The following is a 144,179-nucleotide window of genomic DNA, read 5'->3' on the forward strand; positions in this document are numbered from 1 at the left end:
AAAAATTATCCAAGGGACTTCATGGAGTATAAACATGTGCCTGAACAATAATTTAAATATAAATACTATAGCCTCTATTAGCCTTCCCATTTAGTGTAGTATTAGTAAAGGAGAAAGAGGATGTATAGTAGAGGAGAAACAGGGTTGGTTTCAGATTCTTAGGACATAAGTCCAAAGCATAGATTTTTTTATTCCCTAGACTTTACTAGTGTTGGGCAAATGAAATCAATGACTCTTGAAGAAAAAATATTAGTACTTTTGCAAACTTATTGGCAAAAGTTTTAGTTTTTTATAACTTAAATTCAAAAGCTATATTTTGATCTCTTACTAGGAGTCAGATGATATACCAAGCATGAGAGATCAGAAGACATGGACAGTAAACATTCAGGCACATATTAAAGTCTAGTATTTGATTCTGCTCTGAATTTTAAGATGGGAACAGCAACACGTAAAATGTTTTGTCAAAGGTCACACTAGAAAGTATCAGAACCAGGACTGGAATCTCATGTCTCTTGGTCCAATCCCAGTGCTTTGTATTAGTGGTTCCCTTAGTGTATTCACTCTGCAGCAGAATTCAGTAAAGTTTTCACCTGGCAATATCCATGTCAGTATTCTGATTAAAGAGCCACTGTTTGTGGAGTTGGTCATAATCTGCAACATTGACTTTTCTTCTCATGGGCTGAAAGAAATAACTCCAAATGAAGTACATCTCAGCAGCCTCCCAAAGCAAAGCAAAACCTAGTCCTAACTGGAAATGACAATATTCTGTAAACTTGCAACCTATGGTTATTTTCTATTTCTCAATAACCAAATAGGTATAAGTTAGTTTCTTACAAGCTTTATAACTATAATTTGATAGAGATTAGTATGTATCCAATTTTTATATGTATTTATTTTTATCAACCTTGATCCTCTTGATCTTAAGATCAATAATTGTGTAATAAGTTTCTTCCAAGTAATAAAAGTGTCAGCAGGAACATACTGTTTAAAATACGTGAATTCTCTTTAATTTATGTTGCCTGGTCCTCCTTTGTTATTCTACAAGGAATATGAGAATCTCATTTTGTTCTGGAATTGCAGTAACACACCAATATCTCATTTCCTCTGATTTCAGATTTACTAAGAATTGAGTAATCATCATCATATCATATGTATTTCTAAATGTTACCTAATTTGTTGACTGAAAGTGTTAAAAATATATGGATTTTAGATATTCTTTGATACATCTCTTCTAGTTTACAGATAGAAAATTGATGCCCAGATAAGTGACTTTTAGTGCTGTTTAGATTTCAGAAATTATTATTGTTGTTGTATCTCACACATACACCATATTTTCAAAAAAAAAGTTCATTTCAAATTTAAAACTTTCTCCCCTGATAACTTCCAATGATTTATTAAACACATTTAGAATAAATTTATGTTTTGAGGCAAAACTTTTTCTAAAACATTAAAGTATGTTACATATTTTACCTTGTTTCATAATTTAAGTCTACAAATTATTGGCATTTTTGTTAAGGCTATTTTGAGGTATAAGTGTAGTGGTATTAATTACTCTTTTATTTCATAGGTGATAACAAGTCAAATATTTTTAAATATGTGCAATTATTTTAAATGTATAAACACGTTCTCAAAAGGTTATTTTCTCTAAGATATATATTTATATATAATGAAAAATAATTATGTATGTATATGTATACACACACAACACATACACACACAATGGTTTTGGTTATGACACATACACACATATCTATGTCATGAACAAAATAAAAAAAATGTTCAAAAACCTACAGGATAGAGTTTCATCATTTAATTGTGGAAAACTGATCAGGGAATAGCTCTGATTATCAGAGATCCAAATTAACAAGAGTTAGATCACAGAACTAATTATGAGGGAAAAATAGTTATTAGTTTTCTGTGTTCCTTTATGAAGAAAGACATGTTAGATTAAAAAATTCCCTTGATGCTTTGTAAAGTGTAATTCAACACACACACACACACACACACACACACACACACGCACACACTTCCTAATTCCTTTAATTCTTTGAGCAGAATACTATGTTCAGATTTCCTTCAAATCATAGGCATCTCTGTTTGACAAGTTCTAACAGAACTCAGTCAAGGTGAAATACAGCCAGCTTTTGCTGCTAACAATGTATTCATACAGCATATGATCTCTGTCTGTTCAGGCTGCTTCTTGCTCTTGTCTCAGAATAAAAAAGGAGTGCTGCTTTCCTGGGGTATGCCATTTGAGAAAGAAAGTAACCTAACACTAACTGCAGGCGGGGTCAGAGTGATGTAACAGGAAGCTCTGATGTTTCCCTTCTGCTGCTGAGCACATACAATGTGACAACCCTTCCAATCTACTCAGAACAACCCTCTCTCTCCAGCAGAGAGTGTCACCTCCTGCTTTAGATCATCAAGCTCTGCTAACTGGACCTCACCCTGCCTGCAGGGTTACACTGCAAAGCTTTCACCCTTCCGCACCTTGTCTGGGGGTACATTTCTTCTGCGGAATCTCAGAAAATCAAATTCCATCCTAAGAATATTTCACCAAGAATTTCCTTAGGAGCTGTGCTGGGTAAGTGCATTATTCAAAATAAATATATTTATTCGGAGTCGTATTCTCATGTAGTTTGACAATGTTTCTACTATAGAATTTAGTTAGTGACATTGAAATTATGTTGAAACAATTCTCATTTATTTCACATGTTAGAAAAATGAGAGTATATCTCCCCAAGATGTACACAATACCTATTACTACTAGATAATATTATGTACAGTGATATTCTAGAAAAATAAATTTGGGAAGTGATAAAACATCTAAATGGATTAAAAGGCATACTTTTGAACAAATATCTTAATCAGGGAACAATGCTTTTTAAAATTAGCTCTACTATTAGCTAAGCTTAAATTTTGACAGCTGGAAAACATTTTTCCCCCAGGAAGAGTCTTTAAACTTTCCATATAATCAGTATTCTAAAAAGGGGGTGAAAGAATAACTACTTATGGGGGTCTCGGAGTCTCACTCTGTAGTTGAACACGATGGAGAATTAAAAGAAAAGGAATCACTTTGGATTTATTATATTTGTCTTCTATTTGCCACTCACGCCTATTTACACATACATCTCTAACTATTGAACTAATGGAATTTTCATTGTTCGCTGTTGCCAGATGTGTCTAAGTCTCTCTTTTACTAACTCTGAACTGTTTCCGCTGTATTGGATCATGGGGTGGGCAACAAAGGAAAAAAACAACTAGGGTTGAGAAAATGTTGATATTTCTATATTAACTCTAATTTCAAAGCTCTTAAGCTAATAGAATGTGTTACTTCCATTTGTCTGGTATCCCTCTGCAAACTTTTTCGAGGAGGGTGTGATACTGAGATAACCGTGGGTAAAGAAAAGTAACAAAATATTTCCCAAATAGATATATCAGATAATTAAACAGGGAAATTAAAGTGTGTATTAAAAAAAGAACTTCCAGGATAAAACTTACTGAAATGTTGAGATGAATCATCTGTTAATGCTTCTTTCAACAGTACAGACCGTCCTGGACAATTTAAGAAACTAGTATCTACTTAATAAGTTGTTGGTATAGAGACATGACAAATTTGTTGCTAAGAAAAATTAGATGTCAGATTTGGGTTCAAATTATATTAATTGACATAATTTTAATATATTTTCTTACCTAAGTGAAATTATAATCTGCAAAATATCCTTCAGTGGAGAAATCCTGTACTTAATCACCCATAATCTGGCACATTAACGGTGGACTACCAACACATTCTGAGTAATTCCTTCATAATTTTCTACTCAGTTTTCCCACAAATTTCTCCAAATAATGGAAAGTTCAATTAAGTCTTATTTTTGTGATTCTTTAAAAATATTATGGCTGGTTTCCTATCTCCTGTCATTCATTAATTGTACTGAGTTCCCTGACACATTTGTGGAAATGGATAGTGTTTTTAGAATGTGACTTTGTAAATAGCCATTAGATAATTAGGGGAAGAAATGGAAAGAACACACTAAATGCCTAACCCAATGCCATGGGTTAGTAACAAAAATTAAAATAACACTGTTTTTAATTTAGATTATTTTCTTACAAGGAGGTATTACATTAATATTATATTTTATAATAAGGAACTCCCTCAAATTCTCTAATCTTTATTTAATTGCTAGCCAAAACCCCATAATTTTCTTTAAATTATTAAAATAATTTAATTTATTTTTTGTAACTATTCTTATAGTATGGTTTATAATCTTTATTTTCAAAAAATACTGTGGAAAAACACTAGGCAACGAATATTGAGGGTCATTTGGCAAAGGTTTATTATTTGAGAAAATAATTGAAAGTTGGAAATAAGAATTCATATTATTAAATTCTACAGTTTGCTTTCTTTAATGGTAAGAGAATATCAGAGCATCAATGCATGCTTTCGGCCATTAAGAATTAATTTACTTTTCTGGATGATATTACCCTGTAGGATCATAAAATCAATACACAGAATCTAATTACAGTTCTAAATATGTAAGATAAAAATACAGAATTGAGAAATCACATGGGTAATGTGAGCAAAACTATGTTCTACCTGCAATATTTAGATATCTTTAAGAATATGCTTTTGGTTATTGCTACAAGTTCTTTTTTCCCCAGTATATCTTGGCATATGCCAAAATATTATTTTGTTAGTTAAAATATGTAAATTTTTAGAATATATAAGAGTATTCATTCACTTTGAAAAAAATGAATAACAAAAACTTAAATAGAAATTAGAACTGGGTCTGTAATTTTAAAAACTATGTTAAATGAATGGCCAAGGTATATGTACTTTACTCATTGGTGATGCCTAGGACATACTGAAGTTTAAATGGAGTCAACACCCTAGTATACTGTGAGAACTTTCACATTAACCTGTACATATTTTATCATTATTTTATGCATAACAGATATTTACTTCAGTAAAAAATTCAAAATAATATTAAGACAAAAGTTTACCTTATAAGCTTTATGTTAATGTGGAAAAATTCTTTGATAAATACAAAAAAACTAATCAGAATTCAGTTTATAGTATTATTACATATTTCTAATTTAGATATTTGTAACCATTATAACAATATTTTGTTTTCAACCTTTAGTTCCATGGTTAAAATTTGATAGTTACTTAATTTTTAAGAATTGCCTTAGAGACTGCTATAGAACAATTAAAATAAACTTTTTAAAGATCTAAATATGCATTCACTAAACAAAACTTATTTCATACTCTATGTATGACTTTGAACACAGCTTGAAAAAATAATTGTTTTTAGGGATACCATGATAATGGTGTCAACATTTCAGAAAACAAATATATTTAAAGGACATTATTTGAGTCTTTGGTTTTATTCCTTATCTTTATTTAGGATTCAGAGAAGCTCTTAAACCATAAACATAAGATACATCATTGCAACAGTGTTAAAGACGACACTCAAAGAGTGTAGTATCTCTTAGTTCTTGACTTGTAGTGTCTCTTAGTTCTTGACTTAGACTATCAGAGAATATACGTAAGATGGAAAATCAGTACACACCTATTTAAAAGATTTGTCTGTGTCTGGTTTTGAAGTTCATGGATGCACTATATAAATGTTTATAATTTCTTAGGAAATCTCTCTTTTTCTACCAAAGTACTATTACCATGCTGCACTATTAAATTTAAGAAATTCTCTCATTTAATATCAGAAAATGTTCTGATGCAATTAGGTGGAAAACAAATACTTAACCAGAAACACAAGGTCTATATGCTAACCAGATATCTCGATCATTTTCCCATTTATTCACATGGACAATCATACCTGCCCAAATTCTTTCATCAATAGTAGTTATGCAACTCAAAGTAACTGGATAGTTTTCACACCTTAATTTTAGTTTACCTACTTATAAGTTGGTTTATAATTTTGAAGGTATACAGCCTTAATTAGTGTAAAATTGAAAAAATAATATAGAATACATTTAATTGTAAACTTTGGAATATAAATATTGAACTAGTGTGATTTAAGAAAAAAGAGCATATGATTAGATATATGATAATTAAATCACCAAAACCCATTTAAATAATAGGAAATATATTTTATACATCCTATTGCCATTCCCATTTAAATAATTTAAACTTTTTGTCCTCAATAAATCCAGATTATTATTTTCTCATGTCTAATTTGGATTATAATATTGTTCATTAAATCAGATTAGATCAAATAATCTGTATTTTTCCATATTTGAGTAAACTTAAAATCAAGTTAGTTTTTTAATTTAACGTTATTTACAAAAAAATGAAGAAATGGATTTTAAAGATCCAATAAAAGGCTTCTTAATGTTAAAAAATAAAATGGAATCACTGGCTGTGAACTGAGTTAGAGTCTATGTTTATTAGGTTACCAGAATTATTATCAGATGATAAGTTGCAAATACTTTCCTAGAACATGTTTCTTCCTCTTTTTCCTTTAAATTAGTTTACTTAAAAGAAACAGTATTATACAAAACAAACACAACATATTGTCGTTTGCAAAAATGGTCAAAAGAGTTTATTTACTTTTACACATAAAACAAGTTTTAATCTTTTTCTTCCTTCCTGGTTTAATTAAATGCATCATATGCTTCCTACCTTACTACCAATTAAAAGATCAAAAACTCAGCTCGACCCAATATAAATCTAAATAAACAATTAACCAAACCAACCCTGTGGTATTGAGGCTATTGCTTTATACTTTATTGAAGTTGTTGGATGGAGCCCAATTTTTAGTGAAATCTTACTCCTTTTAACATGGAACATATTTTTTAGATAAAAAATGTTAATATGGCATAAACTTTTGTATAAATCTGTCATTATTTCTCTATTTAGGTTTAGGTTAACCTGAACTCAATTGTGCTTCTCATAAAACCATAGTGACTTGTGAGCATGTCATTTGGTATATTAAATAGCAGTGATATAGTGAAATAGCGGCTAGCTGGTTTACAAGGTGCCCCTCTCCTTCCAGCTTAGTCAGCTGGGAGGTCATTAGCATATTCATGAACACATAAGCTTGGTTTTATCAATCAAAACTAAGATAAATTTGTCTTATATCCAAGCACTGATTTCATACATTTTACAAACGAGCATTATTTTGAACCCATAACCATTAGTTAACCTGACACCAATTATTATGCAGATATTTGTGCATGAACCTCAATTTTGCTTCCCTTCCAAGGATAACTTGAAGGGAAAATTGGAACTTCAGTAAGTACTAGAGAAGAATAAGTAATGTTATAGCAGAAAATAAGGAGGATTAAAACTGTGGGAAAAGAATGTCATCAATACAAAACTGTTGGTTTTTTTTCGTAATTCTGTTATTTTCAAATGTGAGGCAAAATAGGAGACTTGTTTTTCCTTAAATAATGCAGATCTAATATCAGGGTAACATGCTTAAGTATTTTATTAATCAATTTACATATGTCTTCTTTAAAAATCTATTTTCAATGAAATTTTTTTGGTTTTAAATCTTTTTTTTTAGGACATGCCCCTATACTTTATTAGCTAAGGCAAAAAATATAACTTATGGATTTGTGTTTTAGAAATTTAGATATAGTTGTTGTTTGAAGCAATTCCCTGGAATGGAGTACATTTTAGACATCAATCATATCACATTTAGTAAGGATATTGCTACATTTTAAATGTGTTAAACACAATTTCGTTAAACTCCCAGTTAACTAACTAAAATATCTTGGAATTGTCAGGTTTACTTGGGTAAATATATTTATTGTCAGCTTTGCTTTTTGGTCCTTGACATTATTAGATAAGGATGAATTATTGGATGAAGGATGCATTATTGGATGCATCTATCTTAATATCCCTGAGGGACAGAAACTTTTTTTTTTTTTTTTTTCTGCCTCAAACAGTAGAGTCTGCCTTCCCTGCTGCAGCATTCCCACCAGAAGTCAGCATGGGTGAATTTGTCCACACTGCACTCATACAAGAGAACCCCCTTTTAAAGGGTGGCTTGCTGCTCCTGATTTAGCTAATTTCTTTAAGGGTTTGCCATGTGCTATGGACATTATTAATTACTCATGTATAAACCCATTTAATCTTCCCCAAAGCCCTAGCAAATATTATTATCTTTGTTTGCAGGTAAGAAACTCCAAAACCAAGGCACAGAACTCCTAAGTAATGTGCCAAAGTTCATATGGTTATCAAGTGGCAAAACCAGAACTTAAATTCTGACTCATGCTCTGAACCACTCTTCTTCCCTTTCCAATTGGTGGCTGGTATCTCATCATTCCTATTGCAAAGGGATGCTGTTCCTGGAACCTTAAGTTAAGTATAGAATGAACTGAAATTCTTTTGAAACAGTGATAGAGTAAATAATCTTGGGTTTCCTGGTTAGTCCATAAGTTTAATTTTTAAGTAGATTTTTATTTCCCACTGCTTTCTTATCAATTGCAAATAAAATGAAAAGAAAAAAATTACAATACCACAGCTGAAATATGAGCTGTGCATATGAAATATGAGAAGTGCAGCTTAATGGACTTTGGCTTCAGGTCATTCACATATGAACCCAAACTTCACCACTTCTTAGTTCCCCTTTCTCTTCTGTAAAATGGAAGTGATTAATCACATTGCTTTATAAGGTTTTGTGAGGAATCCAAGAAACAATACATTGAAAATGTTTAGCACAGCACTTGGCACGTAGTAGGTATTCAACACATTTTAGTGCTCATCATAAATCTTTTGTGAACAAGACTGAGGACATAACTTGTCTCTATGCAAAAGCTCATTCCAAACAATAAACATACAGACAATTAGAATACAACTTCTTCACAGGACAGGGAGAGTGAACAAGTGTGATTTGTAATCAGTTTTTAGACTGATCACACTTTGCCATCATCATATAATATGTGCCAGACCTAATAAAACTGACATTGTTAATCACCATTTCTACAGAGCTTGAGCACCTAAAAAGTATCTTCAAGCTAAGAATTATAAAGGTATATTATACAGAAATTATTGTTTCTTTCTTTCTTTTACACATGATGCCCAATGAAGTACATGGTGTTCCCGAAGTCAAATGATATCATTGATAAAGCTCTGATTTTAACGTACATCTACCATGACTCTGAATCCTAACTATTTTGTTGCACTATTATATATTATCTATTATTAGATCTCTTATTGCTAACATTGCACAAAGTTGAATAAGCATAATGATCCACCAGATTTAAACTCAATTTCTTCTAACATAAGATAATAAAAGTAAGTTTATTTATGTTATGTGGATTTTGTGGAATATGGTACATTAGAGATAAATTTAGATGTTTGTCAAGAAATTTTTAGTTTTTACTACTTATAGCAGCTGTAGAAACTCAAAATTTAAAGGACATTTAGAATGATCAAATTAAACTTCATTTGTAGGGCTCCAAGTTTTTGGTGGTTATTTTCTTTTTGTAAAAATGTCTTTATTACAGGGCCTTCTTACTACTGCCTAATGGTAGACACTTATATTTTCTTATGTATTATATTTCAGAAATAGGATGAAAGAGTACTTGTGCAATAGGACAGTGAACATTCATTTAAGTTTTGGTTTAAGATAATTTATTCTAAAAATCTGTTTTTGAATATTTTATGAATTACGGTCCATATTGAGAATATAATGAAAACTACAAATTCTTTCTCCAGTACAAAACCAACTACATTCATAGGGACTCACATTTTGCATACAGTTGCATGAGTTTCATGGGATCTCCCTTTTTGATGGATCCATTAAGAGTTTTTGGATCTCATTTATGAAACTTGCTAATTAATTCAAACGACAATTTTTCTTCTGAATGAAGTAAATTATATGTATATATTTTTCAGTTACTTCAGATACTTTTATAAGTACCTATGAACTCAAAAAATAGACATGAATATCAGAAACAAATGGTTTTTAAGATTATCTCCATCAACTAGAGGGCAATACTGCAGGGCTCTAGGAAAAAACTACACAGTAGGTAGAATCCGCAATTGGTAATTTTCTATCTCCTCTCTGTACCCTTCTCCATTCACAATGTTTCTATACCTACACCTACACCTTTGGACTCTCCTCCAAACCAAATACTCAGCAGCTTCGTTCTGGCCTCAGATAGTCAAGAGTAGCATGGAAAAAAATCTTGAAGAAAAATTCTTTCTTTATTGGGAAACCTCAGTGTTTAATCTTAAAGCTTTCCACCGATTGGAAGAGGCCCACACACATTATCAAGGGTCATCTCCTTTATTTAAAGTGTCTGATGGTAGATGTCAGTCACATCTACAAAATATCTTCACAGCAGCATCTAGACTACTGTTTGATCAAACAACTGGGCACCATAGCCTAGCCAAGTTAGAACATAAATTAACCATCATACTAGTTTGGGGAATTCATCCATATTTACTCTTTTTTCTCCAAAATTATTTAGATTTTTAGATTTGGGAAATTCTTCAAAAATTCCTTCTGGAATGATAACTGGAACTGTAGTGAATTCACTAGTTAAATTGACAAGAACTGAGACCTTAATGTTGTCATCCAACCATGAGCATGGTTCATATTCTCTAGTTACTCAGGACTTTTTTTAGGGGGTTGGTAGGGCAGTCTGATATGGGCTTAAATGTATGTTAAAGGTATATTTAAAAGAAATATAATATATGTTATAACATAAAAATACATTATGAATGGGGGAGGGTAAAGAGAAATGATATAAGGTTTCCACTTTTTTTAAAAAAGATAACATACACACAGGATCTTCCAGATTCGCTCTTCCTCTTATCAAGTTAAAATATGTTCTCATTGCAATATATTTTATATGGGGAAATTTCTGTTCACACCAGAATTTAATCTTGTCAGAGAACAGTTGTAGTTTAACCCAGTGACTATGTCATCGTTGATATTAGGGGTGCTACGGTTAAACAGCCTGATCTTCAGTTTAGAAAGCACTCACAATGTGCCAGCCTCTATGTTAGATGTTAAAGGTAAGACCCCGGGTCTGGACAACATCAGCTCCACCTCAGTGCAGTGTAAGACAGTGCTGATTAACTCTTAAGCTATACTGCTGGCTGCCACTCTATTTTTCATTTTGTTGCAAGATCAGGACTGAATGCCTTAACTAGGGTGTTTCTAAAATGACAAAACCTGATAAATCAGATACTTTCTGCATATATTTATTATATTTAAGAAACCTTGGATTATAGATTAAAAGTAGAAAAAAAACTGAAATAAAGAATAATATAATGGATTCTACTTAGCTCACAATTGTATGTGCTTTGATATTCTGAAATATCTTCTTTTCAACTGCTTCTGATATAACTTTGACATTTTAAATTTTAACAGAAAGATTTCCTTGCATCTAAATCCACCACAAATGTCATGGTCATGTAGCAGAAATTGTTCATTTTTTAGACAAAAAGAATGTGGTTAAAGAAAGTGATATCATTAAGAATAAAGTTTGAAGAATGTTTGGTTTCATTAATTTGAACAGGAAGGTCTTCAAATGAGATATGAGCAAGTTTTAAGGTCTAGAGCAAACTGAGAGGGATGTAATCCATAAATGATTTTCCTAAATATTGTTTAATATTTTAATTAATTGAATTCTTCACATGAATTAACTTCCTTAATTATACACTTTCCAAAAGGATTTCCTGTACTGTGCTCCATGTTATCAGTTCAAAAATTATTAGAAGACTTACCAAGTCTTTTGATCATAAAATTAATATATGTCCATATTTAATGAACCAGATTCCAGCCTACTTCCTTCAAAATAAATATACCAAAATCAAAGAATTTATGTTAGAGTTTTTGTATAACTCAAACATCTTTCAGGGCTACCCTGGTGGCGCAGTGGTTGAGAATCTGCCTGCTAATGCAGGGGACACGGGTTCGAGCCCTGGTCTGGGAAGATCCCACGTGCCGCGGAGCAACTAGGCCCGTGAGCCACAACTACTGAGCCTGCGTGTCTGGAGCCTGTGCTCCGCAACAAGAGACGCCACGATAGTGAGAGGCCTGCACACCGCGATGAAGAGTGACCCCCGCTTGCCACAACTAGAGAAAGCCCTCGCACAGAAATGAAGACCCAACACAGCCAAAAGTAAATAAATAAAATACAAAAGTAACTGTACCATTTAAAAAAAAAAAAAAGGAATCTTTAAAAAAGAAAAAATCCTTCAAAAATCCACTAATTGTGTGTTTCAGATTAACTCTGAAAGCTCACAGTTCACTGAGTTCGTAACTGTCACAACTCTAGTACCATAAGACACTATATATTTAAGGCTACATATTCTCAACTTTCTCAGTTATAGTACCATACATACCATAAAAGACTACATGTTAAAAACTTTTAATGTTACATGTAGTTTCTGAAGCTAGAAGCTAGAATAAGCTAAATAAATCTAGTCAATGGGATCCTAACTTAGAAATAGGAGACTCCAGCTCAGTGTGTCTTCAGAGGGTTTCATTAAGTGTAACTATGATGTAGGTCTTGACATAGCGTGTGCTCTAAAAAAAAAGTTAGATTTTTACACTGAGACAACACTCTGCTCCTAATTACTCAAAATCATTTAGACTTCAAGGATTGTCCTACATCTTGGTCTATGTTTTTCTTCTACACATAACTGCATAATTTCATTATCACGAAAGGGAAGCAGTCTGTAAATACAACGTGTAAGCTTTTCTATCTGGAGAGCTATCACAGTATATCAATTCCAATTTGACTAACTCCTTGGAATTAAATTTGTAGTAAACAAAGATCAGGGAATTCCCTGGCGGTCCAGTGGTTAGGACTCGCGCTTTCACTGCCGTGGGCCCAGATTCAATCCCTGGTCAGGGAACTAAGATCCTGCAAACTGCATGGCGTGGCCAATAAATGATAAATATATAAATAAAACAGATCATTGTGTATCATATTACTTTACTAATACAAAATTATAATAGAAATTAGTGAAGGAATACTTACTTGAATGAATTGAGTAACTTTCTAAGTTTATTATGTCTTCTTTACTCTTAATCACATATGCATCATTATAGCACCTGAATATGAAAAAAAATGCTAATCGTTCTTATTTGTGGGTGTGTAGTTCCTGGATTCCAGATTTTAGTAGCTCTTCTTTCTTTTGTTGAGTCCTTCACCTCCAGACAAGTTTACTTCTTGCTAGTACTTCTGATATCAATTGGCATAAATTTAAGGGAAGGTCAACACATTATCTAAGAAGGGATTAAAACTTATCTGAGTCTCTTTTAATGAGCATAGAATGCTTTTCTCCCAGATATCCATATGCCTAGGTCCCTCTCCTCCCTGTAGTCTTTGCTCAAGTAAAAAGTTTTCTATGGGGCCTAAACTAATCACTATTTAAGATAAACCTACACCTATACCACCACAACCCTATTGTTCATCTTTAGCTATTTTAGCATGTTCTTGCTTTTTCCTATAACACCAATCACCTTGCAACAAACCATCCACTATAATTTACATATTTTCTGTTTTTATTTATTTTCTGTCCATGCAACTAACATGTAAGCTCTACAAGTACAAGCACTTCTATTTTTTTTTTTTACTAATATATCCTAAGCACCTAAATAAGTGCCTGCACTAGTAGGTGCTAAAGATTGCTTAATAAATGATTAAATGAATGAATATGTTTCTTTCTACCAGTCTCCACAGAAAACTAGTAACTCTGTGATTTTGTATGCAGTACACAGTAGATGTCAGAGCTGAAATTTTGAAGGTGTTAGAATCACTACACATTGCCAAAGAGAAAATATTCAGAAGCTAATTAGCATTTCATTATTCTTAGGTCAACCTAATATTTACCCCTTCACTGTCTTTGTAAAGGAAAATAAATTAATAAAGATGCTTTCGGTAATGTATTTAGTGTTCAGGTTTCACTGAATTCCAAAGCATGACCTTTCAAACTGGGGTAAATGAGAAGGCTGGTCAGTGTTTTAACACAAATTGTTGAAGCATTTCCCCAAATGGCCAAACAATGGCTGAAATTGGCAGAATTTCTTGTTGAAACTGGCAGACTTGCCCACTGTTGCCTCCCAACAAAAGTCTTCCTCCATTAATTGTTGCCTTTTTGGACAATAGCACTAAAAAGTCTATAGAAGGAGAAAAAAACTCTTAGCAGTGAAATTGAAAGAAAGTAAATCAGTCTTTTAATAAAGCATATAGGGTAGAATACAACTCCTGTTTAATTGACAAAAAATTATACCTCTGTTTGATAAGTGAAGAGTTACATATTTGTAAATCTATAATTTATCAAGCTTTTAAGTGTTGATTTATAAATATTTAAAGATAATTTTAAAGTGTGCCAACTGTCAATGCCCTTTCATCATTGTATAGCTTTGAAAGTTTTCTAAACTTAAAGCCAAAGGACTATTTTATAAATTAAAATACATACTTGTCATTAAATAAAATCATGATTTGCTTGAAAGCCTAATGATGAATTTTCACAAAATGTATCTTTTAATTGACACAACTCATAAGTTATAACAATACTTTTCTAATTAAGATTCTCCATGTGTTTGAGACACATAGAGCTAACTTTATTTTCTTTTAAAACAGGTGTTAGTCATTCATTCACCTAGAAATATCACTGTTGAGGTTTTTTTTCTTCTGAGTCTAGAATGTATATCATTCAGGGAAATAATAATATTCCTTTGAGAAAAAGACTGATTCTCAACATATGTCCATAGTATTCAGAAAAAAAATATGTGTATAAAATATGTCAAGGTTGTAACTTTACTGTCCTTCGGTATATTATCTAATATGACTGGATTTTAAACCACAAGCAACAAACTAGCTTGGATTAAACAACGCTCTGTCCTCAATGAAGTATTGTTCAAAACATAAAAGTAAGTTGTGAAATAGCTTCTTCTTTAAGTCTTCTTGAACTTTCTGACTTTATGTGGTATTACTGAATGGTAAACTTATAATAAAGTTACTATTACAAAACATAAATGATAATAATACCCTAAAAAATTGTATTTGTTTTAAGAATTATTCTACATTCAATTAATTTCTGGTATGTTTATATATAACATGACAATCCAATAATCTACATTTTCTTTGTCCCAAGTAGCTTAAAAACAACAACAATAATAAAATAAAGCTGAAATCAACAATAACTTAAAAGACCAAAATGTGACAATTTCTAATCTAGAAGGGCTTGATGAAATGGTGGAAAGGGCACTTAAAATACGCTTTACATATTAATAGAATAATAATGAATTTTCAATTCAAGAAATTGGAGCGCAAAAATAACTAATTTCTCACAGTGAGCAGAGACACTTCACACTTTCTCAAGCTAGAATCAGTCCCTACAATGAAAAACGGGTGCTCCCAGTAGTCCTGTTCAGAAAAAGGCAATGCCAAAACATTTGTTTACTCTCATCTAGATTCAGCAGAGGTACCATGTATTCTTGAGAGCCTTTTCTAATAGAGTGTTACTTGCAGGATGAAAAAGCTCTTTTGAAGACTGAATAATTGTCTAATACTAAATTAAGTCTAACAAAATTGCTGTCAAAAAAGTTTCACTAATTATTATAATTGACTCTTCATTGCACATTGGATTTAAGGGTATAGAACAAAATTCATTATCATTTTTAGTAGTTCTTCAGCTCTTATATACTGGATCTCCTTGACTCTGTTAAAGTGTCTCTATTCTAGAGGAATAGCTTGCTAGCCTATAGCATGGAATATAACCATAAATCAATTCTGTAATCCATGATGTTGTCCACAAACATTACTAGCAATTCTCTGATTAGTTCTATTTTAACTAATTCCTCTTACTTACTAGGTCCTCACCTCATTTGTTTCTAAAGGAGTGGATGTGCTCTCCTTGTTTACATGGATCTTATTTTTTAATTGCATATTTTTAAACATATAATTTAAAAACTATACAAATCCTAAACTTTTCTGCCTTGAAGTAAAACCATGTCAGGGCCGGTGACAGTGTCTGTCAAGGTGAAAGGTTTAGAGATTCAACCAGAAGTTGATGAAACTGGAAATGAAAGGAACAAGATTAGGGAGTTAGAGACTAATCAGGAGAACAGAGAACAGGAAAGATTCAGAAAAATTCTCATTCAGAGACCAAATATATATGACTGTAATAATGTAATTAACTTAGTAATTATTGTTTACTGAGTCAAAAAACTGATATAAAGCCACAGTGAGGGATGGGATTGTAAGTAAAATAAACCAGAAAAATAAAAGGGAGTGAATAGAATAAAGAGAGGAAAAGAGGGAGAAGATAAAAGGAGAAGCTATAAGAGAAGATAAATTGGTTCAATAAGACATAGTGTTTGCCAGAAAGGTTAGGAAATAAAAATCCAGCACTGAACTGCATCAGTTAAGATGTGGAGATATTTGGGGTACATGGTCATGAACAAAAAGTTAGTATACAAATACTCTCTAGCTGCTTGGTATAACATTTTGGATATGAAGAATTTACCTGCTCTTTTGTTTGAAGAATGGGGTTGAGTGTTAAGCCTAAGGGTTATTCCTTCTGATAAGAGGTGAGGAGTGTTTATGAAGAAGTTGTGAGAAGCGAATACCACCTCCTGGTACCAGGTGGTACCACCTCCAAGATTACCTGGATGGTAATCATGTTCTAAGACTTGGACCCAATTAGTCAAGATAATGACTCTACTTTTAAAAGGGGAGGGTTCAGAGAGACTGACCCACTGGGAAATCTTAGTCTGTCTAGGATAGTTTCTCTAAAGGTAGCCCAGAAATTGGGCTACATTAATCATACCACATTTAAAACAGCAGAGCTTATTTGGTTAACTGCAAATCTCTTGGCTCATTCCAAACCTACCAAATCAATCTGGTGTGGCTCAGCATACAGAGGGAGGTGATACTTAAGTACTTGAGTCCCATGTGCTCTGAAAACCACTTTCCCTTTACTTTACACTGCATATTGTGAGATAAGAGATGATAACCTGATTAGGTTCAAATTTACAGTAACAAAATAAGAGTGAACAAGGCACAGGTTTAAATCAATTAATTTTCTAAATAATGAAATAATAAGTATAAATTCACACTGAACTACACATAAATAACAAGATATATATTGCTTTCCCTTCTAATTCTGGCTCTGAGAATTATTAGTTTTGTGATTTGAGGTGTACATTTTCCATGTCTGAATCATTATAACTTAACAGTCTTAGAAACTTGGTAATAATCCAAAATACAACTTTACTGACCCTTTCCTTTTTCACTGGACTCAGGGGTAAGTACACACACACACGCACACACACACACACACACACACACACACACACACACACAAAAACTCACACATATACATTGATTCACAGGTTGGTCATCATTGGTGTTCCAAAATTCCCTCCATGTAGCTAAGAAACTAACCTAAAGTCAAATAGAATTCACACACCTAAATCATACTTGTAAAATTCACAAAGTGTTTAAATCATACATATACTATGATTTAACTGTGAAATCTTAAAAAGGGTCTAATCTTAACAATATTCTGACAAAAGGAAATAAACTTTAAAATTGAATGCGTGTTGTGTGAGGCATCTCCATCTCCCACCCAACACCCCAGACCTATCTGAATTACATTGCGTTTTTATGTATTTTGATCCACAGATCCATAACAAGTACATGATTCCAAAGTAAGGAATCACACTCTGCACATTGTCCTACAAAAGCTTTCTAAACTTTAAAATTTTCATGCATACGAAAGATTATTAAAATACACTGCTTGGGCTTCCCTGGTGGCTCAGTGGTTAACAATCCGCCTGCCAATGCAGGGGATATGGGTTCAAGCCCTGGTCTGGGAAGATCCCTCATGCCGCGGAGCAACTAAGCCCGTGCGCCACAACTACTGAGCCTGCGCTCTAGAGCCCTCGGGCCACAACTACTGAGCCGGCGTGCCACAACTACTGAAGCCTGCGTGCCTAGAGCCTGTGCTCCACAACAAGAGAAGCCACTGCAATGAGAAGCCTATGCACCGCAACAAAGAGTAGCCCCCACTCACCACAACTAGAGAAACCCCGCGTGCAGCAATGAAGACCCAACGCAGCCAAAAATAAATTTATAAAAAAAAAAAAAATGCTTAAATAAATAAATGCCTTTATACCTAGAACCCATCTTTTCCATCATGTTCCTCCCTGATTAAGTCACATGTATGTCCCCAGAAGTAAACCATTAGCCTAAACTTGTACTAGTCATTCCCTTGCTTTACTTTATGGCTTGACTACCTATATATGTATTTCTAAGCAATGTATTATTTAGTGTTATGTTTTTAGTTTTACTTTTATGAAAGTGGAATACTTCTGAATATAGTCTTTGGAGACTTTCTTCTTTCATTCAGCATTATGTTCCAAAGATGCATCACTGTTAATGTGTGTAATTTTGGGTTTGTTCTTTTCACTGTTGCAGTGTTCCATTGTATGAATGCACAATGTATTTATCTTTTCTCCTGCTGAGGGACATTTGGATTGCTTCTACCATTTTGCTATTATAAACAATGAAGCAATGAACATTTTTTTTAATGTATTTCCAGGTACACATGGTTGAGTTTCTTTAGGGAATAAATTTATGAGTGGGATTTCAGGATCCTAGCAATTCTTGTACCAATTTATAGTCCCACCAACAGTGTATGAGGTTCCCATGACACCACATCCTTTCCAATACTTTGTATTACTGTCAAACTTTTAAATTTTTGCCAGCCTGGTGGATATAACATAGTCTCACTGTGGTTCTAATTTGTATTGCCCTAATTATGAGTAACAGCAAATCTACATGTAAAACAAGTTAAAATTTTCCTCTGAAATATTTCTTTCTAATTGGGTAGCAGTGACTTGATGTTGTAGAATTATTTTTTGCTTATAATTATTTAAGAAAAGGACTATTTTTGGTTAGGTGGTCCAGGGAAAGGAAAGATTGTTTTATTGCTTTTAAAACTGGGTATGTGTGAATGGCATTTCTCATCATGATCAAGAACATAGACTGATAATACCTAGAATCATACCCCAAATTTTCCATTTCCTTTTATTCAAAAATCCCATCAAATACATATCTTCTTTAAAAACAGAGAGGAAGGGACTTCTCTGGTGGTGCAATTGTTAAGAATCCACCTGCCATTGCAGGGGACACAGGTTCGAGCCCTGGTCCGGGAAGATCCCACATGCCACGGAGCAACTAAGCCCGTGTGCCACAACTTCTGAGCCTGCGCTCTAGAGCCCGTGCTTGGCAACAAGAGAAGTCACCGCAATGAGAAGCCCATGCACCGCAACGAAGAGTAGCCCCCGCTCGCTGCAACTAGAGAAAGCCTGTGCACAGCAACAAAGACCCAACGCAGCCAAAAATAAATAAATAAAAATATATAGTAAAAAAAAAAAAAGAGAGAGGAAGAAAGTGAACACTTCCATTCGGATGCATGTGTGCTTTTTAAAATATAAACTTTATATTTTAGAGTTGTTTTAGATTCATATCAAAGTTGAGTACAAGGTGAAAGATTTTCCATATAACCCCTCTCCCAACCCTCCTCTATTACTAACATCTCCCACGAAAGTTATAAATTTGTTACAACCAATGAAACTATATTGACACATCATGCCCACTGAAAATACAGTAGGATTCACCATTGATGTTGTACATTCTATGAGTTAGGACAAATGTATCATGACAAGTATTATGTGTTTTTATAATATTTTGACTATTTTAAATCATTCATGGAGCTTACAAGTCTCCTGAAAGAGATAATGTCTCTCTTTCTACTGTTGTAAAAATTATTTCTTATACATAAAAATATCATAGAAAGCATTGGAGTCTGTGTCTTTCATGTAATTCCACATTTTGGAAACCACTTGATTTCCCTTATATCCAGTAGCTGAATTTAACTAATATATTTCTTCAAGATTCTGATTTCCTCTTAATAAATACACTTAGGTTTGCATTTTTCTTTCCAGCTTGATTGTTTTGCTTCACCACGGCAAATATCAAGAAAGTTTATCCAGTATTCTTACCTAATATATTTATTTTCTGTGTTTCTAAGGCTTAGTTGATTTTGATTTCATTGTCTACTTCAGTCAGTGGTGCTACTTCCACAAAATTAGCTTTCTTTTGAGTTTTCTCTAGGTATCGCTATCACTTTCATTAAGGCTTTATAATATTTTCTTTGTATCCTCTCTTCTTGGATATTAATCTATTTTTTGGTACTACAGATACTGATATTTTCAGAGGAAAGTGGAAGTAAGACCATGCTGACATATACATTATATTTTATTAATATGTGCAATGCATTTACTAACCAAAGTTAACTCATCAATAAATTTACTGATAGTCAGAAGTAATCGTTGACATATTTGTTTTTTACTTATTCCCTATCACCAAAAAGGTGCAAATATTCTTTCACAGCATTTTCAGCTCGGATGAAAAATGAAATTTCTAGACCCATGCAGAAAAAGAAAACACTCCATGGTCATGTCTATTTCTAGTGGCATTTTCTAGCAAGTTGGGAAAATACTCAAAATAAACTTCAACTTTGAACCTTGTGAATTCCATATGAATTCCAGTAAAGCCTGAGACTGACAGGAGTTTTTATTTTTTCCAAAATAGCTTGTAGAAAATTCAGATTCTAAATATATGTGGAGAGTCTATTGGTGTAAAAATACACAAGTCTTTAAGATGACCAGATCATGATCCTAATTACAACATATACTAGACAATTTATAATATATAATAAATTATTAAAATATATGAAGGTGTGAAAATTTACAAAATAATTTTACAAAGTAATCAAAACTTTTTGATTTATATAAAAAAATTTGATTACAGAGATTGCTTTTAACATAAGCTTTCTTAATACTTTTGGGTTTTCATGTAAGGATCCCTAGTGCCTTCATGGAAATCCTTGACAATCATTCAGAAATTATTTTTGGAAGTAGCAAATTCATGATCCATAAGAACAAGTTTAATAAAAGCCTCTCAAATCACAATATAAATTAATGGAGATAAAAAATTTGCAAATGCAAATTTGATATTTTTGAAGTTCTAAAGTCCAAATAATACTGTGTAAATGCAAAGCAAGGTAAACAAGATTATAGCTATATCTTGCCTTCGACCTTATTTTGAGGCTGAAAAAATGATGTAAACCACATTTATATACGTTAACTCAGTTTAGCAGTGGATGAATCTCACCTGTTAGTGATACCCTATGTTTAAGGAGAGTTAAATCTCATTACTGACATGGTCTAGCCTCTGGCTTCCTCTTTGACAAGATCTGTGTCACTCTTTCCCCCTCATTCACTCCAGTTTGATCACGTTGGCTCTCTTTATGTACTTTGAACTAGCCATGTCATTTCCTTCTCAGAACCATTGACCAAGCCACCATTTCTTCTGGGAACAACCTTTCACCTGAACATTTCAGGGCATTCACCTCTCCCTAGTGCTAAGATCTTGAACAGGGACCATCCTCCATGTTCGTGCTCCTTAAAATACTCATTCTTAAGAAATAAGGTCCAAGAACAAAGTTCCTGATTACTTTCAGGTCAGCATGGTGGCAACCTAAATGTGCCTGAAACAACGCCTCCCAACTTCCCATTAAAATGAGACATTTAAAATACATATGTTTGTGATTTAAAAAAAAACACTAGGGCTTCCCTGGTGGCACAGTGGTTGAGAGTCTGCCTGCCGATGCAGAGGACGCGGGTTCGTGCCCCGGTCCGGGAGGATCCCACATGCTGCAGAGCGGCTGGGCCTGTGAGCCATGGCCGCTGAGCCTGCGCGTCCGGAGCTCCGCAACGGGAGAGGCCATAGCAGTGAGAGGCCTGCGTACCGCAAAAAACAAAACAAACAAAAAAAACCACACTAGTATATAACTTTAAGTTATGTAAAATCCCACTATCCACTAATAATACCAAATTCACAGGAATGTTCTCTTGTCATCCAGGGTCCTATGATGATACACCAGCCACTTGTGCTACCACCTGTCAAAATTATGGATGGCCCTACCTTCAGGTATTGAGTATGAATATATTACAAAAGAACATTCATGACTTGATGAAAGTAACATGTTGAAATTCCAATGAAATTGAGGATAATATGAACATGTTAACAATCATCAGAAAGATTTCACAGAATGATACATAACTCCAAATAACTTCTGAATCAAGGAAAACTTTGAAAGGCAATCTAACAAAATACAGGCTTAGGGACATCTGTCAGACTTACAAAGTCATTTCCTTGGGACCTTTGGGTATGAACTTATCCCCCATGTATTTTTTCCCTTGGCCAGAGGACTAGGAATGTTAAATTAATACGAACAGTTCTTATAAGATTTATTAATATTAACAATTTGGTAGTATTAGCCACAAACATCACACAAACACACACACACATGTATATAATGTCTATGGCTAATCTTATTTTAACTATAACTATGTATATGTTTCTATATATACATATATAAAAAGCAAATTATGTTTTCTGTATAAAATAATAGGGCTAGGTTGCTCTTTTGAACTAAATTCCTTTCCTCTGTAGAGTTCTTTGTTTTCTGATCCACATAGTCACTATTATATTCTTATAAATGTCTGTAAACCTTTCCCATAGTTGGAATGTAAAAAGATATTATTTATAAATAAGGGAACAGGAAAATGGGGGGTTAGCTGAATTAAAGATTTAAGTTGCTCTAGATACTATTTTTAGAACTCCCTGGCAAAGCAGTTTCAATTTCAATCCTGGGCATTAATTTCAAGCTTCAGGGGCATTGGTGCCTCCAAAAAGATTACTGTTGCAGACAGATGTGTCTTATTTATATTTAGTATTATAGTTCCATATCAGATAAGATATTATGTGATTATTATTACACCTCACATCCTCCTTCCTGACAAAATTAAAGTAGCTTTCCTGTCCTTACTTATTTTTAGACTGTGAAGTATTTAACAATTCAATCATGCATCGTCCCAATAAACTATAATAGCATTAATGAAAAATAAAGGCTACTGAATTATTTTACTTTAAATTCAAAGCTGAGTGACATAATTCCTTCTTCTGATTTTAAATTCCCAAGTCATTCTGCTGGACCCCAAAATAGACCCTCTATAATTATTCTTTGTCCCACAGCATGTCTTTGGGAACTCATCATTGTTGTTCTATCCTTTTTATGTGTCAGCTTCCTTTGCACATTGCATCTCATATGACTCACTGTTCCTTAGAGCATGGTTTGAATGCTCAAAATGCCTACTTGTATCTGACAGCTGGATTTTTCTTCCTGAACTTTTTTATGTGAAGTGGTGCCAGATCAATTTTTAAAGCCCCAATTTTGCTTATTGAAGACATACAAGAAAGAGCAGAAAATGGAAAAAGAGTCACTTACTAGGCGAAAACTGATTTTGACTTACAGTATCTGTTAGCACCAGTCATCTTCCTATGGAAATTAAGAGGATTACCCTTTTTTTTTTTTCTAAGTGTCTTTCCACCTTATAAATTCTAACATATATTGGATAGTTTGAAGGAGATAAATTGGAAGTGGCTTGAAAATGAAAGGTCCAAATTTAAGCTGCATTCTCTTCGTTAAATTGATTTCTGACTTGCAGAGTATTGGTAAGATTTTTTGTGAGACACTAATAGGCCTAATGGTAATTTTTAAAATTTTATTTCTAACAAGTAGAGTTTAAGGTGGCTAAATATTTAAATTCTAGCAAGAAAGAGGTTGAAAAAATGATCTCTAGGGAGATTAAAAAATATAACTGAGAAAAAGGACTGTAGTTTGCTATCATATTAGTTTGACTCACATGTGGTTTAATTTTAACCTAATAAAAGAAGCACAGAAATGAGACTTAGGAAAGAGAACTCCTAGTTTTACCTTAGCTCATCTACCTCTACTGTGGGATATGAGGCACATCACTAAACTCTCCTGAACTCCCACCTTCCAAATCTGTAAAATAAGCAGGTTATACTGTGAGACCTTCAGGTCTATTCCAGCTCTGAGATTCTGGATCCTCTAACTGTAACTACTCTGAATTAAAGACAGGAGCTGGAAATAAAATATCATCTGAAGTTCTTTGTAACAAATACTGTGATTTGTAATAGCTCAATTCCTCTAACTTCGAATATTTTTGCTTTGCTTTATTTACATAATCATTCAGTAGACTCTGAAATTTGACAAATGGGTAAGAGGTGATAAAGAGGAAAAAACAAAGAGAATATCTCTGGCTAGACTGAATTTTGGCAATAGAAGGATCCATTTCTATTTATCACTAACATATTATATTCTTATTGAAAATTCTCTTTGACTCCAATATAGTAAAAATATTAACTTTTAAATTTATAATAATTTAAAGGTCCATTTTTACATTTAAATCTTAAACCAACTGAAACTGAATCTCAGATATAAACTTTTTCCCAAAATTGATGGACAGTTGTAGCAACACGTTTTACTAAACAATTCATCCTTCCTATTACTGATTTGAAACATAACTAAATTGTTCTATTTACTAAATTATATTAACAAAATTATTTTGGATTCTAGAGTACATTTGTCTTATTGTTGTTTGTTATTTGTTTAGCTGACCTTTAAAATTATTTATTATCTTGACTGCATTACATTTACACATTATTTGGGGAAAAATTAAGCATCTTTATACATTTTAGTTTTGTATGTATTAATACAAATGTCTCTTTATTTATTAAAAATCATTTTATGTCCATAAGATAATTATATATTTTCTTCAGAACGGCTCTCCATGCAGGAGAAGTGCCTGTTTCTTAAAGATCAGAGAAGATTTTTACACAGAGCAAGATGAAAGTTTTCTCAGCAAATAATATGAATAGTTCAGACAATCAGGAGTGAGTCCAGTTGGTTAGAACAGTAAGAACTAAATTAAGGTAAATTTGGAAACTAAAAAGTATTCGTATTCCACTAAACTAATGAAACTTAAATTCCAGGACTTTCACTCGAATAAGACCCTTTCAAGACCCTGCATTTAACTTTGAGTTTATGATTTGGTGCTGTTTTTTTTAAAAGAGGAATCCTATAAGTGTGTTAGTTTTCTCCAATCCAAGACCATAGCATATAAGTCCCCAAGTTGTCAGTGCTTTGGTTCCTACATCTCATCTGGTAAGGCAGTAAGGGTACCCAAGGAGCAAGGGGGCCACGGGTGTGTAATATGAGATACTGGCCACTGAGGGCTGGTCTGGTGTGTAGCACATCTCTCCTTCTAGCTAAGCTTTTGACTTATGCATGTCACATAAATAGACTGGAGTTTGGCTGCCCCATCCGTAAAATAGGAGATTAAACTAAATCTGAGAAAAAGAAAAAAAAAACCAGAAAGTTGCTCTAAGATCCTCCTTAATTCTAACTCTTCCCAGGCACTGTGGCTCATGGTTTTATCTCTATCTCCAAAGGGTACATTTTACGTTCTGTCTTTTGTCCTTTAATTTGGCATGTCCGTCTTTCTTGTCCCCGAGCTACAATACAGAGGCATCTGTAAAGAGCTATTTTAAACCTCTTTGTAGTACATCTTTTAGTGCCTGTAAACTCAATAAGTACGTTTACAAATTATATTAAAATGCTCCCTGGAAATTATATCTTTACTGTTTAAACTATGTTTATAGATCAACTTCATGCATGATTGTCTTACTGTCCCTTGAAAAATTTATAGCACACTATCTTATTGCTCAGTTAAAAACAGGTAAACTAAGAGATATCATTATTCTAGAAGGCATAATTAATGACCTGTTACAAAAAGTAGGTATAAAAATATGTAACATATATATATTTTAAAAACTGGAATTCTTTTGAATATTTTAAAAAATTATTTTTATCTTTTATTTTTAAACTATTTTAAAGGTTACACTCCATTTACATATTTTTTTTGTGTGTGTGTGTGGTACGCAGGCCTCTCACTGCTGGGGCCTCTCCCGTTGCGGAGCACAGGCTCCGGACGCGCAGGCTCAGCGGCCATGGCTCACGGGCCCAGCCGCTCCGCGGCATGCGGGATCCCCCCGGACCGGGGCACGAACCCGTGTCCCCTGCACTGGCAGGCAGACTCCCAACCACTGCGCCACCAGGGAAGCCCCATTTACATATATTTTTAAACGTAATTCTTAAAAGAGTCAAAAGATGCAATATTCTAACAGTTAGAATGTCCAAAAAATACCTATTCTCATCTTTCTGTGTAATGAGCCATGTTTCCAATAAAAATTATTCAAAAAAATTATGGATTCAACAAAATGAGTTTAGCACAAACGATGAGGAACATTTGCTACATATACCTGTCATTTATGTTAACTTACATATCTCACATGCAAAATAAAGCATGAACCTAAGTATAACACACCACCTCAGTAAGTCAGTATTGTTATTGATCCAGTGACTTGGGGTTCTCATTTTCAGTGCCAAAAATGTCTACTAATATTCTTTTGACTCTCTAAGAGATTTCCGTATTATTATGCATCCTATAAATGGTGGTATTCTTTACAAATACACTTCTCTGAAACCACCTTGCTAACTTACTTTCAGTACGCGGGCCTCTCACTGTTGTGGCCTCTCCCGTTGCGAAGCACAGGTTCTGGACACGCAGGCTCAGCGGCCATGGGCCACGGGCCCAGCTGATCCGCGGCATGTGGGATCTTCCCAGACCGGGGCATGAACCCGTGTCCCCTGCATCGGCAGGCGGACTCTCAACCACTGTGCCACCAGGGAAGCCCTGCTAACTTACTTTTAATCAGACTGCCTTTTAGTGCATAAAGTTGTTCTACTTTGCATTGATCCCTGAAATAGTCCTTTCTTTGACATCTATAAAAAATTCCATACATTAAATTGTTTTTGAGCATAGTAGACTTCACTGCAGATTTTCATATGAAAGATTCAGGAGAGATTCACAGATTAGCAATGCAAACAATTTCAAATCAAGTGGTAGACATCACCATTTTAAAAAGGTCACTTGGAGAGTGGTATGGACATATATACACTACCAAATGTAAAATAGATAGCTAGTGGGAAGCAGCCACATAGCACAGGGAGATCAGCTCAGTGCTTTGTGTCCATCTAGAGGGGTTGGATAGGGAGTGTGGGAGGGAGACGCAAGAGGGAGGAGATATGGGGATATAGGTTATGTATAGCTGATTCACTTTGTTATACAGGAGAAACTAACACACCATTATAAAGCAATTGTACTCCAATACAGATGTTAAAAAAATAAAAAGGTCACTTGGTTCTTCCAATATTTTATCTATTTCCAGCCTCTTTCCATCTTTCTGGATCCACGCTCTTCTTTATCACTCATTTTCCTTCTTCCCTTTTAGGAGTGGAAATAATACATTTTCTATTCTTGAAGCATGAAGAGGAGATTTCTGCTTCTTATATTTGAGCAACTGCTAACACTTATGGCCATGTGGCTGTTCTATCCCATGTTACTTTTGATGTATTTTACAAAAAAAAATATAATTCCTTCTATAAGAAGAATTCTGGTGTCAATGTTAATGATCATTATTTAATAAGTTATGGTAACAATTTGTTAATAATGACAATTATTTAATATTTAATTTAATAAGTAAAAATAAGTTGTCATTGAAGTTTAACGGGAACCATGTTATATGTAGTATAGACACTATAAACTTTCATACATTTATTTACTTATCATTTGTCCTTTTCACATTTGCTTTACATTAAGTTACAATTTGTCTGATTCATTTTTCTCACTACAGTGCCCAGCATAATAGTTCTCAAATGCAATGCATTTTTATTTTTGGTAGAATTGAATTTCTTCATTTAATATGTCTTACACTTTAAACCAGTGATCTACAAACTGGGGTATGCATACCCCTAAGGAGTAAGCAGAAACAGCTTGTTTTACAGAAATCAATTTCCAGATTCTTAACCTTCATTTGAACTCCATCCTAGAACTGATCTGCCACAGAAAATTACTAAGGTCTAAGCTTCAGGCCACTTCTCACTTTTTCTTTCATAGTGCTCCTTTTACTTCTTTACACACACACACACACACACACATGCACTATTTCACCCTTCTGAGCCTTACTACAAAGCATTTCTGCAGGATGTAACAATCTCCTAGGGCATAAATGAGGGGACAGGGATGATGGATACACTGATGTTTGCCAAGCCTTCTTAAAAAGGACACATGACTTTCCCACTTTCTTCATCTCATTAATGATGTAGTTCTAATAAAATTTTGCTTTATGTGTTTAAAAATTATGTATCAAAATTTATAATAAATTTATTATGTTTTCATCTAGAGTATAAACTCTAGAGCCAAACTGGTTCAAATCCTGAATCAAACAATTTTTTTTTTTTTTTTTTGTGTTTCTCATATTTTGATTCAGTTTTTTTTTTTTTTTTTTTTAACATCTTTATTGGAGTATAATTGCTTTACAATGGTATGTTAGTTTCAGCTTCACAACAAAATGAATCAGTTATATATACACATATATTCCCATATCTCTTCCCGCTTGCGTCTCCCTCCCTCCCACCCTCCCTATCCCACCCCTCCAGGCGGTCACAAAGCACCGAGCTGATCTCCCTGTGCTATGTGGCTGCTTCCCACTAGCTAACTGCCTTACGTTTGGTAGTGTATATATGTCCATGCCTCTTTATCGCTTTGTCACAGTTTACCCTTCCCCCTCCCCATAGCCTCAAGTCCATTCTCTAGTAAGTCTGTGTCTTTATTCCTGTTTCACCCCTAGGTTTTTCATGACATTTTTTTTTTTTAATTCCATATATATGTGTTAGCATACGGTATTTGTCTCTCTCTTTAGAACTACCATATGACCCAGCAATCCCACTACTGGGCACATACCCTGAGAAAACCATAATTCAAAAAGAGTCATGTACCAAAATGTTCATTGCAGCTCTATTTACAATAGCCCAGAGATGGAAACAACCTAAGTGTCCATCATCGGATGAATGGATAAAGAAGATGTGGCACATATATACAATGGAATATTACTCAGCCATAAAAAGAGACGAAATTGAGCTATTTGTAATGAGGTGGATAGACCTAGAGTCTGTCATACAGAGTGAAGTAAGTCAGAAAGAGAGAAACAATTTTTTTAATTATCTGCTGAAGTTAATAAACGTACTTGTGCCTCAATTTCCTCAAAGGTAAACCTGGGATAAACAGTACCTACTTTATATGTTTTAATAATGTGATCATATAGTCTGAAAAGGTAAATATTATTTTTTCATGTATTATAATATAAAGTAGCATATCATTTATTATGTATCATTGGTGTTTCCAGACTTGGTGGCCACTCTGTACATGAACTGATGGAAGTAGAGGCAGAAGTATATAGTGCTTAGGTCATGGCTTGAAATTGAGTAAGCCTTCCAAAAGTTTTAGCTACTATTATCATCATTGTTATTAGTATTATTATTTCTAATAAAAATTGTAATGGTAATGCAATTGGGAAGGATTTTTAAAACATTCATTCAGATAGGATTTTTTTAATGAAATTTCAACCTAGGTATACATGTTTTGTTGTATAAAAGATTTTGAGCAGAGAAGACTTCATTGAAAATTTTGCTAGGAAAAGATTAGGAGAGGTTTGCATAGTAGCCATGCAAACACTTCAAAGGAAAAGGAAGATATTGCAACATTATAGTTTAAGTGTCACCTGCTCACTCAGTAATCTATTTCTACATCCCTCCATCTTTCCTGCTCCACTCTGTCTTTACTCCTTCTATTTCTGTATTATGCTTTTTCCTGCTCTCTTTCAATGTGGTCATTTAAAAGAATTTGAAAAATAAAGTTCAGTAGAATAAAATTCTATCAGGGAAAGATGGATAGTGGAGTAGAATATGATGTCAATGAGATTAAGAAATGAAGTAAAATTTCCAACTGTCAAGAAGAGAGCATTCATTTCTCTACAAATGATTGCGTAGGTATTAAATTGTTGTTGCATTTACATTTCATTGAAAAAGAATACTATAACAGTCATAGTTTAAAATGTCATCATTTAAAATGTGCCCAAAATTACGTTTTGCAAATGACCTAGTAACTTAAATGAGTGAAGTTTTTTAAAAAATTACTTTATAAATAGTGTCAACAGAAAAGTTAGAACACTGCACTAGATTGGCATGTTTAATTCATCTTTGCATTTCCTCTTCCATGAAAAGTACACTTAAAATAAGTTTATTAATAAATATGAATATAGCATTTTTATCATGAAAATAGGATGAGTTATAATATCATACCTTTCATTGTACCATGGATCTGTAACCAAAACAACTAACTTTATGTTCTTGACTTAATTACAGGAGGATGTATTGGATCTGGGATAAGGTGACTAGGTACTACACATATCACATGGAAATGAGCTCTTGCTGTTGTTAGTAAGAAAATAAATATAAGGCTTTGCAAGCAGTGGGTTGGAAGATACCATAAGGGCTTCTCTTTTGTTGTTAAGGATAATAAATTATAAGGAGGTTAAGAAAGGTCCTTTGCAACTGGAGCTTATAGCTCTATGTGTAATAATTTATATTTGTAACTTATGATTAACAAATAACTTACTTTTATTTTTTGATAATGAAGTTTTATTTTTGATAATGAAGAACATTATAATTTGCAGAAACATAAGAGGTTGTCATTAGATGTGGGAAAACTCCACAGCTTTTTTCCAAGATGCATTGACCCATATAAAAAGCAATCACGGGCTTCCCTGGTGGCACAGTGGTTGAGAGTCCGCCTGCCGATGCAGGGGACACGGGTTCGTGTCCCGGTCCATGAAGATCCCACATGCCGCGGAGCGGCTGGGCCCGTGAGCCATGGCCGCTGAGCCTGCGCGTCCGGAGCCTGTGCTCCACAACGGGAGAGGCCACAACAGTGAGAGGCCCGCGTACCGCCAAAAAAAAAAAAAGCAATCAGTTGAACAAAGAGTACCTATCTTGAAAGGGTTTTTTATCATATTTGAAAAGCTTATTTAATGGGATAGACCCATACTTATGATTAAGAATCAGACCCCTCAACCAAATCTCAGCCAGAGTCCATTAGACTCCAGATTAATTCTAACAGTCATTAGGGTGTGGATTTCCCCTCTGTAGGAAAACCGTGCATTAAAAAAAAAAGCACCTCTCTCCCCCTACAGAAAACCTTGTCTGTTTCACTTAGATATTTTATTATTTTTTCATTTGTCTTTCACCCTATCTCCCAGGCCTTCCTTAAGCTTCCTTTCAAAGCAAATTATTTACCTTTCTATGGAATAGATCAGTTTTGACAAAACTTTCCCTCTTCCCCAATTATGCAGACCCTAACATGAACACAACAAAGTGAAATTATCAATCAGCCTATGCCACAATTCACTTATACATGTCAGGGTCATAATTTTGCTAGTTTTTAACTTTGAGACAGTTCTTCCTAAACTGCCCATATTTATAACGTTCCTAGATTATCTAACTTTCTGTCTGTGTTAATCCATCAGTCACAATATATTTATAAATGGCCAGATGAGCAAGCCTTTCCACTTTTTGGCTTATTCCATTAATGTATAGAGTCTTGCTAATAAATTTAATGATATTTATACATCTACTAGTTATTGAAAATAAATGAAAACACATTTACATTTATTGACTCCTGTTTAAGTGACCACATTTCTACCTAAAGTAGTGGAGAAATGCCTAGGACCTAGGAAGAATAAAGGGTGTGGCATATGAGGAAACCACAGTCATTTACTGTATTTTACAGGAAGTTCCTGCTGTGACTAAAAGTGCTTTGCTCTCTCAGACTGCTGTAGATATAAGACAAAGAGAAACGCAACACAGATAATTATAGCTTTTAATATGCTGAATGTAAAGCACTTCTACCAATGAGAAACAGACCCTGGATTTAAAGGAAACGAATGCTATAATTCAATGAGCCTGGCAAATATACCTGGCAACAATAACAGAAGACAGATGCACTATTACTGTTTTAGGTTGTTTTAGAGAAATCAAAACCTCCAGATGAAAGTTCAACACTTCTCTGTCAAATGTTTTGTCTGTATGACACCAAATATCACCTTAAGTGAGAGAAATTTGAGTAACCAGTAACTGTCAACTGCCAATGGTAAAAATTACCTCATTGGGCATATCCACATCTTTTAAATAAAATTTGGCTATTGTTAATTAGGCTTTAAGCAAGAGACCTCCTATCTATAAAGAAAAAATTATGGCCATGCTGAATTTATTATTTATTATCTCACACATAGAGTAAACTTGTTTTTCACATTTACTATAAAATTAGTAACAAACTCTAACTTCAAATCTTTTGGGATTCCGTTTTATAGAGTGTGCTAATCTTAGTTACATATTTCCTGAAAAATTTATTATTGTGTATTTATTCTCAATTTTTTCCAAAGCCTTTGGACATTTAATAAGGGATCCGGAAAACAGTGCTGTGACACAAAGATTGCCATATTACTGGAAACATTAATGCATGCATACACATAAAATCACAAAATACTTTAGAATGAATTTTACTATCATAAGAGTAAGTTTTCTGAATCATAGCAGACCTTAGAATTCATCTTTCAGCCAAATCATAAACATATACCTCAACAATATCCTATTAAGATAGTTTCTGTGTTTTCTTTACTGGGGGAAAAAGACATTGTATGCTTTTATAAATTCTCAGATTCTACTTGGTATTTCATAGACTATTTGGTGGAAATTATACATGAATACACACAAACATACATACATACATACGTGTAACTTGAAACACAGCGGAAATTCAGATGCATTCTGAGAAAAAAATACATGTAATGAAAATAAAGAGAAAGAGGTGTGTTTGTTCACAAAGACATACTAAATTAAAAAGAATAAGGCGATATTTTTGGTTCACACTTTGTAGTGGCTAGTTTGGAAAGTTATATCTTTGTAGCCAGAACAATTCTTCTATTATACTCTATTCTTAATGTCCGTTAGTTTCTATTATTGTCTTTGAAGGTTAACTGCGTCTTTAAAAATTTTTAGTAGTGAACAGGGAGGAGTTATTTTTTCTCTTACAAGTCCCACCTAAATACTGTAATGTAAACTGTAATTTCTATTCTCTCTATTACAGCTCTATTGCTTGGAAGTCTTTGGTGCCATTTCCAGGTACAGAGCTTTAAAAAGCCCTATATTCAATCTTCTAATACATTAGCTTCATAGCTTTGTAGGACTAGATGGATCCTTACAGTTTTTTGAGACAACCCTACATTTTTGAAATGAAAAACTGAGAATCAGGTAAATAAAAAGACTGATTAAAAGAAACAAAATAGTAATCTGGTGTCACCAACAGAATTAGTATCCATTTTACTTCAGTACACTTATACTGACTATTCTATAAAATGCCCACAAACTACCTAATCATGTCCCTTAAAAGTTATCTATAAGCAACACTCCACTTTTCACACAAATTTAATTTTCCCCCGTATTCTTCTGGACATTTTCTTATATGTTTCCCTTGGAACTTAACAAAGCATTCTCTGATATTGACTCTAAGATCATCACTATTATTGACAGATTTGATAAGTCTTCTTTCATGATGCCCTAAAACAAATTGTCACATACGGCTAAATCTGGACTTCAAAAAACTACCCATTTTTGGATTCATGTCCTATCCATTGTCCATTGAATTGTCAAGTTATTTTCTAACTGGGATCACATAATATGCTGATGTATCTTAAATTTCAGGTAGTTGTTGCCACAGAATCTCTCATGCAGTTTCAGTTCAAACCCTGATCAAATAAGCAGTGTGATTGATATTTCTATTTTTAAAAATTTGGCCCTATCAAATAACTTTCTGAAATTGCTCTCCATATCCTGACATGATGAGGGTACCACTCAGTTAACAGAGGGCATTCACATGTGCTTAGAGACTTTGTACCCACTCTGTCTATATGAGGTCTCTCAACTGCCATTTTATTTTATTTTTCTCTCTTTACGTAGCAAGTTGGACCTATTTAGCCCCAGGGCCTTAAGAAATTATTATGCAATTAGTATTTATGTTGAAAAAATACATATTACACAAGATAAAGCTGGACTTGTTAGCAGGAGCATCAAGCTGACTTCAAACACTGGTGAAGTAGACAAAAACAAAGATAAAGCACACACTGTTCACTAAATGTAACTCTTTTGAGTCATTGGTTTTTATATCTGCCTGAACCCATATGTAAATACATTAGTCTAAAAATACTAATTTCCAAGTGAAATCTCAGTAATAAAGATCACTTGAACACTTGTGGGTATAGTTAGGTGTTCATACTTTATATTGAGGATGTTATTAGCTCATTTCACAGGATTTTGCATACCTGGGATAAGTTCCCAGTGACAGCATAGAGTACCCAAAGGGATTTGAGTTAGGAGACATGTTTCTAGTCTCTCCTTTGCCTCAGACCTGTTGCGTGAATGTGATCACGACACTTCACTTCTTTGGTATTTTGTCCTCATCTATAAAGTAAATTTTTGTACCAAATTGATTTTATTTATATTGTGAAAAAGTGATATTTAATCATGCAATGCATATACTAAATAATAAACGTGCAATGCATATACTTCCAAAGTATATAAATAATAACATGCAATGCATATACTTCCAAAAGTCATGTTGTATACTGTTTTTCTAATTCTGAAAAAGAGATCCCTTCTGGAGTCAGAAAGATCTCAAGTCTTATGTGATTGCTCACAGAATGAGCAATTTCAAGGTAGAAATTACATAACATTATTTAATATGGTCCATTTTTCCCTGAAGTATACTTTAATGCTCTTAATATAAGCAGAGAAACAAAATTGAATGTAAAAGAATGGTGAGGTTTATTCATTTTAATATCCTTCCTCTAGGATCTAGCATGATGGTGGGCACATAGTAAGGGATTACTCCATAAACATTGGTCTTTCAGTGATAATTTTGCTCTGTGGGAGAACATGTGCTTCACATAAACTTTAAAATATTGCTGATAAATATCTGCATAGCCAGTGACTATTTGGGGGAGTGAAATACATCAGGGTCCAGAGAAAGTTCTGGTTAAGAGTATATGTTTAGAAGTCAGAGTCACAGTCTGGAGTCCTAGCTGTTCACTGCATTAGTGAGATGACTTTGAGTTTCCTTATCTGGAAAAATAAAAGAGAGAGTGTAATAATTTGTTACTCTTAGAATTAAATATGGTAGCATGCTTACAGTGGCTGGGACAGTGCTTATCACACAGTAAACACTCAGTAAATGGTAGCTATTACTATTTAAATTATCCTGTAATTCTGATTTCAATTGTTGCAAATAACACCAAATTAAGACTTGATTTATAATGATTTATTCCCTACTATCTACTTTTGATCTTTTGCTAATAGATTTCTGAATGTTACCTCAAGGAATTTCTGACAATTTCTGCTCTCCCTTTATTAGTTAGTGGAACTAGGATGGGATGCTTAGTGCAAATACCCCTCCTTTTCTCCACTTCCTCCTTTTCCCCTACCAGCATCTATATGCTTGAAATAATGTGCAGGGAACTTTGAATGTTGTTGAAGAAGAAAGAGGGGGTTGTTTTGTTCTGTTTTATGGGACCTAACCTACGATGATGAGGACGTAAAACTCAGAGGGTGGCATGGCACCTATGCTTTACTGGGCATGAATTGGGTGGAGCTGCTAGGGAGCTAAAGATGAAGGAAATGTTTTCATGAGAGTATTAGTAAAACTCTGGATAGATCCCAGGTGTCAACACAGCAGAGGGTAATATTAAAGACCATTTTCTACCACTTCTGCACAGAACACAACAGGTCTCTGGCCCCAAGAGTTGAAGGCTTTGAGAGCATCAGGAGATAGTGCCTTTGTGCTATCATTTTCAGGATGAAGCAGTAAGAAATATCAAGAGTAAAGTCACTTCCAGTGATTCTAAAGACAGAGGGCATAGAATAAAGAGGTCAGAGTTCTAGACAAAGTAGGGTGTGTGTTGGCCCTACGAAAGAGACTGGGCTATGAAGCATTTCCTTAGAGATTTCAAGAGTTATGTGGGACTTTGCAGGATGCTGGAGGTCGCATGTTCTAAGGAGCAGACAAAATTAGAAATTTGGGGGTTATTGATGATACGACTTGGTATCCAGAGGCTTCTACAGTCTAACAAGATTTCAGTCACAAGAATAATTATGGAAAAGTTTATTTAGATATAAATTAAGATAAATATTTAACTAGTATGGAGCCAAGAATAGATTTCAAAGTGTCTGAATTTATGAAAATTGTAAGTGAACTATGGGATTACCCAGCTGATTTAAGGTACCTTGGGCTTTTACATGAGTCACCTGGCAATAAGGAGGTATGTGATATTTCCTAGCAAAGTTATTTTCAGATGGGAAAAAATGAATATAGCTACTTCCACATGGGAGGTCCTGCTACTGATCTATGTAATCCTAAGGATTAATCTATTCATGGTTTAGATAGTTCTACCTAAGAAAGGTAACATGTAACTTCTTGTAAGTCAGCATTCACAGATACCCTCCCTCTAATGTGTTCAGAGGAAATTCTCAAATGGCTTTAAAACCCTTAATCCTTTCTCAAAACCCATGCAAAGCATTCAGTATCCTGATATTTTAAGTCTACTTAAAATAAACTTCTAGACATGTATTGTTACTGTATTTATGTGTAAATAATCTGAGAGTGGATACTAGAGATTGTCTTTCTTTCATCTTCCTTTCTGAACACTAGCCTTTCCCCACACCTCCACTCTCTTGTATCACTTACACGTATATTTCAAAATGCTTCTTTCTTTTTACTCAAGATACCACTCAAACATATGTACTCCTGAAATGTAAACTCACGTTATCTCCTGCCAAGTTCAGATTCCAAATTAAGTTGCCTAAGGCCCTTAATGATTTGGTTTCCTCTAGCCAGTATTTGACAAGAATTCATATCTGCTTTCAATGTATCCTTTTAATAGATTTTAAAAAATTTTTTAGCCTGCCCTGAGTTTTATTTGTGGCTGTAGGCAAATAGGTGAAATTTGGCAAAGAATCATGCTCTACGATGATCTTCACCATAGGGACAGCTGCCTCTCCCTACTGGTCCAATTCTTTCCTTTTAAAAAATTTCAGAAGAAGAAATATAATTATGACCATTAGCCTATTTGAGCTGTACCTTCAACCAGTTTCATTGCAATGTCATTTTTATACTTTGAAAAAACAGCGGTTCATTAAAGAACAGATTTTTCCAAGATATGCATTATGAACAGTAAAATGCATTATAAATTCATGAAAGAAATTTCATCTCTTTCAGAATTAGTTCATTAAATGATTCTTTTAATCAGACTGGTTCTTGACACAAAAGACAGAAACTTTTCTCTTAAATTCATCTGGCAAAGATACAATCTTTTAAACACATGAAATATCAGCAGATTTAATTAACTTCAAGCACTATATGAAAATGATTTTTAATGCTCTTACTATGAAGGCTCTTTTAGAAATGTTAGTATCTATTTCATTTTATAGCTTTTAGAGTAATTTCTATTAGGAATGTATATAGTTCAGTGTGAGAGTGGCAACTGAAGGTTCATTGATTATTAGGGCAAACAGAGGTTAAGTTGGCATATGAGCCAGTCTCTGCTTCCATAAAGCTTAGCTTGTGGCTCCTGAACTAATAGTTATTAATCATAGCATTTTTTTAAACTATGTTTAATGGCTTAATATTATGCTATTTATCTTCATAATGGCTTCAGGCAGATAGCATAGATCCTTTAGTGGTAGATTTATACCTCTAGTTAAAATAATCTAAGGAAGGCCTTTTTAATGCATTTTAATTTAACCTCACATACAGTAAATATTTTCTTTAAATAATAGCTCTTTAGCAAAAGAAAATGTATTTCTTTGTTTTAATCTTGAATATACGAAATGGTATATTTATCAACAAGGAAGTGTTTAAAATTAGATAATTTTTAAAATACCTTTATGAAATTCTGGGAAATTTTTCTTCAGGTTTTATTTAGACTCTAGCTCTGAGAACTAACTCAACCCAACTGTATTAGTCTGTTAGGGCTATCCTAAAAAATCACAGCCTGGGAGCCTTGAGAAACAGAAATTAATTTTCTCACAGTTCTGGATGCTGGAAGTTCAATACCTTGGTGTTGACATGTTTGGTTTCTCTTGAGACTCTCTTATTGGCTTGCAGATGTCCACCTTCTCATTATGTCCACATATGGCCTTTTCTCTGTATGTGAGCATCCATGGCATCTCTTTCTCTTTTCATAAGGACACCAGTCCTATCAGATTAGGGAGCCACACTTAGGACCTCATTTAACCGTAATAACCTCCTTAAAGGCCCCATCTCCAAATACAGTCACATTGGGGGTTATATCTTCAACAGAATAAGTTTGGAGAGGGGGGGGAAATTTACTCCATAATGCCAAGAATTTCTAAGAAATTTTTCAAAGAAAATGGAGTTGAAATAGGTAAGAGTTATTGGAAACTTTTTAATTAATCCCAAGTAATAACTGGGTTTATTCCCTAAGTAAAAAACTAAGCATCCTGTTGACATAAAATGAATAGACTGCCAGTTATTTCTACAGCAAAAAAAAAAGGGGGGTTTATTCAGGATCAGCAGAGGACTGCAATTCAGGGTCTACAATCCTGGCAAGCCACATGCAAGTCACCCACAATAAATGGAGAGGAGACCTCTTTTATAGAGGGGAAAAGGAATTTGGGAAGGCTATAGTAAACAGAGTCCGTGGCTTTTCACTGGCTGAGTTATGGCAGTCTCTCATTGGCTGAACACTTGCAAGGAAAAAAGAGGAAGTCTTTCTTCTTCCTGTTGGGTTTTGCTATAGTTGTAGGGTGTGAGAACTGCTTCTGTTCTCCTGACTCTATTTTAATTGAGGTTTCTGTTTATTAATTTCTACATTTCCCATTTTTGAGCACGATCTTTCTCTAAAATCATTGTGGTCAAGAGTCAGTTTTTCCAGTTTCAGTGGCTTTTTGTCCCTCAATGCCAGGAAGAATATTTCCTGGGTATAGTGTACCTTGTTAAAGGGAGAATGCACAAATTGGAAACCTATTGAGGTCATATTCAAGTAAAAATGAGCGGTAGGAAGGAGAGCTCTCAGGTAATTTTTATTTAAGGTCCATATGCTATCAGGATCACAGTCATCTGAAGTGTTATGTCATAATCAAAGGTTTGGCAGATGAACTTGCAAAAGGCCTGGTCTGGATATCTTGGGAAAGCTATCTCATCAGATGTTGTTTCCTTCAATTCTTGGAAATCTTTACTTTCAGGTCACCAGATGATATGCCTGTAAGTCAGGGTTTGGTGCTTTCTTTAGGTGTGTCATGTGAATCCAACAGTCTGTTCCTTAGAATTTGGCAGGACAAAGGTTGGTTAGCAGCACCTGATAGGGGTCTTTCCAGTGAGGTTGAAGAGAGCCTTCTGTAGGTATCTTTTCCAATAGATGTAATCTCCAGTTTGCAAGGTGTTATGCTTAAGGTCTTCATCTCCTGAAACACACTGTGAAAAGACTGCGCTACCAAAACATGATTATTTTTAATAGAAGCAGTTAGACCTCTGTAATACTGGAGTATCTCTCCTTTTATAAGTTGTGGGTCAAAAGAGGCAGGAGCCAAATGCATTGGGTGCCCTGTGATTATCTCAAAGGGTGAAAGTTCTATGAGTTCCAAAAGAGTGGATCTAATCTTTAGAAAGACCAACAGCAATGCTTTTGGCCAAGGTATTTGGAGGGCCTCACAAACTTTGCCAATTGAGTCTTAATACTGCTATTAGTGCATTCAACTAAACCAGAAGATCGAGTGTGGTAAGTGCAGTGAAAGCGTAAAACCGGCCAAATAACACAGACTTGTTGAAGTACCTGAGCAGTAAAATGAGTTGTTGGATCATTATGAAATTTGAGAGTAGTCCCCCAGGTAGGGATAATCTTTTCCAAAAGGACTTTGCTACAGTAGTCTGCAAGGAAAGGCTTCAGTCCAGTGTAAAAACATGCAGACCCTGACTAAAACTTATTTATATTCATGAGACAGACGACATTTTATGAAATCCATTTGACAGACCTCAAACGATCCATTAGGAAGTTTAAAATGTTCAGGAGCAATACAAACAGGCTTCCCTGGGTTGTATTTTGGACAAGTGGGACAAATGACATAAGCACTTTTTGTAGCCTTGTTAATGTTTCCCCACCCATATTGATTCATGAATGCTATCATTTTGTCAGTAGACCAATGGTTTAATGCATGTACAACAGTGAGGAGTGAGAATCTGAGAGTCTGCAGTAGGACTGGGTTGTTTTTTGGTCCAAACCAGAGCCTTCTCTTTTTGTCAAAGCAACAATTATTGAATTTCCAATCTGGTTCTTCCTTTTCTGAGGCCAATTGTTGGGCTTCTCTAGCCAGTTTTTATAACTTATCATTTGGGGAAATATACCTTTTGACCATGACAGAGGTTTGGCTGCTGTTGGTTCCTTTAAGGAAATGATTTCCCCTAGCTTCCAGGCAGTCAAGTTTAGAATTCCCTGGAATCTTAGTAATAGCTAAAGTGGCAATAATTGCATTTAGTAATTCCTGAACATAAGGGTCATTTTTTGTTTTATTTTTTCTGGAAGTAAAGAAGTCACACTGCTTCCACAACATTCCAAAATCATGAGCTACTCTGAAAGCATATCTACTATCAGTATAAATATTGACAGTTTTGCCCTTGGCTAAAGTACAAGCCCATGTAAGAACATATAATTCAGCCTGTTAGGCTGAAGTAGACATAGGTGAAATGCTGCCTCAACAGTATCAAAATGTGTTGCAGTAGCATAGCCAGCACAATATTTCCCATTGTCACCTTTTAAATAAGAACCAACAGTGAACCACGAGAAGTCAGTGTTTCCCAAAGGAATTTCCAGCAGATCATCCTGAAGAGTCAGGAGGTGAACTGTCAGCATTAAGCAGTTGTGAGGAACTTTGTCAGTGAGAGAGAGGAGAAGAGTAGCAAGGTGAAGATTACTGCAACTTGAAAGAGTTATATGAGGAGCGGTTTTAAAAAAGGACTTCATAGGAGGTGAGGTGGCTGATTGAGAAATGTTAAGTGTGATGGGAATTCAGGAAAGCCTCTATAGCATGAGGTACAAAAATGGTTAGGGAGAAATCCCACAACAATTTTCTCAGTAGTCTTAACCAAAAAGGCAGTGGCAGTAATGGCTCAAAGGCAATATCCCAATGTCCCTGGGTCCAATTGCTGGCTATAATACCCTATGGGTCAACGGTGGTCCCCATGTTTTTGGGTGACTACCCCAAGGACATTTGCTTCCTTTTCATATACAAAAAGAAAAAAAGGGAGTCTGATAATTGAGATGCCCAAGAGCAGGTGGGTTCATCAGACTCTCCTTTAAGGACTTAGAGACTGTATTGTCCAGTTTTTCCCACAAAATTGGGTCAGGGCTGTTGTTGTTGAATGAAACATACAGAGGTTCTGTCATAACAGAGAAATTTGGAATCCAATTTCAGCAATAACCAACTAGCCTGAAAAAACCTTGCAGTTGGTGCTTGGTTTTGTGCAAGTTCCCCATAAAAATGGAAAGGAGACCTCTTTTACAGAGAAGGAAAGGAAGTTGGGAGGACTATAGTAAACAGAGTCTATGGCTTTCCATTGGCTGAGTTGTGATAGTCTCTTGTTGGCTGAGCTCTTGCCAAGAAAGAAGATGAAGTCTTCTTCCTGTTGGGCTCTACTATCATTGTAGGGCATGAGAGCTCCCCTTTCTGGCCTCCTGGCTCTATTTGAATTGAGATGTCTGTTTATTAATTTTTACAATTGATATCTTCTATATGCCAATAACTTCCCAATTTAAATTGTTATGTAAGAGCTTCTTACATATCAGCCCTTCAGTAAGAACTTTTAGCCAAATATTTTATAAACCATTCATAATGATAAACCCTTTCATGGCTGAATATCAAACTGGTGTCAGAAACACTGTTACTTTCCTGTTATAGACACTATTAGATGACACAATGGCTTATAAAAATGTTTCTCTGTTAGTAAGTATACTTTTCAAATCTATACTCTTCCTCAGATTCTTCAGAAGGATTTCTCTTTCTTTTGTGATTCAATATTTTTCAAGCATGCCCCTTTTTAAAAAGGTTTATTTTATTTTGGTTGCTGATCATGGCCTGAAGATAGACCTGCTCGCCGACAGACATCTTGAGAATTTCCCTTGGTTATGCTCACTGTTCTCTAGGCTTTCATCAAAACCCCTTTTCATGTCAGAAGTTTAAAGGCAAGCAGATAAGCATAATTTTAGCCAAAGTCCCAACATTTACAAAGCATTTATCTAGATTTTTCTAGAGTGGAATTGTCTCATATCCTATATCCTATCATCTGGAACTCTCACACTTTGACCAATAGAATGCATTAAAACCTCTTCACCAGGGCCCTTGCTACTTCTTCCTTTAAAACCAAAAACACCTACATTTACTAATTTCTTGGTGAGTACAGCTCACAATCCTCTGAGCTTCAGAGAAGATGTTAAATTTGGGATGGAGTGTGTGTCAATTTTTTGTCTGTTGGGTAGGCACTGGCTGTTTCTGAGTCCACCTCTACATTAATTGGAATGCCTCCATGGTCCTGGGAAAATCTGTCTTAAATGTCCATGTTTCTATGTGTTTTTCTTCAACCTCTGGGTATTCAGTGTGTAGCTGGTGTAAAGATAGTAGATGGCATACGGTGCCTAGGTTGCTATTTAGATCCTAGTTTTAGCCAAGATTCACATGTGTACTTTGGTTTTAGACATTATTTATTCTATTATGATGAAGGAAAGATTGTGTTTTCAACATCCTACAGATCTAGCTGCTAATAATTATGACCTCTCAGAGCAAAGTAGATTTTAAATGAGTTCATTATGGCATGCTGCTGCCTACATTAATATGTGAGCAGTGAGTTTAAAACGTGGTCATCTATTTATAACTTTACTATTTAAAGTTACTTTTATATTTAGGAATGAAATACTATTGACTAATATTGAGGAATTCAAACACCTTTTTGGCTAAGAATATGCTAATTGACCTCTTAGGCAACTACACTTACACAACTTTCCATACTTGCACCCTAATAAAACATGGTAGAAAAGAGAACTTTCTTCCCATAAATGAAATTTTTGCATAAATAAAATATTTGCTATGCTGATGTCCCTATTTACATATTGTACTTCCCATTCCTCCTGCTGTGTGAAAATTAATGATAACCAATATTAAAATTGTATCATAATAATAATTCACATTGAGTGCTTACTGATGTGTCAGAAAATGTTAGCTCACTACATACTAACACATAAACCCTAAATAGGATATACTACAATTATTCACATTTTATGTAGATATCAAAATTAGAGGGATAAAATGATTTGCCTAGGTTATTTAGATACATAGTGACAGTTTATATCAGCACTCAATGAAATACTGACTCAATCAGTGACTAACTCTATAAAAATAGTCTTTCTCACTTCTCCCAAGATGAAAATGTAAGCAAAGCAACTCTGGGTTGCCTTCTCTGGTATTTTATATCTATTGAGACATAAATCACAGTTTTTGCGTCAGCCCTGGTGCTGTCAACATACAAATTTTAGCTTGAATAGAGATTATTTTAAGGTCAGGCCAATAACAATTACTTCAGGGAGTTTTTCTACCAGAATTGTTGAAGAGAAGAATAATTTCCATTATTTTGCTGAAAATTTAGCTGCCCCAAACCTACTTTTGTCCTTTTGGTATATGAATAACAAAGTCTTAAATAATATAGTTCTATAACATTCTCTTGCTTTCCTCATATGGGGGGGAGATAAAATTTAATTAACTGATAAAAATATGATATAACAATTATGGTAGGGCAGCCATCAGATAGATAGCAATTACCTTAAAAGGTTTAAAATATAACAGCTGACAATAATCACATATACAATGTCAGGGGAAACAGAATGAATGTTTGAATCTCTTTAAACTTCAAAATTCTGAGAGATAAATACTGTGTCTTTTTGATATTCATGCTTTTCTCCATGTCTTTAAAAAAGATTTTTTTTGCACTTGGTCCTTCCCCCATTTGGAATATTCTCTCTCTCTCATCCTCTCTGACAGATGATTAGATCACAATAATATCTCCTTTATTGGTCCAGAGAACAATCCTGACAGTATTAAAGTTATCTCCTAAATCAAAACAAATAAGTTTGAAAAGCTGATCCAATGGAGGGGAAGGAAAAAAAAGACTTTAGTGTTGTAAACATTTCCCCAGGGATTTCAAGGCTATTATCCATCATTATTTGGTAAACAGAGTCAATTAAAGGCATTCACGTGTAAAACATTCCTTTACAAAGAGCTCACAGTGACTGCTGCAGTCAAGGGAGAAAACTGGGGAGAAGGAGACAAAAAGGGAAGAAAGAAAAAGACTTCAGACCTTTAACCAAGAGTAATTGTAAACATTTTACGTGTGCTGGAATAATTTATTTGTGCTTTCTTGAAAATGTAATTGCTACATAATTTTTAGGAAAAAGCAAGTTCTATATTTCCATAAAATGTTGTTTTAATTACAAACTATATAGAGCATGGAGGAAGAGAGAATAGAATAAAAATGTTAAAGAAAAAACTGCATTTATAAACCTTTTTCTTCTTGGTTGAGCTATTCTTTAGCTATCACTGGAGTATAATTATTTCAGTCAACTATACAGTGATTAAATTACTTAATTTCTTTTACTAAAATTTCCTTGGTAGCATTTCTGAGATGGGAGGATTTGTATACGAATTACAATAAAATTCAAGATCCGTTCTGGATTATCACAAGGGCAAAAAAAAAAAAAAAAGCCAGCTACAGAAGGGAGTTTTTAAATTTTCATTTGTACAGAACAGAGACTCCAGGGAAAGGTTATAGTGAATTCATTCATATATTTCATTTAGTAGGTGTTTGGGCTTCCATATCATCCTACCTTTTTAAAAGAAAGATATATAGCATGTAATATAATTTTATGAATATCACATTAGGCATCTTTGAGTTTTATTTCTATCAACAGATTGCCTATTTCTTAATAATGTTTTAAATAAACTTTAAAATATACTGTCATGCTTCTTAAAAGTGTTGCCTTACTCATTTATTAAGGCATTGGGAGGAGGAAAAAAAAAGAAAAAAACTCACTAAAGCTAAAAAATGAAATCCAAAAATGTTTTCTAAATATTTAAATAGATATCAAAATAGCATTATTTTGCAAACTGTAATATTTGTTGCATGTAGATCTGAAACAAATTAGTGAGGAAAATTTTCTTTAGTTTAGCTTTCAATACTTAATGGATTTACATTAATATATATATCTTAGATAAAATAACAATGATATTTCCCCTCAGAACAGTAGAATTAAAGAACAAAAAAGGACCTTAAGAATCTAGTCCAATACCCTTATTTTACAGATTTAAAAACAAAACAGTACAAAACTGAGACTACCAAAGGTAAATGGTTTTTTTTCAAATTATATAGAGCTTGTTTAGTGACAGAAACCAAGACAACATATAGAGGTGAAAATACTAGTAATCTTACCGCACTATGCACAAGAAGCTTTAGGTCACACTAGAGCCGGCCTTCACTCCTTTTCCGCTGTGATCCCCAGGTTTGGCTAAAATTAGAACGCTGGTTTTATTCACACTCAACCTGAAGCTATTCGAATTTTTTAGAATAGCAACATTTTACCTAAATATATGCTTAACGTTAAAGAAAACTTTAATATCAAGCAGCATATATTTATATCTCACTTTATCTCAGCCCTTACCTCATGCCAAAATATTTCTCATTCTTTTATTTCTAAATTTGTTTTTTTTTTCTCTTAGAATATAAAAGTCAGCACAAATTTCCAGGATTAACAGCAAAAATATACCACTAAATTTTTGAATATGCACTATTTTAGAATTAAAAGAAGCAGTTCATTTGAAAATGTTCACAACTTGCCAATTTTAATCGCCATGATATTATCACCCACTAATTTTTAAAAATTTTCTTCAACCGTCTGAGAGAAAACATTTTTTGGACTAGTTTAAGTGTATTTCTTTATTTGACAAATGGATGAGACAAACCATTTTTAAATAGTCATACACTCTTCCTAAATACACATGAATTTTGCTGTGATCAGTCTTTGTAAATCATTAAAACGATTTTAATTATTATAACTATAGACATATTTTGTGATGAATATTTATTTCATTTGTTCATTCATTAAAAAAACTGGTAAAGGTTACTACACACCAGGCAATGTCCTGGGGACCCAAAGGTTAGTAAGGCAGTACCCTCAAACGCCCTCAAATAGCACTCACATTTGGTGGGAGAAAGTAAAAAACCAGACTGAACTAAGTCTAGTGTGACAATGTGCTGTAAGAGGGTGCAGTCTCTCTGTGGTGGGAACATTAGGGACATAAGGAATTCAGAGAGGGTTTCCTGAGGATGAGAGAGCCAAAGATAAGTCCTGAAAAGACAGTAATTAGATCCTTCATAAAGCATCATTAGCATTATAGGACAAACAGTTCTATTTTTTCCGAGAATTCTGCTCTTCTTATATCTGACTAAAAGATTTTCCAGTTAAGTAGTTAATGTGTGTATTTAATGGTGTGGATTCCATCACTCCTTCCCTGTGTAGGAAATAAAATGGGAAATCCTGTCCTTCTGTCTTCCAGTTTTAGCTCTCTCTCTCTCTCTCTCTCTCTCTCTCCCTCTCTTATGTAAGAATACACACACACACACACACACACACACACACACACAAAAGGACCAAACCACATCTTTTTCAAAACTTATTAGTTGCTTATTTTAAGTACCAACCACAGTGTTTTAAGCAATGATTACTTTAAGAGACCATAGATATACCCAAACAAACAGACTTATAATCTTAGGTTCCCCAATACGTCCTCTTTTTTTCCTCCTTTTTCTTATCAATTGTACCCACCATTATGCAGAGGTAGAATCCTCCTAAGATTTTCTTCACAATAAAGATATTTAACAGAAAACTTACGTTGAATTGTGAATGGAGTATTCTAAACATCTTCATTAGTTAATGAATTTATTTCCAATTTTTTAAGTACATATAATTTTCATAAAATGGTAAGGGCTAACAAATAATTTTCATAAAAGGTAAGAGCTAAATCAAATAGTTACAAATAATTTTCATAAAACAATGAGCTAAATCAAAATATATGCAATTTTACAGAACAAGAAATTATTTTTGAGCTTCAAAATCTTTTTTTGAGATAAGGTATTGTTTTTATTGTTTCTTTGCCACGAACAAACATATCAACTTTTTCCCTCTTTTCTTTTTCTTTCTTTGGCTGGGGATGGTGGTGAGGTGGGCCAGAATTCAGTTTTAACCATAAGAATGAAGGGATAAAGCCCAGCTACTTACAGCCCCACATTCATACTATTTTATATTAAAAGGCAACATTATGTCTTAAAACACAAAGAGTACTATTTAATTAAGAAATAATAAATTATTAATCGAATTATTTTGTGTTATATATATGTCTGTATTAATTTTAATTGTTTTGGACAACAAAATAAGCTTACCTAAGAACTGCTCCAAGTTTTTTCTTTCTTTCTCCTTCAACTCTTTACGTTTTATATCTTTGCACTATTCTGCCTCCAGCTAAAAACTCCCTGTTTCCAGATAATATATCTGATGTCTTCAGTTTTACTGGTTTTTTTCATCCCGGGATTAAGAAAATCAAAAACAATTGATAATGCAGATGTAGAAATCTTCATAGGGTATGTGTTTGTGACAAAGAATAAAAGATTTCACCTCCTTAATAATATTGTCCTGGGGATCTAAAGAAGAGACTGGAACACTGGTGTTTATTACCTTCTTAGTAAAAAGGCCTGATGTCGTGTATGTGTGTATATGTGTGTGTGTGTGTATATATATATATATATATATATATATATATGTATATGTATATATGTATATGTATATATATGAAATGGTACCTCCTAACAGAGCAAGGGTTAGCAGTGCTATGTATTGAGCAAAGTAGTGTTCATGAGAAAACAAGCAATTTTGGATTTACAGTCCATTGTCACTCCCCTTTGAACATGGTAAATCCCAGGCCTTTGATGGCCAATAATCTCCTCTTTTACAGAAAGCTGAGGAGGTTGGCATTGTTAAATATTCACATATAATTTTACCCAAAATTGCAAGTCTTGTCACTGAGACCGATTAAGGCAAACCATGGCATTCTCGTCCGCTGCAGGGGAGAATAGAGACCACTACTTTCTGAGTACTTATCACTTCCCAGATAGCAACAGGTGATTATGTGGGTTATTACATTTAACCCCCATAGGTATACTTAAGATAGAAGTGCAATGCCCATCTGAGAACTACAGAAACCCAGGTAAATGTTGCAGGTTAGGTTTCTGCCTACATTCCCAGTTTGTAAATACTACAGCTGGTATCCAAAACCAGAGCCCATTGACGCAAAAACCTGTGCTCTTTGCCCTGCATCTTGCTTTCTACCGTTTTCCTGTCTTTTTTTTTCCCCAATACAAGTCCCCTACTGTTATTTTTAAAAAGTTGTCGTTATCCGTTGCCAAAAGCAGCATACTGTTCAGATAAATGCACTGACTCCTGTCCCAGAAAGCCACATGTGAGTTTTCTAGCCATAGCCCCCATCAAAGTGGCCATGAGGCTGTGTTTATCTTTTATTTACTTTCCTCTTCTTCCCCCTCCTCTCCCTCCTTCTCCTCCTTCTCTTCCTTTTTTTTTTTTTTTTTTCCTTTTCTGAGATTGCTATTTTGATTGCTGTTTAGAAAGACTTTTGATGGAGAAACACTTCTCTCTGCAAAGATAGACATGCATAACACTACAACCTGAGTTGCAGTTTGATGAACTTGCCCCCAAAATGCTTGGGGTTTGTTTTGAAGTGACCAAGACAGATTTCAGGATGTTGTGATTCTTTTCTTTTCCTCCAAAAGAAGAAAAAAAAGAAAGATCAACTTACTGGGTACCTAGGGGACCATTTCATATGACTAATTTATTTTCTTTTAGGTTATTTTAACTCTTACAAAACATTTATTTTCTGTAGTAATTTTTTTCTCTTTATTTGGAGAAAAATCCTACTTCGGTGGACAGATTTTTCACTTGATTTAAAATGGTGACTTTTTTTGGTAAATTGTCTCTTCTGTTGTTTCTTCAGGGTATTTTGCATTTTCATGAAAATGCACTGTCTCAAGATTCAGTGAGAGGAGGGGCAGTCAGGTTAGGAAAATGTTTTACTGTTGTTGTTAAGGCCTATTATACCATGTCAAGAGTGACAGGGCATTTTTTTTCTTTAACACATCCTGGTCCAGTTAAGGCTGAGATTCAGAAAAAGTGCTTGCACAACAATTTAGCAGGAAAGAAAGCTATTTTAAAAGTCTTTTGGGAACATGTTTGTGAAACAGGAAAAAACATAAAATTGAGTTGATAATAGCACTCCATAAAGGTTAGACTCGCTGAAAGGGACTTGCCATCTTTTTTTCACAGGGAACGTGTTGTTCTTAAGCAGCAGTTCTCACTTAAGCATGGCTTAATTCAGCAAGGAGCTTCTTCCTGTGTAACTTCTTTTGCAATGGAATATCTATTTTTAAATTACAACCCAGATTTAGTCACAGGACTAAATAATTAAAAATAAGCTGTGTTTGGTATGTGCAAAATTACAGCAGTTGTAGAGTACATCATGGGACTGGGTGCCTGGGAAATGTTTCAAGTCACATATCCAGGTTTCTCCGCATTGATTTCCTAAAGATTCTCAAGTTCCTTCAAGCCTGCCCCTTTACCCTTACTCACACAAACCTTGCTCTTTCATGAACCTATGCCTTTGTGTTTCTAGTTCCTAGTCTCTAGAAAGCTCTACATCTATCCTCTATCAACACACAGTCTTCCTTTTGAAGGAAGGAATTCCTTAAATTCCACCAGTGTTTTTGAAATGTGCTGCAATTCAATTCCATGTACATCTCTTAGAGTACACTGTCTAATCCTTTCCCATTATAGACAGTGTTTCTGGAAAAAATGGCACCTTTTACTGTTCTATTATATTATGATGAGTGTGAACATTTTATTTCAAGGCCCTTCCTTACTAATTTCCAGAACTATCTAGACAAACACTCTCAGGCATTTTCTTCTTCAGAATATCTCATCTGTACTCAGATATTTTCCCACACTTGTTTTCCTCTGTTGTAGACCCTATATTACTGACTGGAAGCCAGATACTCATATTAGAATTGGGGGGATTCATTTAGGTTAATTACACTCAACTGAATTCTAATATCTTCATAGTTTAACCTTTTTAGTATCTCTGACTTTTAAATATTGCTTTCCATCCCCATCATTATTAATCTTAGTTCCAGCCTCCATGATTACAGTATTTTCTTGCCTCACTTACTTAGAAGTCACTGCAGTATTCTAATTCATCTCTGTACAACTGCCCTTGTCACCATCTCTGAATTAACCCTCATACTTTGTAAAATGAAAATCTTGACGTACTGTTCTACTACTTAATTCCCCTACAATTATTATTATTATGATTTTTCTGCAGCTGGGCTAGCAAATATTTTGAATACTTGTCATTCCTTCTTAGGATGATGCCCATGGCAGACATCACTGATGCATCAGTGATGCTCACTGAGCCTAGACTCAACCTCATCACTGCTCAGTGCAGCAATACTGCCTGCCATCAACAGCAAATCAGAGTAGGCATAGAGATGAAAATCTATAGCCTAGAGCGTTAAATCAAAACTCTTCAATATGACAGAAAATATCATCTTTAATTTGCATCCCTGTCTTTCAAGAAAGCCTTATCTCATAAGTACGTGCATCTTTTTAGCACCTGACACTTCCAAATTACTGATTTTTTGAAACTCCACATAAGTGTCATGTTCTATATGTTTCTCTCTACATGCATGAGCGTGCACACCCACACACACACTTCTCCTATCTAAAATGCATCATTCTATCTGATCAGACACTACAAATATTTATTGACCATCTATAATACTTTATTATCTACATTTGTACATCTTTTTCCCCTACAAGATTTTTTACTATCTCTAAGGTAAAAAATTATAGCATTTCTGGATCCCCAGTATTTAACATAGCTTTTGATATATATATTTCAAACAAATAAATTTTATATTCAAATGAATATACTAAAAAATATTAAGGTGGAATTATGTTTATTGGTTGTGAGAAAAAGAAATCTGTAAAGGAACAAATTTTAGTATTATCAACCTTCTGTTTGATTCTTTATAAAAATAATGAAAAATAGAGTTAATTTTAAATAAAGTGTGCATTTACTTGAGACACACATTCCCTCCCTCTTTCTTCTTTCCCTCCTTCTTTCCTTTTTCTCTATTCTTCTTTCACTTTTCTTTTACCTATTAATAACGTCATAAAAGGGAAATATTTGGGATATAAGATTTTTTTTTTCATTGTGCTAGGTTTTTGTTGCGGCACGTGGGCTTCTCTAGTTGTGGCATGGGGGCTTAGTTGCCCCATAGCATGTGGGATCTTAGTTCCCCAACCAGGAATGGAACCCGCATTTTCTGCATTGGAAGGCAGATTCTTAACCACTGGACCATCAGGGAAGTCCTGGGATATAGGATTTTTAACCAGGGTTTATTTCCAAGAATGAACCAAAGTTCAATAATTTCTCTTCTCTTTCTTGCTAATACTCCTGTGTGCTATTTCTTTGTTGTTATGGTTTGTAATCACACAATTAAAATATGCCTCAAATGAGATAAAAATATCTGCATTTTTGTATACAAATTGTCAGTTTCTACTCCTATCAGAAAATGAAATAATGCTATAGAAATGTAGAGAAAAGAAATTACTGTCAAGAGAAAAGAGATAAACAACTACAAATCCTATTTAAAACTAAGGGAAATTTTCTTAGATATCATTATACTTTTTGCTCAATTGTGTACAATGGTTATTTTAAGTAAACATATTTATTCTTCAAGGGAAATGTAAAATTTTTTTGTATGAGGTGAAAGCAAATTTCAATGCAAATGTACTTTTCCTTACAAATCAAAACAGTACTAAGCATGTAAAATAGGGTTGATTGGGTGTTGTTGAACATGAGATAATACATCAAATTGAAGGGACAACTTAGTATACATCCATGTAAACTAGGCAGGTTTTTTGGTCAATGTATTTTGGTTTACAACATGAAAATTATTTGTCCCTTGACAAAGAAGAGAGAAATGAGACTAGATGTTCTACTAAATCTAGTGTAAATCTTCCCTTAGATATACACACCTTATTTTGCATTTACTTTTTAAGATATAAATCATATAACATATAGTCCATCGATTTAAAGTGTATAATTCAATGGCTTTAGCATATTCACAGGGTTGTGCCACTATCACCACAATCTAATTTTAGAACATTTCATCACCCTAAAAAGGATCTCCGTACCCATTAGCAATTACTCCCCTTTACCACTCTCCCCCAGCCCAAAGCAACCACTAATACGGTCTCTGTTTTTATAGGTTTACCTGTTCTGGACATTTCATATAAAAGGAATCACATAATATGTGTCTTTTGTGGCTGGGTTCTTTTACTTAGCTTACTGTTGACAAGGTTTATCCATGTTGTAGTATGTATAAGTATTCCTTTCTTTTTATTGACAAAAAATATATCATTTGGGGGATATATCACATTTTGTTTATCCATTCATCAGTTGATAGACATTTGAGTTGTTTCCACTTTTTGGCTATTAAAAATAATACTGCCATGAACATTCAAGTACAAGTGGTTTTTTGGATATATGTTTTCATTTCTCTTAGGTAAATATCTAGAGTAGAATTGCTGGGTTATATGGTAACTCTATGTTTAATATTTTGAAAAACTGTTAAACCACTTTCCAAAGCAGCTGTACCATTTTACATTCCCACCAGCAATGTATAAAAGTTACAATTTCTTCACATCCTTTCCTACTTGTTATTGTCTATCTTTTTCACTACAGCTATCCTGGTGGGTATGAACTCATAACTTATTGTGGTTTTGAATTGCATTTCCCTATGACTAGTGATGTTGAACATTTTTTTCATATGCTTATTGGTGATTCATATATCTCTGTGGAGAAATGTCTGTTCAGATATTTTGCCCATTTTTAATTGGATTGTCTTTTTATTATCTAATAGTAGTAATAGTTCTTTGTATATTCTGAATACAAGTCCTTTACCAAATACGTAATTTGCAAATATTTTCTCCCATTCTGTGAGTTGTCTCATCATTTTCTTGATGGTATCATGTGTAACACGAAAGTTTCTAATTTTGTTGTAGTCCAGTTTATCTTTTTTTTTGGTCACTTGTGCTTTTGGTATCATGTCAAAAAATATTGCCTAACCCAAGGTCACAAAAATTTATTCACTTGTTTTCATGTAAGAGTTGCATTTACTTTTTGAATTAGCTATAAATATCTTATTGCGGGCACATATTAGCTGTGGATTATCCAAGGGCATATATGGTTAAGGCTATTTCAAATTTAGAAAAAAACAATCACATCATAGATATATTGGGTGGAAAAAGTTAGTTTATGAACTCATATTGGCTGGGCTTGGAATATGCTTTGGAAATGAATAATGATGTCCTGCCTTGGTAAAAAAGAAAATAATTTGGAGATATTTAGATTACAAGGTATAAGAGAGATTGAAGTCATCTTATTTTACAGGTCAGGAAACTGGGGGCTGGCAGCGTAACTATCTTAGGCTCGGTAAAGCTAGGCAGAATGCAAAATGGAACCTTCTTAGTAATCTTTCCACTACACTAGCATTTCTCAAATTGTTAGTTAGAAACGTGTTGGTTGCAAGAGACAAAACTCCAAATCAATCCTGTTTAGGCATAAAATGTAACTTGATGGTTTTTCCCTGATAACATTAAAAGAAATGTCCCAGGGAGAATTTTGACAGTACAGATTGGATCACATTTTCATGCCTAAATCAACCTAAATCAGAGGATTGTGCTAATCTGACCAGTTTTCAGTCACTTCCTACCTCAGTAGAGCAGCCTCACTTGAACCAGAGGGAACAGATTTTCCAGTGGAAAGAGAGGTTCATTTTTTCAGGGAAAAAAAGAAAGTGTGCCAGACCAACAGTATCAACAGAGTTCCCGTGGTTCCGAAATGCTGAGATATGCTAGTAGGTGGTGTTTAAAAAATTTTTTTTTGAGAAAGATTGAAAACAAATAACAAAAATACCATAACTTTTATGATGGACTATTACGTTAATTCAAATTAAAACTCCAGCAGAATTATATACTTTCTGATTTTATTGTCTGAGGAAGAAAACATGTTTTCGCATAGAACTTGATTCCTTTGTGGAAGGGAAATAGGTATAAAGCTCGTAGTCCAAAGAGCTGGAAAGATGTATTTTGTTTCTATGCTCTTGGGCAAGCAATTCTTTCCATATTAGATCTCCTGGAGGGAGATTGTTCCATCAAGTACAAAGCAATTTTTTTCAGGTTCCCACCTACCTTTTACTAATTAGGCTGATATTTGGCCACTTGCCTCTTTCAAATAAAAAGAAGGTGACCAAAATCACCGGAAATGGCTAATTATGCCCACAATGGGAAAATTATTCCCATGAGTAAGTACTTCAGAGTGTAAAATGAAGTCCTAAATTTAATCACAATATTATCTCTCTTTAATGGTTATTCAACTATTCACCCTGGAATGTTCATTAGATAAGCAAGTAAGCATAGAGTCAATGTTTTTCTTTTTGGTTCCAATACAATGTTAGTAAAGGTTGTTACAGTCAACCTAAAATTAAAGTCAAATTTGAGAGGTTTTATATCTTGTTTTTAATTGGATTAGCATGTTTTATTCTTTACAGTGTGACTGATTACAATGTGTACAATTTGCTAGAGTTTTAGTTTATATAAGCTCAGCATTAGGAAATATGCAGTTATTTATTAACTAGATGGATATTATATTTGGAATATACTTGTTATCATTCACTTAACTCAATATTTTCATAACTGATTTAAATGACAATAGAAACAATCATATTATTTCTACAGAAGATAAAAAGTCAAGATGCTTATCATGATCACCTTGAAATATAGGATTAATTTTCACCTATAATGCTATTGAAATTGTAACAAATAACTTAAAACATGTATGAACTTACTTATATTATTAAAAATTTTAATGTGATATAATAATAATAACTAACATTTACTGTGTTCTAAAATGTTTAGGTACATTATCTCATTTTATTTTCACAATAGCCTTTTGGTTTAAAAACTATTTTGCAAATGAGAAAACTATTCTTAATGAAGTTTTTTAACTTGCAAGTGTGAGGCTGAGTTGGGTTTTAAAATCAGGAAATCTTACTCATATTAGTAATCAGTACAACTACTGCCTCTACTTGTAACTGACCTCACACATTGTCCCTCAATTATGCTAATTATAAATATCAGTTGGATATTACTTTATTTCAATAACTTTGGAAAAAGGAAAACTGTATCTTTAGCAATGGGACAATATTTACAATATATGTTTTCTTAGCATTTGGAATTTAATGGTTATTATTAAACTAAGGTGTCATTTCAAAAATAAAATACTTTCTGGAGGTTTTTATGAGAGTTTTTATTGCCTTTTTAAATATTAGATGTGTTTTTATACTAAGTCACTCATAGGATTTTGATAAATTAAATGTAATAATCTTTCTTACTCTTTCATTAATTAACTTGTTGGGTATATTGTTGCATCATTTCTTAACATGTCCTGTAATTTTTGGCACTGTATGATTTTTAAATTTTTACCTAAGTCATTTTCTGTTAAATGAAAAACAGATAAAAACCAATGTAGCTAAATTTCAGAAATTGTTGGTTTCCAGTATTAGGAGCATTAAGGCTATTCCAGTGATGATGGTAATAAGTTTAGCTTGGCCTAGATGAACTGATCAGATTCCATTCTGAGAAGTCTGGCAAGGGGGCTTATGAGGAAGTATGTTTGCTTTTCTAATTTCAATTTTCTGCAGTGCAGAAGAGAGAACTAGCCCTTTTTTTTTTTTTTTTTTTTTACAAATGGCCTTTCAGAAGTAAGAATGGCTCTTAAAAAGAGGCAGTATATGAAGAGGTGAAATCAAGATGCGATTTTTTTTTTGGCCTAGATACCTTTTCCCTGAATTCCCATGTAACAAAAGAAAGAGCATCTAGCCAAATGGTCCACTTTCCACTGTCTTAGATTCAAACTCAAACTCCTTTTGGGTAATTGGTAGTAGGAGAGCTAGAGAAAGTCTTCCTGAGCCAGAAAAAAGTTTCAGGAAAGACTTGGTTTCAAGGATACTTGGGATTTGGGTTACTTTCAACAAAACTGTTCCTATACTAACCATTTTTTTCTTTTTATATAAATTTTGAACCTTTATTCAATATTTAAATTTATCTTATCCTACTCTTTTGTTTTACAAATGAGACACCTGAGAAGGTATGTAACCTGCTCAAGCTCATTGCAAGTGTACTGACTGAGGCCCAGCACTAGCTTCCTTTCTTAAATGTTGTGAAATCATCCTTTTTTAGAACCTCATGAATGACTCTTATGGACTGTGTTTAAAAGTACTGAATGAATCCTCTAAAATCAGTGTAAGATTACCACTATCTAACTTGATAAATATTTTCATTGAGAGCAGAAATCTTAACTTGTGTTCACTTCTGTCTCCGTGCACAACTAAGTGAAAGTAGTTGCTCAAGAAATAGGGTAAGATGACTAATTGAATTTCTAGAAGTACTTCTTAATCTAAACTGCATTTTAAAGTGCTTGCAAGTGAGACAATACATGTGTTTTTGATTTTGGTACCTTAGCAGAATGGCAAGTCTGAGTTGTCAAGCCATTTACTAATATAAGTTAAAAAAAAAAAAAAATCAAATGTCACAACATTTCTAAGGAAAGGAATTAAAAGAAGAAATTGTGCCAGAAAAAAATTATAAATGTGTCTTATGAATAAAAATAAAATGCAATGCAATGAATGAATGGCCGGTTAAATAAAACAACTGAATAAGCAAAATAGAAATGTATTCTGCACTTTTTAAACCTTAATTATCCAAATAAATGACTCAGTCCTCTAAGTCAGGATGGTGCAGGACAAAGGGGCCCAGATTTAGGGTCAGAGAATCTGAGTTCTTAGCTTTGCGTCAGCCCTAAGCTTCTATGTGACCTTGGCCAAATCACTAAAATATGTATGCTGGTTCATTCAGTTGAGATTAGCATTGTGACAACTGATTGAAATAATATAGTAATAATGATAATAGCAAGAGCTAATGCTTATTGTGTATTTATTATTAGACAAATTCTTTATATCTATTATCCAATTTAACACACTGACAAGATGAGTTATGATAAAAATTCTAGGCAACATTGATTCAGCCACTACTTGTACACCCACTTTCAGGTCAGGAAATAGATTTAGTGAGTTTAAGTGTTGCAAGAGCTTAAGTTTGAAAATATGGCTCTCTGACTCCAGCATACCTCTTCTAACAAGGATGCAGTAGCAAACAAGAAGCTAAAGATCAAGTTGAGTACCCATTTTCTAGTTGGGTAAACCATGCAGAAAAAAAGTTGAATCGATTTTCTCAAAATCACACAGCAATTTAGGAGCAGCTAGAAATTAATTCTGCTAGCTAACGTGATTGCCTTGCAGTATAATGAATACATAGACAGTCCCCAACTTACAATGGTTTGACTTTATGATAATGTGAAAGCAATACACATTCAGTAGAAACCCTACTTTGAATTTTGATCTTTTCCCAGGCAAGCAATATGTGGTATGACATTCTCTTGTGATGCTGGGCAGTGGCAGCAGCTGCAGCTCCCAGTCAGCCACAAGATCATGAAGGTAAAAAACTGATACACTTACAACCATTTTGTACTCATAAAACCTTCTGTTTTTCATTTTCAGTATAGTATTCAATATGTTACATGAAATATTCAACACTTTATTATAAAATAGTATTTGTGTTAGGTGATTTTGCCCAACTGTAGGCTAATGTAAGTGATCTGAGTATGTTTAAAGTAGGTTAGGCTAAGCTATGGTGTTCAGTAGGTTAGGTATATTAAATGCATTTTTGACTTATGATATTTTCAATTTATGATTTATCAGGAGATAACCCTATCATAAATTGAAAAAGATCTGTATTCTAGAGTTAGGAGGAATGACTGACCAGTTGGGAAGCAGAAAATTACCACTTAGTTTTGATGGGAAAATTAATTTTTGATCAGGTAAGTAGTTGTACCTAGTTTTTTCTCACAGCTGTAAAAAATTGCCACAAATTTAGTGGCTTAAAACAACACACCGTTATTATCTCACAGTTCTATAGGTCAGAAGTCCTATGGGCTTGGCTGGTTTCTCTATCCCAAGTCTCACAAGGCCAAAGTCAAGGTGTTGGCAGAGCTGTGTTTTCTTCTGAAGATCCTGGAGAGAATCTGCTTTTGGACTCATTCAGGTTGTTGGCAAAATTCAGTTCCTTGAGGATGTACAGTTGAGTCCCCATTTGCTTGCTGGCTGTTAGTTTGAGGGCCACCTTTATCTTCTAGAGGCCTATTTCTGGTCCTTGTACATGAGCTCCTGCATGGCACAGCCAGTAATGGTGCATCAACTCCTTATGTTGCCATATCTCTTCTGCTTCCTTTCTTCTGCTGCATCACTCTGACCTTCCTCTTCTACTTTGAAGGGCTGGGTTTAGGCCTACCAGGATAATTCATGAGAATCTAGGATAATCTTCCTATTTTAAAGTCCATAACCTTAAAATTGCAGATTCTGGGGATTAGGTATGGAAATCTTCGGAGGCTCATTATTCTGCCTACCACAGTATTCTTCTGTCTATCCCACTGGTTCTCAAATTTAGCTGTATATTCCTGTATCACCTAGGAAACTTGATAAAATGCTTATACCTGGGCCATAGTCAAGATGAATTGAATCTGAATTTCTTGGACTACAATCCAGGCAATGACTTTTTCAAGGTATCAGAAAATTTTAATATGTTTGAGAGGGTTGAGAACATCCCAGAACACAAGCTTTCTTCAACTTGATTAAATTCATTTTGTAAGTAACCTACTCAAAACATACTTGATATACCCTCTTTATGCCCCCACTTTGCTAGGGTTTGGAGTCACAGAGATTAATATGATGCATGTCCTATTCTTCCTGTGCTCACAATCTAGAGGCACAAACGGTACAAAGGAATAATTACAACAGTACATGAAATGTTTTAAAATAGGATATTTTAATAACTTGCTCTGGAAGTTCTCAGATATTAATTATGCCTGAGAACACTGCAGAATATTTTGCTTGATTTATACTTAATAGTACTTTTAAAATAGTCTGGCTAGTACCTAGGGACAGAGGAATATAAGTGTGTCCAGGTTTCAACATGGCCAAATGATGATGATGTATTTATAATGTGCTTCCCAAAATTTAACAGGCCATGAATTTCCTCAGGTGCTTGCAAAACGTGCAGATTCCAAAGTTCTGAAGGTTCTGATGCAGAGGTTCTGTTGTGGGCCCTAGACATTCTCACGTGTTCAGCAAGTTCTGGTGGTGATTCTGATACAGGTGATCCATTAACCCACACTCTGTGGAATTCTGTTTTATGTTACAACAGTAATTTAGTAACTGTTCATTAAATAATGAAAACCCCAAGCCATATTATAAAAAAGGACTTACAGTTTGATATTCTTACATCAGTAACAGATCTTCAGGAAAGAGAAGTCTATTTATATTTTAATTTTCTTACTGCTTCATGGATTGAAAGTGTTAGGAACATTCCAGGTCAGGATGGGGGTGGGGAATTAAAATCTTATACTGGAATTTCTTTCTCAAAGACTCTAGTGGAAGTAAAGACAGTAATTTGCAAGAATCATTCTAGCACAAAGACTTACGTTTTGCCAAAAAATAAGCAGTGAGGAGAGAATAACAGGTAACCAGGTCTTGTACTTGGATACTTGTTTTAGTGGCACAATCTGTTCCACATAGTATAAAATGACAGAAAGAAGTTTGCATTTGTCATAGACATGTAGAATATTGAGATTGAAAAGTGCTTTTCCCTTGTTTTGATTCAGGAGAAATATAGCTTGTTTAATATGCCATAAAGGAAGACATGTAACTAGATAGGAAACAGCCTCACTTTGCTCACACAAAGGTTCAGGATACTTAACGGCAAATTAGATATGTGTGGGAAATGCTTCTGTTAGCCAACTTTATAGTGACTAGATAAATAAAAGGAGGAGAGAATATGGCTTAGGGCCTCTGAAAATCCAAGATATTTTGGAAATGAAGGAGTGGAAAACAAAAGTTTGGTTTTTTTCTTAATCTTGGAGTGAACATACACTTTTAATATTAGGGTTAGGTGACTCAACTAAAAATAAGAATTATTATTAAGAAAAATAAATTAATGGAAAATGTGTATATGTATAATAAAAATCTGAGAAAATAAGAAGCGGGTTTGAAAGGCACTGGATTTATGCTTTTATGTTCTGGTAAATTAGTATTGATTAAGTCACACTAATCTATTATGTTTATGTAGAATAAAACATGTTTTTACACTGAAGTAAGCCAAGAAGATTGGTTAAACTTTGTGGACTTGGAAATGTAGAACTGTTTAAAAAAAGGTAGAACTGTCTTGGGCTGCAGATCTACTGAAATTTTAAGAAATGAACCCAGAATGATGCTACATAAAGCCTTGAGTGACTAGGAAGCTATATTTCAAAAGTTAGTTGAGGTCTCAAGTCAAAGTTCTTTCTGTGATGAAATCAATCATTTTAATTTTATTTTGGTGATTCTTTGGTCAAGAAGCTTGTAGACTATTTATAAGCTATTTTTTATTCTATGTGTACAGTAAAGAAAGTTATTTTGTTTCTAGTAGTAGAACCAAATCTTCCACTTTAATTTTGAGGTGTGATAATGAAATGGTATTTATAGGATCCATGAGGCTAGCAGAAACAGAAAATGCCAGTAACTACTACTAGTACCACTGTGATTACAGATTCACTTAAGTTTAAATTAGAGCTTTCTCAGTTTTGAAGAAGTGCTTTTCCCATGAAACAAACCTAAGTTCACTTGGAAAAATCCACTACCAGATTTAGTCATTTAACTTGACCTCCTTTAATTATGTACTTGATCTCTCCTCCAAATTGAATGGGAGCTACTATGTATTTCACCAGGCAACATGCAACTCAGTTGTCAGTAAATGGTTTAACTAGAACTGAGAAATTTACAATAATTTACTTAACAGCTTAGGTCAATTGATATCAAGTGAACTTCAGCAAAGATAAATTTGGAATAAGCTAAACATAGAAGAGAGAACCACTTGCTGAATGAACATATGAGAGGCTGTATACAAAGAACCAATAAGCTAAACCTAGGAGTACAAGTAAACATACTTCTCCTAGTAATAATCATGCCATTACACCTACCAATATGAGGCTCAATCTAAACTGACCTTCATATGTATCTGCAATGGCATTATCTATATGCCCAGTCATGATCCCTCCATTATTGGCCTAGGGAGCTCTTGGTGAAAGAGGTGATTCTTCCATAACTACCACTCGCCATATGTGTCTGCTTGTAGGGAAATTTAATGAGTCCTTCGTAGAGTAGATGCCTCAAGCGAATTGTATCACCACATGAAATGGACATTGCTAGATCTAATGAAGAGTACAGGTGTCCACCACGTTTTTGAAAGACTGGCACCCAAACTTGCTGCTGCATCCTTGATAAAATCAGAGATCATGAACCTGCCCCCTTGGTTAGGAGTGCTACAAGTTTACACAGTGCAGAATACAATCTTGTCCCTAGTAGCCCATTTTCCAAATTGCTAGGGAATAGGGTAAAGAGAGAAAGCTGTAAAAGTGGAATTACTTGCACTGATCAATATTTTGTGAGTTGAATAAAGTCCTCTTAATTATTGGTGCCAGGATGATCTATTGCATGCTAAGAGATATTTCACTAAGATACATTTTGGAATTCTGATTTTGAAACCCATTAGATAAGCAACAAAAATAACTGCTATTGTTACATGAACTGTTTTTCAAATATGTTGGATATAGGAAAACTTCAAACATGTTTTTTAAGGCACTTTTTCCTTCAATTTTTGAGCCCATGTACACATGGAAGGTAATTTAGTCTTGACTCATGTAAATCATCAAAGCATTGCTTCATAAAAACCTATCTGATTTCCAAATAAAACAATATCAATATTTCTTTACATTCCTGTTTGTAAATCTGTGTGTTTTATATGTATTTAATACAGAAAAATGTGGACGACTAATGTTTTAAATTTGGCTTAAGCTTTATGACTTCCAAAGACAGTACAGTAAACTACTGCTTATTCAATATCCAAACGACCACAGGACTCAAAAACTGAATAAAGGACTTTATTCTGTAGGAAAGTAAACATGCTGATATAAGAACTTTTTTCCCCAATTTTCAGTGTCAGTATAGATTCAAACACTACTTAAAGTCTTCTAATAGAAGAAATGACAGTTCACTAATAGTTATGATTAGTATTCCTGATTGTAAGCTTAAAATCCTAAAGTACTTTATTGTTTCATTTGTTTATTTATTTATTCATTGATTTATACAGCAAATGTAAATTAACTGCCAGAGACAAAGGATACAAAGATCAATCAGATATGGTTTCTGCCTGTGAGACACCACACAAGCTAGGGAAATAGATATAACTAAGATTAACACATTCCAATAAATATTACATAAAATTATTCAAAGGAAGTTTAAAATACAGTTTAATTTAAAAGTCCTTTTATCATACTCTAGTTCTTTGAAATTTACTTAAGTAAAAGATTCAGTTAATTGCTAGTGTTTTGACCATCCTGGATAAATGAAAATTGACATTAAGTTTTTCCATATAATGGAAAACAACAAATATTTGTGACAAAACTCAAATATATTGTAAGCAAAACAGATTTTTAAAAATTGGAATAGCTTAATAAAAATATCATTTTTCTAGTGGCATTTTCTTTGAAATTTTAAATTTATTATGGAAATGATTTTGGCTCATTGAAATAATATTAAATTATTATATCAATATTTCAGGTCATCACCCTGGATTTAAGAAATTTTTCAAGACAGTTTTGAGTATAATCCAAGAGAAAATGTGATTTGAGTCTGGAGACAATTGTGAATGTAAGTATTGGAAAATTAGATTTTTCTCATTGTTCCATGCAATAAAAACTAAAATATCAACTCATTAATTTTTGAATTGCAAAAACTTTGATTCATTGTTTTCTCTCTATTACAACACGATTTTTTACATCTAAAATTAATGGAATTCTTCCTATTTTTTTTTTTCTGGGTTGTATTTTTTAAAGATCAGCTAATAATAAAAGCCCAGTGTAGCTGATTGAAGAGAAAACATTATTTGGAAGATTGCTACAATAAAAAGAAAAGTTTCTTCTAGGTAAGTCATTGATGAGGGCAAGCAATGGCATAGATTCTGTGTGCTAGTTAATGGCATGCTCTCATTGCATGTGATAATGCAAATGCTAAGTAAAATGAAGAAAAGTTTTTTATAATTCTTATTCTAACATTTGCCCTATAATAAAAATCATGACATGTTTCCTAACAAAATCAAATCTAAGTTCATAGTCCACTGGCAAATATCTATTGATTAGATTTTTATCTCCTTTGAAAAATATTTTTTACTCATTCAGTTAAATAAATACTATATTTTATGACTAAACCATGGTCATTTATATTTCATAAAAATACTGCCAGAGTATGTTGATCATGGAACTTAGAGGGAGTAAGCATTATACACGTTACTCCTGCAATGTTTGTCTCTTAGAATTAAGAAGTTAGCAGAGAACTGTATCTATCATTAGAAATACTCAACAGAAATACTTTTATTTGGTATTTCCCATCTCCTGTAAACTTATTTTAATAATATAGATGACTTAGGGAATCTTTTACTTTTGATTAAAAACTTGAATGCTGAAGTGAAGAATAATTTCTATTAAATCATAAGGCCATTTTTATGACTTATGGATGTTAACTCTCAAGAAATTGGCCCAAATACAAATTTTTCCCTTAAACTGTTGAAGAGTCATAAAATTAAAAATAATATTAATACTTATCGGAAATAAAGGTAAGCTTTATAGTAAAATATGCTATCAAAATTTGTGCTTTTATGTTCTCGTGAAACTCTTTACTTTGTACTTTTTATCCCAACTTTGGTAAAGGTAAAGAAAGTGAGATGTTTTCTAATTACTTAAAAATATATCTGTAAGAGGCTTTCCTGCTTGTAAGGCTAATTAAGTTAAATTAAAATGTATTTAATTAAGCTCTTTAGTACTTTAAGCCATGATGCTCTTAACATTTGTAATATGTAAGACTATTAATCCAATCCTTAAAGCAAAATTATTGTGTAGTTTTAACATTTTTTCCATTGAGAGCCATCTATGTTTATTTCATAAATATTGCTAAATTATATTTCTTTTATTTTCTATTGCAGTTTGATTTATATTATATAACATATTTCATCTTGGCTTTAATGATGGAGAAAAAGAGTGTCCTGTATTTTCTGTTTCTCTTGCCTTTTCTTATGGTAAGCATAAATTTCTCTAATGTATCTCCCTATCTATGATTATTTCTGTTTTAACTTCCAACATACCCATAATTGATAAAGGCTAATAACACAAAAATACATGTAGTTATTGGATGCATAAATTAAGTACATTTTTATATCTAATCAACACAGCAATCATTTGTTTCCCTTCAGTGTACCTTTTTAGGCTTTTAGTCCTGTAGCAGGCACAACAGTATGATAGTGCAGTGTGGGTGGAGGGATGATGAACACAAATGTGCGGACGCCAGAGAAAAGCCATTACCAGAGTTCGAAAGAAAAATGGAATGGCTCTATGGTACAGTCGTACATAATAGATGAAATATTTTCAATCAGACCTGCTGATTCTGAGTTAGATCTATTAAAAAAGCAATTCCAACCTGTTGATTTTTCTCCCATTCTGCCAACTGATTGACCTGTATTGATTGAAAAGCACTTCGGAATCATGCACTATGTTTTAAATTAATTTCCTTACCCATTCACTCAAATAATTATTAAGTGCCCATTTTCTGACAGGCATGGATGCTAAGTTTGAGGCAGATGTGTATGTGAGTATGTGCATTCCTGCATGCCTCTGCATGTATATGCAGGGGACATGGGGCTGGAGGTGGAGGGTAGACTAAGGATGACTAAAAAGCAATTGATGTACTCGAGGGGTCATAGGTCATAGACATTTAATTTTATTTTTATTTACAGAAATTTTTGTTCCTATTTTTCCCTGTTTCACGTTAAAACAGTGACTATACCCTTATTATATGTTGAGAAACTCAGAGACATAATCTCACCTAATTCTGTGCCAGCAAATAATTTTCTTGTGGTGTTTCCAAGTAAACCCCACAAAGATTCAAACAAAGAAACTCAAGAAAAATATAGAAAACCTAAATGGGAAAAAAGCACAACTACTCTTCTGTCATCCTTTGTATTTAAAAACATTCTCAAGTCTAGGAGCAGTCCAAATTCTGCACTTCTTAGATGTTATCTTAAGTAAACAGACTGAAATTCAAGAAACAGGATTCCTGTTTCTTCAGCTCCCACCCTCCATTGAGCATGCCAATGAGCTGCACAGGCCAAAGTTGGTTCCCTGTAGGTAGTTCTGTAACAGATTACCAATCTGATTATTGTAATTTAAGGAATTGTGACCGTTTCTCTTGAATTCATTCAGACAATGTGCAAACTTGAGTTTTTAAGTAACAATAAAAATGATATTGATTTTATGCAATTCTATAAACTGAGAACAGGAGGAAAGAATTTTTTCTTGATGTTATAAATTTCCATTTATTACTTGTGCAGCACAACAGCTGCATAAATCTTTATTAAGAGATTAAAGCCAATCAAAGAATAAAAAAGTTAATATTAAATGGTGGTGAGGTGATGGTGAAACTTGAGTGGTGCCACATACTGAGGGACGTTTACTATTTATTTTAAATTTAAATTAAATTCAACTTCCTGCTAGAGAATAGAAAATCAAAAATAAGGAAACAAAATAGGAATAGAAAGATAACTGTTTATGGAAAATAATTAATAGGAATTATGCAAAAGCAAAGAAGAAATAAGGTTGAAGAAAGGTTTATACAGGCTTCATGCTACAAAACAGGAAAAAAAGTCATGTAGAAATTAAAGTATAAGTGAAGCTTAAAATAAAGCTACTAAAGTGGAAGAATATAAATATATACCTTGCCTAAAACCTTTATTGATGTACATACAATAAAAATTCTGTTTACCAACATCATAAATGAACTTGTCATTATTTTGATTATCAAAATGTAATTATAAAAATGGCAACAATTTTAAGCATTTACCATGTGCTAGACACTTCCCCTCTGTTATCTTGATACTATTTTATCCCATTTACAATAAGAAAGCAGAAGTTTTGGTAGTGGTAGAGGGGGTGGTTAAATATCTTGTCTATTAAATATTAAATATTTTAAACTCCCAGTTAAATATTTTGACTCCCAGGTCAAAAAATAGAGGTGAATTTTGAATACAGCTGTCTGCATTCCAGATACATGGCCTGGAGCTGGCTCCCACAGTCTTCTGAGAGGGAACTGTGGACTATGCTGCTCACTGGGGCCATTGGCAACTCTTGGTGGTGGTTTGAAATTGGACATAGTAGGGATATTTACACCATGGAAATTGGCAAACACTACAAATCAGGAATTTCCCCCCAGAGCCTGATGACCCTGCAGTACATCACTGCACTTACTGTTTTTCAATGTGACAGACTGCTTCTCACAGACATTCTCACAATTCTGAAGTTTTATTTTTCTTTAATCCCTTAGATTCTTGTCATAGCAGAATCAGAAGAGAACCCTGGTGACTTAATTCAGTTGGGTGTTACTAGAAATAAAATCATGACGGCTCAATATGAATGTTACCAAAAAATTATGCAAGACCCTGTTCAACAAACAGAAGGTAAACATGACTAATTTTAAATGCATTTAAAATATTTTTGAAAGAAAACTACCTCATTACATTATTATGGGTCCCTTAGGTCCATTCTTAAAAACGGGTTAATTGCTAGTTTTTCTGGTATATGTGCAGTTTTAATTATTTACTTATGAAGAACATTTTACGATGCAATTATCTTGCCTCTTTTTAAAAATTCTAATAAAAATATGTGTGACAGGGATATTTTTAGTAACTTTTTTATGGTATAAAGATATTTAAAATATCAAATAAGTATGTGTCTTGGATTAAATCAGTGATAGTTGATCTTCAGTTTATGTGATTTGTATGTCTTTTTTTTCAAAAGCTCCTTGATAATAGCTTAATAAAATGACAAATAATTTTTTTTTTTTTGCACATAACATACTTTGTGTGATACATTTGGTAGCAAAGCTAATGAAATCCAAGAGCTTCTGTTTCCATTAAGATATTTTTAAGGTATTTTTGAAACATTTATTGAGGGCCTACTAAGTGCCGTATATATGCTTCAATTATGACAAGGACAAGTAGAGTTGCCAAATTTAGCAAAAGCAAAAACAAGTCCTGTATTTTACCTGGCAACCCTAAAGGCAGAGTTATGTTCAAAATGTAAAATGCAACACTCATAGTGAAACAAAGCAAAATGTGAAGACTTTAGATATTTTAAAATCTTTAAACCATCAGTGGAAACAAAGAATTTAACTTTGGGGGAAAATATTTGATAGTATAAAATACAATGTTTGTTATATACATGAAATGTTAAAAGTAGGTTATTATTAGTATTTGTAACTGTCAAAATGAACTTGCTTGTGAGAAAGAGAAAAAAAGCAATTTTTCCACATTGGGCAACTCTTGAAACCTTAATCTAACTGAACAATACAATTTGTTCATCTTCGGAGAAGTAGTTAGCTATATCTGCCCAAATATTTTTATTACAATATATATTCAGTTAAAACATGTCTTTAAAATATGCCAGACAATGACAAACTATCTGATATTAGCTCAATAGGGATTGAATTATCAAGTAATTAAAATTTGTATACAAATTCTTTGTTAACTGATCTGGCTTCTCACTTTATTCCATTAAAATCTAAGTGTTGGGCTTCTCTGGTGGCGCAGTGGTTGAGAGTCCGCCTGCCGATGCAGGGGACACGGGTTTGTGCCCCGGTCCAGGAAGATCCCACATGCCACGGAGCGGCTAGGCCTGTGAGCCATGGCCGCTGGGCCTGCGCGTCCGGAGCCTGTGCTCCACAATGGGAGAGGCCACAACAGTGAGAGGTCCGCGTACCGCAAAAAAACCCAAAACAACTAAGTGTTATTAGTTTAAAATTATTGAATTAACACCTTCCAAATCATCTAGATATGTGTGAAAGCTAGCTTCAAATCTAATTGTTTAACAATAGGAATATATTTATAAGGGTTTTATAATAAAATAATTTTGTGATAAAATAAGTTCAAGATCACTGCAAAATAAATCTTCCTCTTGGAGAGGCATAATACACTTTGTAATTTTAAATACTCTAGAAAATCTTGTTATAAAGAAATGTTTATTTTAACTTTGTGTTCTCCAAATCTATTTGATTACATAATTTTTTAATGGAATACCTACTCATGTCTCACTCAAATGCCATACAACACAGTTGGAAAAATTCTAGACCTGGCAATCTATCATGCAGCCAGTGTTGTGGAATCTTTTGGAGCCGTATAAGGACTTGTTTGTGAGGCTTTCTAAAATGGTATCAGGAAATTTTTCTCTGATAGGCCACAAAATGCACTTTATTTAGTAATATGTGGATGCAAGCTATTTATATGAGTTTGAAAATCTCAGGAGGGAAAACAGACTATCTGAGCCTTTTTTTTTTTAACTAGAATTATTTAGATTTTCAGGCCAATAGAACTTTTTCTATTTCTGTGAAGCCTAGATTGATTCTGAGATTGCTGTACAAATCTGTTAATAATAATAAACATCTCATGCAACATTCAAGTTTCTATCTATGTGTGCTTACCTAACAAGGCGGAAAATTACTCTCTTTGATTACAGACTTATAACTTTGGAACATTTTGGTCATTTTATTTCTCTATGTCTTTAAAAAACTTTACATTTTTTCATGTAAGAGGTTCTTTCTCTTAATGTTGGTAAGAAAAGAATGAGAGATTAAACACTCTACTTCATTTGAAAAGAAAAGGAAGGAAAGTAAGAGCTAGAATTTGGTGGAGGAACCTAAATAAGTATGTGTCAGGGTTAATGTGGTGAAACAGGAAATATTGGAATGTTCATCCGTTCACTTCAGAAAATACTATAACTTGCCCTAAGAATACAGTTTCTAAAATAAAACATATTTTCAATTTCCCATAGTTTTTGAATTTCAAGCATAGGGACACTAATTAACCACTACTTTATGGTTAAGAAAACCAGCAAAGATCATGTGATTTATTAAATAAATAGCTACCTTTGAGAATTAGAATTAAAGCTAAACCTCATATTTTTTTAGATATTTCTAAATTTAATTTAACAATTAGTTATTCTAATAATTACTTTGTGAATAATCCAAGTAATTGTTATAAAGATTTTATATGATGCCTTCATTTTCAGTAGACAGTCTTTACTCCATGTCAGTGTGAGTCTACCATTATTTATGTCTTTCTATATAACTAGAGAGAGTTAGTAAGCCCTAATTTCTACTCTCCCCTTAAGGCATTTATTGCAACAGAACCTGGGATGGATGGCTGTGCTGGAATGATGTTGCTGCCGGAACAGAATCAATGCAGCACTGCCCAGATTACTTTCAGGACTTTGATCCTTCAGGTAAAAGCAGAAATTTATATACAAATATCCTTGACATCTATTTAATAAACCCTAGGTTAACTAAATTAGTTTCCTTTTTTCCTTTTTAATTTTAAAGAAAAAGTTACAAAAATCTGTGATCAAGATGGAAACTGGTTTAGACATCCAGCAAGCAACAGAACATGGACAAATTATACCCAATGTAATGTTAACACACATGAGAAAGTGAAGGTAAGTAATAATTATAAATTCAGATTTAATTTACACTATTTTAAAAGTTAGTTGCCGATACAATATTGGAGAAAATTTAGCTAGTGTTCATTCCATTGTAAAGCCTTTTCATCATAAAAACAATGAACAAAAATATCTTTGTAGAAATAATTATTGATTTGGTCATTACACCGAGGAAGCAATCCTGCTAGGTAATTCAGTGTCTCAGTATTGGAGTTCAGAATTTTCCAAATTAAACATACTTTAAAAATGTAAGAAAAAAGAAAATTTTCATCTGTGGTGGAATTCCTATAATTACGGTCAGGAATTGTGCTCAAATAAACAAAATAAGCCCAGCGGGGTTTATGCAGTTCCCTCAGCAGAAGGCTTTCATTCTGACTGGCTATTAGGTCACCTTCACTGGCATTCCCACTTTTAACATCATACATTAAAGTCAAGGTTATTCACAGTTTGTCTCAACAATAAAGCTTCGATACAAAATGCCTGCATATATTTGCACGTGTGTGTATATTGAGGCAGTTTGTCACAGTGATTAAAGCTGAGTTCTGATTTCTGACTTCCTGTTTCTGCTCCTTACCAGCTGTGACCTTGGGCAAGCTGTAACCTCTCTCTGCCTCAGTCCCCTCCTGTGTAAAGTGAGGATACTAAACCCATCCACAAGGTTTTCATAAGAATTGACTTAATACAAGGAAAATATTTAGAAAACTAACAAGCCTATAGTAAGCATTTGATAACTACCAGCTATCATAATTATACATCATGTATTCTTTGCTTACTCAGAGAAGGGTTTGAAGAGAATTATAAAAATACACAATAAAATGGTAAGTTACAATAGAATAAAGACAAAAATCAGAGAAAAAGTCAAAACCAAGATAAAAAATTTATTTGTACAGATCAGAGGCGCCTCTAAATTACTGTTCTGAGACTTGTTTTGGAGCCTCAAATTTGTCAAACGAAAAAAAAAAACCCAGTTAGGAAAGAAAGCCTTATCTGGCATTTAAGTCTAAAGAAACAAACAAAAATCATTGATTTAAGGTGCACAAACTGATAGAGTGAAAATTGTCAATGTCCTCCAAAATGATAAATGTTGGTTTTCATATATTATACAACGCAGATCAAGAAATTTATTTCTTCATATGTTTAATATGTGACTCCTAATTTCTTAAATAAAAAGAGCAATTTATAAATTTTGATATCACCTGATAAATTTTCATAGATATTCTTCATTCCAGATGTATTCTAATACTCATTGGCTTGCAAACTAAATGGTAAGGCTATCAGATCACATGTTTTTAAAAATATAAGTTATTTTATTGATTTTGAGCTTACACACATGTAGAATTATAGTATTGATATGAGCCTTAATTTTTTTTTTATCCATACAAATTACAGACTGCACTGAATTTGTTTTATCTGACTATAATTGGACATGGATTATCTATTGCATCACTGCTTATCTCACTTGGTATATTCTTTTATTTCAAGTAAGTACATGTAAAATTTTTTTTTAACTTACTGATTATCTTTGGTGAATGCAGTATCATGTGCATGTTTATCCATGTGCTGATAAAATTTATGAAATATAGATGATTTATAATGTTTAAAATAAATTGAATGTTTAAAATAATTAGAAATATGTTGACTTTATCTTGACTTTATAAAATGTAGAGAATCAGGAGATTGATAAAATATCTGAAGCCTAACTTTACAAAATGAGTATGCATATAAGAATGAAGTCATGCAGTAAAAAGGGAGCCAAAATGAATATGTAAACCTATCCTTATTTGCTTTGGAAACTGCCAAATATTATAGGCCTTCCTAATTAAATTTTCAACTTCTTGGTCAATTTTAGTATCAGTATACATGGTACATTATAAGAACTGGTATTTTGTGCAAAAAATAGCAATGACATTTCATATATATTATTAAAAATAATAATTTCAATATATTATGGTTAGATTAATTTTTCTGGTTTGGGGGGGACATATTTAAAATAGTTTTAAAATTATATTTTGAAATTTACTTGCAGTTTATTCTTTTTTAGGGTGGAGGGAGAGTCAGCTCCAATTTCTTTTTTTTTAATTGAAATATAGTTGATTTACTGTGTTTTAGATATAAAGCAAAGTGATTCAGTTATGTGTATATATATATATATATATATATATATATATACACACATATATATATTCTTTTTCAGATTCTTGTCCATTATAGGTTATTATGAAATATTGAATATTGTTCTCTGTGCTATACAGTAGGACCTTGCTGTTTATCTATTTCATATATATAGTAGTGTTATCTGTTAATCCCAAATTCCCAATTTATCTGCCTTCCTCCAATTTCTTGATTCAACCTATCAACTGTGATTTTTTTTAATTGACAGGAAACTAAATTCTAAAACTGCATAATTATCTTATGCATTAACATGGTCTTCATGATTTTGATCATCACCAGTAATTAAAGAATTCAGTGTAAAAGAGTTATATAGAGAGAGTTATATTATAAAATATAGCTCTATATATAGAGCTATATTTTATTGTATCTTCATCACCAGTGTCACTGCCATTGTCTCTCTCTTCCTCTCTTTCCTCCTCTTCTTCTTCCCTCTTCCCTCCTCCTCCCTCTCCCCCTGCCCCTCCTCCTTCTCCTTCTTCAACAATTATCTTGGAACATTAGCAGCTTCAGAACCAACTAAAGTAGTAGCTGCACATCAAAATAATCCAAATCCAGAAATTATTAGACACCTAGATGTTAGGCTCATTTGTAACTGGAGCACCAGCTTTTAGCCCACAGTTCATCAAATATTCAAAGTACATGAAATAATATACGAACCAACCAATGATTATTTTTCATGGGATCAAAATCATGGGATCTAGAGATTGCATCATAATTCCTGTTTTTGGAAACTTGCACTTTCTTAAGAATCTTCAACTTTGGGGAATTTTTAAAAAACTTTTTGTTTTATATTGGATACAGCCAATTAACAATGTTGAGATAGTTTCAGATGCACAGCAAAGCAACTCAGCCATGCATATACATGTATCCATTCTCCCCCAAACTCCCCTCCCATTCAGGCTGCCACATAACATTGAGCATAGTTCCCTGTGCTATACAGTAGGTCCTTGTTGGTTATCCATTTTAAATATAGCAATCTGTACGTGTAGGTCCCATACTCCCTAACTATTACTTTGGGGAATTTAAATGGCACTTTTGATTTATAACATTATCGAGGCACCATTAGAAACCGACTAAAAATATTCCACTCTGAATAAAGCTAATTCAACATTTGAGTACATTTTAAAATGTGACTTTTTTTTTTTTTTTTACTAAATTGTGTTAAAACATGCATCAAAATAAGTTGAAGAGACTCTTTATCCTAAAATATGGAAAACATTTCTTAAAGAATAAAATTTACTATACTATATTTTGTAACAAATTGCCAAAATGTTCTTGCTCAAAACAAACTGTCAATTCTCGGTCACTGCCTTTATAATTAGTTACATAATATCAGTTGCTTATATACAGTTTAATAAAACTTCATGTCTTTACTCTTGAATATACTCTTAGGTTATGTAAGATTTTTGAAATGAATATTTTGGAGTACGAAAAACTTCATTATCACTGTCTAATAGATTGAAAACTGGAAAATAAACCATTTCCCAAAGTGACAATTTTTAAATAAAGTCCTCGGGTCTACAGTGATAAATTATTTATGCTAATTGACAAAGTGAAATAACGTTACTGATGATAACAAGCTTATTGGTAAAATATGGCACTAAAACTCAGCTAATATTTTATTTAGTACATTTAAAAACACAAAATAAAATTAAAATTTCAAAATCTCACTTAGTATAAATTTAAGCAAGATATAGTTCTTTTTTCTTCTTTATTGCTGAAAACAAAATCTTTACAATTTAAAAATGAATGTATCTAAATTTGAAAAAATGACTCTCTTGGAACTTAGAACTAAATGATACAAGTAATTCCCTAAAATCTATGCAGTACTCTAGAACTCAGATTCTGAGTTCATTAAAATTACATATTACCACACATACAAACACAGAGAAGATTAATTTAAATGTAACTAATATCAGCTAAGATTCTTTTTCTAACATGGAGACTTTTATGACCATGACTAAGTATAAAGTAGATCAGCCTCTACCCTAAAGGCATACAATAGAAATCATAAGAGTTATTTAAGACTATCTTAAAAAGCTTCTTGGAGAAAAGGTTATGTTTTAATATTTCTAACCTCAGGAAAAAGAATGCAACCATTAATTAAAAACAAACTAGTCTTGAGAACTGCACTTATATTTGCAATATTTTTAAAAATTGAGAACAATTTAATTTTTTAAAATAAATTTTTAAATAAAGAAATATATACACCTATAATTCTAATACACTATTGGGCAATTTCATTTATTTTTCCAGTTTTATTTCATACTCATTTGTATTTACTCAGTTTTATTTGTAATGTACAAGTTATTTTAACTATTTTTACAACTTAGCATTATATAATTCTTTCCCTGTCACTAAGAAGTTTTTAAAACAACCATTTAATTGGCTAATTGGCTATTTAATTGGTTAACTAATACTGCATTTAGTAAGTTGACAAAAGTTTACTAAATCATTCTTGTATTTTTGAAAATTAACGTTGCTTCCAACTTTTCCTATTAATAAAATACACTGCAATGGACATTTTCAGCCATAACTTTCCCCATATTTTACACTATTTTTTTAGGCTACATTCCCAGACTTGTGATTTCTTGGTGAAAGGGTATTTATCTTTTTATGGCTCTGGAGATATATCATCTCAGAAGTATTTCAAAATCAACATGTTCAAAACAAATTCATACTATCTACCTTCTCCTAACCCAAAGCAGTTTTTCTTCCAGAGCGACCCATCTTTACAAATAACACCACCAGCAATCTAGTTGCATAAGCCATAGACTTAGGAGCAATCTTTGATACCGTCTCAGTTTTCCTATCATTCTCTCCTCATACTCTGTGGATAAAACCTCCTAACAGTCCTCCAATCTATCCATTTTGTTTCATCTCTCCTGCCACCACCACCAACCTAGTCTTATCTAGCCTCAGTAAGTCCACTTTCACCATCTTCATTCAATGCTAAACATCGCAGCCAGAATATTTTCAAAGATTTATATTAAATATAGATCTGATTTTGTCATCCCTTGCTTTAAAAATTTTAGACTTCCTATTATAATTTATATAAAATCAAAGTCATTAATGTATCCTATAATTGAATATTCTGTATAGTCTCTTCCCTGCTCCTCTAGTCTAGTTAAATGTAGTCATCTTTCAGATCTAAACCTTAGCATCATTTCCTCAGTGAAATCTCTGTGATTTTTTTATTGTAGTACTTCTGAAACTGCAACTAGTTTGTGCTGAATGTGGAATAAATTTTTAATTACCATTTAGGAGCCCACCATCTCTTCAGATTTAATACTAATACAGCTGAGACCCTTCAGATTAAATGATCTCTTTTTATTTTGCATGTAATAAGCCAAAATATTTAGACACATTAAATTTCTGAAGGACACAAAGTTAAATATAGCAATTATATTGCATGCCAAAATCAGTATTTAAAAAGACCACAAAGGGTGTCCTAGAATTCCAAGTCCTATGGCTCCAATCAAGTTTGAAATTTAAGGATATAAATAAAGTTCTAAACTAACTCCATAAAACCAAATGTAAAATTAACAGTTTCTTTATGAAAAAGCCATGATTTAACTGAGCAAATGCTTGCTGTGTACTAATGAGGCAATAGTGGGACTGCCAAGGGAAAACAATATTGCAAGCCAGACTATACATAAATGCAAAGTATCCAGTTTCAAAGCTCTAATTAGACCAGTCATCTATTCTGTCTACTATGGACTGACTTTGTAAGAGGAAAAGAGTATGTCATAGAACTGACTTATCAGGACAATGAAGAAATTAAAGAAAATAATATCTGCTGATCAGGGAGTGAAGGTACCAAAAATGTTAAGCCAAACAACAAAATAAACAGGGAACAGCAGATGACTTCAATAATCTGAAAGACTAAAATGGGAATAGATTTTGTATAATAACAGAGAGAAAAAATAGTTGGCTCAGTTAAAAACAATAACAAAATAGACTGAACCATCTGTTGACCAACTGACCTTTCTGTCACCCAAGATTTTCAGATATTAGGTGTCAACCTAGCAGGAATTTTGAAATAGGTGATTTCTATACTGGGTTCATAGCTGCACCTAATGATCTGTAATGCTACTTTCAAGCCCAAGTCTATAATTTAGGAAAGAAGATTAGAATGAAAGAGTTAATTTTTTAAAACAAAATATATAATTTCAATATCAGCAAAGTTAGCATTTGTGAAAGTATTTTGCAGGCTGAAAGCAATCTACACAGGTAAACTACATTTATTATTGATTAGGAATTGAAAGAAAATCTGGTTCAATATTTTTATATCTGCATTTACATATATTATATTTTAAAAAGCAAATGCTATTCAACCAATACAAGTAATTTTAAACTGAAGGGTTAAAATTTTAAACTTGAGAATTAATTTATTTTCTCTGTAGAAAAACACTTTTTAAAAAACTGAAATTGTGTATATACATGCTAAGTACTTCAGCTTTAAAGATATAATCTGTAGACCCATTTCTCATTTTAAAAAGAGACGCTAAAAATTTCATGTTGCCCCAAACATCATCTTCATGTTCAACATATTGATAGACCTTATTTTTTTCAGAAAAACAGGTTTTCTTTTTTTAAAATCAAGAATACTATATGCAATATATATATATATAACGTATATATATAAATCAAGAATACTATATGCAATATATATATATATAACGTATATATATATATGTTAATTACTAAAAATTTCAATGCTTTAGAAAAAAGATTTGTGACATGCTACATAGGCAAAACCTCATTAAAACAAATAAATATCTTGCCAATATATGGAAATTGGTTCTTGGCCTCTACATAAAAGAAAAATTAAGGTTTTTAACTAGTTGCATTGTTTATTTTTAGAGTTTATTCTGAAACTACAATTAACTATTCATTTTCTATAGTGAACTATAAAAAAGCTTTAATGGTGAGTTAGCATGATAGATATATACTTGATTTCAGGCACAAGTTAATTTTAATGGATAGTGTAATACAGTAATTAAAAACATGGGATATATGCAAATCTTGCCATCACCACTTACTAATAGTATGGACTTATCCTGATTTCTGTTTTTCAGTTAGCCTGTTTCTTTATAATGAGTCCTAACGTTTAAAATACTGGGCAGAGAAGACACACACAGTACCTGGCATGTAGCAAACTTTCAATATACAGTAAAAGGTACTAATTTTGTCTTTAGACAATATCAATCATGTAGGCACATAGACTACACTTACTTAGTCATCTAACATTATCCCTATATAAATAGTAACTCAGGGCTTCCCTGGTGGCGCAGTGGTTGAGAGTCCACCTGCCAATGCAGGGGACACGGGTTCGTGACCCGGTCCGGGAAGATCCCACATGCCGCGGAGCGGCTGGGCCCGTGAGCCATGGCCGCTGAGCCTGCGCGTCTGGAGCCTGTGCTCCACAACGGGAGGGGCCACAACAGTGAGAGGCCCGCGTACCGCAAAAAAAATAAATAAATAGTAATACAAAGTAAACAACAACAACAACAAAAGCCCCCAAAATTGCTGTGGAGCTACAAAGAGCTATGGGAAGACAGAGGAAAGAAAGACTCATTTTGACTCATAGAATTGGAAGATTCTTGAGGTGATAATCTCACTGAAATGAGTGTTGAATAAAGAGGGTAGAATTTCAACAGATAGAAATTGTAAGCCATGAAAACTGAAGAGATTATCTAGTTCAACACCTAATTTTACTTATATTCTAAGTAGTTAACTAAGTTATCTAGGGTTCCTCCCCATCTATGTACTTTCTGTTTGGCTTAGTAATTTTATTTGACTTTAGTTATCTTTTAAAAATGGAGAATTTGACCAGAAAGCAAAGTTTCAAATTAATTTTTCTTTTTTATTATACATTCTCAGGCTTTATGAGAAACCTGGGCCAAGTTAGGCCCGGGTATACCATTCTAAATACTTTTTTATGTGTTAGACAGCCTTCACTACAGGTAAGTAGTTAAGAGTATGTTCTCTAAACAGGCACATCTTCTCTTAGATTCCACCTTCGTCAGCTACTTGCTGCATAGTATCGAGCAGCTTCTTTCATTTCTCTAATCCTCAATTTCACATCTTTAAAACGCAGATTCTATTAGTATCTATATCATAGCTGAGATGATATATATGCATTGTTAAGTGGAGAGTCTCGTTTGGAAAACACTATTATTGGCATAGTTGTCAGTCTTGCTCTTTCTTACTAGTCCATTAAAAGATTTTATATAAATATTTAGCCCTGACTGGCACATTTTAACAGTGGGCGCTTTTAAAACATAATTAACAGTGGGCTCTTTTAAAACATAATTAAAGAACACAGTTTCTAGTTTTATGTGTACCACATTTTTAAAGAAATTGTTATAACGTTCACATTATAAGAAAAATAAGTATACAATGAATGAAAAATTTTATAAAACAAAGTAGTAGTATAATTATATCAGGAAAAAATTGAGGTTAAGTAAATTAGTCAAAGATAATAAGACTTTTTTAATGCCCACAAGATATCACATAGCTTACTCAGTACTTGAATTTGTAGTCTTTGATTTTAAGGCACTTTTAATATATACTCCCAGAACTATCTACTAAAATAGGAAAAGCCACTATCAACCCAAAACAACTATCCACTAAAACAGGAAATAATGGAAAGAACAGCACAAATTTAGCTCCATGAGAGCAGGAATCATCACTGCTTGGTTCCTTTACACATTCCAGGGCTTAGCACATAACCTTGTGCATAGTAGGCACTTAATACATTTTTAAGGAATGAAGACATGAACTGACTTGGAAACTTATTTCTAGGACAGACTTTCCCATGACTTATCTGTGACCTTGGACAAGTCCCTTGAGTTTGTCTGGCCTTGGCTGTCTCCATCAACAAAGAAAGACATTAGAGTAAGACTCTTTACAATTCTAGCCAGTAGAAGCAACTGTGTAAAATAACATAGGATACCCTGCAGCTAGATCCAAAGAAGACCAAGGCCATCTCAGAAAATGCTTAACTGAATGGTTAATGAAGCACGTTCATATAGTCATGAGCAATAGAAATCTTAGCTTTCTTCCAACTAACCTGGAAACAATTCCTAGGAGAGCTGATGTTTCACATAAAATCATTGTGTGTACAAAAATCTATCAATATCTCCTTTCTGCTTCTGAACCCAGTTCCTCATACTGCAGTCATTCTTGCTTAGTCTAGGGTAGAGGCAACTATTTTTTTCATTTGTTAATTGAGTGAGGGTCACTGATCCATCCTAATAAAAACCAAGACCATACAAAAAGTTGATTTACGGTACTGTTTGTTATTTTTTATTTAGAGAGAGAAAAGAAAAGTCTACTACTCATCCATGCTTTAAATTAGAAGCAGAGAACACGAAACACTATTTACCAGATATACTTCAGTTTTATATTAGAGCCAATTAAGGAAAGAGAGTGGGAAATAAAAAGAAAGGGAACAGAAAGGGAGGGGAAGAGAGAGAGAGACAGAAATTTGGGATTTGCCAAGCCCTAAGAGGCAATGACTCTTACTCATAATGATCCTTGGAAAAACAAAGCAGAACCCTTTAGATAAAAAAAATAAATAAGCTTTACCAGAATTAATTATAAATTATATTTTAATTACTGTTTAAAATCTGAGAGCATAGCAAATCTTGCTCTTACTTTCAACCCAGACAAAAGGCTCCATATTCTTGCACATAAAAGAGCACACGTAACTTGCATGGGGAAGAAGGTAGTTCTTTTTTTTTAAACCATCTTAATTTTGCTGACATTTCAGACAGTGATTCTAAATAATTTTAAAGCCAAGTTGCATATTTACAACTATACAGAAGATGATATTTCTCGGTAGTCCTGAATAAAATTCAGCAAAACATCTATTTCTCAACTTAATAAAATGATCCTTTAATGCTTATATTTCTGCTTTTCAGGACAAGTGACACAAATTCTCACCTTTCTTTTTTTAAAGTCATATTTGAAAATATTCATTCAATATTGTGAACCTTTCTCTCATTTCCAGTTTCTTCATATATCTCTTGAATTAGAACAAGTATGGCTTTCTTCTTTAAGCTATAACTATTCTCCTGAAAACTGTTCATGATTCAATCTTTAAACTGGTTTCAAATAAAGCTAACTATTTAAAGAAATCCTACATTGAAACAGAGAATAGAGAGTCTTATCTACAAATCATGTTCTGATGTCCCTGTATTTGCAAATCAGAGCTATCACTTAAATAAGTTGTTTAAAACCTGGCAAATCTGCACTGTCAGAAGTCTGACAATGGCTGAGTTCAGAAATAGTCATGTAGCGATCCTTGAATAACATACCTCTGAGTGCCTACCCAGGACCACCCTTGCTTTCTCCACTTTTGTAAGAGTGCATTCATTGTAAGTCTGTTGTGCACTACAGTTCTGAGATACATTCTATTCTATTGTATGTATTCTAGACTTCGTTCAGCTTAACACTGGATATTGTTAGTTATAGTTTTTCATATAATGTTTTATTAGAGCATACTCACTGAGTCTACTTCCAAATTAATGAATTTAATCAATGTGCTGAAACATCCTTCCCTCTCAAATGAACGTGATGAGAGCTGAAAGCATACCTATTCAGGAATGCGAGTCTTGGCTGGAAAGCTTTTTAAATATGTCCACTGTAATTATATAATAAAAGCATTGCATTTCCACATTAGAGTATCAGATTTAAATCAGGACAAACTGGTGCAAGAAGTAATGGGTTTACTCTAACAAAATCCAGTTCCTCTATAATGTAACTGCTATTACTGGTTTATGGAGAAGAGCCCCAAGTATGGAAATATAACTGAATTAAAGAATTTGGACTTATTTTAAAGAGTAAATTTATTATTTAAACTATAACTAAATGTTAAAGATTACATATTTATGTTGATTTTTCTAATAAATATGCAACTTCTTTATAAGTGTATTTATAACGTATATTTAAATGTAAGTACTATTTAAGCATAACTGAATTTTCATGGGAACAAAATGACAAATTATTTTAAGAATGCTAATGATCCGCTGCTTGGTGTAAAAACTATACAGTTATTAGAATGGATTAAAATTTTGTAATTTGAAATAGATAACACAAATAATATAACATCTTTCTTCCCCAAATCATAATATGTTTTGCAATCTGGTTTCCTACTCTTGCAGACATAGTTTATTTTCCTAGACCATACCCACTGATATGACTATATATGAGAAGAAAGCAAAGCAAAGTAAACCCTCCCAACTGTAGCATCTTTTTAGTAGTTAGGAAAAACAAAACCCAAGAATGACTGGATATTACATTGCTAACATTTGCTGATGGAACATTAAGATGTAACATAAGAGTAAGAGCTGCAGAATCAAAAAGTCATTTAGTAAGTTATGTTCTTTGAATTTAATTTTCCTCATTTAGTATGGAAAAAAAAACAGTGTAGAGTTTTGCCTTATGCTTTATTCACATTGTCTGTCCTTCTTGCCCCTCAAAAACCTTAAGCTTTAACTTTAAAAAAAAATGTTCGACACAGGATGCTCTCTCTGCTTGAAATGCTTTCCTTCCCTATCTTCTCCTGTTTCAGTTCTATCTGGAGTATTCCCCTCACTCTTGCCACAGTCTTTGCCTATCTCCTAATTCTATTTTAACTTCTAAAAAGCATATAACACTATGTAGAATTACTTTATGTAATATATGTGTCTATTTACCCTCCACCGTCCCATGAGTAACATGAGATCAGGATCTTGCTCTGTGTTGTTCATAACTGTTTCCCCAGTATCTAGAAACAGTGAACAATATATTATTATGCATCAAAAATAGTTATAAGTGACTAAATGAATATTAAAGGAGACAAAAGCCTTATTATTGATACTTTATTAAAAACTTAAACGTTCAAATTCAAAAGATCACTTAATAGGATTGTGACCTGGAGCAGCTTACCTCAATTTTATTAAAGGATAATGATATTTCAAGGGGTTGTTAAATGAGATAATGAATGTGGAATACTTATCTCTGCACCTGGGATATTGTAAAGCCTCAATATCATGGTGTATGCTATTATTATGAATTTTATCTCTAAAAGGGTTGTTTTTCGGTTTTGCTTTTTGGGATTTTTTTTTCTTTTTTTTCTTTTTTTTAGAGCATAAGAATCACAGGCATTCAGAAAGCCAGACTATTTCTTCTCTAGTTTTCTGCCCATTAGGAGACCAAGAAGCACACTTGCACTGGGGCAATTCACACATGAGAGCAAACCATTTGGCCACATAAAATGAGCAGGTCTCTTCCTTATGCAGCCTGTATTTATATGTAATATTAAATGAGCAACTTTGAAAGCATGGGCAGTGGAGGAGAGAGCATGATAGAGGAAGGGCAACCATTTCCTCTCTAGCAGGACTTGACTGAGCACCTTGGTTGAAACACTCTTGGACTCTTTCTAATCCGGCTGAATGGATCACCAGCAGCCTCCAAAAGAGAGCTAATGCTAGAGGTTATGTCTACTTTGTGTCACATAACCAGGTGATTCCATCAACTCAAAGTTCCATTGCCAGTAGACAAAAGATAGCCATACTGCTTATTCTTTTAATACATTTATTGCTTTCTGCCTGTTGTTTTTGGCAGTGTTCCTATTGGCACAGGCTTTCCTTTCGGATACATGATTTGTGTTTTCTTGTGGAAAAAGCTGAGCATTTGGAAATTAAATTAGATAAACTAGCATAAGGAAGTAGTACACTGTAGAGTGGGCTATTCTTTTATTGCTTGTATTTCCTCCTTCCATGACTAGTTTTGCTCAGGATTAGTACTGAGGAAAGTAATTTGGAAATTTCGACCTCATGTCAAAACCAAATGGGAATCAAAGGCAAGTATTTTGTCTATACTGTGGCAGAACTTTGAATATGGAGCAGCATAATAGCTGGCATCAGCATGACAAGGAAAGTGGAAATTTGCAGACAACTCCTTGGGAAGATAATTTAGGTTGCTTGATCTATTGCCCTTCATCACATGGAAATTCTCTTTCTGATGCTGAATTCTTGTGTTTTGTAACAAAAAGATGACAATGTATCATTGCGTTACTTAAAACATGGGCAGTTTTATATTACTGACACGAAACTTGATGCTATTTTATTATTTGTGAGAGAAAACCATTAGAGAATTTGATTAAAATTAACCGCATGAAAACTATGTTAAAAATAATAGTTAACTTGGAATGTTCACTATAGGTTAGATATTACGCTTAGCACTAGACATGATTTAACTCATTTAACCTTCCAGCCAATCCTATGAAGTACTATTGTTATCCCTATATTACAGAAAAGGAAACTGAAACTGAGGATTAGAGTTTTTAAATAACTTGTCCAAAGTCACACTTTCAGTAGGTGGCACAAAAAGAGAATTGAAAGGCATGGTTACATTACACATGGAATGTAATGGTTTTGCTGCCACACTTATGCCAACTGCCTCTATTACTCCGCTTGTCAAAATTGCATATTGAAATAGTGTTCTAAAATAATTATACATAGAGAATATGAAACGGAAACAATCCAGACCCACAAACCACATTTTCTATTCTATGGTTATGCTAGGATAACATTTAAAGAAAGCAGACAGAGATTTTTGTAAAACATTCTATAAGCCTATAAAACAATTTTTAAAATATTTTGAATAAATAATCACATTAAAGAATTTAGGATAGGTTAAATTGGTTGCAGATTAACATTTGAAAAAATAGCAAAATATTTTAGTATTTCATTTAAGCAAACCAGTGTGTTTACCAAGTACATATTTTGGTTTTCATTTTCAAGTTGATTTTATTTGGCTTAATGTACTTATACGTATTAATGAATATGTTTAAAAGAAAACAATACTCATCACTAGAAAAATCTGAACCATTTTTACCACTAGACATTGAGAAAAAACATGTCAGATGGCATTTTTTCCTGGAGGAAAAAATCGAAGAAACCAAAACTATAGTCTAGTATTGTAGAGAGTACGACTTATTTTACACAACACAAACTGAAATGATTTGGCAATGGTTCAGTATGTTACAACGATATAGACAGCTAAACAGGATATCAGGGTTCCTAATGCAGAAGTATATGGTTTGAGTCATATATGGTAGATTATCTATGTTGACCATACTACTTGGATAATTTTGTATAACACTCAAAATAAGCTTCATGTGTCTATTGAAATGATTTCATGTGTCCTCTTAAGTATTTGTTTGGTTTTGGTATTCAAAAATTCATTTACCATAGAATTTCACTCTATCATTTCAAAATTTTGCCCATAATATGGCATTGTTTGGGTCTAAAAGATGGAAATATGGTATATTCTTTTATCACATAGTAAGAGAATAAGAAACCATTTTTTTGGTGACTGTAGTCACAATAATTACATCTTTAGAAGAGAATAGATACCAGCAGCTCATTTTTTTTTTAACATCTTTATTGGAGTATAATTGCTTTACAATGGTGTGTTAGTTTCTGCTATATAACAAAGTGAATCAGCTATACATGTACATATATGCTATCTATTTTACATTTGGTAGTGTATATATGTCAATGCTACTCTCTCACTTCGTCCCAGCTTACCCTTCCCCCTCCCCGTGTCCTCAAGTCCATTCTCTACATCCAGCAGCTCATTTTTAAGTCTTTAACTTTCAAGCCAGATTGAGGTGGGAGCAGAGTCATTAGAAAAGAGGGAATTCTCAGAGGAACAGAAATACAGACTATCATAGAGAAGAGAAGAAGTTTAAATGAACACAAGGAAAATTAAACTGGTTTTTCAACTAACTAGTTGGCATTTTATTTTACGTATTTTCAATCTTTTCACATGTGAATCCTATAAATATCAACAGTTATTACATAAATGCTGTTTGTTTTATGTTCCTCAGTTCATATCTTTCAGCTCTTACTTCTATAATGAATTGCTATTTTTGAAAGCCTTCTTCAATGTTTGTTTTCCTGCATTCCAATTTACTCTTTACAAATATTTCTGACTTGCTCTGTAAGCAAACCCTCCTAGTCTTTTGGTCATAATTTGAAAAATATGAAATTTTGTTTATGTATATATGTCTTAACCAATGGACCTGGATATAAGTGTGTTCAGCAGAAAAGGGCAAAACAACCCAGTTAAGGAAAACATTTTATTTTTTTTCCCATGATGGTAGCTGAGTTATCTAAATTCTGTTACTAAAAAAGGGCATGGGTGTTTTATAATTGCATGGATAAGCAGTTTTTCCTTAAACCATAGTTGGCACTCTATAGGCACAGGGTAAGCCCAAGACAGGCATTTTAAAATAAGACCATGTTGACAAATTTTATGTGTTCATAATTTTCAACACAGAAGAGTGATAAATTACAAGAAATAAACTACACATAATATGTATAAATGATTTGAAAAGAGTATTTTTTATTAGACCTCTCCTCATATTCATTAACTCTCTTCACTCTCAGTAAACACAAGCACTCGTGTCACTGCTGTGGCATTTTATCAAAAATAGAGCCATCTTTGCCTCAATGTTGACTTCAGTTAAAGAGCAGAACTCATGATACTCCTTAATTCAAAAACTTTCAAAGATTCTTCTTCTCTATAGAGTATCATTTTTACACTGTTCCTTGATCCCTGCCTGCTTCTCACTACTGTCATGCACTGCAAAGTCAAGTCAAGTTAAAGACTCTCTAATATGAAAATACTAGCAACTCTCAGCTGTTTCTATTTTGATGGACTCCATCTGGACTTCACAATTGTTGGTATATGACTGTCTCACACACAATGATTGATCTGAGGGCCGTCTTGTTCATGAAGCCTTTCAAAGAAGTTTCCCTGATAGCATCTACTTCTGTGAAAGGCATGTATTGAAATTCCATAAATTTTGATTTGGATTGGATTCACTTTCAGATCCTTTAAAATACTAGAGCTATATACACGATCACAGACCTTTAGCTGCAAGAAATTTCAGAGACAATATAGCCTAAACTTTGCATTTTAAATATAGAAAACCTTGGCATCCAGCCTAACTATAATATCCTGGGCACATATTCTATTTAAAATAAGGTGATATAGTGATAAAACTAGGTTAAAATCTCAAAGTTTCCAAAGTAGAAGTCATTGATTTGAGTTATATAAGACAGATTATCTAGGTTGATCATATTAATTGTATAACTGTGTAAAACCCAAAATGAGCTTTTAACTCTTTGTAATGAAATGATTCCTCATGTCTTCCTACATACGTTTTGTTTTGATATTAAGTGTTCAGTTTCAAATGGATTCCTTTATATTATTTTAAAACTTTACCCATAATAAGCCATTGAATAATGCTTCACAGAAGAGGTAATACTTGAATTGGTCTTTGATCATGGGTAAGGCAGTCATATACGATCTTGTAGAGCAGATGTGGATTCAATCTGAAGACCAGCATTACTTGTCACGAATGACATCTGCTCCTGAAATCTATTTCTATATGAACTCCATTTAGGCAGTTTTAAAATTTTGTTTTACACATGAGGACCTTCAGTAAAAGGAGGTAATATTTTTATATCTTATGCATGGCTGGGCCAATTGGAAAAAAATTCAGTGAAGCTGAGCAAACCTCATTGGTTGCTAAATCTATATTTTTATCAACTCATTTCTTCTAAGTACAATGTTATTTTTCTCATGATTGGTCTACATAATCACCACTACCACATAGGAGCTATATAAACAGAACAACCATAAATAACCATAAACAGGCTATATAAATAGAACAGCCTATGTGGTATAATGAAAAGACCATTATCTATGTGAGAATCTGATGACAAATCCAAAGTTTTCAAATTAATTAGCTGCATGATTTTTTGATCAATTATCTATTTTCACTGAATTTCAGTTTCTATATCTTCAGAATGAATTAGAATATTAATCATGATGAGAGATTAAGGGAAGAAATTTATGTAGAGGCCTTGTACAGACAAATTTCCTTTCCTTATATATGTTTACCTGTACTGAAGCAACTCATGTGTCTCTATGCTTTAAGGAATTATAGATTTTCCCCAATTAAAATTTTATCATGAGTAAATCTTGGGGAGAAAAAATAATTCTTCCCAATTTGGAGCAGCTGCTATGAATTGTGAATGTATCTTATTTGAATGATTATTAATACAAAATGTGGAAACATTTTATGATGTCAGCACACTTTGGTTTCTCTTGCCTTTCAGGAGCCTAAGTTGCCAAAGAATTACCTTGCACAAAAATTTGTTCTTCTCTTTCGTTTGTAACTCTATTGTAATAATCATTCATCTCACTGCAGTGGCCAACAACCAGCCCTTAGTGGCCACAAATCCTGTAAGTAAAATGAAGTTTAGGTTCAAGGGGTTAGTGGGGAAGAAATAGGAGAGGTGGGGGGGCAGGGGTAGATACATGTATATGTGTGTAATTAAGTACTAATATATGTATATTTTATGTCTGCCATATAAAGAGTATGTATATGTAGCTATATTCCAATTTAGAAAGGTAAATATATCTCAATATTCCCCAAGTTATAAATATTGCATAACAAAAGGAAGAGTAATTTCTTTGTTTCAGTTACCTATATATGTTAAATGTCTTCACCTCATTTATGGTTAGAGTCTTACTGCTGGTGGGACATAACATTTCCTCAATCAAATTTTTAAAAAATCAAGCAAAGCAACTAACTGTGCAGTTAGAGAAAGGCAGCACGTGAAAATGGAAAATTTAATTTAAATTATGTGTTTGGTATCAGGCTGACTTTAAAGAGTTAATAAAACCAGGGAAAATGAATTATGCCTATATAATATTGAACTTTATCAACATAAAATTTTTCAAGTGCTCTATAAAATCCTAACTGTCTCAGCAAGTATTTGTAAATTGTTCCCTTACAATCCCTTTGGAAGCACAGGTTTTAGGATAAATATAAAAAGATACACAAAAATAAGCACAGAGACTATCACAATACAAAAGCTACATTTTAAAAATATAACCTGACATTTACAATACAATTTTATATATTTTATGCAAGTTATATGCATATGTAAGCTATGTTTAAATTAAAATATCTCCATAAATAGCAAGCATATAGTTGAGATTTTTTAATTGCCTGCTTTTATATTTGTAGTATCTATAATACAGTTTTGGATGTAGATTTGGGAAGGGTGTGTATATATGATATATAAAATAGTTTTTATATAAAAGATTAAGGTTAAGATTATAAAAGATTAAGTTCTGGTTACTGAAATCGGGGAAGGGAAGGAATTTTCACTTAATTGTTCAATAAACGATACTCTCATATGTGTTTTATGTGTGCTTTTAGGGTAATTTCCAAAATTCTAAAATTCCCTGTGTTGTTTGCACATATGCATCTGGATGCTTAATCTTGTATATGTTCCACTCTAAAGTCACTGGGTGAGGAAACACTGGGGTATAATTAGCAATATAAAAAATTGGCAAATATCCTGCCATTTTAGAGTGCATTTCTCTAGAGCAAGGAAAGTCAGAGTTTTGTCATGAAGCTTCAGAGAAAGAGACTCTAAATCTTACATTTATATACATGTGATACTGTTTATCACATAAATTGCAAAATGTAGTATAGTTACTTTTAATGTATTCTTGGAAAATTTATTGTCTGTTTATATTGCCAATGCCATCAATAAAAATATTTTTCTAAAGCATGCTTTAAGTTCTTTTTATCATAATAATTTATAGATTAAATTTTTAATGAAATCAGGAGTTGGAAGCCCAATTAGATATATGTATCTAAAAACTATACAGATAAAATTTTGAAGCTGAAGCCTATCATTTCTATATAACATAGTTAAATAACTCAGCTTTATTTTTGAGAGAACTTTTTAATATAATGTTTGACATCAATGTACAATATTTAAAATTTAATATCATACATTCTGCAGATGTATTTAATAAAAGAATAGTTTTATAAATATCCTCAGTCAGAAGGCATTATGTATGGTCGAGAAAACAAAATTTTGTTCAGGATGTAGCTTTGATTGATGTTGTATGAATTAGCAAATCATTTAACTTCTCCAGTACTCAGTTTTTTATCTATAAAGTATGTGGCTAGTGATTAATCATGCCTCACAGAATTATCTCAGGGATTACATAAAACAATACATACTAAAATATTTTTAAGCTAACTTATATGCCAATGTTATTACTACTATTCTATGATAATACAATATTTATTTTCTAGTGCATTTAATTTCCACTTTTCCTTTTAGTGAAAAAGATATTTATTTCAAAAACAGTGATAATTGCCACTAAATATTTGAGTTCCAGTCTGGAAACTGGAGCTGATGGGAGTTAATTGGAGAGCTTTAAATTTATTCCCCTTGTTAAGGGGTAAATATCTCTTTTACTCCTTTGTATTTTCTTTACCCAATATTTAAACCTCTCTCTTCCTGTCTCTTTGAGAAAGTGAGACCTCAGGAAAAGAGGAAGGAAAACCATAACTTTTTTTTCTTTTTACCTACATGAAACCCTCAAACCCCGTATTTAAATAAAACAAAGAATGGGCTCATTAGATTATTATTTAATAAGTATCTGCACTGGTAGCACACGATATGCAAGACTTCCTAAGTATTTGGCACTTTTCATGAACTGCTTTTAAAATTATTAAGATTTTTCCAGCAGAATGCAACAATCGAGGAGTTCATGATGACATGGTTAAAACAGATGTAAATTCATTCATGTGCAAAACTTTGATACTTGTAATTACACAATAACTAAAACAATATTAAGAAAATACACACCCACTAAATGTAGTAAATTCGGCATTCACACATTTCCTGGGAGGTGTATCGTTTTAAATCTCTGAAGTCAGTGGCTAAATACTTTAGAGGCACCATTAGATGGGGATGAAGACTGGCTTTTATAAATCTGAATCATTAGTAGGAAAGATTTTGTGTAGAGGAGAGAAAATTCTGTGTTTCTGTATAACTAAGCTAAACTAGAATATTGCTTTACACGTACATTTATAAACAACTAAATATGGATTGCTTTCTGGGAATTCCCTGGTGGTCCAGTGGTTAGGACTCTGTGCTTCCACTGCCAGGGCCCAGGTTCAATCCCTGGTCGGGGACCTAAAATCCCCCAAGCCACATGGCACAGCCAAAACATATATATATATATATATATATATATATATATATACACATATACACACACACACACACACACACACACACACACACACACACACACATATATATACATACATATACTATATATCTATATCTAATATATATATCTTTCTTTCCTCATAGGTTAGCTGTAAAGTGTTCCAATTCATTCATCTTTACCTGATGGGCTGTAACTACTTTTGGATGCTTTGTGAAGGCATTTACCTACACACACTTATTGTGGTGGCTGTGTTTGCAGAGAAGCAGCACTTGATGTGGTATTATTTTCTTGGCTGGGGTAAGTGCCATCATGCATATCTACTGACTCATCTTTTAAGAAAACTTTTGGAGGATGCAGAGTTCCTTTGTAATAAAAATATTCTTATTATTAATCATTTTTTAAACAATATCAAGTGATTAACCTTTGCTCATTGTTGTAAATTAAAATATTTAAAGTACCACTGACTCACTGTTTTCGGTAACCACAGGTCAATTAATAATACAATTTTTTTCTATTTACTATTCCAGTGTATATTTTGGCCAAATATGTAGTGACTAAAACAATAGAATTAGAATCATAAATTAGGGATCTATTCTGAATCTCCTTTTTCCTCATGTGCCAAATGAGGGCATTGGGCTTAACCAGCTTTGAAGTTCCATTCTAAAAATGATTGTTTAAAAAAATTGTTATTTTATTTTAAGAGTAGAGGCAACAGTAACTGAATAAAGACAGCCAAAAAAATCTGCTTTTTCCACACAATCTCGTGACATATTATTCACAAAGCAAAAAATAATACACTTCTAACATATTTTTTAAAAATAACCAGAATAATACAAAACATAAAATGCTGAAAATGAATTCATTGTACATGAATTCAAAAGGACTAGTTTCCAGAAACATAACTGAAATGATACTTATCTATCTATCCATGTATCTACCTATTTATCCAGTCAGATAATAGATGTAGATATATAGAGGTATGTACACACACACTATATATTTTTTTACTGAAATAAATATTGTTCCTATTGGTTGTTTGATATTATTGATAATAAAAGTGTCATATATATATTTTCCAAGTGAGTCCAATTTTTGCTCAATTATATGTATGTATGTGTTGAGGCTATTAGTACACTCAGGTTACCTTTATAAAATATACCTTCATTTTACATTTGAAAGATCTGATTTAGAATGCTAAGAACATGCAAACTTTCTGATATATAAGCCATCTCTCTCTCCCTTCTCTTCTTCTTCACATAGTCAGTCTCAACTTCTTCCCACATCTGATTGGTCAGTTCCATCTTATGGAAGATATGTAGATGCTGAATTTCTTCTAAGCTTTTGAGCCCAGGCAGCACATTTATGAACTTAGATCTGGAGTCCACTGATTCAAAATGGCTCAGATTAGAAGAAACTGTACACACACACACACACACAAGCCTGAAGACAGATACCTAATACTTCATCACATTTACTGTATGAGTAGACAGATAATATTTACATCAGAAGCACACAGTGACCAGCTATTTTTGCTCCTAGAGTATCTCTGAGTTTCATATTTCATGACATATTTTAGGAATTCCATCTACAGAGAAAGATGCCTATTTATTTTCTTTTTGTTTGACATTTACAGGATTTCCACTGATTCCTGCTTGTATACATGCTGTTGCCAGAAGCTTATATTACAATGACAAGTAAGATAATCTCTCTTTTTGATTTCAATTGGAAATAATTACAATGAAAATCTTCAACATAATTTCCCTGCTTTTTCCCTTAGCTGCTGGATCAGTTCTGATACCCATCTCCTCTACATTATCCATGGCCCAATTTGTGCTGCTTTATTGGTACGTAATTAAAATGCTCCTTTTTTCATCATTGTTCATAGTTCAACTTTATTTCCTGAAACATCTGGCCTATGGTATCCTTCAGGATCTCAGTAGACATAGACAGCATACTCACAGTGTTTGATTGAAGAGGGTTAAAGGAAGGTGTTATATTTGAAGTGTTGGCAGGAAGAGGAAAGGAACTAATTCATAAGGGATGGTGAGGCACCAGGCACCAACAGTGGGAAGCTGTTATCATGGATAGACTTTAAAAGGGGGTTGGGTGAGTGCTAGGAGGGGTAGCCCAACAAGAGGTCTGGCCTTGGGTAGAGGAACACAGCTACTGTCAAAACCACAGCCTGACAGGGAAAAAGGAGAAAGAAATACTCAAACTTCTCTCTTTTCCCATGCTCTGATCTCTTGGATCCTCCCATTGGCCAAACGCAGCAAATGCCAAGGGTAAAAAAGCCTTGTGATGATGCAGTCCTCAGACATGCCTCAGAGCCTGCTGGGGCGCAGAGCAGAGAAGGGCAGAGGATGGATCTAGTGAGTGGGGATGGCAAACAGGAAAAACCACACACTTGTGATGGTAATAAGACTAATATCCCCGTAAAGAAAAGACTTTAATTTGGAAAAAGAAACTATTGCTTAAACTGTTGTTTTATTATAATGATCAGCACTTAATCCAAGTGCACGAATTGGACATTTTTAAGTGTGGTTGCAGGAAAACAGAAGTCAAATTCAGTGCTTTTATTACATTGTTTCAATGGGGAAATAAATTAATCTAAATTAACATGCCTTCTCTCATAGAGCATTAGAGACCAGATTGCAATTACAGTCTTTAAGACTGTAACTATAGCTGATATTTAATTATATATAAAAAGATGAAGGGGGCACATTTCTCAGCCAAAATACAAAGCTTCCTAACCCTTCTTTTCAGATCCTTTTTTTAGAGAAATATTCTATTATTTTACTACATTTTCTAGCTGCAATTTAGTATGTGGTTATGCACTATTCAAGCTATTCTCAAGTGTATCACTGTTATTTTCAAAAGTTTGCCATAATTAAGAGGGTAAATTTTAGAAGCTGATTGCCTGGGTTTGAATTCTTCTACCTCTTACTTGCTATGTGACCTTATGCAATGAAACTCATCACTCTGGGCCTCAAGTCCCTTATTTGCAAAACAGAGAATGTAATTACAGATACTTCTAATTTTTTTTAACAAGAAATTAAATGAGTTAATACATAAAGAGTGCTTAGCCTGGCATGTATAAATCATGGAGTAAGTGTCAAATTTCTGGTTTGTGCTTGGCTACAGAAGACAGCCAGTTCAAAAAATCAACACATGAAATTTATTATTATATCTCATGGAAATTTTAATGTACCTTAGTGCAGACTTTATGAAAATTTCAGAGGCAGAAGCATTTCCTTCCCTTGCTACTTGCACATACTAGGAACATGTATAACACATTGTTTAAGCTATATCCTGAGAAGTCCTAGCTTTGTATTCTTGGAAAGAACCAGCATTGAAACCTAGCTCTACCATTGCTGGTTGTGTTTCTCAGGGCAAGTTCTGTTTTGTTTTGTTTTGAGCCTCTCTATGCCTTTGTTTTCTCATCTATGACTATGCAGTAATAAGAATAAATACCTCATAGGGTGTTGTAAGGATTGAGATGTATCCTGTTAAGCAATTAACACAGTGCCTAGAATATAATAAACTCTCAAAAAATGCTTTTAAAAGATTCTTCACTTATAATTTCTACATGATACCATGATTCTGTTTTGAGGAAAATACAAAGAAATTAAGATTCTTTTTTTGGGCCATCCAGAAGCTTACAGAACAAATACAAGGCAAAATTTTATTATAAGAGATCTGGCTCTAGAGAGGGGTATGTGATTCAGAGTCCTAAATCAGAGAGGTTCAGGAAATAAGTAAAAGCACCTAACAAATGAAAAATATAACAGCAATTAACACAATCCTTGGAAGAGCCTGTCCACAACAACTTTGGGAGGGAAGAGTAGATGGTGCAGTTAGGATAAAATATCACATAGGAATATAGCCCATCAAGCTGCTCAGTAAGAAAGGAAGTGAAAATCCACATTATTTGCAGAAAGCTTTTTCCATTTTTCTGGCCTAACCAAAGATTAGGAGCCTATTTTTCTAACAGGGTAATATGATCTGTCCTTGTTTAAGCTCTAGGGCTCCTCACTGGTCCTGGCCAATTCCAAGGTCTTGGGAGGGGCTCTAGCAATTTTTTATATGGTCACATATTTTTGTACAATTTTTATAAATGAAGAGATTTCAACCACAATCAGTTTCTTTCCACTCAGATTTCCTCTGTCCCATATTCCCTCGAGCAGGGTGGTATTGGAGTGTCTACAGAACTTTTGAGATCTTGCTAAGGGGAAGTTGAGAGGGGATACGGTTAATTTGTGTTTAGTGAGAGATGTTTAGGTCACTTCAGTGAGCAGTTAAGTGATTGCTGGCTAATCTAGTAGAGGAATGGCTTCCAGGAATCCTGCTGCCACTGGGTTGATTCACAGGGCTTCCTGCCATGACCCTAGGTGGTATCATGATGTGAAAATGTCCTGTTGTACCTACGACCATCTATGTGAACTTTATGGGTATTGGAGTAAAAAAAAGTTTCTTCTCTTTTCCTTACCTAGTTTTTCTCTAAGATAGATGAGATTCAGATGTAATTCATCTGAAATTCACTATTCTTGTTCTATTTGTATTTAAAATAAATGGAAGTATTTGCAGAAAATAAAGTAGGATGACTTTCTAGTTTCTAGGTTCACATTTTAAATCAGACTTGCCATTTGGAGAAGCACTTTGCATTTAGAAATTTTTATATAATGGGCATTTAAATTGCAACATTTATAGTGATTTTTATAATTTATGATTTTTGCATATTAGGATTATAAAATATTCTAAATTCTAAATTTATAAGCAGATAAAATGGCATTATTACTTTTTATTCAATGGGCTGGTAGTAATTTCCACTTAGTCAAAACTTTTAAAACAGTAATGAATGCTTGGGAAGGGAAAACAGTAGGATGGGTGGAATAACAGCTGATGTGTTGATTCATCATGTTTCATTCTTACACCTGTTGCAATAGCTTATTCTGCTTTTGTCTTTAGCAGACAGTCCTGTGTCTGTAACCATGTTACTTTTCATAGATGTGTTTCCATCAGGATTATAGTTAGCTGTTTATTTTTGAAGCATATGTTCCATTGAATTCTCTAAAAGAATAGTAGAATATTTTTATGCCCAGTTATTTTCATAACACATGCCTTAAATCAGCAAATGTATGTTATTTTTTCATTGCTTTCTACATTAAATGAGATGCTACCATTATTTTTCTGATTAAAGTATGTGGATATAAATTGCATAATAGTACACAGTTTGAAATTTTTACATTATTAAACAAAACACAGATGCTAGAAGTCAGGGTGAGAAAAAAGGAAAGAGAACAGCATAGGAGAATAAGAGCCCGAAGGGACTTTTCTGGGGCTATTGTCCATAATTCTGTGGAAGGCGTAAGGAATAGGCATAGAGGATATAGACAAAAGTAACAGATATTGACATGGATAAAGATAAGAAAGAGAGAACGTAGTATTCAGGAAGAGAGAGAGAAATGTATTTCAATAGAACTCTGTTCATTTCTTGAACACTATATATATATTTTTCACATCTTTATTGGAGTATAATTGCTTTACAATGCTGTATTAGTTTCTGCTGTACAACAAAGTGAATCAGCTATATATATACATATATCCCCACATCCCCTCCCTCTTGAGCCTGCCCCCCACCCTCCCTATCCTACCCCTCTAGGTTGTCACAAAGCATCGAGTTGATCTCCCTGTGCTACGCAGTAGCTTCTCACTAGCCATCCATTTTACATTTGGTAGTGTATATATGTCAATGCCACTCTCTCACTTCATCCCTGTTTCCCCTTGCCCCTGTGTCCTCAAGTCCATTCTCTACGTCTGCGTCTTTATTCCCTCCCTGCCACTAAGTTCACCAGTGCTGTTTTTTTAGATTCCATATATATGCATTAGCATAAGGTATTTGTTTTTCTCTTCCTGACTTACTTCACTCTGTATGACAGACTATAGGTCCATCCACCTCACTACAAATAACTCAATTGCATTTCTTTTTATGGCTGAGTAATATTCCATTGTATATGTGTGTCACATCTTCTTTATCCATTCATCTGTCCATAGACATTTAGGTTGCTTCCATGTCCTGCTATTGTAAATAGTGCTGCAACGAACATTGTGGTACACGTGTCTTTTTGAATTATGGTTTTCTCAGGGTATATGCCCAGTAGTGGGATTGCTGGGTCATATGGTAATTCTATTTTTAGTTTATTAAGGAAGCTCCATACTGTTCTCCATAGTGGCTGTTATCAATCTATGTTCCTGCAAACAGTGCAGGAGTGTTCCTTTTTCTCCACACCCTCTCCAGCATTTATTGTTTCTAGATTTTTTGATGATGACCATTCTGACCGGTGTGAGGTGATACCTCATTGTGGTTTTGATTTGCATTTCTCTAATGATTAGTGATGTGGAGCATCTTTTCATGTGTTTGTTGGCAATCTGTATGTCTTCTTTGGAGAAAGCTTTATTTAGGTCTTCCACCCATTTTTGGATTGGGTTGTTTGTTTTTTTGATATTGAGCTGTATGAGCTGCTTGTATATTTTGGAGATTAATGCTTTGTCAGTTGCTTCATTTGCAAATATTTTCTCCCATTCTGAGGGTTGTCTTTTCGTCTTGTTTATGGTTTCCTCTGCTGTGCAAAAGATTTTAAGTTTAATTTGGTCCCGTTTGTTTATTTTTGTTTTTATTTCCATTTCTCTAGGAGGTGGGTCAAAAAGGATCGTGCTGTGATTTATGTCATAGAGTGTTCTGCCTATGTTTTCCTCTAAGAGTTTGATAGTGTCTGGCCTTACATTTAGGTCTTTTGTTTGCTTGTTTGTTTGTTTGTTTGTTTGCGGTACGCATGCCTCTCGCTGTTGTGGCCTCTCCCGTTGCGGAGCACAGGCTCCGGACGCGCAGGCTCAGCAGCCATGGCCCACGGGCCCAGCTGCTCCGCGGCATGTGGGATCTTCCCAGACCGGGGCACAAACCCGTGTCCCCTGCATCGGCAGGCGGACTCTCAACCACTGCGCCACCAGGGAAGCCCACATTTAGGTCTTTAATCTATTTTGAGTTTATTTTTGTGTATGGTGTTAGGAAGTGTTCTAATTTCATTCTTTTACATGTAGCTGTACAGTTTTCCCAGCACCATTTATTGAAGAGGCTATCTTTACTCCATCGTATATTCTTGCCTTCTTTGTCAAAGATAAGGTGACCATATGTGCATTGGTTCATCTCTGGACTTTCTATCCCTGAACACTATATTTTTAAAGTTTCATGTCTCCCTTTCAAAGAGAATGATTTGTTTTGGGGAAAGTTGTAAACTCATAGTAAGTTTATAATTACAGAAAGTAATTGACAGAAGGCCTTGTTGGGTGCCAAATTTTTTTAACTCTAGGATGATCTAGGTTGAATATCAACTGGTTCCAATATGTGATTCAGCCTCCTCATAAGGATAAAGAGGATTATATTACTATCATGGGGAGTTGTGAGGATCGTTGTTACACACATACACATACAAATAATGCAGGAAGGATAAACCAAAAAGATGGAAATGGTTATTATGGTATAATACATATTTGGTAGCTACCTAGTATGAACACTAATACAGAGTAGACACAAAATAATTAGCCTTTGCTACAAACAATTATTTCCTTTCTCTGAGCTGAAAATGTTCAGAAGCTTTGGTTTTTTTAATCATAGCAAAATTTTAAAATTTTGCATAAGAAAATGAACTAAGCAAAACAATCAGATATTACTTAGCTGAAGGTGGTCCACAATAATTCCACCATAAATTTATTTTTTAAAATCTAAGCCTATTAAGATTGATGTACTTTTTAAATTAATAAATCACAATTCCATATCCAAAGGAAACAAGAACACTATGTTAAAGAGATATCTGCACCCCATGTTCATAGCAGCATTATCCACAATAGCTAAGACATGGAAACAACTTAAGAAGTTATGGTATTTATACACACACACACACACACACACACACACACACACACACACACACACACACAATGGAATACTATTTAGCCATAAAAAATAAGGAAATCCTGCCACTTGAGACAACTTGGATGGGCATTATGCTAAGTGAAATAAGTCAGACAGGGAAAGACAAATATTGTATGATCTCACTTATATGTGGAATCTAAACAAATAAACAAACAAACTCATAGAAAGAAAAGAACATATTTGTGGTTACTAGAGGCAGGGCGTGGAGGAGGAGGAATTGTAGGAAGGTGGTTAAAAGACAGAAACTTCCACGTTTAAGATAAATGAGTATGAGGGATGTGATGTACAACATGATGATTATAGTTAACACTGCTCTGTGATATACATGAAAGTTGCTGAGAGTAAATTCTAAGAGTTCTCATCATAAGGTAAAATATATATATACAATCTTTGGTATTTCTATGAGATGATCGATGTTAGCTAAATTTATTGTGATGATCATTTCACAATATATGTAAGTTAAATCATGCTATGCAACCTAAACTTATATAGTGTCACTTATGTCTCAGTAAAACTGGGAAAAATATGAAAAAATTCAGTAGCAGAAATACAAATTAATATTTAGGCAAATATTCTCATCAATAGAACATATTCTTGAGTACTGAAAATATTCTAAGATTCATAAAAGATCCTTCAATAATGATTCTTAATACTAAATATGAAATAATTTCCATATGCCATTTTATTTTCTTTTAGGTGAATCTTTTTTTCCTATTAAATATTGTACGTGTTCTTATCACCAAGTTAAAAGTTACTCACCAAGCAGAATCCAATCTCTACATGAAAGCTGTGAGAGCTACGCTTATCCTGGTGCCATTACTTGGCATTGAATTTGTACTGTTTCCATGGCGACCTGAAGGAAGGATTGCAGAGGAGGTATATGATTACATCATGCACATCCTCATGCACTATCAGGTATGGTGTTCTTGCATCAGGAAGGCAGCTTGTGAAATTTGGTTTTAAATTTACATATAGCTTTGGTTTTATTTTTAACTATACGTGCATCAAGTTGGTTACAAATAATGTATCTTTTCCATTTGGAATCAGATAATTCTATTTTTCTTTTACAGGGTCTTTTGGTATCTACAATTTTCTGCTTCTTTAATGGAGAGGTATGGTGATTGATTTTATTCCTCTTATCATTTTGTATTTGCAATACTTTTTTACTTTAAGAAATTAGACAGAATTATAAATTCCCTAAGAACAAGTATTTCAAATTCCATTTCTGTCAGGAAAAAGAACCATGGAATCTCTTTTACTAGATGTAACTCTCCTTCCCAAAAGCTCAGGTCATACTGGAGTTCAAGGCTGGGGCAAATTCAGCCTCACTTTAAAATATTCCATCAATGACTTTTATTCATCTAGTCTTTCGACCTACCTCTTGAACTAATCCTACTAATTCTGGACTTTGTCCTAGGTACAATGTTAGGCAATCCTTATCCTCATAGAACATACACTCAAATAAAATTGGGTCATTTTTATTTTCCCCCTTTCTCTGGGTTTTTTTTTCTCCTGGGAAGAGCTGCAGTGGGTTAGGAAACAGAAGAGCCCTCTGATTTGTAACATGGAAATGTGCTTTTGGATATTTCAAGATTTTTATCCAATATTTTTTTTTCTAATTGGGAAGTTTCAGGCATCTTAGAAACTGGTACCATATTTCTTATGCATATCAATAGGGCTATAACTCAGTGGTTTGAGCTATATTGATTTAGTTCTTTATAAGATTTTAATCTACTTGACAAAATTTAACCTGTTGGAGGATTTTGGCAAAATTCAATAAAGTTTAGAAATTCAGACAGCAACTAATGAAACATATATTTGGTAATGGTGAAGCTTATCACAAAGCTTCAGATGGGCAACACATGGAACCAGTCGTCATAACTTTTTTTTTTTTTTTTTAATTTTTTTTTTTTTTTTTTTTTGCGGTACGCGGGCCTCTCACTGCTGTGGCCTCTCCCGCTGCGGAGCACAGGCTCCGGACGCTCAGGCTCAGCGGCCATGGCTCACGGGCCCAGCCGCTCCCCGGCATGTGGGATCCTCCTGGACCAGGGCATGAACCCGCGTTCCCTGCATCGGCAGGCGGACTCTCAACCACTGCGCCACCAGGGAAGCCCCGTCATAACTTTATAAGAACCATTTCTATACAACTAATCAATGTTGGAAATCATGTACATGTCATGAAAAACTATAAAATATTGTTTTCCCTTGTTTATGTAATATTTTAATTCTTTCTCTTAGCATACAATAAAATTTCATATTTGATTTCTTAATCAATTTTAAAATATAGATATTTATTTTATATATTTATTTATTTATAATGGCATATAGAACTATCAAACATAGTAGACTATATTTCATATCTTTGAGTGGTGTCTCCATGATTCTTCTGCTGTATCGAGGACAAGAGTGACTTTTTCTGAAGTCAGTGAGAAGCAGGGACAGAGAATGCAATTAGGAAGAATAGATACATCATCTGTTTTGATAATAAAATTCAATTAGCATTTATTATATAACTCTATAAATTAATTATTGTATAAACTGAATTAGACAATCCAATTTCTGCCTACATAGGACTTTACAGTTAAATATAGATGAGAAAGCTACAGACAATATGCCATAAAGCATGTATGAAATAAGTAAGATACACGTTTGCATCTGCAGAAACAGATTTGATTTTTTAAAGGGTATTTTTTAAATGTACAAACTATAACCACTAGTAAAATATTTTGTGATGGAAGGCAGTGTAGAATAAAGGCGCTGACACAGTAATGCATTTAAACCCAAAGATGCCTTTTTGTTCCTGGCTGTAACATCTTGGGAAATATTCTGAACTTCCAGAGGTCTCAGTGTGTACTTTTATTAAAGGGAAATAAAAGCAAGTTCTTTACACAAATCTCACAGGGATTAACGTAAACTAGGAATATAAAGTTTTTAGCACCATGCCCCACCCACAGTAGATACTCAGTACATTATAGATTCCTTTTTAGATTTGTCAAATCGCTCATTTACAAAAATATATGTACAAACGGGAATATTAATCATATCGGAATCAAATCTCAAATTGGCCCTTATATTTAGAAAAAGTGTCCAGGGAATATCTAAATTAATGCCTAACACTCTTATTGCACTCTACCTGTGTAAGGAAAAGAGACACAGGCCTTGATCTTTTGCCATGTTCTAAAATTGAGAACACTTTGGCACTGGAAAATTACAATAAAAAATCTTTGAGCCAACTTGTTAGCAAATCCTTCAGCATCTCACAACATCCCCAATATTTGTCCCCTTGTCTTCATCTCTAGATACAATCCCTGTTTGTGTATGATTCATTTCTCATCTTAAGAAATACTATAATGCTTCCTTTTTTTGTCTCTTTGCCTCTAGTTTTTCTCACTCTCATAACATGAAGACACAGCTGCCAAACCCATTTTGTGTGGTTCCAACTATGTCATGTACTTCTTGAAATCATTTGCTCAGGCTTAGTTTCCTTCTTGCTTTCCACGTTAGGTCAAATAGCTTGCCTTTATCTTAACATCTCTATTTATTTTTTATTCTCACATTTTATTTTTATTTATTAGCCAAAATATTCCTAGTTGCATTTCTCACTAATTAAATAACCGTGGCTTGACAAGTACTCAGGTCACTTTCATCTCATCTCTAGTCCTCTCAATCAAAAAAATGTGCACTGTTAGCATAAACTAGGGACTCTAGACATCAGAAGGGCCCTCCCTAGTCTCACGGGTATCTTTAACAACACCTGAGAGTAGATATTTTTACAACGTGAACAAAAAGATTTGTTGAGAATAACCAAACTCACATCCTGTAATGAGAAGTAGGTAGAATTTTTATATACAGCTCTATTAAACACCTTTTAATTGATTTAGGTTAAGCAGTGTAGAGTTGGTTTCTTATCAGGTACTAATGGTCATATAAACCCATATTCTTTATATTATACAAAATTATATATTGCAGTGTTATATTCTAAAAAGTTGGCCTTACTATTTATATAACACTTATGCGTAAATTAATGAAAACACTTTCATATCTTTAATAACATCAGGCAGGCTCTCTTGCCATCCAATGGCAATTTCCCTTTTTATCTTTCCCCATTACATTCTTCTCATTGTAAGTTTACTGAGAGTGGCCACTTTAATGTTCTGTTAATCAGGTGTGATGTTGTGTTAGAGAAAGCAGATGAAAAAAAATAACATCCTTATAGAGAGTACCATAAACAAACAGATGTCTACAAGGCCTCTGGGTCTTTAATTACCTTTATATTTAGCTTCAGTAAATAAGTCAGGAAATTGGCTTTCCATGGTTTTTCTGACGATTTAGTTGCAAGGAAGAAATAGGGTGATGATCTTAATCAAAGTAGATATTTCAAGAGCAAACAGTCATACATTTCAAAGCCATTTTCGCTTTTAGAATTGAATTTAAGCTTTCTTTGTTAAGACTATAAGTACTACTCTCATAGCTAAAATATTTCTTCATGTCAGCTTCTTCCCAACATTTATGTAGAATCTTTTGTACAAAGCTACATTCCACCTCCTTTCAAACAGAAACTATATAGCACATGGATTCAATCAGTCCAGCTTTTAGTAACAAAGTGAGAAGTTAATTAAGCATAAAAATCAGGATCAAAAACAACTCCCATTAGAAATACCTAGATAATTGGCCAAATGTCATTTTTGTTTTAAATCTCTGAATATTTATTTAAAAGTCATACTCTAAAGCCATTCCATTTGTCATTTGCTTATATTCTTGAAGATATTACATACGCAGATGGTATTTTTTAATTACCTTAATTTAAATATGTTATTTGGAGAACTTAGAAATACATCACTAAACCATGAGAGGAATAAAGTATAATTTTTATAAGATAAATGTATTCATTTTCCTATAAATGCTGTTATTTCAAAGAAAATTTATATGAATAAAAATTATTTCCTTCAGATATAGTTGCCATATGTAAAGAAGTAAGCTTGAAATTCCTGAAGTTCTGAATTTCATATTAATAAAACAATGTATTGCATTCCTAACTACATAATTTTTGAATTATAGAGTAGGGAGACGCCTCTCCCTGCTGTGGCCTCTCCCGCGGAGCACAGGCTCTGGACGCGCAGGCTCAGCGGCCATGGCTCACGGGCCTAGCCGCTCCGTGGCACGTGGGATCTTCCCGGACCGGGGCACAACCCATGTCCCCTGCATCGGCAGGCGGACTCTCAACCACTGCGCCACCAGGGAAGCCCCTCCTGGAATTTCTAATAACTCATTCTGAATTCTTACTAAAGAAACTGATTGACCTTATATTTGTTTGTTTTGTTTTTCTACATGTTAAAATATGAAATGAGACAGTAAAACTTTGTGTTCCTTTTAAGCGACAGATTAGAGGAGACTAACAGGACCTTAAAGTATCCCACAGAGCTGCAGACATCCTGGGAATACCTATTCGCTATAGATTGTTTGTAATTTGGAGAAGAGATAAGAAAATGAAAAGACTTAAATAAGCAGCCCTATTTTAAAGTTTAATATTGATATGTACACATGAATGTAACGAGTAAAAAGTTGAGGAATTTATGTAATTCGTAGAAAGTTAAACAATATTGTATGAGTATGTTTGTAGGACATGAACTACTAGAAAGTTGTTTTTGGATGCTCAGATTCCCTTTGGGGAAACAATCAAAGGGTCAAAGAGCAGTAGAGATTTGGGGAAGACAATTCAAAGCTATACATGCTTTGCAAAGACACAGATCAGGTCACAGCATGTGGCTAATACATTCTTAACCTAGAAGCAGACAGGAAATGTACAGGTGATCGAGTTGGAGATGCATTTGATATTCTCATTTATGCTCACTGACTCAATATGAAGAAAATCATCTGTGTCTTATGTTCAGTTAAAACCAAAATCATTGTATATGACCTACCTAGTTCTCATCTCTATCCCCAAGCAGAAAAGATAGAAGAGTCATTAAACTTCAAATTTATCCAGACAGGGGGGTATCTAAATACAAAAAAGTGGAGTGGTGACATTCCTAAACTTTTTTTTCCCACAATACTCATCCCATTATATGTTCAGTGCTGTAATTATCTGTTCAACACTTTCTTCCCTCTGGGGGTAAGCTCCATGAGGACAAAAACCCTGATCTTTTTTTTCCAGAATGTAGCTCAACACCTGGCACATGCTAATCACAGTAAAATGTTGTTGCTGCTGCTGTTGATGATGATGGTGATAATTATTTATATTCCCTGTATCCCTGTTTTTAAATCTTTTTTCTCTCTTCTTTTATATTTCACTAATTATCTCATTCTTTTAATAAAAATATTGATACAAAACTAAATGTTGCACATGCCAACTTGTAAGTGAGGGTGTAGATTAACTATCTGACAGCAAAACATTCATGTGCATTTTTAGAGCTTCAAAGAGAAGGCATAGAAAGAGAAACTATGAAGTTTTCTGTAGTCTGTACTAAAGTATAGAGTAATTGCAAAGATTTCCTAATATAAAGATAGTTTACTCAATTTCATTTTTTAATTAAGAAAATAAAGTAATATTATTCACTCAATATCAATGCTTTTTTTAAAAAAAGCTTTTGTACATAACTTATTTTATTGTATTATTAAATACATTATCTTCATTTCATTTATGAATTGCTCTTACCCTTTCTGTTTCTTTTTGTTTTATAGGTTCAAGCAATTCTGAGAAGAAACTGGAATCAATATAAAATCCAATTTGGAAACAGCTTTTCCCACTCAGATGCTCTCCGTAGTGCATCTTACACAGTGTCAACAATCAGTGATGGTGCAGGTTACAGTCATGACTGTCCAACTGAACACTTAAATGGAAAAAGCATCCACGATATTGAAAACGTTGTCATAAAACCAGAAAAGTTATACGACTGATAATAGAGCGTGTATTGCTGAACTATTTTGTTCCACTCCTAACTCAAGGACTTGGATCCATGACTTTACAACCAGAAGACTTCAATATTAAATGAATTATTTGAAGGTGACAAAGAAAACCCTCACATGAATTCAGTAGTGTGTTGATAAATGTTTCACACTAGCTCCATGGGGGAAAACAGTCCTGATTTGTAAGTTTTGCCAGTTTTTATGGTGTAAGTACTCCCGCCATGGCTGATTTCAAGTTACCAACTTGACATCAGTGAATGTGGACTTGGGTAAAAATGAGCACAGTCAGTTGTAGGTTGGTGTGAGCCAGCTCTAGCACACCACTGCATGAATCCACAAATAAATAGACCATAAAAGTTCATAGACACAATGGGCACAATTCCACTCCTGTTGCCTAAAGAGACCTAGCTAAGGCCTATAGACTTGGAAAGAAAATGAGCTTTTCATTTGTTTTTAAAATCTTTATCCCATATTCCTTGGTGAAGTTGATTTTTTGCCCAGAAAGTATTCTAGCCCTTTTTGTTTTTATTTTTTCAAATGGACCAGATAAAGAATTAATTATTCCTGTTTGCTTACCCTCTTCTCCTCCCAAAAAATAAATGAGCAGAATTGCTGTTGGCTACTCATTTGCTGATTCATCACAGTTATACCCCTTGTCATATCCATTTTTGAGGCTTGATGAATAGTATGTATGATACGCAATCCTACTTTGGTAACATTAGGGAGAAATCTTGGTTGATACTACAAAACATGTAGTTGACTACTTTCCCATCTTACTACACAAGTGGGAAGGAATTCGTGTCCATATACCTGTAAATAGAAACTTTGCCCCTTCCATTTCTACTTTGTGGACAAATTAGCAATTATTTTACATGAAGGAAATCAATGAAGGATTTCTTATTTTCTTAAAAGTTTGTAAAAAAATTGTGAAAAGTAAGCTTGTAAATACTCTGTTATTCTATTTTATAGTCTCAAATATATACAATCTAGGTAATTTTTTTAAAAACAAATACTTAATGTAACAATGTGTGCATGTTAATATCTGATACTGTGTCTGGGCTGATTTTATAATAAAATAGAATCTGGAATTCTTATTTGGTAACTATTTTAAAGACAACCAGATGCCAGCATCAGAAGTTTGAGAACTAAGTTTGAGAAATATCTATGATAAGATATAAAATATTTATTTAAAAAATCCTCAAGGCCATTGTTTTATTGAATATATTAGCTTTGGTGATTCATACCTTAATAATAGATATGTTTGACATATTTCCTTTTTTATTTTGATGATGAACTTTCATTCTAATCCAGAAAATTTAAATGACTCCTATAATAAATGCCAATCTGCTATTCTTATGGTTTTTACCCCGTTAAAAAGATTACTTTTCTGACTTACTATATGAAGCTTTGGAAATGCTGCAAGGCTATTTTTTAAAATTAGAGGAACACAATATATATCATATACAATGTTTTTATATTTTAATAGAGATACTATATATGATGATGCAATATAGTAAAAGACCTGAATGTATCAGTAAGGAAGAATCGTTGTCAGAACATTTATGGAATAATTAAATTAAGATGGAAGAAATCCTCGCTAATGAATTAAAGTGACATTTAAATGGGATTCATTTTTCCTAATGTCATTTTCCACTGATTTCTGAAAACCAAAATGCCTTCAATTAGTAAGTCAGTTTTGGCAGGAGAATTCATTACATCTATATGTTTTTGTTGTTGTTGCTGTGGTGTGTCAATCTGCTTAAAATGGATTAAACTAATGACTTAGTCATCATAGGTTGTTTCTTAAGCTGTCAATAGATGGTAAGTTCAGAAGTCATTTGAAATTGTCCAGGTAAATTATCTAAATTAGTAAGAATTCACTTATTAAAAGGCCTGGTCAGTAGAGTTATGATTTATCTATAAACATGTAAAAGCTGTATTGTTAGTTTCAGATTTACGGATTTCAAAACAAGCTTTTATAAAAAGGAACTCAGGCTGTTCTGAACTTTCTAATGCCTAAATTATACAATAATTCCTTTAAATAATCTCATATTTTAGCTATTTATTATTCAAAGACACAGATTCAAATCCTTCACTGGCACTGTTCATATATTTCAGCATTCTTCCAGACAAGCTATCAAGTCTCAACCATAAATGACAGTAGAAAATGTCAAATTATCAACAAGCATTATATTAAAAATACATTGTAACTTTCAAGTCTTTTTATTGTGCTTTTATCATATTAAGTTTAGATCAGATTTCCTTTGTGGCCAGGATTTATCTATTGTACCATCTTTAGGTGAAGACAGTCCATGATTAATCAGTGTTAATTTTGAACCCATTTTTTTTTAGAAGTAATATTTTTAAATATTAGACTTCTCTAAAACTGAAGTACTAATAATTAAGATCTCCTTTGTATCTTACTCATATAAAAAAGTAAAATCAATACTGTTTAAAAGCAAACTTCCTTGGTATCTAAAAACTTATTTGGGGAATTTCTAACTTTTAAAATGCAAATCTGCTGCTTTTCTGAAAGTATTTGTGAAAGTCATTTTAATTTCTAAACAATTCTAGTCTGTCATTTTTTTTTTTAATTTCTAAAGTTATTTAGTGCATTTATTCATAAAATATTCATTCTGGAATTTAGTGTTTGTTCAAATGTAATCCAATGTACATAGAAGTAGTGGTAGCTATAGTGCTGTATTTATTGCTTGATAATGTTTTTTAAATGTGAACTTATCTAATTTTCTCTTGGTTTTAATATGCTAATAAAAACCATTTCTTTTATTTCTAAAACATACCCAAAATATTCTGATCAATTAAAATAACTCATGTTATGCTTACTTAGTGTATATCTCTATATTTTGATTGTACGAAAATATTAAAGTTATGAGCTAAAGTTGATTTTCACTCATGTTTACTGGAGTACTGAATAATCTAAATTACAAATATAATTCTTTACAGCAATCAGTGTAATACTTAAAATCGATGACTATATCACCATTACCCTCTTTGAAGTCTTCCATAAACCTGTAAATCATTCCATAAACCTGTTTGTTAAAATTATGAATTCATCTTGTAAGCTAAAAAATTCCAAATAAAGTACAGTGTACGTAAATTCCTTCCTAGGCTAAATGAAAGGAAAAGATTCCCAGAAATAGGAAAATGCACAAAGATTTGTCTCCTTTCTCCATTATATTCTACTGTATAGTTTTGTGTTGAATAGCAGAAAGAAACAGAAGGAAAAGAACTACTTAAAAATATAATTTTCTCATTTAAAGTTGTTTTTAGTGTATTATATTGGTATAGTATATTTACATATATTCAAAGATGTGTAACCATCTCCACAGTCAATTTTATTACATTTTTATGACCTCAGGAGGAAACCATGTATCCTTAGCTATCACTCTTCTATCCTCCCATCCCTGCTCCCACCCAAGCCCTAAGCAGCACTAACTTACTTTCTGTCTCAATAGACTTCCCTATTCTGGACTTTCATATGAATGGAATCATATGGAATATGATCTTTTCTGACTGACTTCTTTTACCTATAATGTTTTCACAAGTCCATAACTTGCTCCAGTTTCATTCCTTTTTATGACTAAATTATTCCACTGTACGGATTTACCACATTTTGTTTATCCATCTGTCTGTTGATGGACATCTGTGTTGTTTCCATCTTTTGGCTATTATGAATAATGCTGCTATGAACATTTGTGTACAAGGTAATTTTTTTAACATATATTTTAATTTCACTTGGTTATATACCTAGAAGTGGAAATGTTGGATCATATGTTAAATACATCTGAGGACTGCTAGACTGTTTTGCAAAACAGCTGGACCATTTCACATTCCCACTAGCAGTGTCTGAGGGTTCTGATTTCTCCACATGCTTCCCAACACTTGTTATTATGTGTCTTTTGTACTTTAGCCATCCTAGTGGGTGTGAAGTGGTTTCTTGTGGTTTTAATTTGTATTTCTTTGGTGGCTAGTGACGTTGAGCACCTTTTCATGTTTTTATCGGCCATTTGTATATTTCTGGAGAAATGTCTATTCAAATCCTTTGTTCATTTTTAAATGGATTGCTTGTATTTTATTATTGAGTTGAAAGAGTTCTCCATGTATTCCAGGTACAGGTCCCTTATCAGATATAAAATTTGCACACATTTTCTTCCATTCTGTGGGTTGTCTTGTCACTTTCTTGATGGTGTCCTTCATAGCACAACAGTCTATAATCTTGATGAAATACAATTTATCTACTTTTTTCTTTTGTTTCTTAGGCTTTTGGTGTCTTATCTAAAAATCCTTTGCCAAATTGAAGGTCATGAAGACCTACTCCTACAGTTTCTTCTAAGGAATTTACAGTTTTTGCTCTTACATTTAGATCTTTGGTCCATTTTGAGTTAAGTTTTGTATACGGTGTGAGATAAGGGGCCAAATCCATTCTTTTGCATGTGGCTCTCCATTTGTCCCAGTAATACTTGTTGAAAAAAAATATTTTCTGCATTGAAGGATATCTTTGTCTTGGTATCCTGATCAAAATCAATTGACCTTAGATTTATGGTTTTATTTCTGAAAAATTCTATTGGTCTCTCTTTGTGTCCAAACCACATATCTTGATTACTTTGCTATGTAGTAAGTCTTGAAATCAGGTAGTGTGAGTTGTTCTGTTTTATTCTTATTTTTCACAGTTGTTTGGGCCATACTGGGTCTCTTGGAACTCCATATGCATTTTATTTTTTAATTTTTTAAATTAATTAATTTATTTTTGGCCGTGTTGGGTCTTTGTTGCTGCACACGGGCTTTCTCTAGCTGTGGCGAGCGGAGGCTACTCTTTGTTGTGGTGCATGGGCGACTCATTGCAGTGGCTTCTCTTGTTGTGGAGCACGGGTTCTAGGCACGCAGGCTTCAGTAGTTGTGTCATGTGGGCTCAGTAGTTGTGGCTCACGGGCTCTAGAGTGGAGGCTCAGTAGTTGTGGTGCATGGGCTTAGTTGCTCCGTGGCTTGTGGGGTCTTCCCGGACCAGGACTCGAACCTGTGTCCACTGCATCGGCAGGCCAATTCTTAACCACTGCGCCACCAGGAAAGTCCTTCCATATGCATTTTAGACTGAGCTTGTCAATTTGTACAAAGAAGCCTGTTGGAATTCTGATAGGGATTACATTGAACCTGTCGATAATTGGGAGAGTATTGCCATCTTAATGTTAAATCTTCTGATTCATGAACATTAGATGACTTTACATTTACTTAAATCTTTAATTGCTTTCAATAATTTTTCTAGTTTTCAGAGTATAAGTTTTGCATTTCATTTGTTAAATTTATTCCTAAGCATTTTATTCTTTCTGATGCTATCATGAATGGAATTGTTTTGTTTTATGTTTGGATTGCTTATTGCAAGTGTATAGAAATAAAATTAACTTTTGTGTATTGATCGTATATCCTTCAACCTTGCTGAACTCATGTATTAGTTATAACATATTTTAGTGGATTCCTCATAACTTTCTACATAAAAGATCATGCCATCTGCAAATAGAGGCAGTTTTACTTCTTCCTTTTGAATATGAATGCCTTTTATTTCTTTCATGTCTAAATGTCATGGCTAGAACATTCAGTAAAATGTTGAATGGAAGCAACAAGAGCACACGTCATTGTCTTGTTCTTGATCTTAGGGAAAAGCACCCAGTCTTTCCTCCTTAAGTATGTTAATTGTGTGTTTTTTGTAGATGCCCTTTACAAAGTTGAGGAAGTTCCCTTCTATTCCTACTTTGTTAATAGATTTTACTATGAGAAGGTGTTGGATTTTGTTAAATGCTTTTTCTGCATCTATTGAGATGATCATGTGATTTTTGTTTTATATTTTATTGATATGATGTATTACATTATTTAATTTTCAGATTTTAAAACAATCTTGCATCCCTGGGATCACCTCTATTGGTCATTTTAATGTTTAATTCTTTTTATATGTCGCTAAATTCAGTTTGCTAGTACTTTGTTGAGGAGCTTTGCATCCATATTCATAAGAGATATTGGTCTGTAGTTTTCCTTTTTTGTGATGTTTTTGTCTGGTTTTGGTATCACAATAGTATCATCTTCATAGAACGATTTGGATTGTGATCCCTCCTCTTCTGTTTTTAGAAGAGTTTGTGAAGAAGAATTCCTTGAAGCATTTGTATTAAATCTTCTTTGAATGTTTGGTGAAATTCAGTGGTAAAGCCATCTGGACTTGGACCAGATAAGGGCAGTTTTTTGATTACGGATTCAATTTCTTCACTTGGTATTGTCCTATTCAGATTGCCTATTTCTCCTTGAGTCAGTTTTGGTAGTTGATATTTTTCTAGGACTGTGTCCGTCTCATCTACTTTGTCTAATTTGTTAACCATACAGTATTGAACAATCACTAAGGTCACAAACTGATTTTTGGCTGGAAATTTTATAAGGAATCTTGGACTGGACTTTTTAAAACCTGTGGGGTTTTTTTGCCATCTTGGGACTAATAAATCACACACACACACACACACAAAAAGTCTCTATGCCAGATTTCACCTGCTGTGTCTATAAATTTGGGTGAATTCCATTTTTCTCAAATGTGACACATTTTCCCAAATGTGACATAGTTCCTAGCATGCTAGGAATTGACCATCCTTACCACCTATAAGCCTGGGTGGGACCTGTAAGTCAAGCACAAAGCCAGTTTTCCTAGGAAGGTTTAATAGTCATTGGCTCCATAAGAACAGTCACACTTTCTTCCCCAAATGACCATAATTTAATGACCATCATTCTCAAAAATGACACTCCTGGTTAAGGCCTTTAGTACACAATCTATTTGTCCTATTACATACTGGTAGGAAGGAGGATTCATTCTTAATGAACCTATTCAAATAACTATATTATCATAAAAAGTTAGAATACTTAAGTTTTTTTTCTAAAATTCTTGGGAATCAGTTAGAATCTATTATTTTTAAATGTTTTATTTCAGTTTAAAAACAAAATTTATAATATTATTTTGGGTTAGATATCTGAAAATGAAAGAGAAAAGGTTTACTGATAATATCCAGAAAATAGAATGCTAAAACAAAATATTAAAAATATTCCATACAAATAACAATAAAAATATTTTTCCTTATCAGTTCTTTCAATTCTGTGAAATTAATTCTTGGTCTGGTGGATCTCACATTAGCAATGTCACTAAGATGTCTCTTGTGCAATTAAAAAAGTTCTCAAAATCCTGGTTCGCTCCACTTGGTATGGTCTGAAAGTTTGTGGTGCACTGACATTTTGGCCTTAACCAAAATAAAGCTGAGAATTTCATTAATTTTTTGGCAACATAAGCATTATTAGTGACATTGGCAAAGGTAGTTTCAGTGGAGTTTTTGAGACAAAATCTTGATTACAGTGGGTTCCAGAGAAATGGATTATCGTAAAATACTTTTTTGAACAAAATAAAAAATAGAAAACATGACATAAAAATAATATGGCAGAATCAAATCCAATGCATCTAGGGCTTAACTTACATATTAGCAGATTTTCAACTTGGATCACAAGCAAAACCATATCTTTGAGGTAGACAAAAGACAAACCTAAAAACCTTGAAAATACAAGGATCAGCAAGGGTAGGATATCAGGGAAATCAAACAAACAAGAAAGCAATGGTCCTGATCTTAATATCAGTCAGGGAGGAATTTAGGTTTTTTAATAAGGCATCATTTGGGGAAAATAAATGTACTTTATAATGCTAAAGAGTACAAGTCCCAAAGAAAGCATAACACATATGAATACCTGTGAAGTTATGAATATATAGAAGAAATTACAGGAGGCATAAGAAGAACTAGACAAAAACAAAAAAGTAGTAGCAGACTTTAATTTCTCTCTCTCAACAATGATAAAGTAGACAAAAATATCAGAAAAAAACCCCAAAAGACATAATTAACATATTTAGAAAAGTAAACCTTTCAAACTACTTTTATAAAGTGAGAATATCATCGAATTCAAAATATGATATTGCACCAAAGTAGTACAATTAATATCTTATGAATATTGGTAGATAAAATACTAAAGTAAAATACTGGCAAACAGAATTCAATGCATATTAAAGATCTTTCACAACCAAGCAAGATATATTTCAGGAATGCAAGGATGAATCAATATTTAGAAATCTATTAACTTAATACACCATAGTAATAGCAGTAAGGAGAAAAATATCAAATAATCATCTTCAATGAGAGTGGAGAAGCATTTGACAAAATTCAATTTATACTTAATTTTTTAAAATAAAAATAAATAAGGAATTTATATACACACACTTCATTTACATGACAAAAGATACCTCAGCCCCCAAATCATCACCATGTTAATAGAAAAATACTGGAAGCTTTGTCCCTAGAGTCAGGATCAAGATGTAAATGCTTACATATAACCACCATTATTTAGTATCCAGCTAAATGAACCAGCCAATGTAATTTGACAATGCAAAACAAAATAAAATTAAACAAAATAGAGGTAAAAAATATGGAAAGGGGCAGAAAACTATCAAGATTTTCTGATGATAGATACAGACACACCTGGAATGTTAATCTAAGCAGTAAGAGAATTCAGAAATTTAGGAACATACAAAGTAAATGTGCAAAACTCAATATTTTCCGTATATACATATACCAACCAGGTAGAAGATGCAGTGGGAAAAAAAGGAGCAAATGCTATTTGTAATGGCATCAAGAGAAATAAAACATATAGGAAAAAAATAAGCAAGAAATGAATGAAATACATTTTAAACACTACTATGGTCACAACAGAGGACATCACTACGTGGAAAGGCACCATGTTCTTAAATAGGAAGATCATCGTAAAGATGTAATTTGGCCCCTAAATAAATTATAAAGTATTTATGATCTAAATAATAATAGTAGGTAGTTATTTTGAAATCAGATGTGCTGATTCTAAATTTCATATACAGTCATCCTTTGGTATTCTTGGGGGATTAGTTCCAGGGCACTCCTCCTCCCTGCCAATACCAAAATCTGCAGAGGCTCAAGTCCCTTATATAAAAAAAGCATAGTATTTATATATAACCTATGCACATCCTGTATACGTGTCTAGATTACTTATAATATCTAATACAATGTAAATACTATATAAATAGTAAATACAATGTAAATGCTATGTAAATAGTTGCTGGGTGGGTGGCAAATCCAAGTTTTGCTTTTTGGAACTTTCTAGAATTTTTTTTTCATCTGAGGTTGGTTGAATTTGCAGATACAGAACCCTTGGATACAGAGGGTGGACTGTAGGGTAATAAAAATAAATAGTCATGAAGATTCTAAATAACAGTGGTTAGGAGATAAGCCCTAACAGATGTTATGAAACACAATTAAAACAGTGGTAACGGTACATGATTAGAACAGAGAGAACAGGAGGAGGGGAAGTGTGTATACAGACTACTCTTTGGAGCAGAAAACAGTAATCAGAATGGGGAGTGGAATGACATTATCACTCAGAGAGTCATTAATTCTTGTCCTTTCCCACTTTCTCTTCTTTAAAAATGTGCCAACTCTGGAATACCAGATGTAAGAAATGGACATAACTGGTAGTGGTTTCTCCCTTGGCTTTAAAATGCCAAACTCATTGAAACTATTACCCATTAAGTATAAAAGTCTGTAGAAAAAGCCATCTTCCTCATTAATTTTTGCCTGGGAAAAAAGTGGAGATGCCAGTTGTTTGTTTGTTCAAGTTACAGTTATAAGCATATAATTTCAGTGATTTCATAGATTCATGGATGCTGAACTACATCTGTGGATGACCTAGGAGTACTTAAACCTTAAGTAAATCCCTTTGGCCTACATTTTCAGCAAAGTTGAATAGTTATTCTTTTGTTTCTAAATTCCATCTACAATCTCTTCTCTCAGACTCCAGCTAGAAGGCATTTCTCAGGCCTTCTGAAAGCTCAAATATCTTCACCATACAATTTTGTTTTAAGGTATTTCTTAAATAATTTTGCTATTTCAATTTGTCCTTTACATTGTAACTTTCCTTTGACCTTTTTCTCTTTATCTTATCTCAGGGTATATATTATATTCCAACCATTATTGTCATAAATTTTCTGTAAACTCATTTATATATTTAAACCCTAGCCTCTTACTGCTTGTTGCATGTCTTAGTCTGGTCAGTTTCCAAAACAAAAATACCATAGACTGGGTGGTTTAATCAACAGAAAGTTATTTCTCACAGTACTGGAGAGAAAGCCCAAGTTCAAGGTGCCAAGATTAAAGTTTAATTTTGAGTCCTCTTCTCTTAACTTGTAGGCAGCTACCATCTGGCTGTGTGCTCATATGACCTCTTCTTTGGGCATGTGGAGAGAGTAAGCTACTTGGTGTCTCTTCTTATAGGTACACTAATCATTTTGGTTATTTTAAACTTTTATTTCTTTGTGTTCATGTAACAAATGCAGCCAGTCATTTTTCTCTTTTGGATTCTGTGTCCAGGAAGCTCGCCCAGCTGTATCATTTTTCACTGTTACTTAGTCATACAAAGTCTGTATAAGAATGTTCTTCATCTCTGAGGATATACAAAGAGCTCTTTCTATGAAAAGAAACCTATTTGATCCAAGTCTACAAACCCAGGACAATTTTCTAGACTGCAATTTACACCCCAGTGTGTGCTCCATAAATTTAGGGTAACCATATACATTTGTTTGCTTGAGTCTAGGTTTGTTGCTTATTGTCCTGGCATCAATTACAGCTTAGCATTTGCAGTACTGGCCTCAGATCCATGAGAAAGGAGCTATGTTCTTCTCCCGGCACTTCAGAGACTCTAATTCTGGCTTTATTCTAGCTTGATCCCTTTCCATGTGACAAGGAGTTATCTGATCCAAGGAAACATATCCACCTAAAGCTTAGCCCTTCTAACCATATCCTGAGAACCCTGGGACCCCAGAGTTTCCAGCTCCAGTGGCTTATGCTCATATCCAGGAACTGCACAGGTCTTTTGGCTGGATTCTCCTTTCGTATGATGGACCTTGCCTCTTCTGTGCCCATTCCTAGTCTCAAGAAGTAGCCATGGGATGGGTGTTTACACCGAGAAGTGAACAGAACTCAGATGCACAAGCTGAAATGAACACTTACATCCACATGAGAGGCCCCATCAGTGCAAGGAGGAACTGGGGATGGACAAAAAAGGCCCTTTTGGGGGACAGGCAACAGTTTATCCCATACCAGCATATTCCTGTACAAAACTCCAAGGATCCTAAGAATTCTGAGAAACGTAAATTTGAAATTTATCTTCTTGGGTGTTTTGAATATTTACGTGTAAAAATAGGTATAGAAAGTTACCAAATAGTGTTGTGGCTTCCTTTATATACTTGGAATATGTCACATACACAGGCTTTAATTCGTACCCTTGCCTCAGGCTCCAGATACTAGGGAAAAGCCTGAGCAATTTTCTTAGAATAAACATTTCTTAGTTTGGATAATGAATTATATGTTCCCTTATTCACTGCTACTCTAAACCTCCCCTAACCCCATTTGAGAAGTACATATTAAATGGTTAAACCTTTCTTGTTTTTTCCTTTTCTTTTTTACCCACAGATGTGTTTCATGCTTTTATTATGCACACTAAAGCGTACATTTTCCCATTATTTTCAATCAGTCATAACCTAATAATTCTTCACAATAACCATGAAAACAGCTAGTTTTACTCATGTTATTCTAATAACTCTACTGATCAAATATCATACCTGCGTGGTCCTGTGAAGCATAGGCCACCTCTGAAGGTAACTAATAATCTCTGTCTTTGACTTGCTAAGTGGAATTGCAATAGGATTCCTCCAAAAGTCATGTTTCTTCTACTGATACATTTTAAACCCAGATTCACTGCTGTTCTAAAGATCATTTGAAAGTTCTTTATTTCCTGGCATTAACATAATAATAAATATCTACTGCATTCCTAAACATTGACTTAAACATCAGAGTTTGGGGGGCAGTTGTTCTTTCTCTAGAGACACTGGTTCTCACAAAGAAGCCTCTTCCTCAAAGGATCCTCCCACTCTCTCCTGCACAGAAACTGTGCAAGTTGTCCTCTTCTCTGCTTTTTTTCAACCTCCAAATGTAGATATTATGTATGATAAATAGAAACTAACAGAAAACACTGCTTTCCCTTCTCTTTCTGCTGTAAAAATGCACTCAGTTCTGTTCCATGTGAGAAAGATTTGCCCTGCCTTTTATCTTTCTTAAACTTTCCTTTTGCAGGTGTCTGCAGACATTTCTATACCCCTGTCTAAAGCTAAAGGAGAAAACTCAGCACTCTGCATGACCAAAATCCTTTGTTGGTTGCCTGCTACTCTTGATCCTTTGCAGACACGTACACCCCACTAAGATGCTCATGGGTTCTTTCTGCACTGTAGTCTCTTTGTTTTGTGCCTCTTCACTGTCTCTGGCTCCCTGAGTAGCTGTAACAACTGCAGAGACTTTCTTTTCCCTCTACCCTACCTGCCCAATAGGATGTGTTACCTTATGTCCTATCTTACACGGCTTCCTCTATATTTTAAGAGCTTGGCACATAGTAGGCACTCAGTAAATATGGTTTCTCTTCCCTCTATTAAAAAATATATTTGAATCAGTAAGGCAAATGTAATCCTCAGCTGATTAATAAAATTGAGGCTTCGCAAACTTATGTCAATGCCATACTGTTTCCAAAATATAAAGTTAAGACTAGAAATCGATGTCCGTATTTGATACTAGAAACAGTATCAAACTGTTCATACCAAAAAGAGACAGTATAGAATAAGATACTTTACAAGAAAGCCCCTCAGAAGACCTTTTACTGTCATTTGATAATAAGGGTTTGGGGGAAGAATCTGTCAAAGAAAATGAGCTGAAAGGCAAAGACATGGTTTTAAAATAATGGCTTCCAAAATAAGGAATTGGCAAAAATTCCTTTGCACAATCCCATCTACAAAATAGGAACTTTTTTTTTCCCTGACAGTCTGTTGTCTCTTCTATCTCATGATGAAAGTAGATTCATCCTTTTATACTACTATTATTTCCTGTTTGAGTAGTCAGTCATCAGTGGCTGAAAGAGAAAGAATCATTTGTTGTTCTTTTCATTCAGTTGATATGGTCACTCAGCTATCTCAAACGGTGCCCAGGCCAGGTCTCATTGGCTGCCTGACTCTTTGCAGCCATGCCCAGCAAGGTCAGAACCAGAAATGTGGAACCCAGTGGGGGTCATGACCCTAAACTGTGCTCCATGACCTTGACTTGTTTATGTGATCTTTGAATATCCATTTCCTCAAATGCAGCTAGCCATGGCAATACAAAAAGTTGAAAACTCACTGTTTCTAAGAAGTTCTAAAGAATCAAGAGGTGTCAGTTAAGACACAAAGTGACAGGTAAAGATCTGCAAAGCACAGGGAAAGAAATTTTAAACTATAATGAATACGAAGGTCTTGTATGATTAAGCAGGAAAATATGTAGCACTGTTGGTAACTTCCAGTAAACTATTAAATCAGCTATGCTTTAACTGTCACAGGTGTTAGGCCACAAGGTGCCCCAGGGGAGAACAATTTATTCTATGGCTTCCAGAACACATTTGATTCACATCCTGTCTCCCATGTTATTTTACAATGTATTGGGATTGGCCAAAAAGTTCATTTGGTTTTAAGTAAAAATAAAAGACACATTTTTCATTTTCACCAAGAACTTTACTGAACAACATATTCTCTAACCGAACAAACTTTTTGGCCAACCCAATTATTATATTTATCAGATTACAAGATAAGCATATTTTGGATGGGCTAAAAATCACCCATCTTTCAAGGCTTCTATTCCCCTGGGGTTTGTGGATAGAATTCAGGGGATACATGAATTTAGATGCACAGAAAACTGTTTATTTTTATTAACTGCTGGCTGAAATTCAATGTCTCCTTCAATTACAAATGTAGGCATAAACCACAACAGCATTAGTAGTATCTGTGACTTTGTCACTGATATAAATCACAGATATAGTCATATCACATAGTGATTGTTGCAGATACCTGGAAATGATTTTTTTCTGATCACCAATATTTTAAAACTATGATAGTTATTAGACTTGCTCTTGGATCTTGATCAGTTAAATTTATTAATAAGGAAGCACATGTATGATGGTATCACACATTTGTTTTTTATATTTGGATAAATAAATTTCAACGTAATCTATTTCTTTAGTACTCTATGTATTTTATTTCAGATATTTAAAAATATTATTCTTACAAAAGATCCATAGGCTTTCAGATATTTAAAAATATTATTCTGACAAAAGATCCATGGGCTTTACCATACTGCGAAAGGGGTCAAAAATATACAAAATAGTGACAAGCCATAGTTTAGAAGAGCAGTAGTTCTCAAAATTGAGTGTGTATCAGAATCCCCAGAGAGCTTGTTAGAACACCAATTACTGAGCCCCATCCCAAGATTTTCTCATCAGCCAGCCAGTCTGGGGGGACCTGAAAACTTGCATTTCAAAGAAGTTCCCATGTGATGCTGATTCAATTGGTGCAATGACTAAACTTTTTAAATGAATGCAACAGCATTGCTTGGAAGAAAGAATGGGCAGCTCTTAAAATCAAAGCCTAAAATTGTTTAAAAATACTACAGGGATGTTGGCAAGGAAGATTTCAGAAAAACTTGAAGGTCACACACATTAAAAAGAAATGCTCAAATGATTTTCTTACTATCAGAGCACAGCAAATCCACTGTATGAAGATTTATATCTTAAACAGCTGGTTTCCTCTCCTAACAATAACAATATAAATCAATAGAAAACATCAACACCATTATCAAATACAAAACACATTTTTACCTTGATTAAGGAAAGAAATCTGCAAGTTAAGATGTATTTTCAAATGTATCTCCTTCAAAACTCAGTGTCTTTAAATGTACCATGCATGTGAAGTCTCCCTTCTAAGTGATGAATGATCCATTGTAATGATAGAGAACTCATTCTATTCCTCTTATTCCTACCCAGGTCACTTTGCAAAAACCTGTCCAAGACAGGAAATTTTTAAATCCAATTGCATATCTTAATATAAACTGATGAATAGTGAAGGAATCTTTACATCTATAATTCATGTAAATTCTGAAGGTTGATTTTGTGTTTATAATTCAGTTAGTTGCTCCAAATTAGATTAGCTGCCTCTGGAGTCTTGAGCATGTCAATTTCATCTCAGGCAAAAGTATTTTAAAAAGTTGTGTGGTGATAAGCTCTTGTTTTACAGCCTCTTCTCCTTGTGACTGTAGATTTTTAATTAACATTAGCTCCTGAGTTATACGTGTGAGTGTTAATGGATAAGATTATACATTTAGCAACTCTTCCTAGCAGAAGGAAGAGACAGATGCACAGATGAGTTGAAAGGAAAAAAGATGGTGTGACTGTGAATCAATACACGTGGTATTCTCTACACACTATGTTCTAGAAATTGATGTAATTCTAACATCATTCCATTCTCCTGGACCCAGTGTACACAAGTTCTTTGCCTATACAACCATTCTATTCAAACTTAGCTTACATAGTAAAAGAAAAGGTAATATTTGACTGAGCATAGAGGGAGCTAGAGTGAGAAAATGTACAGGGGACTAGCGTTAATGTGTGTTTGTTAAAGGAAATGTATATACTCAAACAATATTCCCAGGACGGTGGGCAGCTGCCAAAGCTCAGAGTGAAGATACGTCGATAAATATGTGGGAAAATCAGCAATCAAATAGGTTTAGTAAATTTAAATAATTCCTGCCAAATTTGACCGCAGGCATTTAGAATTTGAGAATCCCAAGTAGAAAACCACTGAGATTTCTCAAAGGATAAGGCCTGGCTCGTTTCACTGTGAAACATTATTTTTTACTGACAAAAGAAGCAACAAGGAAAATGACTGAAATACAGATGCTAAACTATAAAGGAAAATGACATTAGTTTCCTTTTTAACCAAAATGAATGAAAGTTTTCATTAGCATCCAAGATCTCAAAGACATTTCAAGATCTATTCTAGTTCAGAGAATAAGCGTATGGGAAAAGTATTAGTAGAATCATTATCATCTCTAATTTTTTCAAGTGTTCAAAGGAGGATGAATACTTATTAAGTAGTAAATGATAATAGCCCATCACTTGATTAATTTGATATCGTTCTCGTTCTGTGAAAAGTAAGGAAAAGATAATGTAGCTCTGAAACTTGCATCACTAATGGCTGGGGTTAATTATCATTTCATGTTTTCCCACTTTCTTGTCCATGGGATCCACTTTTTAAAGGGATTGCTTTCAGTGACATAAAGAGATATTTAGTGTGTCTGTCAGAAAAGGGGGAAAAATCTCAATCTTGCCGAAAATATTTTGAACTATTTGATATGTAAAATCTTAATAAATCTAATAAAAATCATTGCAACCCCTAGAGGGATTTTACAGTAGAGTACCCCTATGTGAAACTGTAACCTGAGGCTTCCCAAGTTACTGATCTTGGGAGCAAGCACATACTAAAGGAGTTTCAGAAAATCAATTGCTTCTCTGGATACCTGTTAACAATTGATGGGAAATGAAAAATATAAGAAGAGAAATTAGATCAAATGATGGAGGAGGGCTTCCCTGGTGGTGCAGCGGTTGAGAGTCCGCCTGCTGATGCAGGGGACACAGGTTCGTGCCCTGGTCCGGGAAGATCCCACATGCCGCGGAACGGCTGGGCCCGTGAGCCATGGCCGCTGAGCCTGCGCGTCCGGAGCCTGTGCTCCGCAACGGGAGAGGCCACAACACTGAGAGGCCCGCGTACCGAAAAAAAAAAAAAAAAAAAAAAGATGGAGGAAATGGTGAGGAGGAGTTTTAAAGGAGAAGCATGCTGGGTCATGCAGTGTTCAGCTGCACAGGATTCTAAATTAGAAAGGCCACTGTGCTAATTCTAGTTCTATCATTTTCTACCTTAGCCAGTTTGAGTAACTTGAATTGTACTTTTGTTTCTCTGGCTCCTCAGTGAGAAGGCAAAAATAGCAACTTTTAGAACTTTGTATGAAATAAATTAGTTAAGGTATTTATAATGTCTAGTGGGGTGCTAAGAACTGGAGGATATTTCAAAAAACACAGTTTTAGGATTAGGCTTGGTAAATAGCTACTATTGTATTATGAATTTTGCTAGACACTTTATGTTTTATTTATAATTACTATTAATAATTACTACAATAATTACTATATCAAAATTGTGCCAAACTCTTTCTTAGCTATTTCTTTAATATTAGTTCATTTCTTCTTAATTCATAACTCTGCAAGGCAGGTATTGTAATTCTTAGTTTACCTACTGTGGAACTGTGGAGAAATTAAGTCATTTGTCTAAAAGTCATGTGGCCATAAGTGAGAAAGTGAAGGATTATATCTGGGACCAGACTTTCATACAGCTTACAATTGGATGTGTCATTTGTTTTTAAAAATTAAGTTAAAATATGCAGGGAACATTTGTGCTTCTAATTGATGAATTAAAAAATTCACTTATGCAAATCCCATTTTATATGGGAATTTTAGATAATGATGTGTGGCTGTTGATAATTGGTGAGTGGTGGGGATAATTGGGAGAATTTTCTATAGAACTGTCATTTCAAGTTACCAGCTATTTGGTAAACATTCTTATAGAACTAAATCCCATTTAGTTCATGTTTTTGATTTATTAAAAAGAGATTATGGACCAGATAGTGATAGATGCCATATAATGAAATGCATCTTTAATAGAAATGTCATTTTTGGGAGAGGGTTGCAGTGTAAAGCCTGAACATGAGCATAATGGCCTACCCATAATGGATTATTTCGCTGACAAAATTATTGACACTGCAGAAATTCCCTTTTTTCACTGCAATGTACATTGTGACATATACTGCAGATATTTGTGTGTCAAGCCCAAGCACATAGAAGACTTTTGAAAAATGCTGATTAAATAAATAAACGAATGGATTAATTAAAATCTTTCACACTTATTGCTCTTACCAAGGGCACTAATATCCTCTTACTCCTCCACCTCTGCAGAATTTGCTGCTTGACAAATTGACTTCTTTAAACTCTCTTTAACTTCTATGATGTTATTGAGATTTTTGTTTCTGTATCTAGTTTTGCAATCAGTTTTTCTCCTTTACTGACTGTTCCTCTTCTAACCATCTCACAGTGCAAGTTTTTACTGGTCACCCTTAATTACCTTCTTCAATCATATTCACTCTCTCTGATCGACCCCAATCAGTGCTATGGCTTCAACTATTACATTAATATTGAAGAAACAGAAAGACAAGGAGGAGGGTGTGAAAGAGGAGGGAGGGAGGAAGGAAGGAAAAAAGGAAGGAAGGAAGAAAAGAAAGAAAGAAAGAGAGAGAAAGAGAGAGAGAAGGAAAGAAAGACAAAGAAAGAAAAGAAAGAAAGAGAGAGAGAAGGAAAGAAAGAAGAAGAAAGAAAAGAAAGAAAGAAAGGGAGGAAGAGAAGAAGGAAAGGAGAGATAGATGGAGGGAGGGAGGTTTTTTGTAAGCTGGCTACAACTTATTTCTCTACCCACCTTTTCCTCTCTTCTCTATGGTTTTGTGCCAAGCACACTGACCTCCTTGTTCCCTGAACACACAATATGCTTTCAGAATGTTGTGCCTGGAATACCCCACTCCATCTCCTCCTCTTGGCAAACTCCGGCTCGTCACTCAGCGCCAGTTCAAATGCATCTCATCCGTGGCCTTCCCTCACTCCCTCAGGCAAGTAGTTGTTCTGTTTTCCTCTCCCAAAGGAGTCATGCTCACACAGTGATTATATCAGCGGTTACATGCTATGGTAGTAATTGGTTCTGATATCTGTCTTCTCCACTGTACTGCTTTATTCATCCATGCCTCCATCCCTAATATAATAATTGTAGAGTAATTTGAATTTATGCATGCATATATGAATATCTGCATGCCAAAATTTCATTCAAATATTCTTTTTAAATTATTTCATTTGTCCTTTCAGCTTAATGTTATAGTGGTCAGTGTAATAATGATTTAGCTAGTTCAAAATTTTGGTAAACCCTAATATAATTTTAATTATTTAAAATAAATTATTTATTTAAATATTTTATATTTTTAAAAATGATGATCACTAATATAATCCGCATGCCACCTTTCAGGCATGCATAGATTCATCAATATGAAATCCATCTCTTACCATAAATCTGCTTCTTATTGTGTTGGCCTTCATGATAGGTTATTAGTCATGGTTTCTCTTACTATTGCTAAGTCTACAAATTACAGCCTATTCATGTATAATTTTTAAAATTTGATTTGGCTTTTATATTATAAGTAAGTTATAATTGTGTTATAAAGAACAAATACCCCTCAAGGAAGAATCTATTGGCCTCTCTTAGAGAATAAAATCTATGGCTTTACTGATGGGATTTTATGAAAGATATTGTGGGTATTTCAATGATCTGTTCTACTTCCTTGCAAGGGTAATGAGTTATATTTAGGAATACTGATGTTTACTAGGAACTACAGTAACCAACTTCTATTCAGTGGCAGTTGCAATATCCTGCCTGATTTGTAATTACGTTATTTTTACTTCATTCATTTATTTAAAAAATGTTTATTCAGGTCTTCCCTGGTGGCGCAGTGGTTGAGGGTCCGCCTCCTGATGCAGGGGACACGGGTTCGTGCCCTGGTCCGGGAAGATCCCACATGCCGCGGAGCAGCTAGCCCCGTGAGCCATGGCCGCTGAGCCTGCGCCTCCGGAGCCTGTGCTCCGCAACGGGAGGGGCCACAACAGTGAGAGGCCCGCGAACCGCAAAAAAAGAAATGTTTATTCAGTTTCTATACTGTGCAAGGTACTGTGCAAGAGATGCAATCAATGGTGAGCAAAGACAGACAGTGTGCCTGTCCTCACAGCATTTACAGTCTTCTATTATTAGGTCTATTGGGCAAGAGATCTGCAAAGCATTGTATTACTAAAAACGCATCATTAAAAATTCCTATAATTAACAAAAATTTTAGATAAAAAGAGAAATCAGCATGCTATGTATGATGAAAGAGAAAGAAGTTAGGAAATTCAGTAGTTAAAATAGCTATTAAATAAGTGGGATGTGAAAGTTTTAAAGGGTATAGAGGAGGCGATTGGGGAAATATTATTTATGCGATTATACCACTAGATAATCTATCTTAAAGAAAGAGCAACTTTCACAAATTCAATAAACTCATATTAGAAATATAGAAAAGGAAAAGGACATTCATTTTCTTATTCTTTGCCCCCAAATAATAAGTTGTCCGTGACGGTGTGAATATACATGTAAAACACAGCCCAGAACTGTAATACAAAAGCTCTTAAGATAAAGCATAGTTTTCAAGGCAACTCTAATAAACGTGATCATCATGCTCCTTTGCCCTATGGTGATGAGAGTGAAGGGTTGTTAGATATTATTTTGTCTGCTAATATGCTTTTAGGTATACAAATGAGAAAGAAGAGTGAGATAGAAAAACAAGGTTTCTTAATGTGGGCCCCACGAATGGGCTTTAGGACATGAAATAATTTGCAGTATTTTTTAATGGAGAAAGAGTCAATAGCATTCATCAGATTCTCCAAGGAACCTATAATTACCCAGAAGTTTAAGAACCCAAAAAGCTGGGGAGTAAGAGAAAGAGAGAGAGAGGGAAATAGATCAGAGATAAAATAATTCCAAGGCAATAATTAAGAGTACTTTTGAGAGCCCTAAAATTTTTTTAAGTTTACAGTATTCTAAAATAAAACAGGATATTTTAAAAAATAATTAGCTCTCAAAAATGTTGTTATTTTGTTTACTATTTGGAATAGAGAAAAAGGGGTAATTGAAACAGAGAAAACTTCCCCTGTCATTTAGATGTTTTAGCATTTGCTCCAAACAACTTTTGCGAAAGTATTTTTACATCTACAATTATCAAAGTCAACTCAGTTGAGACTTGCTTTCAGTTTATTCATGTAAACTTTACTTTGAATTTTGCTCTTAAAGATGCCTGAAATTGTAATTTGTATTCTATATCATCATTATATTTACTATTGTAAATTAAGTATTGTACACAGATCAATAAGGTGTTTCAGAAACAAAGAGATTAAAAGTCACATTCACTCATGTCACTATGACCTATTTTTCCAAATGATTAAAAAGTGTTCATCAAATTAAATGCAATAACATCTACATATTTGGAAGGACTAGTTTTTCAGTATAGCATATGTGAAAGCTTGAAAGTTTATTTAATAAATGAATTTCAGCTCTTCTTTACTGAAGTCACTTCCTGATAAACAGCCAACACGAAGAAATAAATAAATATAAGGCGGTTGTGAATTCCAGGCTTCTTGGCTAGTCACAATTGGTGTGTTGTTATTTTGGCTTGAGGACAATAGTCGTAATTACTTTCCTCTAAACAGCTGAGTTCAATCCAACTCATAATGTCAAAAGTTTATGAATCTGTTGTAGCAAAAATTAAGATTAGCAAAGAAGACAAATGCCACTGAAAAAACATTTTTCAAACATTTCCTATCCCCCCAATCCCCTTTCTTGTTTCATCAAATTGGAATCACTCCCAGTTTTAAAGGTATCACAGATTGAATTGTACTTTCCCAGCCACTGTCTGTCCAGTGAGTTAAACAAACACATATGTAGCCAGAAAACATCTTTCCTTTTGTATATGTGGCTTTTCACGTGTATTAAAATCATGTCCTTTAGTTTTGCTTAAAAACTGTGGTTATTACATCATTATAAATATATTTATGTACATTTATTATAGATGACAGTTTCTGAAAGATGTTTAACTGATATTACAATGATTATGCCTTGAATTAGAATTTACTAGATGTGAACAAATAAAAAATTGTTGATCTTTATATTTCTCAATTTTCAAAACAATATTATTAATTCAGTAATACAAATTAAAATATTTATATCATTGGTGACTACAGAAAATGGTCACTAATCCCAGTGAGTCTTAAAATTACTCAGTTCTCTAACAAAAATTGAAAAAAGGAGGGGTGTGTGTGTGTGTGTGTGTGTGTGTGTAAGTAGAAAGAGAAAAGTCATAGATAAGGAGGAAGTAGAGGACCTTTAGGTACTCAGCAATGAACTTGAAAGTCTAAGAATAGGCGAATCAATGGGTTAGGTGGAAGATTTTTATCAAGAATAAAAGAGCATTGATTGGAAAGAAAACTGTATGATGTGACTAAAACTTTCACCAGAGATTATCCTACTAGGATAGATAAAAGGGGACAAATAAAATAAAAAGTTTCTCAGAGGAATACAGAGAAATATTTTGTAAGATTTTGATTATGAAAAGAGAGAGAAGGAAGAGATGGGGAACACTGAAATTTTATGCCCAAGGGCCTGGAAAGATGATCATTGAAGTCATGCAAGAGAAGGAATAGTGAGAGAACATTTAAAGGAAAACAGATGGTCTAAGGTCAAACATGATAATAGCCATAGTAGAGGTTATTAATGCTAATTTTAAAATTACATGTGTACAGTGCATTTTGTGTCATCAATGTTTTCACGTGCATGTTGCCTCATTTGACTTGATAGGGAAGAGGAATGGCCATGTAAGAGCAAGAAGAAAAGCTGAGGTAAACCAGACAGTGAATTGTCATTTAGACTGTTAGGAAAAAATTAGAGAAGAGCTAATACCATTTATTTAGTGCTACTCTATGTGCTTGACATGATGTTAAGTTTTCTAAATCTATTTTTTTTAATCTTCACAATAAATTTTTCAGATACTTATGTCTCCATTTTGCAGATGGAAAACTGAGATTCACAGAGCTTTTGTAACTTGCCAAAGATCACATAACTAGGAAACAGCAGAGCTAGCATTCATCCCAGACATGACTGGCCAGAACATTTAATATATTTTTAAAAAATCCTAGGCCAATAAACACTGAGGGACCTTTTTCAAATAATAACAAAAATCAAATTTCTTGGCTTCTTATTCGCCATTCAGCACTGGACTATTTTGGTTAAAAAGTAAATGAATCAAAAATAATCTAAACAAACAAACAAAAAATCTAAACATAGTTATAAAACATTTGTAACTATGGTGAAAGATATTAACTAGACTTACTGTGATGATCATTTTGTAATATATGCAAATATTGAATCATACGTTGCACACGTGAAACTAAAATTATGGTATATGTCAATTATCCTTCAATAAAAAACAGTCTATAAATTCTATGCACTAAGAAAAAGATAAAGTTAGGGGAACATGTTCTACATATCAAGTACTCTCCTAAGTACTTTACAACATAATCTTTACAATTTTTCTGATATTACAACAATTTCATTCCTTCATGTGTCATTGCATTACCCAGGGGCTCACCAATAGAAGTGGGATAACATGCTCTATGTATGTCCCTTCCTTCAGATGGAGGGAAGTGAGAATAAGAGCAGCAGGTAACATTTAGTGTAGTGCTTCTATATACCAGGGTATTTCCAAGCACTTTACATACATTAGTTCAGTCAGTCCTCACAGTGGCTTAATGAAGCGAATGCAATAGTATGATCCTCATTTTATCAATGAGTGAAGAAAGGTACAGAGTAGGTAGTTTCCAGAAATTTCCAGAGAAATAGAGTCAAAGATCCAGGATTAGAATGGAGGTCCTCTGACTCTGGAGCCTGTGCTACCAGTACATACATTGTACTGATTTTGTACAACTTAATAAAGGAAACTTGGTGCCCCCATAATGGTTCTAGAAGCCTGCAGAGGTCTGGAGTAAAGAAAATGTTCACCATTTAAAGAAACAGAAAATCAAAACAGGATAAGGAGCGGACGTTTTTGTTTGCAAACCAGTCCCTACCAACAAAACAAAACAAAACAAAACAAAACAAAACACAGAGATAACTTATATACGTTTATATTCATACTTTATGATTTTTTAAGAATATGGTGAAAAATATTTTGCAACTATCAAATCAAAGAGCAGTTAAACTAAGAACACAGATAACTACTGTTGATATTTTTATATCTAGCATTGAAATGCCAAGAAAGACTGTGAGAATGTCTAATTTTAGACATTCAAAGGGTGCATGTACCTAAATATGCAGACAAACGAAGGAGGAAGAGAAGAAGATGCCCTTTTGTTCCCTGATACAGTCTGAAGAATTATAACTCTTGAAAATACAAATATCAATGAAATTAATACTAGCTAAAAATAGCCATATAAAACCATTCCCAAATTTTTTTCTCACATTCTGAAGGCAAAAGGATGTGGTTTTATGTTTAACTTTATATTTCTTTATCAGTTGGTACTTCTTCCTTGTGTTGCAATAATGATATAAAAATTTTGAATCACAAGTTTATGTAGGTATAACTAAGAATATTAAAAAGTGACATGGTTCTTATAAAAACTGTTTCTGTTAATTATGGACTGACAGAATTGAAACGTGCTAGCTAACATTTGGATTTTTATTCATAATTAACACTTAGGGTCTAACAAATATCAGACAAAGCAATACTACACATTACCATTCAGTTCTTCTGTGATTTAGACATTGTGAGTAGTTCCTTTGATGTCATTAACTCCATTAACTCCGTGGTAAAGTTTTCCCACTTTTAGCAGTAACTAAACGGACCAGATAATCTTTCCATCTCCTATCCTTTGCACATGACCACTACATAAAGCAAATTCCATAAATGCTAACATTATTCTCAACTGTCTGTATTTAAGGAAAAACATTTTCCTATGGATGATAACATGGCTGTCGAGGAAATACTAAAAAAAAAAAATCCATCAAGAAGCTTTTAATTGTATCTTTAGCTTTATCTCGATCTCCTAAAATCTACTATGGTTTTTATAGGTCTTACATTGTATCAGTATCAAAATTTGAAACTAATACCAAGAAGATCTCTCATATTTTCTGCTAAGATCCTGAAAATAATGAAATTCTTTTTCACCTAATTTAATTTACAAATTAATTCATAGTCTTTAAATTCTAATTTGTTACTCTCAAGTTTCTATTTTGAAAAACCATAATTTGTGTACTACATGAATGAATGATTAAGGTATGCTCTTTGGGTGTGTTTCATGCCATCATTTTATTAACGATCTTAGAAAAGAGTAGAATTTTTGGATATAACCAACTTATTGACCGACTCCTCATGAATGAGCACAAATATCACTTCCTCAGAGCAGTCTCCCAAAGTGTCCTCCCACTCCTCTTCCCCATCTAATTACTCTTCATCCTATTAGCCTGTTTGGTTTATTTTTTCTTCAATTATTTTTATCTTTTCATTTATTTGCTTACCTATTAATGGTTTGTTTTCTTCCATTAAAATGTAGATTCCATAAGGTCAGGGATATTTTCTACCTTTCTGACTGCTATCTCCCTTGTGCTTTGAGATACATGCTCAATAAACACTGCTTGAACAACCGTCTACTCCTAAATACTTTCGCATCTATCTTTTGAGTAGATGGTTGTGATGTCTGCAACTTGCTCTCAAATGATTCATCAATAAAATAACAATATATATACATATAGTTATGTATGGAGAGAGATAAAGCAAATGTGACAAAGTAGTAGCAGTTGGGGAATCTTAGTGAAGGGTATATGAGAATTTATTGTTCTAATTCTGCAGTTTTCCTAAAAGCTTGAAACTTTTGCAAAAGAAAAAGGTGAAACAAAAAAAACATTACTTGAACAGATGTATGGATGAATACACGTAACAATGATTGGTGATAATGATATGGAATGCTTATTTGTTTAGTTATCTGATGTTATTCTAATTTGCTGATGTGGCCATAATTATCTACCTATTATTTTCAGTTTCACCAATTATTGGAGGCAACTTGTAAAGATATGCCAATCAGGTAACATGCATATGAGCATGAAACTAAAAGTCAATATAACAGATCGAGTTATTCCAATGGTAAGATTAAAAACTTAATGTATTTATTCATTGACTCAACAAATGTTTATTGAGTATTTCAAGTCAGTTAACTTGCTAGGTGCTGGGGATACAGTATGGGTAAGATGGATAGAAATACATAGAGTAGGGGCTTCCCTGGTGGCGCAGTGGTTGAGAGTCCGCCTGCCGATGCAGGGGACGCGGGTTCGTGCCCCGGTCCGGGAGGATCCCACATGCCGTGGAGCGGCTGGGCCCGTGAGCCATGGCCGCTGAGCCTGCGCATCCGGAGCCTGTGCTCCGCAACGGGAGAGGCCACAACAGTGAGAGGCCCGCGTACCACAAAAAAAAAAAAAAAAAACCATAAATACATAGAGTATGTACCATCATTACCATTTATTTGTGGGAAGGGTGTAATATAACTACCACCCAAATAATAAAGATTGTATTGGGTGCTATGAAAGAGGAAATACAGGTGATATTCACCTAGTCTAGGAAAGGCCTCCCTAAGGAAGTCACAGTTACAGTGAGCTCTAAGGCAACCAAACAAGCAGGTGAGAGGCAGCAGGGAGATTATTCCAAATCCAGTGACCCAGATTTGGAAATTTACTTAAATATGAAATCCTCTTTATATATACTATACTATATTAGAAATGATTTCTCTAAATGTTTATGCATAGATACAAGTACATTATAGAGAATTAAAAAAAATTAATCAGTAGTATCTTCCAAATATTCTATAAAACTGAAAATGTTTGTAAGTATGAGTTAAGAGCCCTTTCAACCTAATTATACTATGGTGATTTTATAGCCAAAGGATCATCTAATGGTATCGCCTTAGAACATACAGCATACCTTTATAAACAGGAAGTCTCCACTCTTTTCAGAAATGGATTTTTCATTTTTATGAAGGGAGGATATTGACACTTGCAATTCTCACAAAATTATAGAAAGTCAGAGAATCCTCTTTGAGTAGTTTATCAAGCCAAAAGCTGTGAAAACGGAGAATAGAATGGTGGTTACCAGGGGCAGTGGTCAGGGGTGGGGGAATTGGGGAGATGTTATTTAAGGGTACAAACTCGCACCAATAGATAAGTCCTGGAGATCTAATATACAGCATAAAAATGATAGAAAGCAACACTGTACTATGACTTCAAAGTTGCCAAGAGACTATATCTTAATTGTTCCCACCATAAAGAAAAGAAATGATGATTGTGTGACATGATAGAGATGTCAGCTAATGGTATGGTGATAATCATATTGTAATGTATAAATATATCAACCAGTGTATACCTTAAACTTGCACAATGTTCTATGTAAATTATATCACAATAATTTTTTTTTTTTTCCTCCTTGCGGTACGCAGGCCTCTCACTGCTGTGGCCCCTCCTTCTGCGGAGCACAGGCTCTGGATGCGCAGGCTCAGCGGCCATGGCTCACGGGCCCAGCCGCTCCGTGGCATGTGGGATCTTCCCAGACCGGGGCACGAACCCATGTCCCCTGCATCGGCAGGCGGACTCTCAACCACTGCGCCACCAGGGAAGCCCACAATAATTTTTTAAATGGAGAAGTTTAGCAAGAATAACCAGTTGGACAATAATGATTTAGGAAAACAGACACTGCCTATTTTATGTATTACATAAATTTGCAAACCTTAATGCAAATTGCCAAAAAAGACCAGGGCCTGAGATGGTATAACTAAATGGCTCCAAGCCATCAGTAAGCTACTGTTGGCTTGTGGGAAACTCTTCTTCTTGGTTCTCTGCCCAAGAAGAAATCTTTTTAATAATTTTAATTAAGAAATAAATATTTTGAGAGCAAAATAACAGCTTTATTATTCTTAATTATGACTTAAAGTGAACAAATGCATGCTTATTTAATACAAATTAACATAGATTTTAAAGAATTATTAACTCTCACTCTGAAGTATAGAGAAAAGTGAAGCTAAAACTTTTAAATTTTGCATTTTGGGCTGATACATTAAAATGTGGAGCATTCTTAGCTAAAGAAATATAAAATCTGAAAGTACACTATGATTCAGTAAATACATGTAATGTTTTTCAAACACATGAGCATAATTCTTTTCAGTTTAAATCTCTGGTAATTTCAACACAAGAAGACACAAAATTAACACAAATATTTTAATATCCAAGAATTTAGCACAGATTTTTATAAGAAAAATATGGTTCCCATAAGGCAGAAGTGCTCCATCCTCATTCATAATGACTAAATATAATATAAGGTGTTGGCTACTTTGAAAAGTCTCACAATTTGTTAAGAAAAACACAAAAACCTTAGTTTCTTTATAGATCCCCATAGTATAGCAGAAAGGAAATAAAATTAAGGACTAGTATAAGATATCCTTCCCATTTTGTCATTTTAAGGTGATCTTGGAAAAAAACCTGAAAATCATAGTTTCACACAAAAAATGTACATATTCCTCTAAAATATGTGGTAGAACATTTTCCTCCCTGAGAATACTTTTGTTAGATTATTTTCTTCATCCTTTATTAAACAAATAAATAGACTCTTTATCATGTTTGTCTTCCTTTTGGCTTGGAGCATTAGGGCACCCTACAAAGATTTGCAGCTGGCAAATCTTTCCATAGCTTAATGAATATTCATCGCCAATTTGCAAAGATAGAATGACAAGGAAAACTCTCAGTTTGCTTAATATAGGACAATTTGGCTAGCTCCTAATGATTGCTTTCTGTGTTTGAACACTGAATTACACTAGTAGGGAATTAATGAAAGAAAACTCCACTGCAAAGGGGAGGAAGAAAAATGATTGGAGGGGTATGAAATGGTGATTATAAAAATCATTTGAGAAGTTTAATCTCACAAAATTTTAGCTTCAAATAATATTCCGTTTGCTTTAGAATTGTGCTGTTACTCATGAATATAATTTATTGCATTAATATCAGTATGTATTCATCTTAAAATCTCTTTAATGAATTCTGAAGTAGACTAAAGAAATGGTCATATGGGACTTCAGTAGAAAAGACTGCTAGAATAGTATACTCTTAATTACTGAAAATAAGATGTGCTTCATTGTTAACACCCTGTTCTTAATGACATTAAAATTCTTATTTGCTTTGCTGAATAGAGTCTTTTTCAGATAAATTATGATTCCTGGTGTGAGATGAAAAGCTTTTTTAAAATTCCCACTACATGGGTATTTCAGTTAACATAATTTAGGCTTTTGGTTAACAGTATTGTTGAATTCAGAAAAGAAAGTTCAAAAAACCTTCTTTTGCTGTAATGTAAAATGAAGTACAATCTCAGTTAAAACAAAGTAAACAAGTAAAACAACACAAAAAGAAGTACTCACAGACAAGCAATTTCTCATTTTCTTTGCCTTTTTTGCCATACTGTCTTTTTCCTTTTATATTTAAAAGTTGTTAAAAGTAAAGAATCATTACACAATCATACAATATACAATACTAATGAGAAACATTAAATGTGGAAATATTCTCTAGTGGGATACTGATTCACCTAAAACCTATAAAATACAATAAAAGGGGAAAATGTAATACTTTAAAAGTTTATGTAAAATATGACCAGGTTATTATTAAAAGGTATTATATAAAATGAAGTAAACTATGTTTATTTGTTAATAGAAAAGACTGATACTTAGGTCAGATTACCATTATATCTAAAAACCAATATACTCTTTCAAGTCCTTAACATCTCAAACCGTTAAATGATTCTTCTATGTATAGTATACCTTACTACCTGGTGATTCTTTAGCAGTGTTATGAGGCTGCTTAGTGTTAACACACACACACACACACACACACACACACACACACACAACACACACACACACACACACACACACACACACACAAGGTCTTTAGACTTTCCTGAATACTACAACAACAAACTATTTTTATTCAGACACTTTATACTGAAGAGGGCTATTTTTAGAATGAATCACATCCTGGTCTTCAAACACAATGGGATAAAACTGGGTACTAAATACAAGGGCAATATTTCCACTGTGTAAAGGAAATGTGTGTGTGTATCAGTGTGTGTGCATGTGCGTACATCTCTCCAAAAAGCTGTAAATGATTGTCTGACTCCTCCATATATTTTGTAATCCATTTTATCCATGAATACTATGGTTTCAAATGATCCCAAATTATTCTTTTTTTCTTTTGCTTATTCTGAGTTCTTCAATCAATTACTCTATTAGTGGTTATATTTTGTTTAAAAGTAAAATTATTATTATTACCAAATAAAGGATTATTAGTTTTACTATTGAGTGCCTATTTCTCTGAGCACCACTGGAATTTCTCTTCAAATCTTAGAGAAGTGTGCCCTTCCCCAAAAGAAAATGGAATTTCTGTGAATCAAATTGCCCAGGGCAGCTTGCAAACAGATGGGAGAGTCCTGCTGCTTTTTGCTTTTGAACTTCTGCCATGCAAAGCTAGTACACACAGAAAAGCACTCTTTGAGGGTCACTTGTTTGTGTTTTCTCTAAATGGAGGTGTTGTTGTCCACATGCATACTCTAAATAATTTTTGCTTTTTAAAAAACTGCAAAGAAGTCTTGCCAAATTGAAGATCTAAAAATAATACACATTGTAGTGAATGGATATCTGTTTCTATATCAACATGACATCTGTAATATTTACCCATTTTTTCCTACTAACAGAAAAAAACTAAAAATTACTACAAAAGATGTGAATGGAAAGAAACTTAAGGAGAATTATTTTTCTTTCCTCAGGTCAATTTTTTACTTTAAAGTTATATTTCCATGTTAATATATATTTCTGAAATTAACAGAAAATATGATTTTACTACATGATTCTCAATAGAAAATTTCAGAATCAAGCATAAAATATTTTAGTTCTAGTTGGAAACATTTTTTCCAATGTTTAGATACGGGAAGTAGAAATTATAATATTTCAGGAATATATATATATCCTCAATTTGCCAGCTCAATTGTAAGGATACTACACTTGAATATTCCATACTTAAAACACATTTATAAATAAATGTTTTGTTATTGAATTTGAAAATTCTTGTTTTTGAAAAACATGCAGATTTTGGCTTTGTCATTTGAAAATCTTAATTACATGACCATTGTCCAGATAATTACTAAAAGAACTACAGACTTGGCTAAAGTAAAAACATTAGAAACAAATTTTGTTTTATACTAAAATGATTACTTTTTAGTAATTTCAGAACTTTATGTTACAGTAGCTAAAAATAAAACAAAACTGCCTTACAGAAACTGGTGAATCCATACTATACTATGATATGTTTTAAAAATAAAGATATGAAATTAGACAATGGTCACAGAGGTTAGTTTTGGGTACTGAAATAGTTAAAATAATATTTTTCATATAAACCTTTCAACCATGATATTGGTATATGAACCTGCTGTTAGGTCAGTTAAATGAACAAAGATTGGATAAAGCTTGTCTCCGGTAATTAATTCTTCTAATTGAGCAACATTGTTTTCAATCTCCCAGTAGGATTTAGATATGCTGTTTTACTGGGTATCATATATATTGATTAAATTTAAGATAGAAAAATGTGAACAAATATAACAGTAATTAGAAAGCACAAAGTGTGACTCAGATAATTAAGAAAGTAAACATTTACGTTGTATTTAGTCCAAGGAAAAAATGTTTATGAGTAAAAGGGAAATGATGACAATTTCATTTGGTAAGAGAAATTTTCACTTTTGCCTAAAGGGCCCCAAAAAATTAAAGAAAGAGAGAGTGGGAAAGATATGGGGGACGGGGAGGAAAGATGGGGAGGAAAGTACTCATAATGTGTATTTCTCAGAGTGGCCTTCTGATTGTGCCCTTGTACAACTGTAACTATGATGCCAGAAATTTTTGAAGTTCTCTGCAGTGGCAATTTTCTGACAGGCTTATGGGGTAGATGAAGCCTCTCAACACCTACTTCCTCTAAGAAGAAGGCCCCAATTTAGAGAATACTTCTGCCATTGCAACAGGAAAAGAACTGTGTTAATTTTGGCTATATTGATCACCTCAGTTAACAGTAGAGAGTAAACTACAATTAAACTGCAAAATTTTATCCTCTATGACAGTGCTAATAAAATTCATCTATTGATATATTAGGTGGGTATGAATAGAGTATGCATCTAGCAAAAATTGCTTGAGAGCCTATTATACTATCCTATCCCATCCTTGAGCAGTTCAAACTTGTTAGGGGATGAGGAGATAAGAAACAGGACATGTTTCAACCAAAATTTAAAACATTTTTAAAATTACACAAGAAAAATATGTGTAAAATGTGTAGGTACACCAAACAGGAAGAAGGCAGTGGGACTAGAGATAGCTAAGTTATTAATAAATCACACTCAACTTTAATGCCACGCTACAACTTTGGGCATTGAAGAGATGTCAAAAGATTTGAGTTCCAACAAGACAAATCTGGCGTTCACGTGAGAGCTCACACTGATTCTGGGCATAACGAAGCATCTTTAACCAGGAGGAATGTTATCCAAGATTTCAGACTCCATCCCCACCATCCCTTTCAAAAGCTATCTTGCATTGAGATTCTCCATCTGTATCCTAATTATGGCCTCCTGCTGCTCTCCTTTTGCTTCTTCTACTTGGACCCTGTTCTTGGCCTTTGCTTTCTAGGTTGAAACCTTACTGGCTCTGCCTCTGTCAATCGGACTTCCTCATGTTCGTCTTAGTTGGGTTATCTGAGAGACGTCCTGGCTCTTTTCTTTCCTAGTGGTTCCCTCTTTGGGTGTTATTTCCCTCTAGTTATCTATACCACAGAGAATTTTTCAAAGATTAAAAAGTGGTAATGAGGGTACAAGCAATCTTGTTATATTCTTTTTATTTTATCTAGTATATTAGCTACTGTCCCTGATACAAAGACAGCAGATTAGTTTCTTGGGTCTCCTACATTTCTCCATTGATAAATGTTGCACTCACCCTCCAGGGTTCTTCCAGGCATACTCTCCATCTCATATCAGGCCATTTTCTCAAGGCTAGATTTCTGACCTGGGCTGCACTTTGCTGCCCTCTTCTGATCTACACTCATGGTTTTGATCTGGCAGAAAGGAATCAATTTTTAGGCTCTCTCTAGAATTAACTCTTTTCAGGTTCTATTATTGCCAACTTTTATGTCCTTGCCTATAGTAATAATTGCTATTCCTATTGTACTGAAGCATGCTGAATATATACAATTATAGGATAAAGCAGGGGTCCCCAACCCCCAGGCCACGGACTGGTATCCGTCCGTGGCCTGTTGGGAACCGGGCTGCACAGCAGGAGATGAGCGGCAGGCAAGTGAGTGAAGCTCCATCTGTATTTAGAGCCACTCCCATCGCTTGCATTATTGCCTGAGCTCCACCTCCTGTCAGATCAGGCAGCATTAGATCCTCACAGGAGCACGAACCCAACGTGAACTGCGCACGTGGGGGATCTAGGTTGCGTGCTCCTTATGAGAATCTAATGCCTGATGATCTGAGGTGGAGCTGAGGGGTGTTGCTAGCACTGGGGAGCGGCTGCAAATACAGATTATCATTAGCAGAGAGGTCTGACTGCACAGAGACCGTAATAAATCAATTGCTTGCAGACTCATATCAAAACCCTATCAGTGAGTGGCAAGTGACAATTAAGCCTCATCTGGTGGCAGGCTTTATAGTAGCAAGTGAGTTGACGTACTTCAATTGTACAGCTGCATCTGATGTCAGGCTTTAAGTCAGAATCCGACACTTATTTTAGTCCATGCATGGCCCACCCATTATTTTATTTACCACTTTCATCCACGCCTCTTTCCCGCACTGCACACTTGTCTCAGTCATAGTTTTGGTAAGCCCACAAGCTAACCCTAGCCAAAATGAATAAAAACTAAACGTCACTGGAGAACTTCTTTGAAAAGGGGGAAAGACCCAATGATGAGACAGCAGAAGGCTCTAAGACTGCCAACTAAAAGAAAGCAGCATTTAAAAGAAAATACCAAGAGTCCTACTTAAATTAGGGGTTCATTGTAACAGGTGATTCACATTCTCCAAGCCCGCTTTATATAATATGTGGAAACTGGCTATCCAATGAAGTCATGAAACCTTCAAAACTGCTTGGCCACATGGAGACCAAGCACCCTCCATTACAAGACAAGCCTTTGGAGGTTTTTTGTTTTGTTTTGTTTTGTGGTACGTAAGCCTCTCACTGTTGTGGCCTCTTGCATTGCGGAGCACAGGTTCCGGATGCACAGGCCCAGCGGCCATGGCTCACTGGCCCAGCCGCTCCGCGGCATGTGGGATCCTCCCGTAACGCGTCCCCTGCATTGGCAGGTGGACTCTCAACCACTGCGCCACCAGAGAAGCCCAAGCCTTTGGAGTTTTTCAAAAGAAAAAAATGTGAACACGAAGAACAGAAGCAATTAATGAAGGCCACAACTTTATCAAATGTGTCTGCACTGAGAGCATCATTCTTAGTGGCTAACTGCATTGCCAAAGCTAAGAAGCCCTTTACCATTGGTGAAGAGTTGATCCTGCCTGCTGCTAAGGACATTTGTTGTGAACTTTTAGGAGAGGCTGCAGTTCAAAAGGTGGCATGTGTTCCTCTTGCAGTTAGCACCATAACTAGACAAATTGATGAAATAGCAGAGGATATTGAGGTGCAATTGTTAGAGAGGATTAATGAGTCACCGTGGTATGCAATCCAGGTTGACGAGTCTACCGATGTTGACAAGGCAACAATGCTTGTTTTTGTGCTATATACTTTTCGGGAGGATGGCATGAGGGTAATGTTATGTGCACCTTTGCTGCCAACCAACACCACAGCTGCAGAACTATTCAAGTCTTTAAATGATTACATATCAGGGAAACTGAATTGGTCATTTTGTGTCAGTATATGCACGGACGGAGCGGCTGCCATGACTGGACGGCTTTCTGGTTTCACTACTCCGGTCGAAGAGGTCGCTACTGAATGTGAGTCTACGCACTGTGTCATCCATAGAGAAATGCTGGCTAGCCAAAAAATGTCACCTGAACTTAACAATGTTTTGCAGGATGTGATTAAAGTTATCGACCACGTTAAAGTACACGCCCTTAACTCACGTCTGTTCGCGCAGCTCTGTGAGGAGATGGACGCAGAGCACACGTGTCTTCTCTCATACACAGAAGTGAGATGGCTTTCTCAATGTAGATCACTGGCCAGAGCTTTTGAGTTATGAGAGCTGCTGCAGAGATTTCTTTTAGAAAAAGTCACCACTGGCAGCACATTTCAGTGACACAGAATGGGTCACAAAACTTGCCTACTTGTGGGACATATTCAACCTGCTCAATGAACTCAGTCTGTCACTTGAGGGGAGAACCACAACTGTGTTCAAGTCGGCAGATAAAGTGGCTGCATTCAAAACCAAACTGGAATTATGGGGGCGATGAGTGAACACTGGGATTTTTGACATGTTTCAAACATTAGCAGAGATTTTGAAAGAGACTGAGCCAGGGCCTTCTTTCTCCCAGCTGGTGCATGATCACCTATCTCAGCTTTCTAAAGAGTTTCAGCATTACTTCCCAACCACAAAAGATCCCCGAACTGGGAAGGAATGGATCTGTGACCCATTTGTAAATAAGCCTGGTGAATTGACTTTCTCCGTGCTAGAAGAGGATCAATTGCTTGCGATCGCAAATGACGGTGGCCTTAAAAGTATGTATGAGACAACTTCAAATCTCCATACATTCTGTATTAAGGTCAAGGCGGAATATCTTGAGATTGCCACAAAAGCACTGAAAAGCCTGCTTCCATTACCAACATCCTATCTTTGTGAAGCAGGGTTTTCTGCAGTGGCAGTAACCAGAACAAGATTACGGAGTAGACTGGACATAAGCGACACTTTTCGGGTGTCACTGTCTCCCATCACCTCCAGATAGGACCATCTAGTTGCAGGAAAACAAGCTCAGGGTTCCCACTGATTCTGCATTATGGTGAGTTGTATAATTATTTCATTCTATATTACAATGTAATAGTAATAGAAATAAAATGCACAATAAGTATAATGTACTTGAAGCATCCCAAAATCTTTCTCCCCGCCCCGGTCTGTGGAAAAATCGTCTTCCATGAAACTGGTCCCTGGTGCCAAAAAGTCTGGGGACTGCTGGGATAAAGCACAGTAATGGTCTAAATTTATGGTAGCAAAAATGTTATCCTATCTCCATGATCATTTCAACTGTGACAAATTTCAGAAATGATCCATAATTAAATGAGGATTCAAGATAAGTATAAATAGGCATATACTAATTATAATAAGCACATATAAGTTTCTTATTTGGGGGGGTTACAAAAATCTTAATATGCCATGGATATATTCATTCATCCACTCAACAGATATTTATTTTTATTATGTACCCACTACTATCCTGTAGAATGGATAATTTATTCATTCATCCAATCAACAAAAATTTATGTTTGCTATGTGTCTGCTACTATCCTGTAGTAAGGAAGGCACTGACTCAAAGAACTTACAGTCTAGTGAAGCAGATACATAGGTCCTCAAGTAGTTGCATTTCAAAAACGAAAATGATAAGAGAGTTAAGTGAACAAATTATAGAGGAGGGTTAAGTAATTGTGCCTACAAAAGTCAAAAAAAAAAAATCCTTCCTGGATACTTGTAGTGCATTACCAAGGAAGGATAAAAGATATAATAACAGACAAAGAGGATAGAAACATTTTGGGTAGAGACAATGGTAAATTCAAATTCACAAATGAACATCATTGAAAGAAATTATTTATTTTGGGGGGCTGCATTGGGTCTTTGTTGCTGCGTGCAGGCTTCGTATTGTTGCAGCGAGTGGGGGCTACTCTTTGTTGTGGTGCGCGGGCTTCTCATTGTAGTGGCTTCTCTTGTTGTGGAGCACGGGCACTAGGCACCCGGGCTTCGGTAGTTGCAGCACGTGGGCTCAATAGTTGTGGCTCGTGGGCTCTAGAGCACAGGTTCAGTTGTGGTGCACGGGCTTAGTTGCTCTGCGGCATGTGGGATCTTCCCGGGCCAGGGATTGAACCCGTGTTCCCTGCATAGGCAGGCAGATTCTTAACCACTGAGCTACCAGGGAAGTCCCAAGAAATTATTTCTTCATGACCATTACATAGGAAAAAACATTCTGAGGCACGGGAAATAAGGCTGGAAAGAAAGCCATGAGTCAGATCATGAAGCTACGTGAATTCTTGGTAAAAGACCTTGTTTTAAACTTGTAAGCAACTAAACAAGGAGTAATCATTAAATGATTGTTAGTAGAGAAGTAACATGATCAAAACAGCATTTTAGAATTGAGTCTCTAACTACTGCTTGGCTGACAGCCTAAAGTGGGGGATGATATGACAGTGGCAATTAGACTAGGGGTACAAAAGGCGGAATAATTGAGACACATCTAGAAGGTACATTAAGTCCTAATGAAACAGTCAAGAATGCAAAACAAGGGAAGAGACCAGAATTGCATATTGCGTATTGCACAATGCAATAAACTAGAAATCAGTAAGAAAATAATGAACAGAATACAGACTTCTTGGAAACATTCCATATCCACATATAAACATACAATTTCCTAAATTTCGAAGACACAAAGAAAAATTTCAAAATGGAAGCTTTTTTTAACGCTATCCAATAGTCAGCTAGTCAAATTCTTAACATATTCCCTATTGCCTACTGAAATTCAGACTTTGGGTGTTCAGGATTCCCTATGATCTGCTTTCATTTTACTTTCTTCTACTCCTTCTCACATCTCTTACATCAGCCAAAGTGAGTTTCATCCCCCCTGCCCAAAATCACTATGTATGTTCCTACTTCTCTTCCATCTCCAATTACTGAATTTCTGTCAATTTTTCTGAACTATCTAAATTTTGCTTCTTTCTTAATCCTATAGTGTTCTCAGCGCATATGCTTTCCCACTTCTCAGTGTTCTCATATTAGCTTGTTTATTCTCTGGTAAAATTCTTAACATCTTTACGTTGTATATACAGTTCTTTTTGTGTTTGAACCCTCTATCCTTAGAGTAAAATATACTTGAATACATGGTTTATATAACTTGCTTTTCTTTTAACCACTTGAATTTCCTAACACAGGTCTTTGTCCAAAGGTTTTTAGAAAATATTCATAGTGTGAGAAAGAGACAAAAGAAGAGATAGAAGGAAAAAACATACTGTTTAACTTTAAAATACTCCTGAACAATCATTTAATATGATGGGGAAAATTGAGAAAATAAATGTCTGCTGGAAGCTTTCATTGTTTTGATTCATAAGACCTCATTAGGCAACTATTTTCTGGTATGTAAAATCCCATATATTATGTGATTGTGGCTAAGTAGAGTAAATGAAATTCAAGGTGAGTTACATAAGACAATCAGCTTGGAAACAGAAACATAAAACCATGTGTGTCTTATGAGGAGAACATTTATAACAGGTTCTATGAGAGCTCAATTTTAAAATACCATGTTTTTGTTATGATGAAATGCTATGACACCACCTTTGATGAATGAAAACAGAAGCACATTCTCATACAAGAACAAGAAAGCCCTAGGGGTCCATCAAGTCAAACTGATGCACCATTCAGGCACTGTTTTCCTTATTCCCGTGATATCTATCTCCTGCATTCTTGAACAGCACTAGTAACAGAAGCTCATTTTGCTAAGACACGTCTCTGGATAGTCTAGCTGAAGCTGTTTCTCCTTTCCTTCTCTCTTTCTCTCCCCTTCCACCTTCCCTCTTCCTCTCCATCTCTCTCTCAGCTATTACTTAAGAGTATTATAGTATTTTATTGATTTTTTCCAGTTAGCAATATCCAATTTCTTATCAGTTCCTCATGTGCACCTCAAAACTCAAAACCATCTTTCAGCTTGATAGGAATCAATTATATTAGTCCAAGATTATTTACAAACAAATGCTTTCCAGTTTTAAGTCACTAAAATGTTATTTATGATAGCCTGTGTTTAATCACTTTATAACTGTGGTACATATTTTAACAGATGAAATATATAAGATATCCTGTGATAAATAATATAAGGCTATTTATTTATCTGATCTTTTATCTGGTACACCAAGCTATAAAAAGCTGAACTGTTGTTCAATAGAAGATATAATTGCACAACTGTCTTTTTTAAAGGTGATTTAAACAACACGTATTTTGAAAACTCGGCATCCTCATTTATTAAAACTGGGCACTAG

The 144,179-nt window shown here is 34.0% G+C and overlaps 1 protein-coding gene across 3 annotated transcripts; it reads left to right on the plus strand.

Moving 5' to 3' along the window:
- Window positions 1–2,375: 2,375 nt before the first annotated feature.
- On the plus strand, window positions 2,376–108,370 carry CALCRL (calcitonin receptor like receptor). 3 transcript variants are annotated; one of them, XM_082658680.1, is made up of 15 exons: window positions 2,376–2,584; window positions 63,015–63,104; window positions 63,290–63,378; window positions 64,432–64,524; window positions 66,822–66,954; window positions 69,662–69,772; window positions 69,870–69,982; window positions 71,375–71,466; window positions 87,349–87,475; window positions 90,427–90,580; window positions 91,917–91,977; window positions 92,061–92,127; window positions 98,967–99,185; window positions 99,341–99,382; window positions 104,952–108,370. In XM_082658680.1, exons 4-15 carry the CDS (start codon window positions 64,471–64,473, stop codon window positions 105,165–105,167), a joined length of 1,389 nt encoding a protein of 462 aa, XP_082514806.1. In that variant the 5' UTR covers window positions 2,376–2,584; window positions 63,015–63,104; window positions 63,290–63,378; window positions 64,432–64,470; the 3' UTR covers window positions 105,168–108,370. The 3 variants fall into 3 exon arrangements, with proteins under 3 accessions (XP_082514806.1, XP_082514807.1, XP_082514808.1); XM_082658682.1 differs by lacking the exon at window positions 2,376–2,584 and adding an exon at window positions 59,426–59,516; XM_082658681.1 differs by lacking the exon at window positions 63,290–63,378.
- Window positions 108,371–144,179: the final 35,809 nt, after the last annotated feature.

Source organism: Grampus griseus (assembly GCF_964374135.1).
Source record: "Grampus griseus genome assembly, chromosome: 7".
NCBI lineage: Eukaryota > Metazoa > Chordata > Mammalia > Artiodactyla > Delphinidae > Grampus > Grampus griseus.

What these genes read in the sequence shown, in the direction of transcription:
- CALCRL (XM_082658680.1), top strand. Translation starts at nt 64,471, where the DNA reads ATGATGGAGAAAAAGAGTGTCCTGTATTTTCTGTTTCTCTTGCCTTTT. An exon ending in ACACACATGAGAAAGTGAAG is followed by an intron (nt 69,983 to 71,374) that starts GTAAGTAATAAT and finishes TACAAATTACAG; the next exon opens with ACTGCACTGAATTTGTTTTA. An exon ending in AGCTTATATTACAATGACAA is followed by an intron (nt 91,978 to 92,060) that starts GTAAGATAATCT and finishes TTTTTCCCTTAG; the next exon opens with CTGCTGGATCAGTTCTGATA.